Source organism: Onychostoma macrolepis, chromosome 15, assembly GCF_012432095.1.
Source record: "Onychostoma macrolepis isolate SWU-2019 chromosome 15, ASM1243209v1, whole genome shotgun sequence".
NCBI classification, from domain to species: domain Eukaryota; kingdom Metazoa; phylum Chordata; class Actinopteri; order Cypriniformes; family Cyprinidae; genus Onychostoma; species Onychostoma macrolepis.
In genome coordinates this window covers 24,965,928-25,110,106 of record NC_081169.1, presented here as the reverse complement: position 1 = coordinate 25,110,106, position 144,179 = coordinate 24,965,928, and the positions used below count along the sequence as shown (strand labels likewise).

The 144,179-nt window shown below is 36.8% G+C and overlaps 8 protein-coding genes across 27 annotated transcripts in view; 1 reads left to right on the top strand and 7 right to left on the bottom strand.

Annotated features, from left to right (window-relative positions):
- Positions 1–706: 706 nt before the first annotated feature.
- On the bottom strand, positions 707–9,167 carry LOC131554229 (uncharacterized). The gene is made up of 9 exons (XM_058799428.1): positions 9,127–9,167; positions 5,764–5,888; positions 5,398–5,685; positions 4,628–4,918; positions 4,249–4,539; positions 3,807–3,918; positions 2,335–2,397; positions 2,209–2,227; positions 707–2,085 (listed from the first exon to the last, which is right to left on the bottom strand). The coding sequence occupies exons 1-9, from the start codon at positions 9,165–9,167 to the stop codon at positions 2,017–2,019; spliced, it is 1,299 nt and encodes a 432-aa protein (XP_058655411.1). The 3' UTR covers positions 707–2,016.
- Positions 9,168–10,043: 876 nt separating this feature from the next.
- LOC131554228 (myelin-associated glycoprotein) lies at positions 10,044–12,651 on the bottom strand. Its single transcript, XM_058799427.1, is given in 4 exon segments — positions 10,044–10,101; positions 11,104–11,212; positions 11,361–11,683; positions 11,719–12,651. Coding segments are annotated over 4 exon segments (843 nt in total). The 5' UTR covers positions 12,072–12,651.
- Positions 12,652–14,879: 2,228 nt separating this feature from the next.
- LOC131554107 (sialoadhesin-like) lies at positions 14,880–18,388 on the bottom strand. 2 transcript variants are annotated; one of them, XM_058799204.1, is made up of 10 exons: positions 18,255–18,388; positions 17,511–17,891; positions 17,138–17,419; positions 16,908–17,025; positions 16,731–16,778; positions 16,599–16,625; positions 16,458–16,520; positions 15,524–15,589; positions 15,320–15,338; positions 14,880–15,200 (listed from the first exon to the last, which is right to left on the bottom strand). In XM_058799204.1, the coding sequence occupies exons 1-10, from the start codon at positions 18,304–18,306 to the stop codon at positions 15,138–15,140; spliced, it is 1,119 nt and encodes a 372-aa protein (XP_058655187.1). In that variant the 5' UTR covers positions 18,307–18,388; the 3' UTR covers positions 14,880–15,137. The 2 variants fall into 2 exon arrangements, with proteins under 2 accessions (XP_058655187.1, XP_058655188.1); XM_058799205.1 differs by having other exon boundaries at positions 17,306–17,419.
- Positions 18,389–41,967: 23,579 nt separating this feature from the next.
- Positions 41,968–65,951, bottom strand: LOC131554106 (Schwann cell myelin protein-like). Of its 14 annotated transcripts, none has more exons than XM_058799201.1 (24): positions 65,875–65,951; positions 65,736–65,783; positions 65,266–65,383; positions 64,369–65,138; positions 63,338–64,216; positions 53,499–53,565; positions 53,165–53,220; positions 50,516–50,641; positions 50,258–50,391; positions 49,346–49,633; positions 48,955–49,245; positions 48,271–48,309; positions 47,801–48,142; positions 47,379–47,675; positions 47,114–47,225; positions 44,193–44,237; positions 44,085–44,108; positions 43,931–43,993; positions 43,807–43,851; positions 43,670–43,696; positions 43,532–43,576; positions 43,114–43,182; positions 42,378–42,393; positions 41,968–42,248 (listed from the first exon to the last, which is right to left on the bottom strand). In XM_058799201.1, the coding sequence occupies exons 8-24, from the start codon at positions 50,614–50,616 to the stop codon at positions 42,186–42,188; spliced, it is 2,001 nt and encodes a 666-aa protein (XP_058655184.1). In that variant the 5' UTR covers positions 50,617–50,641; positions 53,165–53,220; positions 53,499–53,565; positions 63,338–64,216; positions 64,369–65,138; positions 65,266–65,383; positions 65,736–65,783; positions 65,875–65,951; the 3' UTR covers positions 41,968–42,185. The 14 variants fall into 14 exon arrangements, 10 of the variants coding, with proteins under 10 accessions (XP_058655184.1, XP_058655178.1, XP_058655176.1 ...); XM_058799195.1 differs by having other exon boundaries at positions 50,258–50,641; positions 64,369–64,444; positions 64,709–65,138; XM_058799193.1 differs by having other exon boundaries at positions 50,258–50,641.
- A 14,553-nt stretch (positions 65,952–80,504) lies between these two features.
- LOC131520840 (E3 SUMO-protein ligase ZBED1-like) lies at positions 80,505–82,336 on the bottom strand. Its single transcript, XM_058745349.1, has 2 exons — positions 81,627–82,336; positions 80,505–81,538 (listed from the first exon to the last, which is right to left on the bottom strand). Exons 1-2 carry the CDS (start codon positions 82,293–82,295, stop codon positions 81,149–81,151), a joined length of 1,059 nt encoding a protein of 352 aa, XP_058601332.1. The 5' UTR covers positions 82,296–82,336; the 3' UTR covers positions 80,505–81,148.
- Positions 82,337–83,994: 1,658 nt separating this feature from the next.
- On the bottom strand, positions 83,995–111,447 carry LOC131554080 (uncharacterized). Of its 6 annotated transcripts, none has more exons than XM_058799145.1 (26): positions 111,302–111,447; positions 111,034–111,085; positions 98,861–99,244; positions 97,981–98,268; positions 97,602–97,889; positions 93,041–93,421; positions 92,403–92,690; positions 91,138–91,425; positions 89,551–89,931; positions 88,910–89,197; positions 88,528–88,827; positions 88,159–88,194; positions 87,699–88,040; positions 87,311–87,568; positions 87,078–87,189; positions 86,659–86,706; positions 86,535–86,561; positions 86,394–86,456; positions 86,214–86,262; positions 86,000–86,022; positions 85,861–85,905; positions 85,740–85,766; positions 85,573–85,617; positions 85,254–85,322; positions 84,919–84,937; positions 83,995–84,791 (listed from the first exon to the last, which is right to left on the bottom strand). In XM_058799145.1, the coding sequence occupies exons 2-26, from the start codon at positions 111,068–111,070 to the stop codon at positions 84,750–84,752; spliced, it is 4,128 nt and encodes a 1,375-aa protein (XP_058655128.1). In that variant the 5' UTR covers positions 111,071–111,085; positions 111,302–111,447; the 3' UTR covers positions 83,995–84,749. The 6 variants fall into 6 exon arrangements, with proteins under 6 accessions (XP_058655128.1, XP_058655127.1, XP_058655126.1 ...); XM_058799144.1 differs by having other exon boundaries at positions 87,311–87,604; positions 87,699–88,019; positions 111,302–111,446; XM_058799143.1 differs by having other exon boundaries at positions 87,311–87,604; positions 111,302–111,445.
- Positions 111,448–117,949: 6,502 nt separating this feature from the next.
- On the top strand, positions 117,950–123,747 carry LOC131554227 (sialoadhesin-like). Its single transcript, XM_058799426.1, has 5 exons — positions 117,950–118,358; positions 118,892–119,179; positions 119,280–119,567; positions 122,716–123,096; positions 123,452–123,747. The coding sequence occupies exons 1-5, from the start codon at positions 117,950–117,952 to the stop codon at positions 123,745–123,747; spliced, it is 1,662 nt and encodes a 553-aa protein (XP_058655409.1).
- Positions 123,748–135,741: 11,994 nt separating this feature from the next.
- Positions 135,742–144,179, bottom strand: part of LOC131554082 (uncharacterized) — a 17,437-nt gene continuing 8,999 nt past the window's right edge. Inside the window, exons 3-18 of the mRNA XM_058799149.1 lie at positions 140,838–141,221; positions 139,905–140,192; positions 139,516–139,806; positions 139,129–139,164; positions 138,706–139,047; positions 138,310–138,606; positions 138,043–138,145; positions 137,628–137,675; positions 137,491–137,517; positions 137,338–137,400; positions 137,202–137,246; positions 137,060–137,086; positions 136,924–136,968; positions 136,690–136,758; positions 136,118–136,136; positions 135,742–136,002 (exon numbers count right to left, since the gene is read on the bottom strand). Coding sequence (XP_058655132.1) covers positions 135,955–136,002; positions 136,118–136,136; positions 136,690–136,758; positions 136,924–136,968; positions 137,060–137,086; positions 137,202–137,246; positions 137,338–137,400; positions 137,491–137,517; positions 137,628–137,675; positions 138,043–138,145; positions 138,310–138,606; positions 138,706–139,047; positions 139,129–139,164; positions 139,516–139,806; positions 139,905–140,192; positions 140,838–141,221 — 2,132 coding nt within the window. The 3' untranslated portion in view covers positions 135,742–135,954. The remainder of the gene's footprint in view (positions 136,003–136,117; positions 136,137–136,689; positions 136,759–136,923; positions 136,969–137,059; positions 137,087–137,201; positions 137,247–137,337; positions 137,401–137,490; positions 137,518–137,627; positions 137,676–138,042; positions 138,146–138,309; positions 138,607–138,705; positions 139,048–139,128; positions 139,165–139,515; positions 139,807–139,904; positions 140,193–140,837; positions 141,222–144,179) is intronic.

Below are 144,179 nucleotides of genomic sequence, written 5' to 3'. Positions count from 1 at the left end.
TATACAGACAATGAACTAAGAGAGATGGACCTTCTGCGTCAGAATACCGGCTCCGGTGTCAGCAGCATGCACCATACAAATGCGTTGTGGTACTCTTGTGAACACTGAAGAGAAGAAATTGTTGAATAAATTCATTATTTTTGTTTTCTTTGTGCACAAAAAGTATTCTTGTAGCCTCATAAAATTAAGGTTGAACCACTGATGTCACATGGACTATTTTAACAATGTCCTTATTACCTGGGTTGAGTTGCTGTCTATGCAGGGTCAGAAAGCTCTCGGATTTTTGGGTGAACTAACACTTTAAGGTAATTGGTTTGCATGCTTTTCTAAGTAAGGTTAACTATTTATATTTTACAGTGCACAAAATGTAAAAATCATTTATTCAAATGATAGGCCTATATGAAAAGAATGCTTTAAAATCATACTGTGAAGCCAGTAGAGATGAACTCCTGACCGAGCACCCATGCTGGACTGGACTCTAGAAACCGAAGAGGCAAAAACGCAAATTATCAAAAAAAAAAAAAAAAAATTAAGCTATTGATTTTTTTTTTTTTTTTTTTTTTTTTTTTACATATCTTTGTCTTGGTCAACACCTAGATGTGGAAAAACATTTTTAAAGGAGTAGTTTAACCACTTTTATGCCGTTCCAAGACTGCTTAGCCTGTACGTCCACATAAATCAGGTTACCAGCTGGAACTCACAGGAACGCACAAAACACACAAATATACTTGCAAAGCAAACATAGTAAGCAATGTAGAGTATTGGCGTAGCCTCTGTGTGCTTACATTGGCGTTGGACAAATAAAAAAAGGTTCCGACCGGTGCTGAAATAAAGGAATACAGCTGTGGATGTAAAACTTATTTTCCAGGAATTGGGTGTGGTTTATAATTATTAGGAAAATATGCTTTATGGGTCATTTCAAATATGTCCACACAGCTCCCTCTGTAGTTCAAACTCTGTCAGAAAATAAACGCATGGGTGAGCGGTGACAGCGGGATCTCGCGATACCTTCTCACTGCAGTCTCTATGGAAACAAGCCCACTTATTATTACCTTAAAATGCATACATGATTAAGTATATATTTTTTAAGAAAATGCTTGAAAAGAATATGGCTCATGTAACCCAATGCAATAGAGATGAATGATTTTGTTATGGTTATGCATATTTTATGTGTTTTACTAAGGTGAAACTTGTGTTTGCTTGTAAACGTCTGGTTGTAATACAGATGGTATTTATGTATTTCATGTTAAAGTGAATACAAACTACAGAGTCTGAAACAGACTTTGTATTTATTTATGTTTTAAAACTTAAACATCCAGAAGGAAAATATCATAACATTTTCCCCCGTATCCATTTCACACTGTTGTCATGTATGAAAGATTCTGCTTTATTAGACATTTTGTGTGTTTTTTTGTGTTTTTTTACATGAACTGAGTGAAACTGGATGAAATAATTGTATGCGCTATACATAGGCCTAGTCTGTTCAAATTCTATGCGTGTTCTCCCATATCATGACGTGTCTACAGTAAATAATAATGTAAAAGTGAGTCATTGGCCATGATGACATAAAAACAGAAAAAGCAATGGCAGATCCGATATTTAATTTACGTTGTATGTCCAATTTTTACAATTTCTTGACCAGTAGGTGGCGCTGTCCGCATACTGCTCAAATACTCTCAGGATGGTGACGACATGCACAACATTTTGTTTCAATATCTTAAAGCATTTCTAAGAAACAGCCTCACTTTCTGTTTGGCATGTCACTGTCTGAACGTAACAAGTCACTCAATCATGTTTAATAGTCAGGTACAAATGTAGTAGAAAAATCAGCTTACAAATATAATTCATAAACATAAATCAGCAGTTGTTTGCTTCACCAACCTGAATAGATCTGGAATTCTAAAAAGAGATGCAGATATGCATGACAAATTTTTTGTTATTATCAATAAAATCTAACATTGTTAATCTTTTTACAAACACTGTTTTGAGCCCATTTTGCTTTGATGTTGATGTTCATCAGATATTTCCATACAAGTTGAGTTCACCCACGTTGACGTATTCAGCTTCATAATCATAATCATAATCCTTAATAGAATATTCCAAGAGAGAACAGAGAGCCAGACATCAGTCAATAGCATATTTTAATATTCCTCATAGAAGTAGGCCTATGTTTTCTGCAGTGTAACATAATGTAAATAATATACTCACAGAGCTGGATTTTGGATCACTGAGATGCATGGGGCAAAAATAAAAATGTTGTGGTTATTCTATTTAAATACCAAAAATATATTATGTTGAATAAATTAGACTTATATGGGTTCAAATGTGCTGTACCTCTTTGGTGACGGCATTCGAGGTTTGGAGAAAGGCTTGTTTCCTGACGTTACATCTTTTGACCTGAGAACAGATGTCATGTGTAAGAAAAGAAGATGATGCTGTGAGTTTTACTAACTTTTCCACCTTTTGTTTGAATTCTAATTAGTTTATTTTAGATCCTGTTTGATTTGACCTCCAGATTAATGCTCTGCATGATTTCTGCATGTTGACTAAAAGTAATAAACATCACTGCAGTATATCAATGTGACTTCTCAGTTATCAAAACCCATGTTAAAATATAACTTTTAAAATAAGGTATAGAATATTAGACAATTAAATATGATCTTATCAAGCAGCAAAGGAGCAAGAGAAAGAATGCAAACAACATTAGATTATCTATCTAGATAAGCATTGCTTCTTGTATATCATCCAATGAACATCTACATATACAGTATGGTAAGTGATATGACAACTTGTTACACATCTGATTTGTTCTCAGAATATCTAATTAGCACTTCTCAAAAGCAAACAACACTTTTTGCTTAGACAAGAAGTGTGAAGTTTGTCATATTCACTGTGCACTGTATGTGTACTTCTTGGTCTTTAGTTGAGATATGATTCCCGGTTCACACAAACATAATAGTTGTGTACTGTTGTTTACAGTGTTTACTTCCTTTTACTTGGTGTTTTTAACGTCATATTTATTTGTGAAAAATACTGTAATAGTGCGGAATCAAGAGGTTCTTATCTAAGGTATAAATGTTTATTTTACAGATTTAATGGAGTTAACGCACACTGCCAAACTGCTTCAATTACAAATATAGTAAAATAATTATTTTAGTACAACAAATTTCATTACATAAATTGTTATGCATATGTTATTTATGTCATCATTAAATTAAATAGTGGGACATCATATAGGCCTACAGTATAGCAACCTTATATCGCCCACCCTATTCTCTTGGCAATCAAAAAATCCATTTTGATTGACCCCTGACTATTATTATTCCTATTATTATTTTCAATTTGATTGGGTTTCTGAATCCATTTTAAAGTCTAGCTGTACAAAGTCAATGCAAATATGTATTTATTTTTATTTATTTATTTATTTTTCAGTTTGGTGCCTGAAAGCTTTCAACAGCAGCACTATAAAACGTTTGCATATGAGATGAAATGTTATTGCAGAAAAGTGCAAAATAATTTTATTATATATATAATAGCAAAATAATGTTTGGCCAGGTCGTGCAGCCCTGTAGTCTATACAAATAATTTTAAAGTAAAAATAATCAAAATAGAACACCAATTGAAAAAAAAAGATCCAATACATTGGTTTACCTGCATGTCATGTGACCAATAACCACAATTAGAGAATCATGAACATGCGTGTTGTTAAATTATTGAAAGATCTCACAGGGAAAATATTTTACCTCTAGGGGTTCAGCTGACAAAAAACATTTAGAATGCCTAAAGAAACATACATAAAGAGTTACCTTTGTTGCTTCTTGTATATGACGACTCCAGCAAGTATACAAGCCAGAAGGAACACAAGTGAGGGCGTTACGATGAAAAGACCAATGGTCTTCAGTCCAATGAACACTGGGTCTGCATCATGATGGAAAGGGGATAAAATGAATAATCATTATTATTAGCACACAACTGATCTGACAGGTATAGCAATGACAAAAGTATGAGCTACAGGAAAAAACTAAAACAATACAATGCAATACAATACAATTTTTTATTTATATAGCACATTTGAAAACAACGGAAGTCGACCAAAGTACTGCACAGAGTATACAAAATAAAAGTGATAAATAAGATTACAAACAATAAAACGCACACTGGAAAATTGATGAGGTTCAACAAAACAGAAATCAATATAGAAAACAATGATGAGACATGGATGAGACAATATGCTAATAAATCACTCACATTGCACATTTACGACAACAGATGCCGTTATGTCTCTTCCAGAAGATTTTGCAGTACATATCAGTTTCTTCCCATGGTCTTCTTTTGCACCCAGAAAAGTTATGCTAGAATAGCTGATCTGATATAAACCAGAAAGTGTTTTGTTCCACTCTGTGACCTGCATGTTCTCATAGTTCCACGTGATGCTTGGCTCTTTCTGGCAGGAATGGTAGATGGTACAAGTGAAGTTCACTGCGTCACCTTCTGTGACATCTGCCAGTTCAGGCTCAATCGTTATGTTATGATGAACACCTGAAATTGAACTGAAACCTTGTAATAGGTCCAACTGTGACATTTAATCTGATACAATACAAATCATTACATATTTGTGTTTACTCACATTGTACACGTAAAACAACACCGGCTGTTATGTTTCCTCCAGAAAAATTAGAAGTGCAAATTAATTTCTTCCCATGGTCTTCTTTTGCACCCAGAAAGGTGATATCGGAGTAGGTGACCCGATTTAAATCTGAAAGTGTTTTGCTCCCCTTTGTGACCTGCATGTTCTCATAGTTCCATGTGATGGTTGGCTCTTTCTGGCAGGAATGGTAGACGCTACAAGTGAAGTTCTTTGCGATGCCCTCTGTGACATCTGCCAGTTCAGGCTCAATCGTTATTTTTTGATGAACACCTGAAATTGAACTGACATTTTGTAATAGGTCCAACTGTGACATTTAAACTGACACAATAAAAATCAGTTCATATTTGTGTTTACTCACATTGTACATGTAAAACAACAGTAGTTGTCATTTTTCTTCTAGAAAAATTTGCAGTGCAAATCAGTTTCTTCCCATGGTCATCTTTTGCACCCAGAAAGGTGATATCGGAGTAGGTGACCCGATTTAAATCTGAAAGTGTTTTGCTCCCCTTTGTGACCTGCATGTTCTCATAGTTCCACGTGATGGTTGGCTCTTTCTGGCAGGAATGGTAGACGCTACAAACAAAGTTCTTTGCGATGCCCTCTGTGACATCTGCCAGTTCAGGCTCAATCATTATTTTTTGATGAACACCTGAAATTGAACTGAAATCTTATAATAGGTCCAACTGTGACATTTAAAGTGGACTTACAGCTAATATCACACAAAGCAGTTCATATTTTTGTTTACTCACATTCTGCACTTTTTTCCTTCGTAGCTGTCACTGTTATGCCACCATAATATGTTACTGAACACTGAATAGTCGAGCGCTCTGTCTTTACGACACCTGTGCGTGTCAGAGTGGTTTTCCACAGGCCATCTTTAATGGACTCATCCTTGATTTCATCAGATCCTTCTATACCGTTCAGAGTGATGGTTGGTTTGCTGTATGGACACGTGTGGAAAGATGAACATACTACTGTGATGGCGTCACCTGTCCTTTCACCTCCATAAATACTGATGCTGGGCAGCTGTGGACTTGCTTCAAACAGTAGAAATGTCAATATTAGGCAACTAGATAGGAAGTCAAGCAAATTTTAAAAATAAGGTATTGACGTACCATCAACTTGAATTGTAGAGGTGACATCATAAAATTTGTAGGTGCCCTTTCCAACATTTTCAGGGTCGATCCATGTATATAATTTCTCTCCATGGTGGGACTGTTCCAGGTTTTTAATCAACAGACTTTAATCAACAGACATTCCAGACCTTTGAGGCCGTGAATGAGTTTCGGCATTCTCACTTCCCATCCAAAAGTATCATACAGCAGAACACCTGTGGGACAACAGTTGGAGTCATTAATGGCTGCTTGTTCATTTAAGCTGATATTTTTAGCATTTCATGCCTGTTTTCTGTGTAGGCCACCATAGCACACTAAACTTAGTAGTTTACATTGTGTGTCAGCAGAATTAGCTGTTTATGGCTGCTATAAACATGCAGTGTAAAGATGTATGGCTGTTATTATATGATAGTTAAATCTTGTCATTATTGATTTTGTCTTTGGATAAAAAAAGAGAAATAGTATGAAAAGCTTTTGAAGTGATTCATATGATATTAAGGAAGCAAGTAGAATCTGTTTACAGTTTTTAGATGGATACACACTATGAATTCAACTAAATGCATCATGCCAATGTACTACAGAAGACATAGGAAGCCAAGGAATTGGATTTTTTTCTGGTAATTACGTATTGTCCTTTGGTCTCAACATAATTGCAACCGATTTATGTCCATAGTCCTCATTTTTAGGTGACCTGGGTGTTGTAGTTTTTAGAAAGCTTCCATCTTTGAGTCGACAACACGCCCTTAAAAAGCCACACAGACATACTTTTACATTGCAGAGGCTTATGTTTCTGCACCTTGGCTTGTGAGTTTAACTTTTTCTTTCAAAATGTTGATTAAAATGAGGATATTAGTGTTTGTATTTTTGCTTCATATAGTGTGATGTAAGATTTTGGGAATGTGGTATTTGATTTAAGTAGCCCTGAAATAAAGCCTCAATTTGTTTACATTTATGTTATATTATATATTAATTGCATAAAAAAAACAAAAAACAAAAAAAACAAGAAAAAACATTTATTGTAACAGAACATGCCTAAAAGTGGAAAACAGACACTGTACCTTGAAAAAGTAAAAAAAGGGATGCTTTCATGTTCCTGGGTGAATAGATAAACAAAAAACAAAGTTAAAATTGAATATGGTTAACATTTACAGCATTCTGTTCAGCATAATTTATCGGTTTATAACTTAGGCTATCCACCTTTTTCCTGACGCTTTGTGCAAATTATGGGAGTGACTTCTGTTAACTTCTGTTATGCAGTCAGCAACTGACAAACTTGTTTAAAGTTTCGCTCAAAAAAATTCAGTAGCCTAATAATAATTTGCAAAAACAAAGTACAATAAGGTGACATATTCTCCTCACTGAACCATCAAACATCAAAAGCAAACTTAAAAGTGTAAATGTATTAAATCAGCAGACCATGAATAAAACCAAAAACTCAAACGAGTATTTCAGGCGCATTATGAGCCTACTGTACAGGAATATCTAATTTTATATTATGTAACATTGCTTTAATCAAAACGTTTCCATCATTAACTGGAACACTGATAGATATTTCAAAGTGCTTTCCCTCTTTTTGCAAGATAAATGTTGTATTTCCCAGCTTTAGACATATTACAGTATTAGAAATGAAAAGGGGGAGGCAGCTATATTTTTAAGTGTGAAAGCAGTGTAAAAAACCTTGCAGAGAAAACAAGAAAAGAGCAGACCACAGCAGTGTCTGTTGTCCTTTTCATCAGAACAGAACATTGCTAAAGATGTCATATTCATGTGATAACAAGGACACATTAAAATACAGTGTTGTATTATTTTCCTGGTGGATAAAAACAGGTGCACAGCTCATTCAGTCAAACTGACATAATTATTATTTGTTGCTCAGTTCATTATTTGAAATGATTTGTTATTTTGAATGAAACCTATAAACCAGAAGTGCCACCCATATTTAAAACACTGTAGACTCTTTCGGAAAAAAGGTGAATGCTACAGTTTTTCAGAGTAATTTCTTCACTCTCTCTCTCTCTCTCTCTCTCTTTAATAAAATAAACTTAACAAGTCAAAGTCTCCCACCCTTCGGTCTTCTTCTTAACATACTTCAATTTTTCATTCTTACCTTTTCAGTAGTCCTCTGTAGAGGATCGAGAAAATAACCTATTAGCAAGAATAGAAAAGTAAAAAAATAAGAGAAGTGAAAGAAAGGAAAAGGATGTCTTTTTTCCAATTTTTTCTTTCTTTTTTAATGCGGCTCAGCCCATTTACTTGTATGAGACCAACACCCAGTAACATAAAAAAAAAAAAACAATACTTGGTCTTATTAAGTGTCAGAGCTCATCACTCCAATGTCTAACTCCAAAGTCTAATATTTAGTATTTCCTGACAAATTTTTGCTCTTGGTTTTCCAAGTACAGTGTGTGGTGTTGTTTAATCACAATATGTTAAATCAGTAGCAAAATGTGTAAAAATTGTATAGATTGGTGCAAATTTGTTTCATAACAACACAATGCTGCGTTACTTAATATTTAACAAAATAATTATGCAGTATGCTGTATGATATTGATGATGAAAGTGAAAATGCAAATAAAGCAGTGCTAGAATTGATGCCACTTTTATATTTATTTATAGTTATGTTTTCACAAAAACATGCTGGAAAGTGTCAAAAAATGGCAGAATAGAGCAGAAACAACATTTATAAAATCAGTTAAGTCAATACAAGCTACAGACTCAAAAAGAGTGATTATATTTGAAAGTATACAAACTGATTTATATTACTTTGAGCATAAAAAACACTGTTGAACTTTGTGTTGTTCATTATCATCAGACATTTCCGTACACGTTGAGATCGTCTATGTTCGTGTAAACAGCCCCATAATCATAACCCTTATGTAATATTTAAAAAACAAAACAAAACAAAAAGGACACAGAGGTCAGTCAATAACATATTTCAGGGCAGCTTTTGAAATCATAGAAATAATTTCCAGTTTAATAATGGTAGAAATAAATAATATACTCACTGAGGATTTTGGCTCATTGAGGTGCATGGTGAAAAACAAAAACAAACAAACATAAATATCTGCATTTATCATGGCAACTGTTAAGTTCAAGGTATTAAGAAGTGGCACGGAAACTTTCATTACGACACTCCGCTCAGAAACTGAATAATTATTATTTTCCTCAGAAACTGAATAGGTATTATTTTGCTGTGTAACATGCTATGTAATGATTTTAGGCCTTAAATGGGACATGAATTGAGAAATCAATTCACATGAGTAGTCATTGTGCTATAAAACCATCCTGTAAGTTTCAGAACTCAAAAGTTCCTCATTGTGCAGAAACAGCTTTTATTGAATTCTGCAGAAAACCAATGCCTACTTCATCACTGCCTCTTTAGCCCTGCCCACCGCTTTGCACATGTCGTAGGAGGTGATAAATACAAGCGAGATGCAAATACAGGATTACTCAAGAAACGATACAGAAACTGTCTACAATAGATGCAACTTTATTTTTAATGGATTTCCAGATCACCTTAGTAATGTTTGTTTGTTTGACTGAAAATAAAAGATGCAGATAGAAGATAGCAGTGGAACTATCAAAACAGTTTCAAAGAGAGGTTCAAAACAGGACCAAAAATAGGCTATCACTTCTAAGTTATAATGTTTTTAATGTAAAAATCTTGCTAATATTGTAAGCAGCCCTCATAGAACATTATAAAATGTAGAAGAAAATAATGCAGTTCAATGCACTGACCTCTTTGGTGATGGCATATGAGGTTTGGAGAAAGGCTTGTTTCCTGACACCATACAAATGTTGTTTGTTCTGTGAAGAGAGTTTCATTAGTGAGCGGGGCATAGAAGCAAATATATGTGATGCTGTGAGGATTGTTTTAACATGATTTAACAACACTTTCTCTGTTCAATGTGCAAAGATAACCGTAAAATATTCGTCAAATGATTTCCTCTCAAAGTGTCAACATTTTAGTGCTATCAACATGATGGCCTGAGTGGCTGAAGAGTAATGTTGAAATTCAAATTATTTTCGTAGTTAATTAAATGTACCCCACAATCAATAGCTGAATCAATATTCACCTGTAAACATTATTAATGTTAATTATTGGTCATGTGTGTTGTAGAAGAATTGTTAAATTTAGTTTTAGGAACAAGTTTAGTTAAAAAAAAAAAGACCTTGAGAATCTGTTCCAAACTGATCTCCTACATCAGAGAACAGGGTTAAAATTGCTCCAAAGCTTTTAACATCAATTAATAAGTGAAGATTGATAAATTAACTATGTCTTATCGTGCATACTTCTCAGATTGTGATCGTGATCCCTGCATATCTGGATGAAGTTGTCTACAATCAATAATGAAAATATAAAAGTGAGATACAGCTCTTTAGTTTGGCGTCCTTGCTGTTATATTAGAATTGTTGAGAACGGTGAAAACGGCACTGTCTCAACAGTATTTGATCCAAATTTGGTGATGATCTGATGAAGTCTCTATAGGTAGAGTTCAAAAAAGTATGTCTTTGACAAAATTTAAGTTTCAAGCAGAAAACAGTGCAACTTCTCTTGGTGGCACTAGATGGTTTGACGTAAACAAATTCGGACAGAATAAGTTTTACAAGGGTAGATGGAGTAATTTTACCACAGGAGGTCTGTAATATTAATGGCCAATTCACACATAAGAAATCTCTTCCTACCAGAAATGGGCAGGGTAACTCAATTTACTAATCGCCATCACCTCCCTGTAATCATGTGTGTTCCACATTGCTTCCTGTGCGTACTACGTTGCTTATAATAATTTATTAATTTAATTAATTTAATTCAGATTTGATACTGTTGGTAATAGGCACTTACCGAAAGCTAAGTTTCGTTTTCGAAATGACGGAATATTTGAGCTGGTCCTCACTACAGAACACAAGATCCAGGGGGATCTAGATCCAACTCCTCCCACCTTACATATACCTAAACCTACCCATTTCCACCCCCTGATCCCTAAACCTACCCATGTACACCCCCTAGATGTGGATCCAACCCCGCCCCCTGGATCTTTGTTCTGCAGTGAGGGGCTACTGGAATATTTACATATTCACAGCTGGTGTATTTGCATGGGATTAGAGTTTCCTGAGGCAATTTTGCCGGACCATTTTACAGCAGGTAAAAGTTGCCTAAATCTTTACTGACATTGTCCGTAATGATTATGGCACATTCAGACACGACTAAAATCACTAAGAAGCTCTGGTAATAATTATTTTCCCCCAACTCTCCATGTAAAACTAATCCTGTCCAAATAGGGCTATAGAGACCTACAATTTAAATACAGACAGCATTAACAAAAAAAGAACAACAAATACCTCTGTCGTATTTTATATATGAAGACACCAGCAAGTACACAAATGAGGATGAACACAAGTGAGGGAGCAATGACAGTAGAGCCAAGAGTCTCCAATCTAAGCCACTGAACTCCTATAATAATAATATAATTGTTAAAAGGGTTAACAGTCACATTATTCACACATCATGAAATGCAGTTTCTATTTGAACAGTCATAATAAAAAATGGACCAAAGAGGCCGATCTCATTAACATCAGTCTGTACTTACTTCGAACACGCAGGAAGGCAGTATTTTCCTGTGTTTTACCGCCCCAAAAGTTGGCAGTGCAGACAATTTCATCTTTCTCTTCATATCCAGTTGGAATAAAGGTCACAGCGGACACTGTTTCCCAGACGCCTCCACCCATGTGATTGTGGCTGATAGTTTCTCGAGCTGTTGGGACGCTCCAGGTGATTTCAGGAGGGTGAGTGGAGCATGTGTGGTTGACTGAGCATTTGACAGCGACGCGTGTCCTGTGCTCGATGTCTTCAGGGACGGATGACATTACAGGTTTTGGAATGTTTTGAATTTTAATTAGTCAGTGGTTAAATTTCCTCACCCTGCATTATAATGAACACCCAGCTGTTGTTCACACAGCTCTCTTTCTGCTCGAAAACAGAACGGCCCATTGTCATGAGTTTGAACATTATCCATCTCCACAGTACAGTTCTGCTCATCCGGGTTTCCGAGGAGTCTTGTGTGGCCCTTGAAGTTGTATAAGATGTTGCTTGGGTTAGTGTGGAACATATAGCCACCCTTTTCGGTGACCCAAAGAACCTGAAGTCGAGTGAGATATTCCTCCTTCATCTTGAAACTGCACGGTATTACCACACATGAACCTCTTTGTGACCTGCATGTTCTCATAGTTCCATGTGATGGTTGGATTCTCTTTCTGGCAGGAATGGTGGACACTACAAACGAAGCTCTTTGCGACACCCTCTGTGACATCTGCCAGTTCAGGCTCAATCGTTATTTTATGATGAACACCTGAAATTGAACTGAAATCTTGTAATAGATTACAATGTAACATTTCAAATTAACTTACAGCTAATATCACACAAAGCAGTTCATATTTGTGTTTACTCACATTTTGCACTTTTGACCTCTGTAGCAGTTACTTTTATGCCACCATAATGTGTTACTGAACACTTAATACTCAAGCTTTCTGTCTTTACGACACCTGTGCGTGTCAGAGTGATTTTCCACAGGCCATCTTTAATAGACTCATCCTTGATTTTGTCAGATCCTTCTATATCATTCAGAATGATGTTTGGTTTTCTGTATGGACACGTGTGGAAAACTGAACATACTACTGTGATGGTGTCACCCGTCCTCTCACCTCCATAAATATTGATGCTGGGCAGCTGTGGACTTGCTATAATTTACAGAAACATTAGTACACTATATGATAAAAAAAAAGAAAGAAAAAAAGTGGCCTGCATTTCACTGCATTAGATACAAGACTGAGTGGCATCTGCGAAAAAAATAAAAAATAAATACAATCATGCTAGTGTAATAGAGCTTTTCTCAGAACTAACTTCCATTTTCTTAGACACTTTTTCACTTTTTTTTTTCCTTTCAATTTGTATTTTTTTTTTTTTAACCAACTAGTCTTGAAGTCATTTTTCAAGTCATTAGTTCCTCTCATACTGAACATATGAGCACATTTTACAAAGCTGTACAGCCAGAAAGTATCCGAGACTCTGTCTTCATTTTGAACAATATAGCCAATATATGTTTTGATTGAAAAAAAAACAGTGCTTGTCCTATGTTTCTTTAAAATAAAAGCCATATAATGCAATATAATGCAAAGGCATACATGCTCATGGTATGCTTTTTGGGGCAAATTGTCTTTTTTAAATCTATTTTTAAATGTTATTTAAACTAATAAACGGGTTAGGAAAAAAAATGTATACTTGGAAGAAGCATTCTGTTATGTCCATATGGATCATTAACTAAAGGATAACCTCTAGAGACGTACTGATACCACACAACTCTACGTGGGTTTTTGGGTGGGTATGATGTGTAGCTGAAAGAACATGGTATGACCAGACAGGAACCTTTGAGACCGTGAATTTCCTTTGGCATTCTCACTTCCCATCCCAAAGTATCATAGAGTAGAACACCTGTGGGACAAAAGTTGGAGGACATTAATGGCTGTGTCGTAGATTAATTAAACTTTTAAAAAAAGTTTATTGTTTTCAGTCATTTCATGATATATTTTCTACTTTCAATCGCAGAAGTAATTCATAGAAATGCATTATCAGCTATAAAGTGACTGGCAGATGATTTCTGTTTCCGTGCAGAACTACAGTACTTTAATCATGTTATAGACCTGATGCCAATTAACTTAATTAGTTGCTAGATGTTCTCCCAGCTGAATCTTTTAAAAATTTCTTGCTTTTTCAGCCCTTTGTTGCCCCCGTGCCAACTTTTGTGAGACCTGTAGCAGGCATCAAATTTGAAATAAACTCATTTAGTGGATAAAAGTGTAAAATTTCTCCATTTAAACATTTGTTATGTTCTCTGTGTTCTATTGAGAATAAAATATTGGCTCATGTGATTTGAAAGTCTTTTAGTTTTTATTTTATTCAAATGTAAAAAAAAAACAAAAAAACGTCCCAACATTTCTGGAATTCGGGTTGTAATACTGAGACTGCTCTCATTAGAGTTACAAATGACCTGCTCTTATCCTCTGTCAGCGGAGATCAGGACAACTAGATGAGCCCCAGAGACAGATCCCCAGTGAAGATCTTGTCTCCTAGACGGCCATCGGGACAAGACCTCAGGAACCAGATGAGCCCTCAGCACAAACTGCTGGTTCGTCTTGCCAGAGGAGAACTGACCCCCCGACTGAGTCTGGTTTCTCCCAAGGTTTTTTTCTCCATTCTGTCACGATGGAGTTTTGGTTCTTTGCCGCTGTCGCCTCTGGCTTGCTTAGTTGGGGACACTTAATTTCCAGCGATATTGTCGACTTGATTGCACAAATACTATTAGAACTGAACTGAGCTGAATGATGACGTCACTGAATTCAATGATGAACTGCCTTTAACTGAAAATTGAGTGTTTACTATTGTCATTTTGCATTACTGACACACTATTTTCTTATTTGATACTGTAAAGCTGCTTTGACACAATCTGTATTTTTCAAAGCGCTATACAAATAAAGGTGACTTGACTTGACTAATGTATACAGAAACACAGTTTACTGTTTGCAACATTACCACATTCTATATCTACAAACTTACAGTATAAATTAATTACTGTAACTGACCCTTGACCTCTGATGATACATTGAAAAACTGCAAATGCTCATAAACACTCTTGTATTATAGTCAATTAATAATAATAATAATAATATGAATTTTTGGGAAGAAAACTGTATTTTGATGATCTGTTCGGAAATGTGGTGAATAGAACTGATACATGTGGTATTTCTTTTCTTTATGACAAATTCATTCTCCTAAAGTCACACTTTTTGTGCATGCACGCAGTGTTGGTCAGTCTCTGACTGCAACGAAAAGTTAGCAACTATGAGAAGATACTTATTATTGACACCTACCACGCACTTTGATCTATTAATGCCTGCAACAAATGCAGATTAGTTAAGGATGATTTACAATAAGTATAACAATATAATATAGATGACTAATTCTGCACTACAGATTTTTTTTTTCTAATCAAATGCTGTAGTCTAGAATGAGAATGTCCCTCCCCTGATAATTTATGCAAATAAATCAACAAGGCACTAGAATGTATGGCACATTCTGATCTGTTTTAATGCTATGGTTATATTCTCACACAAATATGCTGCAAAACATTGATCAATAGCAGATTAGAGCAGAGACAACAACATCAATGTAAAATCAATGCAAGTCAACAACAAACTCAATACAAGCATCTTGACTGACTGAGAAAAACAGACTGGCCATTTCATAAAATATACAATCTGATGTATGTATTCATTTTGAGCATTTAAAAACACTGTGTTGAACTTTGTGTTGTTCATTATCATCAGATGTTTCCATACATGTTGAGTTCGTCCATGTTGGTGTATTCAGCATCAGAATCATGACCCTTAATATATTTTAGGAAAAAACAAGGACACAGAGGTCAGCCAATAACATATTTCAGGACAGCATTTGAAATCAGAGAATCAGAATATGTTTTTGACTGTTTAATAATGGTATACTCACTGAGTAGGACTTTGGCTCACTGCAGTGCATGGTGAAATATATTTATATATTAAAAAACAAAAAAACATAAATATCTGCATTCTTTATGGCATGTGTCATGTTAAATAATTTTTGAAGTGGCAAAGAAACTTATACACTGCTTAAAGACTGAATTTAATGATCTTATTTTATTGTGTAACAAATGTGGTTCAAATGCACTTGTACCTCTTTGGTGATGGCATACGAGGTTTGGAGAAAGGCTTGTTTTCTGTCACCGTACATGCATTGGTTCTGCAAAGAGAAAAGTTTTATTTAAGTAATACTACTAGGCCTAATTAAGACTCTGGCAAGCATTTGTGATGTCATAAACATAATGTGTGTCAGTGTGATTTGTGATGGTAAATATCCCATCTGAATGTGTACAGTCAACTATTTGTAAACCATTTGTTGGTTGATTTTCACTATTGTAGTGTTACTACTTTGGTGCCAACATTTAAACAAGCCAGTTACTTTGTCAGCCGTTGCACATAAAGTGGCACTCTTGAATAAATCATCATTTTTAACAAATCAGTTAAAGGATTGATTTTATGGCTCACTCATAAATATGGTCATTTTACTGTCTTGTTTCTAACTGATAAGTTGTTTTTGAATGAATCAACTGAATTAATGATTCAATGACTCACTTATAAAGACAATATGTTTTATTCCCCAATGGACAAATCTTTTAGCGAATTGTAGAGTGGCCTAGTAGTGCGCTACACAACAAAATCTCCACAACACAAGGCATAGGACTAATTTCATTGTGTTGTGTTAATTTCGCTGTGTTGTGTCTTGTTTCCATTGTGTTGTGCTAATTTTGTTGTGTTGTGGCTTGTTTCCATTGTGTTATGCTAATTTCATTGTGTTATGGTTTGTTTTCGTTGTGTTGTGCTAATTTCGTTATGTTGTGCACTAATTGCATTTGAATTCAGTTAATCACTCATAAAGACGTTCACTTGTCAACACCTACTGGTGAAATGATATCACCTACAGAAAGAGTCAGAGACGGAGGCCTGTATATTAACTAGATGCCACTTCTTAGAGCATTCCGGTTATTTGTACTAGTAGCAGAGTAAACTAGCATGCAGTAAATCCATCTTACAACCTTTGTTGTACTTGCCTGATTTCACTCCTGTTTTCCCTGTTACTCCAACCTGCTCTTCCCTCAGACCTACTGAATTGCCTGGTGGAGAAATTTAAAATTTAGTTTTGGGACCAAATACAAAGATATAAAGAATAGTTCAGTAAAGAAAATTCCAACCTTGAAAATCTATTCCAACGTGATCTCCTACATCAGAAAATAAAATTGTTTTAGAAAAGTAAACATTTTAATCTAAGTGAATCAGTGGGTTTTTAAGAGAATTAATTAATAAAAAGTGAATGTCATACGTACCTCTGTTCAAATGTTGTTAATGACCCTTGCATATTATTAAGAGGCTGTCTACAATCAATAACAAAAATGTGAGAGGCTAAAAATGCTTATTAAAGAGATGTACTTAAATACTTAAAAACTTTACATTTATAAAGAATTAAAGTTGGCCAAAAGTGACATATACACACAAATATTTACCGGTGTCGTTTCTTGTATATGATGAATGTAGCAATTATGCAAGTGAGGAGGAACACAAGTGATGGAGCTATTATGTAAAGCCCAACAGTCTTCACTCCAGTGTGCGTTGAGTCTGCGTCTTTATGGACACAAAATGATTAGGCAATATTATTAGCGCATAATTGAAATGATCATAATGATCCAATAGGCCCATGACTGCAAAAATCCACATATATGCATTAACCACTTACACCATGCATTTATGTCTTTTGTAGCTGCCACTGTTATGCCACCATGATATGTTACAGAACACTCAACGGTTGAGCTTTCTGTCTTTACGACACCTGTGCATGTTAGAGTGATTTTCCACAGGCCGTCTTTAAAATGCTCATTGTCTATTTGATCAGATCCTTCTATACCGTTCAGAGTGATGGTTGGTTTGATGTATGGACACGTGTGGAAAGCTGAACATACAACTGTGATGGTTTCACCTGTTCTTTCACCTCCATAAATGCTGGGGAACTGTGGATCTGCTACAGATGGCAGAAATGTCACAATTAGGCAACACACTCTGATAACTAGATAGGGAGTCAAGCAAATTTGAAGAACAAAGCATTCATGTACCATCAACTAGAATTGTAGAAGTGACATCGTAAAATGCGTAGGTGCTCTTTCCAATATTTTCAGGGTCAATCCATGTGTATATTTTCTCTCCATGGTGGGATGGTTTCAGGTTTTTAATCAACAGACTGCAATCCCAACTTGAGTTTCCATATAAATAAGTATTTCCTCTAAATTTCTCAATGACATCATTTGGATACCATGGATCATAAACTAAAGGATAACCTTTAGAGACCCACTGATACCACACAACTCTACGTGGATTTGTGGGTGGGTTTGATGTGTAGCTGAAAGAACATGGTATGACCAGACAGGAACCTTTGAGGCCATGAATTTCCTTTGGCATTCTCACTTCCCATCCCAAAGCGTCATACAGCAGAACAACTGTGGGGCAAATGTTGGAGAACATTAATATTCGTATTTAAGCTGTCTCTTTTTACATTCAGCTCAGTTTTAATAGCAAACTAAAAAATGTCAGTAGATTTGCTAACATTAGTATTTGTGACTGTTGCAAACACAATATTTCAAGGGTGTAATTATTACAATGAATTCTTAATTTTGGTCAACACTCATTTTAATAGTTTATATTGTTTTCTGAACTGTTATTGACTTTTTGGAAATATTGGAATTTTGCTGCATTTTTACACATGCAGCATTTATCATTCTTAAGTTAAAGATTTAATTTAATTGGATGAATAAATGTACATCAGCAGAAATGCAAATGTTAAAAGAAAACAGAGACTGTACCTTGAAAAATTAAACGAAGTAACAAATGTCCTGTCATATTCCAGATTGCCATTTTATAAGAAAGAGATGGAATGCTGATAGCAGGCAATATAGCGTTCTGTCAAGCACGTCTTAAGAATTGAAATGTCTGTTTAGGGAACTTCACTGGTATACCAATTAAATTGCAGGGTTTTTTTGTACTTTCTGCCTTTCTTTGGTTGTCGTCAGCTGTTCTCTATAACCAACAGAAACTACCATACAGAGAAGTGAAAGTGGCTTCAAAATAAATGAATTACTCATGTCTTTTGCTTAAATTTAACATATAATTTCCTTTTTTTTCTACCGTTCTTGGTCCCCTGCTCAAACAAATGGATTTTGTAAGAATCTAGTATCAAGAATGAATTTAAAATAAACATAAAAATTTATATATGATTCCTTAAGCATAAGATCATAACTTTTTTTCAGTATCCATTTCATATTGTTGTCATTTATAAACATATATAAAGAGAATTTTATTGTACACTCTGTTGATTTTGCTGTGTAACATGAATGAAAGTAATCATATTACTTTTCCCAAGTACCTAGTAAAGTAATGCATTACTTTTAAATTTTCAACAAAATATCTGAGTTACTTTTTTCATATAAGTAACGAAAGTTACTTTGTTTTCCTATTCACTGACACCTCTCCTGTCCCGTGTTCAGAGACATTGGGAGTGATGGGCAGAGGCAGAGCCTGAGGCTTATTAATGCACAGCACAAGGCTTATTAATTTTACTTTTGGTGTGAAAGGGCCCTTACAGTTGCACAAAAATTGAACTTTTGGGTTTTTTTGTTATTGAAAAACAAATACTCAAACCCAGGCCAGGTAACAAAAAGTAACTCAAACATAACAGAAAGTATTACTTTCCATAAAAAGTAATTAAGTACTGCAATTATTACTTTTTATGGATTAACGCAATATTGTAATGCATTACTTTTAAAAGTAACTTTTCCCAACACTGTTTATTATTATAATATTATAATATCAACCTGCCTTTTTTCAGCTTTTAGTGAACTTTCAGGAGCATTTCCAGTGTACCTGAAAATAGCTCTAGTTAGTGAACTAGACAGATTTCGACTAATAACAACCAAACTGTTTTTTTTTTGTTTTGTTTTGTTTTTTACCTCTCTGTGTTGTACTTGCCTGTTATCACTCCTGTTTCCTCTGTTGGTCCAAGCTGCTCTTCAATTATTAGTCAAGCTGCAGACTAGAAGAATGCAGAGTGAACTTGAAGAAAAACAGAAGGGTTTGGAAGAAAACAGCATTTTTATAATGAGAACTGATTACCAATAACTGATTAATATCAACATTTGAGAAATTAATTATCATTCACACACAGACCAAACACACATACTTCTTAATTGAACAGTTATGAATAATCTGTGATTAAAGCATAATAGTCAAACATGTGGGTTATAGACATGATGCAGAATTATTAAGGGAATGCTGTTTGGTTATAAGTCCTCTTAGCATTGTTTTGAAATGATCTGATGCGTTTTGATATATAAAGGCAGTCTTTGTGTCATTCAGAGAGTGGTGAGGATTTCAGTCCTTTGAAGAAGGAGAAGGTCAGGTTTTAGAAAAGTCTGTTTAAGTTCTCTGTGCTGGGTGGGGAATCACTCCACTTTGTCTTAACTCATGACCTCACTTGCGAGAGTTGGGATGTGCCTCAGTATTATAGTCATCAAAGTAAACAGGGATTTACTTGGTATGTCCGTGAATCCAAAGACATATTTTTGTCATTAAACAGACCAATTTTTCATTTATTTATTTATTTTTTACATTTTTTCTAAAAGTTAAAATTGGGGAACAACACAATCTTAAAGATTTCATGACCACTAGGTGACACTGTCCACATACTGATCAGGTATTTTTAGGATGGTGATAACACAAAATTTGGTTTCAATGCCTTAAAGCATTAAACACCTCACTTTCTGTTTGGCTTCCAGTTCAAATCCACCTCAAATGTAAATACAGAAATTCTGAAGGATGAGAATAAGCCATACAAACAGATGTGTTGTCTTTTGTATATGAAGAATCCAGCAAGCATGCAAATGAACACAAGTGAGAACAGAAGTGAGAGAGCCATGGCATAAAGGCTGGCAGTCTCCAATCTAATCCCTTGAAACCCTACGATAATATTTTTAAAAGGATTAATAGTCACATCTCTCACACATCATGAAGTAGGCTAGAGTCTTCCCATTGCCTGTTTTTCCACCCAGACAAATTATGTTAGAATAGTTGATCCAATTTAAACCAGAAAGTGTTTTGTTCCACTCTGTGACCTGCATGTTCACATAGTTTCATGTTGGATACTTTTTCTGGCAGGAATGGTAGACGCTACAAATGAAGTTCTTTGCAATGCCCTCTGTGACATCTGCCAGTTCAGGCTCAATTGTTATTTTTAAAATAACACATTTATTATAATAATAAATTGTTATATGGTCAGAGTTATGAATTATGAAACGCCAACACGGTACGCTCGGTACGCTTTGAACTCTTTTTTTTTTTTTTTGTCTTCGCAAGAGACTGTATGGCATTCACGTTACATGATTTGCCTGATTTTTACGGAGAAAGGGCGACAGCGCACCGCATTAAAATACATGAACTTTCATGTTTTCTTCAATGAATTTCTGGCCAAATTCAAAAACGAAACTAAAATTACATCATCTTTGAGAGCAAGAGGTCCCCCTGGTGTTTCGGGGGCCCTACGCAGCTTGGGTACTTTGCGTATAGGGAGGATCGGCTCTGTTAATTGACTCATCTTTTATTTGATCAGATCCTTCTGAACACGTGTGGAAAGTTGAACATTCTACTGTGATGTTCTCACCCGTCCTCTCACCTCCAGAAATACTGATGTTGGGCTTCTGTGGATTTTCTACAAGAAGAAATGTCACAATTAGGCAACACACACTTATAACTAGATAAGGAGTATTTTTTGAACAAAGTATTCAAGTACCATCAACTAGAATTGTTACAGGTGACTTCAAAAAATGTGTAGGTGCGCCATCCAACATTTTCAGGGTCGATCCATGTGTATATTTTCTCTTCATGGTGAGACTGTTCCAGGTTTTTGATCAGCAAACTACAGTCCCTACTTGATGGGTCACCATATCACTAGCGTAGCCAGGAATCACAATGTGGGTGGGCCCAAAGAAAATTGGGTGGGCCTAGCCTAAAATGTATCTATCAAAATAGGCCAACACAACTACACCTGCTTGAATACACACCACCGTTTAATCAGAGCATACGCCTGTATGTTATCATAAGCAGTGTTAAGAATAAGAACATAAGGATAAGAACAGCATTAGCACGGCGGCCACACACACGCGTGTGCATCTGACAGACGCACCGCAACACTAAATCAGCAGGACAGTAGTGGATAGTACAGTAGCGAACAGTATGTAAAAACAATGCTTGGTCATAGTCTGGCTCAGCGGCCACATAAACCACTTGAAATAAACAACAGTGACTAGCCAACTACATAGTAGGAAAATGTAGATTGACTTACTTTTGATTATTGTAACAGGAGACGACGGGGCTTAGAGTTGAACACTGCAATAATTTTGTTGTAGTCCAACAATTCAGTCAATTCTCTTTCAAAGGAGAGCAGAGACAAAGAGTTTAGTCTCTGTGTCAGCATTGTTGCTCTGATTCCTGTTATAATCCGATTTACAGTTGAAAACAATCTTTCGACAGTACAGCTTGTTATGGGTATTGTGATGAGGGCCCGTAGGAGACGATTCATTCTCGGAAAGATATCGTGTGGGCATGCATCTAGCACCTCCACAAGTGATGGAAATGCCTTGCCATTTGATACTTTTCTTTGTAGTTGCTGAACAAACACCTCATGTTCAGAATCCTCAACAGCGATGTTAAAGTGTGTACCGGCAGGCTGTAATAAAGTCTTTTCGCAGAAGGTGTTAGACTGAGGCAAGCAAGCAGAGGCAGCTCTCATTAACCCGTACGTGTCAGCCTTAAAGCGGGTGTTCAGTTCCATGATCTGCTTGTCTAGTATATCATTCCACAAATGTTTCAGGTCAGAGTTGTCCTTGACAGGTGACGCTTTGCCCACTGTAGATTCGATTAGCGTATCGTTCAACTTCGCTGACAACTTCCTCTTTCGGGTCCCAGTGATATCCCAATTCACAATGTCATACCTTTTCATCAAATCCTCTGTCAAAGCCATTACTTTATCAAGGTCATTTTCTTCATTCCTAAATGTAGTGTAGCTCTCCTTAAGTCCTTCGATTAGATCAATGCAATCTGTTACAGATATAGTGGCGGACTGCAAGCCCTTAGTGGCATAGTCACTCGTTTCAAACAACTTGTTGAATGTTACAAGTAGAAACAGACATTTTTTCGTTTGTAGTTGTTGCAGTAGTGAGTCGGCCTCAAGTTTTGTATGACCTGAGCTTTCAGAAAATTCAGCAAGAGTCCCCAATATAGGACCCAAAAGTGTCAGCACTTTACTCACTGCACTTGACCACGAGTTCCATCGGACATCACAGGACCTCTCTAGCTCCAAGACTGTTTTCCCTGGCCGCAGCTGTTGCTGGATTTGCATAAATCTAGCGTGTCTATGTGATCCCGTCATGAAACTATGCAAGTTGTTAATGACATCAAAAATGTTGATATGCAAGGGGACACCTTTGATGATGTGCACAGGATGAGGTTAAGGCGGTGGGAATTACAATGCACATATACTGCGTGAGGAAATGTTTTCTTTAAAATCACGTGCACCCCTCCTTTATTGCTGGACATAACCGACGCGCCATCAAACCCAAATCCAACGCACAAATTTGGATCCAGTTGCAACGGCACCAATACTTCCAGGATCTTGGCTGATATAGCACTTGCGCTCATGTCCCCTGTCTCTACAAACCCCACAGCTCTTTCCTTCAACTGGCCTTTATGTATGTATCGGATACATACTGCCACAAGCTCTTTTTCTGATAAGTCTTTACGTTCGTCTGCTAAAATTGCATAGTATGTGTCTGTCTCATCATGCAAATCCGCCTTTATTTTGCGGAGAAGTAATGATGCTGCAATTTCCAGTATTTCATTTTGGATAGTAGGGCTAGTGTTTTTTGCGTTTCTAGGCAGTTCGTCCAGTCGTATTTTTATTTCTGGATGATAGCTGGAGATCAGCTGAATTAATTCTAAGACGTTGCCTTTGTTCAGTGTCTCTTCGTTTTCACGATGCCCACGCAAGGGAATGTCTTGTTTTGCACAGAATAAAATGAGGTCTATTACAACTTTATTGTGTTCTCTATTCCTTTCCACAAACGAACTGTTGACAGCATCTTTGTGCAGCTGGCTAATTATATTTCCTCGTTCTGGTTTGTGGCTTGCTTTGTATCCTTCAGACCTACCCTAGTGCCCTGCTAGCCTCATGTTTTACACAACACTGGGAGAGATGCTTCCAATCTCTAAAGCCAGTTTTTATAAATCGGCTCTCAGTGGCTGCTTCAGGGAAATGGCGACATGGCTTACAAAACACGGCGTCTCTTGAAGTACTGTACTATAGCCATGGGAACTTTTCATACCACCGGGCATTAAAACTTCTTTCTTTGCCTGCTATAGTGGTGACTGGAAATGAACTGAGTTTGGGCTGGGTAGCAGGGTCATCAATAGTGGACAAGTCGGATGGGGCTGTTAGTGTTATGTCCTCAGTGCTGGCCCTAGGCTTGGCCGAGTCTGAAAACGCACATAACGTTGCTATAGTAAATTCTGATTCATTCATTTTTATTATTGCTGCGTTTGTATGTATTAATTAAAGACACTGTATGTACCTGTACACTGGCGTGTAGGGGAGGTAGATGCTGGAGAATGGAGCGCTGCGGTAATGGAGTAATAGGTGAATGAACATTAGCAGAGCTGTTCAGCTCATTACTACTCGAAAATGATGGCTCCTGAACTTCGGAATTATCTTCCTCCTGCGGCTGCACACAGCGTCTTTTTGAAACAAACTTTAGCAAGCTGCTCTGTTTCATTTTAGTTTAACGTACAACTAAACTTGACCCACTGTGAAATGTGCTCGGTGTGAAGGGGGAGGGGGAGGAGTGAGCGTATAACGTTTCATTCATACTCGAATCCGGAGGGCGCTCTCGCACAGAAAGTTCAAAAATGGACTCATAGAGGTAACGTATGACGTGCCAGGCAACACCTAATATGGACAAAGGCATCTGTCGATCGCTGAAGTTGCAATCTCTGCTGTAGCTAGCAATGACTGGGTGGGCCTGACTGACAGGTCAGCTACGCGACTGCACCATATGAATATGTTTTTCCTCTAAATTTCTCAATGACATAATTTGGATATCATGGAGGATAAAGGAACCTTTGGAGACCCACTGATACCACACAACTCTATTTGGGTCTTTGGGTGGGTTTGATGTGTAGCTGAAAGAACATGGTATGACCAAACAGGTACCTTTGAGGCCGTGAATGTGCCTCGGCATTCTCACTTCCCATCCCAAAGCATCATACAGCAGAACACCTGTGGGACAAAAGTTTGAGTAATTAATGGCTGTGTGTTCATTTAAGCTGGAAATTGTAACATTTCATTTCACTACACTGATTTCTGTTGATATAGAACATTACTACTGTTGATCATGTACACTACTCTTAGTAGTTTGCATAAATTTCAGTAGATTCAGCTCTTTATAACTGCTGCAAACATTTAGTGTAAAGATGGCTGTAATTGTATGACTGTTAAATCTTGTCGTTAATTTTGTTCTTTGGATAAAAAGAGAAAAATAGTTTTGTAGTTGTGGCGAGTGGGGCGGGGCCGAGAGCCGTGGGAATGGAGCGAGGCCGGTGGAGTTAATGATAATGAGCGACACCTGCACCACTCACAGGTCTCGAGTCCCACAGAGGAGCTCCGGAAGGATAAAAGGAGGAGTGACGACAGTGGAAGACGAGAGAGGACTGGGCCTGGACTCTTATTTGTGTTTTTGTGTGCGGCAGTCGTCCGTGAGGGGCTGTCGCTTTACTTTTATGTTTGTTTATTTTATCATTAAAGTGTTCGAATGTTCGCCGGTTCCCATCTCCTTCTTCCCGATCTACGAACTGTTACAGTAGTGATTCAATAAATTTGATATTGGGAGAGCAAAATGGAATCTATTTTTTAAATGGATGCATACAATGAATTAAACAGTAACACTTTACAATAAAGTCTCATTTTTAACATTAGCTATGCACAAAAATCAGTATCTCAAAACATTAGAATATTACTTAAGACCAATACAAAGAAAGGATTTTTAGAAATCTTGGCCAACTGAAAAGTATGAAAATGAAAAGTATGAGCATGTACAGCACTCAATACTTATTTGGGGCTCCTTTTGCCTGAATTACTGCAGCAATGCGGCGTGGCATGGAGTCGATCAGTCTGTGGCACTGCTCAGGTGTTATGAGAGCCCAGGTTGCTCTGATAGTGGCCTTCAGCTCATCTGCATTGTTGGGTCTGGTGTCTCTCATCTTCCTCTTGACAATACCCCACAGATTCTCTATGGGGTTCAGGTCAGGTGAGTTTGCTGGCCAATCAAGCACAGTAACACTATGGTCATTGAACCAGCTTTTGGTACCTTTGGCAGTGTGGGCAGGTGCCAAGTCCTGCTGGAAAATGAAATCAGCATCTCCATAAAGCTTGTCAACAGAAGGAAGCATGAAGTGCTCTAAAATTTCCTGGTAGATGGCTGCGTTGACTGTGGACTTCAGAAAACACAGTGGACCAACACCAGCAGATGACATGGCAGCCCAAATCATCACTGACTGTGGAAACTTCACACTGGACTTCAAGCAACATGGATTCTGTGCCTCTCCACTCTTCCTTCAGACTCTGGGACCTTGATTTTCAAATTAAATGTAAAATTAACTTTCATCTGAAAAGAGGACTTTGGACCACTGAGCAACAGTCCAGTTCTTTTTCTCCACAGCCCAGTTAAGATGCTTCTGACGTTGTCTCTGGTTCAGAAGTGGCTTGGTAGCCCTTTTCCTGAAGACGTCTGAGCGTGGTGACTCTTGATGCACTGACTCCAGCTTCAGTTCTCTCCTTGTGAAGCTCTCCCAAGTGTTTGAATCGGCTTTGCTTGACTGTATTCTCAAGCTTGCGGTCATCCCTGTTGCTTGTGCACCTTTTCCTACCCAAATTCTTCCTTCCAGTCAACTTTGTATTTAATATGCTTTGATACAGCACTCTGTAAACAGCCACACCTTTCAGTAATGACCTTCTGTGACTTACCCTCTTTGTGGAGGGTGTCAATGTTCGTCTTCTGGATCATTGCCAAGTCAGCAGTCTTTCCAATTATTGTGGTTTCAAAGAACAAGAGATACCCAGAATTTATACTGTATGGATGGTCATTTATTGAAACTCAAATGCAAATATTCTAATATTTTGAGATACTGATTTTTTACTTTCATGAGCTGTAAGCTCTAATCATCAAAATAAAAAAATAAAAACTTTTGAAATGTTTTACTGTACATGTAATGAATATGAAATATATGAAAGTTTCACTTTTTGAAATAAGATACAAGAAAAAATGAACTTTTTCACGACATTCTAATTTATTGAGATGCAACTGTTTTTTTAAATGTCCTACTGTAAATATATCAAAACTTAATTTTTTATATGTAATATGCATTGCTAAGAACTTCACTTTGACAACTTTAAAGGCAATTTTCTCAATATTTTGATTTTTGTTTTGCACCCTTAAATTCCAGATTTTCAAATAGTTGTATCTGTAATCAAATATTGTCAGATCCTAACAAACCATACATCAATGGAAAGCTTATTTCCGGATTCTGTTTGCTGTCGAATGACACACGCCCGTTTTTTGATAACTCTGTGCATTGCCTATTATATACCTGTCTGCCATTGTTCAACCCTGCCTGTTTGACCACGTCTCTGATTCAATAGAAGCTTGCATATGGATCCGCACGTCTCACGTCTCGTCAGCCCCGTAACAGATGTATCTTAAAGGGATAGTTCACCCAAATGTGAATATTATGTCATCATTTACTCTCCCTCATTTACTTGTTCCAAACCCATAAGACATTCATTCATCTCTGGAACACAAATTAAGATATTTTTAGAGATTTCTTGCCCTCCATTAAAAGCCTAATCCCAAAACTAACACTTTTAAATGTTCTTAAAAAAGATCATACAAAAAAATCCATTTGAATTGAGCTGTTTAATCTAAGTCTTCTGAAGAGACAGTCACTTTAAATGAACAGATATAATTTATGATTTTGTGCATAAACACTGATCAGCGGACAATGACATTTTAATAAACGGAAAGTCAAGCCTGCTTGCTTGAAGCGTGAGAACCAGTGAAGTTTGTTCTCATGCAAGTACCGTTGAACTTCTTTATATATTCACTGATAAATGTTTATATGTAAATAAAAGCTGAATATAAATCTGTTTATCATGTAATGTGATCATGTCTCTTCAGAAGACTTGTATTAAAGGGGTGGTTTACTGCAATTTCATTTTTTCATTTTAAATAGTGTGTAATGTTGCTGTTGGTGCATGAACAGTATCTGCAAAGTTGCTGCGCTGAAAGTTCAAGGTAAGCGGAGATATCGTCTTTTAAAAATCAGGAAGTTTAATGCCTACAAAAACGACTCATACGGGACTACAACGAGATACTTCCCGGGTTGCATACGTAATAAACCCATCAACCCCTCCCTCCGGAACATGCAAAAAAGGGGGCAAGGCCATGTTCTGCGGCTTTGTCGAAGAGGAAGAGTTGTAGTGGAGAGTTGTAGTCATGCCGTTGAAACGGTGTTATTTTCACCCAGCTGTCAGGTCTTCTGTGTTCGGGCTTCCTACGGATGCTGTAGTTCATCAACAATGGTTAAAATGTATGTTTGATTATGTTCCTGACAATTACAATCCTAATTTAGCTCTCTGTGCTGCGCATTTTACGGAAGACAGCTTCCAGAATCTACACGAGTTCAGCACCGGATTCACACAGAAACTATTACTAAAACATGGAGCAGTTCCAACTTTAAAACCACAGGCAACAGTTGTTGGGCCACAACCTGTAAGTAAGATTTCATAATTTTAAATGTATTTGCATGTATAATTTCAGACGTAATGTTTTAGTTTTATCAAGGACGTAAACAAATTCCAACGCTGGCTTTAGTAGCCAGTTAGTTAAATGCTATTTCGTGTGTCTATGACAAACGCGTACAAACATTTTGGACCCGAATTTGTAATTATGTACTAATTTTGTAAATGTATTTTTCATGTATATTTTATGACGTAATTTTTCGATTTGATCAAGAACGTAAACACAAGCCAACACTGTTTGGTTATAGTGGCCAGTTAGTTCGATGCTATTTTGTGTGTATAAGACAAACGTGTACAAACTTCAAAAAATTATATGTAATCACAACAGCAAACTTCCATTCAGAAACGTTTTGTAAGAGCCGTGCTTGCGGAAGTTCTGCTTGACTCTCTTCATTACCGCTTTCTGGGTCTGATTCTGACTCAAACTGATATGGCAATATTGACACCATTATTTACATTTGACCGAAATACATGCAGCTGTCGCCGTGAAGGTGATGGGCGTGAAGTTTCCGGACTATGTGCAGTACGCAGTTTAGCCAATCACAACACACCGGCCCAACTAACCAATCTAAGCCCATTGCCTGTTTCTGAGGGAGTGGCTTCATAGAATCAGGAAGTCAACCGGTCGTTCAAATGACAGAGGAGAAAGCGGCTTACAATAAAGGTGAAATATTTGAAAAATAAGGCGTTTTTTAACAAACGAAACATGAAGACATGTTATATTGCACCCCATAAGCACAATCAAGCAAAGAAAAAAAGCAGTAAACCACCCCTTTAAACCCCTCGATTCACATGGATTTATTTTACAATCTCTTTATGAATGTTTTGAAGCATTAGAGTTTTGAGGAAGTAAACTTTCAATGGAGCAACAGAAATCGCTCAGATAAAAAAAACAAAGATCTTCATTTGTGTTCTGAAAATTAATTAATTTGTGTTTGGAGTGACATGATGAAAGAATTTTCATTTTTTGGGTGAATTAAGCTTTTAACTGTTAACTGTCAATTTTTATGTCATGTAAGATTAGTTACATAAGACAAGTTGTTGAGATGGTATGACCCTGTTGGTTTATCAAAATGTTAATGCTGATGTTCAACATTTTACAAAAACCTGAAAAGTATAAAAAAAAAGTGTCAGAAAATGATAAAGTATTATATTGAACCTGTACAACATTTTAATGTATGATTTTTCAAATTGCACACTTTCATGTTTTGCGAGTTTGTAGATAAATAATCAGTGGAATGTTCATGCAGAAAACTGACATTTACCTAACTGAAATACTGATGTTGCTTTTATCAATATAGTAAATAATTATTTATAAGTATACTGTCCGTGTGAGATGCCTCAAAAAAACCTAATCAAAACACTCATATACACTATGTGGGGCCAGTCCAGTACCCATACCGGGCCCTAGTATATCCCACACGTGCTTCATAAGTGGGACCAATATGGGTCTTGTATGTGTTGCCCATTTGGGCCCCACATTAGCCCCAGTCAGGCCCCATATGAGATTCAGATGGGGCCCACATGGAACCCATGGACAAACCCATGTAGGGCCCATATTTACAGCCCGTATGGGGCCCACATGGACCTCAGTCAGGCCCCATATGAGATTCATATGGGCTAATTCAGATGGGGCCCACATGGAACCCATGGACAAACCCATGTAGGGCCCATATTTACAGCCCGTATGGGGCCCACACAGGCCCCATGATAGAATGTTGGCTGGGTTGTGTCAAAAATGCTCTTCAGAAACCTACGAGTGACATCACGGACACTACGTCCATTTTTTTTTTTTTTACAGTCTATGGTTTGAACCCGGAAACATTGATGCATGACGTCAGACTCAACAAGCGGGAATCTGAACTGCATTTTCCCAGAATCAGCAAGGTGATGTCGGAGGAAAAAGAGGTACAACATCTACATTTGCAGTGACAAAGAGTAAATCGTGCATAGCAACAGTGGCACATATAATCCATGGAGTTTAAAATTGCTATGAAAAATATAGCCTCCACCCCCTCCCCTCAGTTCTAGCAAGTGCCGCAGGGAGAACTGTCGGCCATTAACATTACTTTTCCCTTTTAGTTAAATGCAAGTGGTCAGTGTAGTTGATCATGTTGTATTCCTTTTACTTTTTAAGCAGTGCAAAATGATCAGCTCATGTATACCTAAAATATCTAATAATGTTCTGTGGGCTGTTGTGATAGGGAGAGCTGCAGGATGCTGCACGGCGGGTGGTGTCCCTTCTGCAGAATGCCCTGTCCAAGCCAGCACCTAGAGACAGTAGGTGCGTTTACATGTACACTTTTTTGTCATTCCGATTAAAATCATTCCGATTGAAAGATTCGATGAACTGTTTACATGAGACGTTATCTAATCCGATATGGTGTTTACATGTGCCTGTGCTTTCGATTTTAGGATATGCTAATAGCCTACAGTGACAACAAAAACAAGTCACCAGAGGAAAAAACGCCCATATTTACGTTAATATATTTAATATCTGTTTGCACTTGCTTAGAATAAACGGTTAATATTTGAATCCTTGCGTTCATTCGAGCGCTCAGTCATACGGCCAGAACGCGATCATAGAAATCATATGCCCCTCTGTAATGCAGCTCTGAGATTAATTGTACTCTGATACTACAAAGTTGTACTGTACTTAAATGGAACAAATACACGATTTCTTACCAAGAGTTGCTGAACAATGAATCAAAGGAGCATTGCTTTATCACAATCGTGTTTCGTACAACATTCATGGCGTGAGCACGTAAATTCAAGCAGATCGGAAATTATGAATCTGTCATCTATACAAATACAAATGACAAAGGCAACTTTTGGTCAAGTTGTTTATTTTCATTGAGCTACTTTCACTATCATCACTGTCTTGTTTCTAAGCTGAAAAGCAGAAAATTGCGCTTCATTTCAGATCTGTTTTCACTCCGGACATGAGAGCAGATAGTCCGTCACACAGCAAGCGTTCTCCTTTCTAATGTGTTTTAACTGTATAATGGAAATTTTAACTTTATACCTCCACTATTACCCAGTCTCTACTGTTGTGTCGGTGTCCCCAAATCACAGAATGTACCGTTGCCGACATCATCACGTTCACGTTCTGACGACCCGACCTCTGGACGTGATGATGTAGACGCAAAGTAATCGGTTTAAAGTGTTTACATGGCAGGATTTTAATTTTGTTCGGTTTATAGAAAGGTTTATCCCACCTCTCTCAAACCGATTACAATTTCATTCGGTTTGGGCATTTTTATTCCGATTGAGGTGTTTATATGGAGCATTTTCATTCGGATTGGACTTTTAAACCGATTACAATGCTCCATGTAAACGCACCTACTGAGGAGGATTGATTTTAGTGTCGTCACTTAATATTATCTAATCAGATCTATAAAAATAAATAGTATTAAATGCTGATGATGATAAAAGTTGCATGATGGCACAATATTTTGGGTACGTCTACACTACAGCAATTTACTCAAAAATGGAAAGGTTTGCCGCGAAAACGGCGATTAATATTGTTTATTTTATTTGATTTTTTTATTGATTAAAGTACATTAACTTACATTACAATACAAAGGGACAACATCAAAAGAGAGAAAGGGAAAAAAAAAAAAGAAAAGATGCCAGTCAACAACCATAAAATTGGGTTTCTTAAGTTTGTCCTGGAGGTCCGCCTGCCCAGCACATTTTGTATGTCGCCCTTATCTAACACACCTGTATGGCGTTACACCTGATTCCACTCATCAGCTCGTTAACAGAGTCCGCAAGAATTAAATTGGGTGTGTCTGATCACCTGCTTTCCGATGGAGCGGCAGTTAATACACAGAGCCGTAGTTCACTGACAAGCTACGCTAAACCGCGTTCATAACCGAAAGAGATTCGTCTTCGATTGAACGCGATATTGCCTAGCTTGTCAGCTTGTATTAACTGCCATTACAAAATTACTTACATTAATTAATACATTACAAAACGCATAAAAATAAATAAATAAAATCAATTCTGTTTTTGAAGGCAGTGTCATGTAGACTTACCCTAAATGTACCTGATTATTCAAATAGTACTCCTAATAATTAATAATTTCTGGTTTTGCTGTGTTTGCAAATTATAAGGAGTTCTGCAAACCAGCCACAGCAGAATTATGCCACAGTGGAGCAGAACATGGCAAGGTTTGTCATATTCAGTGTAATAGACTTTGACTGCATTTTTGTTTATTTTTCATCATCGTTTGAAAATTAAAATTCTGTATGTATGACTTAACATTGTTTGACTTTTAGTGCATTTCTCTTACCCTGTCTCTTGTAGGTCCTTCCCAGGACTATTTGGGAAAAATTTTTGGGGAAAACACTTGCCAGTGAAAAAGGGATCGCACCTTGACTAAAAAAGAAGGCTATGTACTGTGAAGTGTTTGCCGATACAATTTTACCTTGTAAATAAATATATGGAGAAGACACCCAAAACCTCGGAAGAGTTAACCCTCTTGCAGGCAGGAATGGGTCGCAGAACCATCAGCATCACAGAAGATGCTGACCATTCATGGGCGAGTTGAGCTGATGTAGGAAGAAGTAGGTATATATCACTCTTGACTGAAAAATTGCTTAAAAAAATATTAGGAATATACATGCACTGTCTTTTCTTTTAAAAATATTAATGATGCATAGTTGTCCAAGAAACTTGAGGAGGCGTATTCCAAATTAGCTGAGCTGAAAGGAGCATGGATGTTGTACAAGACTGTTGGTAAGACTGAAGCTTACTACCTTTATCTACTGCCTTATATTTGTTGTGTAATGGTAAATATGACTGACTTTCAGATTGTACAGATATTAAATATTTTTCCTTGTATTTGTGCATTGTGCCCCCTAGCTGAGTGAGAAGGGTACACAGGTGCTTACCTCAACTCGATTGCACGTGTAAAGTCAACCTTGTACATTGTACTAGTGCAAGGAACACTCGATACTTCCCCTCTTCCCTACTCATCCAAGGAGTTTGCCAAAATGCCAAAAGCCACATGTCAGACATGTGGAGAAAACATGCCAGTACAGTTATTGGCAGCACATGTGGCATCTTGTGAAACCATGACACTGTCAACTGACTCAGATGAACAGGCAAGGAAAAATTTACTTTAGAGTCTACATGAATACATTATAATGTTTGTTTGTTTGTTTGTTTTCTTGCAGTCTGAAGATTTTCAAAGGTCTCCAGATAATGTGGACCCATCAACCAGCACTTCCATGGATGTTACAAACTCTGCAGATCTATTTAGAAGATACCTGTAGTAGTAAGTCTATTTAGAATTCCAGACTTCCAAGTCAGACTTAAGTTCCAGTTTAAATCCTATTTACTATTATTCATACTTTATACCTTTTATACATATACTTCAATATTATTTATCTTGCATTTAAAGGACTCAGATTTAGATCTTCCTTCTATAAACGTTCCTGATGTCAAAGTAAGAGCTAAACAGTCCACATCTCTTTGAATGAGCCTTATTGATTTTGGTGACCTTGTGAACTTTACTTTAGCACCAACCTCAGGCAAAGGTTTAGTTTTACATAATATTAAATACAGTTTTAATGTATTTATTAATACTGGGTTACATTCTAGACAGCCTGTCCCATCTGGGAGCAGTGTTACCCTAGTGACTTTGTGGAGATCCATGCAAGCTTTTGTGGTGAAAGTTATTTCTTAGTTTTCCAATTTTAAGTTTCAGAAGCAAACTTTTGTATTATACAGTTGTTTTATGTTATGCTGTTGAAGGTGAAACATGCTTTAGTCATACTGAAAGATGAGATGCTTTTAGTATGACTGATGATTCCCACAGAGCCAATGATATAACCGAAACCAATTTACTGACTGATATTGAAGAAACTGATGGAACAGACACATGTCCAAAATTATTTAAAGCACATCAAGAGATTAAAAGGTACTGTAACACAAAGCTTCCTTCAGAAAGTTAGATTTATTTTACATCAATAATATAAAATGTTCTAAACTATGTGTTTCTTTTTTTTTATTTTCCCAATGTTATAAAGCATTGCTGATGTCATCGAAAGCCTTTCTGAAAGGATGGATGAAACCAGCATCTTCAGTATTTGCATTACCAGAGACCAGATGCTTGAGAGAGGCCTAAAACAATGGCAGCGACAGAAAAAATCTTCCCCCAAAAATCCTCTCAGAGTTTCTTTTATTGGAGAGGCTGGCATTGACAATGGCGCTTTGAGGAAGGAATTTTTAACTGGTATTTTTTTTTTTGTTTGTTTGTTTTTTATATGTGGTAACTCATCAGTCTTACAAATGTAGGTTGTATAGAACATGTCTTTTCATGGTTGATACGATGCATTTTATGCTTGATGGATCTGTTTCCATATTCTGAAAAGAAATGATGAGGGGAATAGAGAAGCGGTTCTTTGAGGGAGGAGAAAATGGCAAAACCCCCAAATATTCAATGACGGACATGGACAAACACAACTTCAAGTAGGTTTTATTATGGTGTAACGTTTTTCTGTGTACCAAAATTAATGTAAGCCACGCAAACATGCACACAGAACATCACATTTCATGAACTGTTTTTTTTTTTTTTCGTTTTTCTTCAAAAAGATAAATAGTAGTTGAGCTATGTAATGAGTTTTAAACATCACATCTTTCAGATTATTATGATTTTTTTTTTTTCTGCAAAAATAAAATGGAATCACTAAAAGGTTTGAGGCTTACTTGCTCCGACATGATGGTACGGACCCGTATTTTAAAGGGGTGGTTTACTGTTTTTTTTCTAGGCTTGATTGTGTTTATGGGGTGCAGTCTAACATGTGTTCATGCTTCGTTTTTTCAAAAACGCATTATTTTTCATATAATTTACCTTTATTCCACACCGCACTGTCCCTCTCTGACAAACGCCTCGATTACTTCTGGTTTTTATGAAGCCCCTCCCTCAGAAATACATGATGGGCTCTGATTGGTTAGCTGGCTCAGTGTGTTGTGATTCACTAAACCGCCGAGCGTGCGTCTAAATGTCCCGCCCCTCAGCTCAGCTGCATGTGTTCCAGTTGTATTGTAAACAATGATTTATAACAATATGGAAACGTCTATATTGCTTATCAATTTGAGCCCGATTGAGACGCAGAGGATATTACTGAAGAGGATCGCGCAGAACCTGTGCAAGCACGGCTCTTAATGGTATGTTTGTTTGTTGTCTCATACTTTTAGATACGCTGTTATTATGCTACTGCTTATGTTAGCTTTTAATATACGGTTTTATTCTGATTAAAGCTTTAATACAGTACGGCAACCGCACACGCGTCCATGTATAACGCTTCTCATAACAGTTTGTTGGAGCTGATCTGACGATCTGAATGAGAGAGAGAGAGAGATGCAGAGCAGGGTGACGCGATGGAGGAACAGTATTAAGAACGGCTGTTTTAGAACATTGATTTTGAAACTTGTGAATCCATTAGAATCGTTAGAAGACGGAATTGCGATTCATATATGAATAGATTTTTACGTGCACCCCTAGTTTTCCGCGTTTATTATTCTGGCTTCATCCTCTTGCCGGTACAAAATATACATCATCAATAAGGTGTACACTGAATCTCACCTTTTAATATCTGCATTTTACTACATTATTACTTGATGCAAACTGCGTAAAAACAGCTGGCGGTCAGGAGCTTCGCTTTGCCCGCCAGGTGGGCGTTCCTATAAGGGTGTGAGGTCACGTGAAAACTATCAATAACGTCAGCGGCTGCCGGTAAGTGGAGTTCTCAGCGGAGTGGTGTGCTTGTAAACTTATATTATTGAATTATTATAATTTTACGAGAAAGGCGTGACGAGATCATTCACAGCTGTTGTTTATATTGCTGTGTGTAACCTGTGGAAGCAAGGTTAGCTGCAGCAAGGGCTACAATATTTTTGTTCAGTGTTTTCCTAATGACAATTTTATGATTGGTTTATAAAGGCTACTAAGAACACCCTTTTCACATTTTTATCACAGAATAATGGCCATGTGAGTTTGTCCATATTAGGGATTTCCTGAACGTCAGAAGTTTCTGCGTGAGGGCGCCCTCTGGCTTCGAGTATGAATGAAACATGCACTGCACGAGAGTGTTCAGCTCTCCTGATATTCATATCTCCTCATTTTGGATAAGAATAAAACGTCAGGACATGTCTCTTTTAATTTAAATCTAGATTTATCTAGAAACCTCTATGTGAAAACACCTGCTGGAGCTCGAATAAAGTGCGGGGGTTCTACACACAGCAATAAAAACAAAGGTGCTTGTTCTCTTTCGTTCTTGCTGTTTAATTGGGAAAAGTTTAAAGCGCGTCGAGGTGTCTTGTCTTTTTTATGTTATCTGACTAAAAACTATTCATACTTTGAACTATTATTATTTATTTAAAAAAAAAAACGTAGAGTGCCTTAAAAATAATTATCACAACACTGGTAAAACAGGCTTATACTGATTTTCTCGTCCTCCGAATTATACTTATCAATCCTTTTTTATAATCATTATCATTTAAAAATTAATAAATTCAGAACAGGATTAGCATAGACTTCTATTTTAAATAAGACAGGAATATTTTTTTCTATAACAACAACAGTAGTGTTTACAACAGCAAAACCACCATACCCTGTAAGATCAACTACCCTGTAAACTGTTGTTTTTTTGTTTTTTTTTCAAACCTGTGAGAGCCTCCATATTTGAGTCGACAATGTCTTTGACAACATGCCCTCAAAATGCCACACAGACATACATATCCATTGCTGAGGCTTATGTTTCTGCACCTTGGTTTGTGAGTTTAACTTTTTCTTTCAAAATTTTGATTAAAATGAGGATATTTGTCACGAATCCGGTCTATGAACTTCTGTTCACTCATAATCAGAGGTCACCCGCTCACCACATGGACTCTTGCACTACATTACTGTTGCACCTCACCTGGACTACAGTTCCCATCATCCATTGACACACAGACAGCTGATTGCACTGCAGACGGATCCGCACGTTTCATGTTCTGATCATTTCCTAACAATATTAGTGTTTGTATTATTGTTTCATATAGTTTTATGTAAGATTTTTGGATTGTGGTATTTGATTTAAGTAGCCCTGGAAGAAAGCCTCAATTTGTGTACATTTATGTATATTATATTAATTGCATAAAACATTTATTGTAACAGAACATGCCTAAAAGAGAAAAAACAAAAAAAAAACATGCCTGAGAGTGGAAAACAGACACTGTGCCTTGAAAAAGTAAGAAAAGTGATGCTTTCGTGTTCCTGGGTGAATACGTAAACAAAAACCAAAGTTAAAATTTAATATGGTTAAAATTTACAGCATTCTGTTTAGCATAACTTATCAGTTTAGAACTTAGGCTATCCACCTTTTTCCTGATGCCTAGTGTAAATTATGGGAGTAACTTTTGTTAAGCAGTCAGCAACTGACAAACTTGTTTAAAGTTAATGCAGTAGTTAAATGCAGTAGCCTAATAATAATTTGCAAAAACAAAGTACAATAAGGTGACATATTCTCCTCACTGAACCATCAAACATCAAAAGCAAACTTAAAAGTGTAAATGTATTAAATCAGCAGGCCATGAATAAAACCAAAAACTCAAACGAGTATTTCAGCAGCATTATGAGCCTACTGTACAGGAATATCTAATTTTATATTATGTAACATTGCTTTAATCAAAACGTTTCCATCATTAACTGGAACACTGATAGATATTTCAAAGTGCTTTCCCTCTTTTTGCAAGATAAATGTTGTATTTCCCAGCTTTAGAAACATTACAGTATTAGAAATGAAAAGGGGGAGGCAGCTATATTTTTAAGCGTGAAAGCAGTGTAAAAAACCTTGCAGAGAAAACAAGAAAAGAGCAGACCACAGCAGTGTCTGTTGTCCTTTTCATCAGAACAGAACATTGCTAAAGATGTCATATTCCAACCCATTCTCACTCCCAAGGCGTCAAAAACTGAAGCATGGTCAAACGCCTTTTGCGTCACTACCAAAAGTGCCCCTAGGCGTCAGTATATGACAAAATAGGAACTCCATTGTTTTCAATTGCTTGCTTTATGCGTCAGGTCAAGACGCTTATGGAAAATAACAACATGTTCTCCTCCGTTGTTTTCAGTTGTTTGTCTTAGTTTAATGGTTTGCATGCATTTGTAAAAAATATAAATTTATACTTTTATTGGAGCACTTAACCCCACCCCTACCCTAAACCTACCCACCTCTGAACAATATAAAACACCTAACAGGAAAATATAAGTGCAGTCACAGGTATTTATTGCAAAAACTGACCATAAACAAGCAGTATTAAAAGCATTACAAACAAGTCGTGTTGCATTCCAAGTCTTCTGAAGCCATACAAAGTCTTTATGAGAAGAAGAGAGCAAAACATGAGGTTTTAATCGCTGAAAATGATCCCGCTCTGTTAAAGTGAAAACATCTCATTCAAAAGCATACTCCCATCCCGCTGCATGACGCAATCGGTCACGAGACACACAAGAGCCAATAGAATTTCACAACCAAGGCTGACGTAAGGCTTCTTCTGGCTGCATTTTTTGAATTCGCGCACAGACTGCAGCAGCACACAGGATGAGCTTAAAGGAACACTCCACTTTTTTTGGAAATAGGCTCGTTCTCCAACTCCCCCAGAGTTAATAAGTTGAGTTTTACCGTTTTGGAATCCATTCAGCTGATCTCTGGATCTGGGGATAGCACTTTTAGCATAGCTTAGCATAGATCATTGAATCCGATTAGACCAGTAGCATCGCGTTCAAAAATGACCAAAGAGTTTTGATATTTGTCCTATTTAAAACTTGACTCTTTTGTAGTTCTATCGTGTATTAAGACCGGTAGAAAATGAAAAGTTGCGATTTTCTAGGCCGATTTGGCTAGGAACTATACTCTCATTCCGGCGTAATAATCAAGGAACTTTGCTGCCGTACCATGGCGCAGTGATATTACGTAGTGCCTGAAAGTAGTCCCCAGCTATATTATAACTGGGTACCTGGCTGGGGACTACTTTCAGGCGCCGCGCATCACTGCGCCTGCTGCGCCATGGTACGGCAGCAAAGTTCCTTGATTATTACGCCGGAATGAGAGTATAGTTCTTAATCATATCAGCCTAGAAAATCGCAACTTTTCATTTTCCGCCGGTCTTAATACACGATATAACGACAGAAGAGTCAATTTTTAAATAGGACAAATATCGAAACTCTTTGGTCATTTTTGAACGCGATGCTACTGGTCTAATCGATTCAATGATCTATGCTGTTATGCTAAAGTGCTATCGCCAGATCCAGAGATCAGCTGAATGGATTCAAAAACGGTAAAACTCAACTTATTAACTCTGGGGGAGTTGGAGAATGAGCCTATTTCCAAAAAAAGTGGAGTGTTCCTTTAACGGCGGACGGAGACAGCGATTGCGTCTATTCCTCTCACAAATCAAATGTTTTGCCTTGGAAGACTTGGAATATTAATTTTTTTTTTGAATAAATTATGACTGTAGTTGTATCTGCCTGTTATATCTTGTGTTTTATTGACACATTGTAGGTTTAGGGGCAGGGTTTGGGTTATGTGCTCATGAATGTGTAAATAATGTCATATAAATAAAACTGTTTTGGCTGTTTACATTGAAAAATCACACCCCAACATACAGTGGTGTGAAAAAGTGTTGGCCCCCTTCCTGATTTTTAATTTTTTTGCATGTTTGTCACACTTTAAAGATTCAGATGATCAAACAAATTTTAATATGCAAGTGAATATAAATCAGGCCTGGGTTTGGCTAGTGAAATTTAACTTGGCTTTCTAAAATAATGTGGTTAATCATAGTCCTTTCATGATTTAATAGGAGGGGGCAATTAATTTTTCACGTAGGGCCAGGTAGGTTTGGACAGTTTTTTTCCCTTAATAAATAAAATCATCATTTCAAAACTGCATTTTGTATTTACTTGCATTATCTTTGTGTAATATTAAAATTTGTTTGATGATCTGAATCTTTTAAGTGTGACAAATATGCAAAAAAAATTAAAATCAGGAAGGGGCCAACACTTTTTCACACCACTGTATATGCAATAATGGCAATGTTATTACCCAATATATAATTTAATTATGATGATAAAATACCCAGTATGGCGTCGGCATATTGACGCTAAGGGTTTCCTATTTAAAGCAACGGAGGACCCTGCAAGTCGAAAAATTACGCTAAGGGGTACCTTGAGCGTCAAAAAGCGACACCAAGTGGTCCTGACCAAGCTTCAGTATGTGACGAGTTGGGTGTGAGAATGGGTTGCAACCATATTCATGTGATAACAAGGTCACATAAAAATACCAAGTGTTGTACTCTTTTCCCGGTGGATAAAAACAGGTGCACAGCTCATTCAGTCAAACTGACAGATAATTATTATTTGTTGCTCAGTTCATTATTTGAAATTATTTCAGTCATTTTGAATGGAAGCTGTAAACCAGAAATGCCACCCATAATTTAAAACACTGTGTAGACTCTCTCTCTCTGTCTCTCTCTCTCTCTCTCTCTCTCTAATAAAATAAACTTAACAAGTCAAAGTCTCCCACTCTTCAGTCTTCTTCTTAACATACTTCAAGTTTTCATTCTTACCTTTTCATTAGTCTTCTGTAGAGGACTGAGAAAATAACCCATTACCAAGAATAGAAAAGTAAAAAATAAGAGAAAGGAAAAGGTGTTTTTTTTGTTTTTGTTTTGTTTGTTTTTTTAAATGAAGCTCAGCCAGTTTACTGACCAACGCCCAGAAACATGAAAAATATCTCCTTGGTCTTATTAAGTGTCAGAGCTCATCACTCCAATGTCTAACTCTAAAGTCTAATATTTAGCATTTCCTGACAAGAACGGCATCATTTATAACTCTGACATGAGGGTAAATTTAAAAACAAAAACAAATACAAAACTCCAAAGTGAACTTATGTGTAACTGTCACGATCAGTTTTGGTTTATAGTATTCATGGACTTTTGGTTTGTATCCCCTTGCTTTCCCATGTTTCGTTTTCTTTGTTCCCATTATTCATTTGCTGTCATAATTACTGATTATGTTGCACACCTGTTTTCATGCCCGTCTACTTTTTGCTTCTGGTTTTCCAAGTACATTGTATGGTGTTGTTTAATCACAATATGTTAAAGGGATAGTTCACCCAAAAATGAAAATTCTGTCATCATTTACTCACCCTCAAGTAGCTCCAAACCTGTATGAGTTTATTTGTTCTGCCGAATACAAAGGAAGATATTTTGAAGAAAGTTTGTAACCAGGCTGTTTTGGGGCACCATTGACTTCCATAGTAGAAAAGCAAATACTATGGAAGTCAATGGTGCCCCAGAACTGCTCTGTTTCGCACATTCTTCAGAATATCTTCCTTTGTGTTCGGTAGAACAAAGACATTCATACAGGTTTGGAACTAGGGTGAGTAAATGATGACAGAATTTTCATTTTTGGGTGAACTATCCCTTTAAATCAGTAGCAAAATGTGTAAAAATGTTATAGATTGGTGCAAATTTGTTTCATAACAACACAATGCTGCGTTAATTAATATTTTACAGTATGCTGTAAGAATATTGATGATGAAAGTGAAAATGCAAATAAAGCAGTGCTAGAATTGATGCCACTTTTATTTATTTATAGTTACGTTTTCACAAAAGTATGCTGGAAAGTGTTGATAAATGGCAGAATAGAGCAGAAACAACATTTATATAATCAGTTAAGTCAATACAAGCTACAGACTCAAAAAGAGTGATTATATTTGAAAGTATACAAACTGATTTATATTACTTTGAGCATAAAAAACACTGTTGAACTTTGTGTTGTTCATTATCATCAGACATTTCCGTACACGTTGAGATCGTCCATGTTCGTGTAAACAGCCTCATAATCATAACCCTTATGTAATATTTAAAAAACAAAACAAAAAGGACACAGAGGTCAGTCAATAACATATTTCATTGTAGCTTTTGAAATCATAGAAATCTTTTCCAGTTTAATAATGGTTGAAATAAATAATATACTCACTGAGGATTTTGGCTCACTGAGGTGCATGGTGAAAAAAAGAAAGAAAAAAACCCCATAAAATATCTGCATTTATCATGGCAACTGTTAAGTTCAAGGTATTAAGAAGTGGCACGGAAACTTTCATTACGACACTCCGCTCAGAAACTGAATAATTATTATTTTCCTCAGAAACTCAATAGGTATTATTTTGCTGTGTAACATGCTATGTAATGATTTTAGGCCTTAAATGGGACATGAATTGAGAAATCAATTCACATGAGTAGTCATTGTGCTATAAAACCATCCTGTAAGTTTCAGAACTCAAAAGTTCCTCATTGTGCAGAAACAGCTTTTATTGAATTCTGCAGAAAACCAATGCCTACTTCATCACTGCCTCTTTAGCCCTGCCCACCGCTTTGCACATGTCGTAGGAGGTGATAAATACAAGCGAGATGCAAATACAGGATTACTCAAGAAACGATACAGAAACTGTCTACAATAGATGCAACTTTATTTTTAATGGATTTCCAGATCACCTTAGTAATGTTTGTTTGTTTGACTCAAAATAAAAGATGCAGATAGAAGATAGCAGTGGAACTATCAAAACAGTTGCAAAGAGAGGTTCAAATCAGGACCAAATCAGGCTATCACTTCTAAGTTATAATGTTTTTAATGTAAAAATCTTGCTAACATTGTAAGCAGCCCTCATAGAACATTATAAAATGTAGAAGAAAATAATGCAGTTCAATGCACTGACCTCTTTGGTGATGGCATATGAGGTTTGGAGAAAGGCTTGTTTCCTGACACCATACAAATGTTGTTTGTTCTGTGAAGAGAGTTTCATTAGTGAGCGGGGCATAGAAGCAAATATATGTGATGCTGTGAGGATTGTTTTAACATGTTTACATACTTTCTCTGTTCAATGTGCAAAGATAACCATAAAACATTCGTCAAATGATTTCCTCTTAAAGTGTCAACATTGTGGTGCTATCAACATGATGGCCTGAGTGGCTGAAGAGCAATGTTGAAAGGCAATTGGAGAAATTATGTTCGTAGTTAATTAAATGTAACCCACAATTAATAACTGAATCAATATTCAACTGTAAACATGGTTAATGTTAATTATTGGTCATATATGTTTATAGAAAAATGTATAGAAACCTAAAATTCCTGACCTGTTTTCTGCTTTCAGATTTGCATTGGTTCTGGGTGATTGGTGTCTACAAAAAAATAAAAATAAAATAAAATAAAATAAAGGAAGGTTTTAATAATGAAATACATGAAATGAATACAAAAAGATGAACATTCATTACCTAGAAAATCGGCTCCACGTGCTCCATCTGTTGAGAGATGTGACATTTAAATAGTTAAATAGTACAAACATAATACAAATTATAATTATAATTTTGCTTATTATAATTATATAGGTATAATTATACTATCAAACTGCCTTTGTTCATGCCTCATTGGTCTTTGAGTAACATCTCCAGTGGTCCTGTAGATGGCACTAGTTAGTTAATTAGAAATAAATACCAGCACTTACACATTTTTATACCTTTCCATGTTGTACTTGCCTGATATCACTCCTGTTTCCTCTATTAGTCCAAGCTGCTCTTCTGTCAGACATACTTAAACGACTTGGTGAGAATTGTTAAATTTAGTTTTAGGAACAAATAAAAAGATAAGTTTAGTTTGAAAAAACAAAAAAAACAAAAAAAAAACTCCAACCTTGAGAATCTGTTCCAAACTGATCTACATCAGAGAATAAGGTTAAAATTGCTCCAAGGGTTTTAATCAGTGAAAATTGATAAATTAACTATGTCTTATCATGCATACCTCTCAGATTGTGATCGTGATCCCTGCATATCTGGATGAAGTTGTCTACAATCAATAATGAAAATATAAAAGTGAGATACAGCTCTTTAGTTTGGCGTCCTTGCTGTTATATTAGAATTGTTGAGAACGGTGAAAACGGCACTGTCTCAACAGTATTTGATCCAAATTTGGGGATGATCTGATGAAGTCTCTATAGGATGAGTTCAAAAAAGTATGTCTTTGACAAAATTTAAGTTTCAACTTCTCTTGGTGGCACTAGACGGTTTGAAATAAACAAATTTGGACAGGATTAGTTTTACAAGGGTAGATGGAGTAGTTTTACCACAGGAGGGCTGTAATATTAATGGCCAATTCACACATAAGAAATATCTTCCTACCAGAAATGGGCAGGGTAACTCGATTTACTCCTCGCCATCACCTCCCTGTAATCATGTGTGTTCAACATTGCTTCCTGTGCGTATTACGTTGTTTATTAAATTTATTAATTTAATTCAGATTTGATACTGTTGTTAATAGGCACTTACTGAAAGCAAAGTTTCGTTTTCGAAATGACGGAATATTTGAGCTGGTCCTCACTACAGAACACAAGATCCAGGGGGCGAGGTTGGATCTAGATCCAACTCCTCCCACCTTACATATACCTAAACCTACCCGTCTCCACCCCCTGATCCCTAAACCCCATCATCCCCACCCCTAAACCTACCCGTCTCCACCCCCTGATCCCTAAACCCCATCATCCCCACCCCTAAACCTACCCGTCTCCACCCCCTGATCCCTAAACCCCATCATCCCCACCCCTAAACCTACCCATTTCCACCCCCTGATCCGTAAACCTACCCATCTACACCCCCTAGATGTGGATCCAACCCCGCCCCCTGGATCTTTGTTCTGCAGTGAGGGGCTACTGGAATATTTACATATTCACAGCTGGTGTATTTGCATGGGATTAACGTTTCCTGAGGCAATTTTGCCGGACCATTTTACAGCAGGTAAAAGTCGCCTAAATCTTTAATGACATTGTCCGTAATGATTATGGCACGTTCAGACCAACCTGATCTCACAGAATTCCGTGTAATGACCACGGACCCTTAACTCCGAATCTGTGGTGGCATCACGGAATCGCCGAAAATTCCGTGATAGGCTCACAGAAGTGATACCGATGTAAGTCAGTGACAGGCATCAGCCGTGCTCCACGCACGGATCCATTACACGGAATTCTGTGAGACCAGGTTGCAAATTATATATTGGGTAATAACATTGCCATTATTGCATATATGTTGGGGTGTGATTTTTCAATGATAAACAGTCAAAACAGTTTTATTTATATTACATTATTTATACATTTATGAGCACGTAACCCAACCCCTGCCCCTAAACCTACCATTTGTAAAGATATAACAGACAGACACAACTACCGTCATAATTTATTCAAAAAGTATTAATATTCCAAGTCTTCTGAGGCAAAACGATTGATTTGTGAGAGGAATAGACGCGATCGCCGTCTCCGTCCGCTATGTGCTGCAGTCTCTGTGCGTAAATTCAAAAAATAGGCTTGTTTGAGATGAGCAAAATCTGCTCAGAACCGATCACCGGTGATCGCCGCGAGATGCATGCCGGTTAGAAAAGTGTCCGAATTACGTCCGCCTTGCTCTGATGTCATGCTGACGTGTGCCAAAAAGCTCTCGCGACGGCGAAGCGGCTGTGTCCGATTGAGCAGTCGCGCGCAGTTGCTCTCCACCGACTGGGCTGATCAAAAGCATGATGGGAAACGACTGACTGACGACACAGCTTGATGCTCATTGGTTCAGACAACTGTGATGCTGCGTTCTCTTCTAAAATGTTTTATTTTTTTAATCTGATTTCATGCTATTATGTATTCAAATTGTGTATGAATATTCCCAAACACTATGACAATGCGATCTCTGAGTGAGATATGTGATTGTTGTCATATTTTCTATAAAAATCTAAAATACATGTTTGAATTAAAATAAATGTATGATAAATACGACTTTCGTATGGAATTAAATAGCAAGCACTTTGAGTGTCTTGTTCATATTCATATAAAAGCAACAGAACTGAAATGATATCATGTTTATCAGCAGCACAGCATATGAGTGAGAATAACGCAATATCTGCCTTTGATCTCGTAGGTATCTGTTCCACTTCGAGAGGTCAGAACTGTCCGCCTTGACTGCGCTTATTTCACTCCTCCCCTCATTGCAGCCGCCTACTCTCGCCTACATTTCAGGCGAGGCGAGGCGCATCTCAAACAAGCCTTATCTTTTTGAATGAGATGTGAGCGGGTTAACAGAGCGGGATCATTTTCAGCGATTAAAACCTTGTGTTTTACTCTCTTCTTCACATAAAGACTTTGTATGGCTTTAGAAGACTTGGAACGCAACACGACTTGTTTGTAATGCTTTTATACTGCTTGTTTATGGACAGTTTTTGCAATAAATACCCGTGACTGCACTTATATTTGCCTGTGTGTGTTTTATATTGTTCAGAGGGTAGGGGTGGGTTAGGTGCTCCAGTGAAAGTATAAATTTATATACAAATATAACTGCATCGGAGTCACTCTTTTTATGTGGTTCAGTGCAGCGCTGTTGTAACCAGTGAATCCGTGCGTGGACCACGGCTGATGCCTGTCACTGACTTACATTGGTATCACTTCTGTGAGCCCATCACGGAATTTTCGGCAATTCTGTGATGTCACCACAGATTCGGGGGTTAAGAGTCTGTGGTCATTACACGGAATTCTGTGAGATCAGGTTGTTTAGACACGACTAAAATCACTAAGAAGCTCTGGTAATAATTATTTTACCCCAACTCTCCATGTAAAACTAATCCCGTCCAAATAGGGCTATAGAGACCTCAAATTTAAATACAGACAGCATTAACAAAAAAAGAACAACAAATACCTCTGTCGTATTTTATATATGAAGACTCCAGCAAGTACACAAATGAGGATGAACACAAGTGAGGGAGCAATGACAGTAGAGCCAAGAGTCTCCAATCTAAGCCACTGAACTCCTATAATAATAATAATATTATTGTTAAAAGGGTTAACAGTCACATTATTCACACATCATGAAATGCAGTTTCTATTTGACCAGTCATAATAAAAAATGGACCAAAGAGGCTAACATGCACAAGCCCATCTCATTAACATCAGTCTGTACTTACTTCGAACACGCAGGAAGGCAGTATTTTCCTGTGTTTTACCGCCCCAAAAGTTGGCAGTGCAGACAATTTCATCTTTCTCTTCATATCCAGTTGGAATAAAGGTCACAGCGGACACAGTTTCCCAGACGCCTCCACCCATGTGATTGTGGCTGATAGTTTCTCGAGCTGTTGGGACGCTCCAGGTGATTTCAGGAGGGTGAGTGGAGCATGTGTGGTTGACTGAGCATTTGACAGCGACGTCTGTCCCAGGCTCGATGTCTTCAGGGAGGGATGACATTACAGGTTTGTTGGGAGACGCTTTTTGATAAAAACACAAATACTTTATTTTAGTTTTGGAATGTGTTGCATGAAATAGACTTGTTGTAAATGCGATCATTTTTTCAAAAGTATGCAAACCCAAGTCAGTGGTTAAATTTCCTCACCCCGCATTATAATGAACACACAGCTGTTGTTGAAGCTGTATCTCTCATTTTCTCTTTCTGCTCGAAAACAGAACGGCCCATTGTCATGAGTTTGAACATTATCCATCTCCACAGTACAGTTCTGCTCATCCGGGTTTCCGAGGAGTCTTGTGTGGCCCTTGAAGTTGTATAAGATGTTGCTTGGGTTAGTGTGGAACATATAGCCACCCTTTTCGGTGACCCAAAGAACCTGAAGTCGAGTGAGATATTCCTCCTTCATCTTGAAACTGCATGGTATTACCACACATGAACGAGGCAACGCAGTGATGTTGGGTATCACATCTGCCTCATATTGGAAATAAGCTAAAATATAATATCATATAATGGATTAATTAATATTATTACAGAACTGAGTGTATTATTTCTTATTATCAAAAGGCCTATGAGTGCAGGACAATAATATAAATATGGTGTCAAGAGGAAAAACCCACATATACTTTCATTAAGGATCTTGACTGGTTTCTGGTACTCTGTAAGAAAATCAGCAGAAAACAATAAGTAACAATAAGCTTTTTTAGGCTATTGTATTTATGGTTGGTTTTGGCGCAAATGAAATGTCACATCTGAGCCTTAGGAAACATACTTTACACAAGTATGTGAACACAGTAACAAGCGTCAGTACTCATGGGGGTGAAAGAGTTCCCTTCAAATGTCTGTCATTAAACTAGATGTGTTATTGTTCAGGTAAGCTGCTACAAACATATTGACTTAAAGACCCTTTAGTTCACACAGCGGCCATATTTGCAACGCCTCCAGGCAGCTTTTCTCGGCAAGCAGGACCAACTCCTATTTATCTGAATAGGAAAATACTGAAATCTCAAAAAGCATATTTCACTTCAGTCCAGCAAATGGATTACAATATCGATTTTGCATAGCTTGTTGCATTCACGCCTAATTTTCTGGAACAATTCAACTCACAATTCAGAATACAAATAAACACAAGAAAGAAGATCAAGCAGAATTTAGTACGCAGACATTAACTGAATGGTTTGAACACAAGACAATGACAGATCACATCTCTTTAGTTCTTAATATAAAAATGAAAATAGATACCAAATAATAAGAAAACACAGAGAGATCACACACATCATAAGTGATGCTCACAAATTACTTACGTTGCACACGTAAAACAACAGAAGCTGAAACATCTCCTCCAGAAAATTTTGCAGCGCAAATCAGTTTCTTCCCATGGTCTTCTTTTGCACCCAGAAAGGCTATGTCTGAGTAGGTGACCCGATTAAAACCTGAAAGTGTTTTGCTCCTCTTTGTGACCTGCATGTTCTCATAGTTCCATGTGATGGTTGGCTCTTTCTGGCAGGAATGGTAGACGCTACAAGTGAAGCTCTTTGCGACACCCTCTGTGACATCTGCCAGTTCAGGCTCGATCGTTATTTTATGATGAACACCTGAAATTGAACTGAAATCTTGTAATAGATTACAATGTAACATTTCAAATTAACTTACAGCTAATATCACACAAAGCAGTTCATATTTGTGTTTACTCACATTTTGCACTTTTGACCTCTGTAGCAGTTACTTTTATGCCACCATAATGTGTTACTGAACACTTAATACTCAAGCTTTCTGTCTTTACGACACCTGTGCGTGTCAGAGTGATTTTCCACAGGCCATCTTTAATAGACTCATCCTTGATTTTGTCAGATCCTTCTATATCATTCAGAATGATGGTTGGTTTGCTGTATGGACACGTGTGGAAAACTGAACATACTACTGTGATTGTGTCACCCGTCCTCTCACCTCCATAAATATTGATGCTGGGCAGCTGTGGACTTGCTATAATTTACAGAAACATTAGTACACTATATGATTAAAAAAAAGAAAGAAAAAAAGTGGCCTGCATTTCACTGCATTAGATACAAGACTGAGTGGCATCTGCCCAAAAAATAAAAAATAAATACAGTCATACAAGTGTTAACAGAGCTTTTCTCAGAACTAACTTCCATTTTCTTAGACACTTATTGTGTCTTAGACACATGATGTATGAAATTAGTTCCTCTCATACTGAACATATGAGCACATTTTACAAAGCTGTATAGCCAGAAAATATCCAAGACTCTGTCTTCATTTTGAACAATATAGCCTATTATTTGAAAATTTTGCTTAATTTCAGAAAATGTTTTGATTGAAAAAAAAAAAGTGCTTGTCCTATGTTTCTTTAAAATAAATTCCATAGAATGCAATATAATGCAAAGGCATAAATTCTCAGCCTTATGGTATGTTTTTTGGGACAAATTGTCTTGCCTTTATTTTTAAATGTTATTTAAACTAATAAACGGGTTAGAAAAAAAAAAAGTAAACTTGGAAGAAGCATTCTGTTATGTCCATTGTTACTGACCACACGATATTTCATCACAGATATTATGGTGGAAGAGTATTATTCCAATAATATTTACATACCATCAACTAGAATTGTAGCGGTGACATCATAAAATGCATAGGTGCGATACCCCACATTTTCAGGGTCAATCCATGTGTATAATTTCTCTCCATGGTGGGATGGTTCCAGTCCTATAATCAGCAGACTGCAATCCCTACTTGAAGGATCGCCATATAAACTAGTTTTCCTTCTGAACTTCTCAATGACATCATCTGGATACGATGGATCATTAACTAAAGGATAACCTCTAGAGACGTACTGATACCACACAACTCTACCTGGGTTTTTGGGTGGGTATGATGTGTAGCTGAAAGAACATGGTATGACCAGACAGGAACCTTTGAGACCGTGAATTTCCTTTGGCATTCGCACTTCCCATCCCAAAGTATCATACAGCAGAACACCTGTGGGACAACAGTTGGAGGACATTAATGGCTGTGTCGTGGATTAATTAAACTTAAATAAAAAAAAATAATTAATAAATTCAGTTTTCAGTCATTTCATCATATATTTTCTGCTTTCAGTCACAGAAGTAATTCATAGAAATGCTTTATCAGCTTTAAAGTGACTGGCAGATGATTTCTGTTTCCGTGCAAAACTACTTTAAATTACGTGATGTTTTTGTGTGCGTTTTGCTTGGTTGTTGGAGATGGACTTCTTGTATCGTATCTCTTCTTACATACAGAGGCTGGGGCCCACTTTAAACACTTTTTACAATGGCATAAACACACCTTGTCTTTATATGTAATTAAGTACAGGTTATGAATGAATGGATGAGAAATATTAGGCCTATATTCCCTTTTGCTCAAATGAACAAGTCTGACAATAATGGTTGAATTTGTATTAATTAGTATTATAGGGTTATTATTTTAAATCTAATTTGTGTTGGCTATAAGAATTCATTGGCTGATCTCATGTAAATACGGAATATTTTTATCAACCAACTGCAGCTAAACTCTACAAATGCATGACCTAAAAGTTTAGTTGTGCAACACAGTACCAATTACCAAGAAGCAGCACTAGAAAAGACAACAGATATCTTCAGAAATAAAGATGCTGAAAAACCTGACCTCTGAGGCAATGTTCCCTCTAATGATTTTTCTTGCTGAGCAAAACTTTTCTTTATTGGGAGGACATTTCGGCCACCTGAGCAAAAACATTCTTTATACCCGACCTGTACAGCGCACACACAAAAAAGTGTGTAACTTTTAACTTTAATGTGCTATTTATATTTGATTTGACCCTTGATGTCACTAAATGATGTACATTTTAGGTTATCTGAGAAAACATTTTTACAGTACAATACACTGCCGTTCAAAAGTTTGGGATCAGTCAATTTTTTTAAAGAAGTTTCTTAGGCTCATGAAGGGTGTATCTATTTGATTTAAAAAATACTGAATATTATTTCACAAATGATATTGTGAAATATTATTGCAATTTAAAATAAAAGTTTTCTATTTGAATATAGGCCTACTTTAAAATATAATTTATTCTTCTGAAGCAAAGCTGAATTTTCAGTGTCACATGATCGTTCAGAAATCATTCTAATATGCTAATTTATAATCAATGTTGGAAAAAGTTGTGCTGCTTAATATTTTTTGGGACCTGTGATATTTTTCAGGATTCTTTGAGAAATAAAAAGTTAAAAAGAACAGTGTTTATTCAAAATATAAATTGTGTGTTACAATATACACTACTATTCAAAAAATTTTTAATTCATACTTTTATTCAGCAAGGATGTGTTCAATGGATAAAAAGTGATAGTAAAGACTTACATTGTTAGAAAATATTTATATTTTTAATTAATGCTGTTCTTTTTAACTTTTTATTAGCCTAATCAAAGAATCAAAGAAAAAGATTCCAAAGAAATATTAAGCAGCACAACAGTTTCAACACTGATAATAAATCAGCATATTAGAATGATTTCTGAAGGATCATGTGACACTGAGTAATGATGCTGGAAATTCAGCTTTACTTTACAGGAATACACTATATTTTAAAATATATTAAAATAGAAAACCAATATTAGAAATTGCAATAGCCTAAGAGTTCACAATATTACTGTTTTTTTTATTTTTTTTGTTTGTTTTGTTTTTTTCTGTATTTTGATCAAATGAATACAGCCTTGATGAGCATAAGTGACTCCATTAAAAAACAAGGCCAATTATTTATTGGGTTTATAATATAGGCCTAACACATAATATAATATAATATCAAAACAACTGAAGCATTTAAACTGATAGAAGAGAATAGAAAACAAACAAACTGAGATCTGTAAGTTATTTATAATTTTTTTTTAAAACGTGAACGTGAATTCTTATATACCTATCTAAACATGCCTATGAAGTACATCTTGCACAATACACCTGTGTGTGACTGTAAATGTCTCAGAGTTTTGTTAACGTTACCATTCTGTACCCATCATCCGCTATTTCCAGCACTTAATCAAGCCACTCTTCTTTAATACATGAGGACGTGTTATTTCACATGTCATTGCGTTGGCTCTCGATTTGAGTTATTTCGTCCGCAACCATTGAAATATTCAGTTTCTACAGCGACTCATTTGGCGCACATCGTTCTCTTTCTATGAAACCTGTACACCGCATTCACCGGTTCTAACTCTATAGCAGCAGCAGCTCTATAGCGGTTTACCCGAGCATTGCAATTCTTTAGTTTTTACTAGAATACAATCAAATGGCTTTCCCAACTCATTTTTGCGTGTGCGCGGCACATTATTTCTCTGCGCTGCCGCGGTGGAAGAAGTGCGCGGCCGCGCGCGCGCGCAGCTTAGAGGGAACATTGCTCTGAGGTCAGAAAATGTTTAAACATATTTGAAAAATAACTACAGTGACATTTTTTTTTCGTCATATTGTATACCCGTATCAGCTGCATCTACTATATGAAGAAGTGAGGAAAACATTCAATACCTTGTAAAAGTAGATAAACTAGCAGAGATCCCATCGTGTTCCCAGCTAGGTTTGCCCTTAGGTGTAATAAAAAACAACTGTTGTTGTACAAAAATAACATTTCAAAATAAAGTAAAGACTGTTTTCAACAACAGAAATGTCACCAAAGAGACATTTTTTTGTTTGTTTGTTTGTTTATTTTTAAATGCTATAAATGGAGTTTTTGACCACCAAATCATGAAAACAGGATGCTAAAATTTATGGAAATTTAAATCTTAAGTCTTTCTTTTTTCTCCTAAAATCATTTTAAAATGTCACATCAAATGTAATATATCCTTATATAATATATTCTTACCTTCTTAATGCAGTCTCACTTACAAATAAGTCGACTGGATGAAAAATCTACTGCAAAGTGTGATAAACTGTGAGCAAAAAAAAAAAAAGTGAGAAAAGATCTTTAGAAGTGTGAACCGAGATCAAGTGTAAACTGAGTAACAGAGAATAGAGAAGTTATTTTCTTCCATCTGATGCTGAGATGTTAGAATTGCTAAAAGGCTATATGCTACATATTACAAGGAAGTCCTTTGGTGATGGCATATAAGAAAAAAAAAAAAAAAAGCCTTGTTTCCTGACAATGCACTACATCATTTCAACTGTGAATATACATTTCATTAGAATAACGAATACAGCAAAAAAAGGAAAGAGATGTTGTTGCATGTTGTATGCTGTTATATGGCCCAACCAGCCTAATGAAGGTATCCAATGGTGGCTAAAGGTTTCCTGTGGGTTCGGTCTAATCTGGGCTGGGTGGTGATAAATTCTATATCAAAACTGCGATAAAATTCATGTTGATAATGATGATAAGTCTGTGCTATTTCTCTCCAAAAGGTGTCCCGGGTGCAATCAAAGCCTCGACAAATGAACCACTTTTCAACACATTAGGCTGGAAAGCTTCAAAGCTTCATCTTGCCACCACTAAACATCCTCTGGCTCAGCCTGCATCAGTAGCCATGCCATAAACTCAAATAATTAGGTTTACAGGCAGGTAGGACATGCATCCCATCATTGCATTCGGGCCAAATGCATTGATTGAATGAACATTTTATGGTCCTGTGCCTTCCACATTTATATTTTTTATATTTAGACCACTTTAATTAGCCTATTGGTTGCAATTAGGAAGTGAAGAGACATTCAACCAGTATAACAAATATGTTTTTGGAAAAAAATAGGCTGCCTACACCACCTTTAATCCGCGTTCATTTTGACCACAAACAATATGTACCACAAACACAGTATGTGTGTATGTGCTTCTGCACACTGGCTTATAGGTTTAACTTTTTCTTCCAAACTTTTGATTAAACTGAACATATTAGTGTCTGTTTTATAGCTTTATATTATTTTACTTCAGAATAAAACATATGAACGACTCTGTTAGTGTGAATTAGGGGTGTGCCCGAAGCCGAATACCTTATTAATCAAATCAAATAATTTTTTCCCTCACTGTAAGGACCTTTGAAATAACTGAAATCATTTGGCGAAGTGATATGGACATGTAAATGCAGTCAAGACTTTCCTGGAACTTTGTTCGCCTGAAAATAATTGCACACCTTAGAATCCAATCAGATTCAAGCATTCAGTGGGCGTAGTATGTTGGTTAATGCATTAGTTAACATGAACTAACTGAACTATGCCTGAAAATAGCTTTATTTAATGTTTTGTAATGCTAATTTATACTCACCATTTGGGCATTGATTTGGGCTACTGCAAACTAAATTCTAAAGTGGAAACCATCTGAACATCAACTGATATGTTTTTAGACTGTTTATTAACATGACTTATCACTAAACAAATTATGTTAACTAATTAAGCTGTTAATGTGAAGAGATGCATTAGTCTACAGTATGTGTAAATTAACATGAAAAAAAGTAATCCTGAACAGTGTCATTGTTCATTGTTAGTTCATGATAACTAATTAATTAACTAATGCATTAGTATATTCATAAGTTAATATTAACAAAGATTAAGTAATGCTGAATAGATGTGTTGTTCATTGTTAGTTCATGTTAACTAATACAGTACATTAACTAATGTTAACTAATACAGCCTTATTGTAAAGTGTTACCTAAATGGGTATAAACATTTATTGTGACAGAACATGCCCAAAAACATGCCTAAACAAGGAAAACAGACACTGGACCTTGGAGAAGTAAATGAAACAGAAGCAATGATTTCATGTTCCTGCATCAATGCATAAACAGAAACCAAAGTTAAATGTTAATAATGAATGAATTTCCAGAATTGCTTAAGTTTATCAACTAAATTGTAGTTTTTTCTTTCCTTGTCTTTTTCTAAAGCACAGTACCCTGTGACACACAATTTTTCATTATACCTTCACATACGTCTTCTGTAAAGGAATGGAAAAATAACCTTTTACCAAGAACAGAAAAGTAAAAAATAAAAGAAGTGAGAGACAGATGCGTATTCACAACTTTGTGTTCCACCCCCACCAGGATGAAAAATCTACTGCAAAGTGTGATAAACTGTGAGCAAAAAAAAAAAAAGTGAGAAAAGATCTTTAGAAGTGTGAACCGAGATCAAGTGTAAACTGAGTAACAGAGAATAGAGAAGTTATTTTCTTCCATCTGATGCTGAGATGTTAGAATTGCTAAAAGGCTATATGCTACATATTACAAGGAAGTCCTTTGGTGATGGCATATAAGAAAAAAAAAAAAAAAAGCCTTGTTTCCTGACAATGCACTACATCATTTCAACTGTGAATATACATTTCATTAGAATAACGAATACAGCAAAAAAAGGAAAGAGATGTTGTTGCATGTTGTATGCTGTTATATGGCCCAACCAGCCTAATGAAGGTATCCAATGGTGGCTAAAGGTTTCCTGTGGGTTCGGTCTAATCTGGGCTGGGTGGTGATAAATTCTATATCAAAACTGCGATAAAATTCATGTTGATAATGATGATAAGTCTGTGCTATTTCTCTCCAAAAGGTGTCCCGGGTGCAATCAAAGCCTCGACAAATGAACCACTTTTCAACACATTAGGCTGGAAAGCTTCAAAGCTTCATCTTGCCACCACTAAACATCCTCTGGCTCAGCCTGCATCAGTAGCCATGCCATAAACTCAAATAATTAGGTTTACAGGCAGGTAGGACATGCATCCCATCATTGCATTCGGGCCAAATGCATTGATTGAATGAACATTTTATGGTCCTGTGCCTTCCACATTTATATTTTTATATTTAGACCACTTTAATTAGCCTATTGGTTGCAATTAGGAAGTGAAGAGACATTCAACCAGTATAACAAATATGTTTTGGAAAAAATAGGCTGCCTACACCACCTTTAATCCGTTCATTTTGACCACAAACAATATGTACCACAAACACAGTATGTGTGTATGTGCTTCTGCACACTGGCTTATAGGTTTAACTTTTCTTCCAAACTTTTGATTAAACTGAACATATTAGTGTCTGTTTTATAGCTTTATATTATTTTACTTCAGAATAAAACATATGAACGACTCTGTTAGTGTGAATTAGGGGTGTGCCCGAAGCCGAATACCTTATTAATCAAATCAAATAATGTTTTCCCTCACTGTAAGGACCTTTGAAATAACTGAAATCATTTGGCGAAGTGATATGGACATGTAAATGCAGTCAAGACTTTCCTGGAACTTTGTTCGCCTGAAAATAATTGCACACCTTAGAATCCAATCAGATTCAAGCATTCAGTGGGCGTAGTATGTTGGTTAATGCATTAGTTAACATGAACTAACTGAACTATGCCTGAAAATAGCTTTATTTAATGTTTTGTAATGCTAATTTATACTCACCATTTGGGCATTGATTTGGGCTACTGCAAACTAAATTCTAAAGTGGAAACCATCTGAACATCAACTGATATGTTTTTAGACTGTTTATTAACATGACTTATCACTAAACAAATTATGTTAACTAATTAAGCTGTTAATGTGAAGAGATGCATTAGTCTACAGTATGTGTAAATTAACATGAAAAAAAGTAATCCTGAACAGTGTCATTGTTCATTGTTAGTTCATGATAACTAATTAATTAACTAATGCATTAGTATATTCATAAGTTAATATTAACAAAGATTAAGTAATGCTGAATAGATGTGTTGTTCATTGTTAGTTCATGTTAACTAATACAGTACATTAACTAATGTTAACTAATACAGCCTTATTGTAAAGTGTTACCTAAATGGGTATAAACATTTATTGTGACAGAACATGCCCAAAAACATGCCTAAACAAGGAAAACAGACACTGGACCTTGGAGAAGTAAATGAAACAGAAGCAATGATTTCATGTTCCTGCATCAATGCATAAACAGAAACCAAAGTTAAATGTTAATAATGAATGAATTTCCAGAATTGCTTAAGTTTATCAACTAAATTGTAGTTTTTTCTTTCCTTGTCTTTTTCTAAAGCACAGTACCCTGTGACACACAATTTTTCATTATACCTTCACATACGTCTTCTGTAAAGGAATGGAAAAATAACCTTTTACCAAGAACAGAAAAGTAAAAAATAAAAGAAGTGAGAGACAGATGCGTATTCACAACTTTGTGTTCCACCCCCACCAGGATGAAAAATATTTTATTGGTCTTATTATGTGTCCAAAATCATCACACCAATGCGCTTGTTTTGTGACACCTCAGTCAAATATAGTATTTCCTGACAAGAACGCCAAGATCATGAATCTGTCAAGAGAGTATGTTTTAAGATCTTTATAATATACAAGTGGTACTTAATTTAAAAACAAAGTACAAAACCGATTAGGATTATTCATGTTTCCTTTCACAATCATTGTTACAAAGATGATTGTTTCTGAGAACATTTGGTTTCATCACAATCACAAATTTAATTCAGTAGCAATACTGTCAATGATTCTGTAAGAATTGTGAAACAAATTTGCATTAATGTTTGAGTTAGACTTAACTTAGACTAAACTTTGGACTAAAATTTGACTAACTGGGGCTCAGGTCAGGAAGCAGACAGACTGGCTAAACCGACCGTCTGCTAGCCGCTTCACATCACAGAAGTCAGTTAATTCTCAGCACATAGAGACCCTTTCACCTAGATATCACACTATAGAGACTGTCGCTGTTTTCTGAACTAGAAAATACAAAAACGTCCAAACCAATTTAAGAGTAGCAATTTAATAAATAAATAAAATATAATAAAATAAAAAAATGTATATAATACAGAGAAACAAAAGATAAAGCTTGGCTTGTTGAATATCAGATCTCTTTCTACTCTGATCATAACCTAGATGTGCTCTGTTTGACAGAAACCTGGCTAAAACCAGATGATTAAATTATTTTAAACGAGTCCCCCATAGAGAAACATTGGAAGATCCAAAGCTCAGATCGGCTTTATGGGGTTCATGCTTCAAAAATGGAAAAATGATGGTGTACTTGTGACACTGATTCCAGGTATCCTGAGAGGATGGGCAATATATTCAACCCCAATACAAATGAAGACAAAAACTATGAAGGTAAATTATGGAGCGAATTTTGTGCCAATAATCATCAAACAAATCCAGTGTTTTGCAAATAAACACAATCTGCTTTGCAAAGAAAAACTCGACTTTCAAACAAACGCAAACTGATTTGCAAATACAAAACTATCTGAGAGAAAATGCAGATGTATGGACAAATATGTATTGTGTGTTACAACTGTGAGACTCATTTGCCTTTTTATGACGAAATGTGACTTGATTTTCTCACAAATGCGGCGGATGCAGGTGGATTTTCTCACATGTGTGCAGACTGATTTTCTCACATGTGTGCAGACTGATTTTCTCACATGTGTGCAGACTGATTTTCTCACAAATGCAATCCAAAAACAGCAGATGGCGCTGTTGGTCAATTTATGCTAGTCTCTTGAGACCCGAAACACCCGTTGACCTTTTCAGGGAATACAGCAGACCAACATGAGTGGGGAACAGGTGAGTTTCTGTCTTACTATATCTATAATTAACCATTTAGCCTAGGTGTTTTCACAAAGAGTCCCCACTACAATGTTAGTGAGTGAAATTCACAATAAGTGCTGTAAAGTTGTTAACATGATTGATTAGTTCAAAAATCAGGAGTGACATGGCTAAACATTTAACTAGGCAGTCTTTCTCTATAAAAATGATCTGATCTATTCTCTGTACCTCTTATCCTCTGTTGGATCGCAGGATATAGAATATATAGGCTACATATGTTGATACAATTGTTCAACATTCAAAAAAACGCATGGGGTATAACAATAAATTGTCACAATATATTGTAATACTAAAATGCAGATGTATTTTGGATAGCGACAACTGTGTACCATAATTCTATTTTCGAATACTATTTAGGACGGATAGTATGCGAATTGGGACGCAGCATTGGACTCTTCTACTGCGAAGCCATGCTGTTGTAATAGCTGCAGTATGTGGTTTTGCGAGCCCGGTCTCATGAAAATGCGTATAAATAGTACGCCAAATAAAAATGAAAACACGTGGTATTGATACTCAAAAATGGATTTGGTTTGGCGTGAATAAAATATGCAGTTTTCACGTGCATATGATACGAAATTTGTTGGCGTGCATATAATATGCAGTTTTTGCGTACATATGATACGCATCTACCCCACAACCCTAATCCTACCCATCGCATAGCATATACACGCGTATCAATACCATGATTTTTTGCGTTTTTATTTGGCGTACTATTTATACGCACTTTCATGAGATCAGGTTGGGTTTTGCATTGTCCTGCTGAAATACACAAGGCCTTCCCTGAAATAGACGTCATCTGGAGGGGAGCATATGTTGCTCTAAAACATTTATATACTGTACCTTTCAGCATTCATAGTGCCTTCCAAAACATGCAAGCTGCATATACAATATGCACTTAAGTCAAGTCAAGTCAAGTCACCTTTATTTATATAGCGCTTTTAACAATACAGATTGTGTCAAAGCCCTTAACAGTATCAAATTGGAGGATAGAGTGACAGTAATGTATAATGATAAGATTAAACACTCAATTTTCAGTTAAAGGCATTTCATTATTGAATTCAGAGATGTCATTGAGCTCAGAGCTCAGTTTAGTTTAAATAGTATCTGTGCAATCAAATCGGCGATAATCGCTAGAAATTAAGTGTCCCCAACTGAGCAAGCCAGAGGCGACAGCGGCAAGGAACCAAAACTCCCTCTGTGACAGAATGGAGAAAAAAACCTTGGGAGAAACCAGGCTCAGTCGAAGCCTCAAGGCTCAGTACTAGGGCCGTTACATTTCACGATTTACATGTTACCCTTGGGTAACATGTAAATGTTACCCAAGGGTAACATTTACAGTGATCACGGTGTTAGCTTTCACTGTTGATGATACTCAGCTCTATATTTCTTCGCGGCCCGACAAAACTAACAGAATGCATAGTCGATATAAAAAAACTGGATGACGAGTAATTTCTTACTGCTAAATTCTGAAAAAAAAAACAGAGGTGTTAATTTTCGGACCTAAAACCTCCACATGTAATGTAGCATAGGCCAGCGGGTAAGTGCTGTGCAGGTAAAACCTCACTCTAGCAACTAATCATAGAGGCCGTGGCCTTTAGCCTCCTTGTTAGAGCGCCCGCCTGCCATGCCGGAGACTGCGGTTTGAATCCCGCTCGAAGCGGGGTGAGTAGGACCGCAACAATAACCTAGCGCACTGTCTAAAATTTGATGGCTGCTCTGTCAATTCTTCATCATCAGTTAGGAAACTAGGTGTGCTATTTGATAGCAATCTCTCCTTCGAAAGCCACGTTTACTATTGTCATTTTGCATTACCGACACACTATTTTCTTATTTGATACTGTAAAGCTGCTTTGACACAATCTGTATTTTTCAAAGCGCTATACAAATAAAGGTGACTTGACTTGACTAATGTATACAGAATAGTGTTGTCAAAAGACCCGGTACTTCGGTACCAGGTCGGTACTAAAGAAATGAAAACGTCACGGTACCAGGTTTTTTGAAGTACCGGTGGTACCGAGTACCCGTTCGACCTGGTTCTTGGCGTATGATTTCCGCGATGCAGAAAACGCGGACGGAATCTCGGAATCCAGTTATAAAATCGGAATTTACAGTTTAACGCGGAATGTCACGGAATTTGTCAAAGTAGGTCATTACACTTAGATCAAATCGTGATATGGACCAGTATCTGCAAATATTAAGCCGCAAAAGTCGATTCAAATGTGAATCCTGTATGTTCTGCGAGTCTCTGTGTGAATGAATGAACGGCAGAGACCCGCGGTTTTGTTTACTATACACTGAAGCGCCAGTGACACTCGCAGTGATTTCAGCATCTGCAGTCTCAGTGAGGAAATAAATACATAAACAACATCTCCAGAACTGCTCTGAGAGTCACCTCACGAGCATTTTACCGTTTCATTGAGTAAAACCAGCGTCAATTTAAATGTATTCACGGCAACCCGTCAAAATAAAAGTCCGGTTTAACTAAAGACTTTGTACCATTAGGCTACTATTATTTAGTAGAATGTATGTGATAGGCTACTGGTACTACCGTTGAAAAATTAATAAAACTTTATTTTTAAGAAATAATCACTCAATATTTCTTCCATGTTTTAGTTTTAATTTTAATAGTAGCCTAAATCCCCTTTATTTACCAAAAAAAAAAGTTTAAATTTCATTAATTAAAAGACAAATTAAATTTGGGTGAAATTTGTTTACTGTTTTTCATACTTTTATTACTTGCGGAAAAACTTGAAACACAATTTTAAATAAGTATAAAGAATGGCATTGATTTTTATACATTTTATTTTTGTTTGACTTTATTAATTTAAAAAAAATGTGTTTTTTAATTAGCATGTTTTTGTGTTTTGCTTTGGTACCGAAATTGGTACCGAGAACCGTGGATTTTCACTGGTATCGGTACCGAATACAAAAATTTTGGTACCGTGACATCCCTAATACAGAAACACAATTTACTGTTTGCAACATTACCACATTCTATATCTACAAACTTACAGTATAAATTAATTACTGTAACTGACCTTTGACCTCTGATGATACACTGACAAACTGTAAATGCTCTTGTATTATAGTCAATTAATAATAATAATAATAATATGAATTTTTGGGAAGAAAACTGTATTGTGATGATCTGATGAACTGATACATGTGGTATTTCTTTTCTTTATGACAAATTCATTCTCCTAAAGTCACAATTTTTGTGCATGCATGCAGTGTTGGTCAGTCTCTGACTGCAAAGGAAATTTAGCAACTATGAGAAGATACTGACATTATTGACACCTACCACACACTTTGATCTATTAATGCCTGAAACAAATGCAGATTAGTTAAGGATGATTTACAGCAAGTATAACAATATAATATAGATGACTAATTCTGCACCACAGATTTTTTTTTTTTTTTCTAATCAAATGCTGTAGTCTAGAATGAGAATGTCCCTCCCCTGATAATTTATGCAAATAAATCAACAAGGCGCTAGAATGTATGGCACATTCTGATCTGTTTTAATGCTATATTTATGGTTATATTCTCACACAAATATGCTGCAAAACATTGATCAATAGCAGTATAGTGCAGAGACAACAACATCAATGTAAAATCAATGCAAGTCAACAACAAACTCAATACAAGCATCTTGACTGACTGAGAAAAACAGACTGGCCATTTCATAAAGTATACAATCTGATGTATGTATTTATTTTGAGCATTTAAAAAACACTGTGTTGAACTTTGTGTTGTTCATTATCATCAGATGTTTCCATACATGTGGAGTTCGTCCATGTTGGTGTATTGAGCATCAAAATCATGACCCTTAATATATTTTAGGAAAAAACAAGGACACAGAGGTCAGCCAATAACATATTTCAGGACAGCATTTGAAATCATAGAATCAGAATATGTTTTTGACTGTTTAATAATGGTATACTCACTGAGTAGGACTTTGGCTCACTGCAGTGCATGGTGAAATATATATATATATATATATATATATATAAAAAATAATCACATAAATATCTGCATTCTTTATGGCATGTGTCATGTTAAAGAATTTTTGAAGTGGCAAAGAAACTTAGACACTGCTTAAAGACTGAATTTAATGATCTTATTTTATTGTGTAACATGCACTTGTTCAAATGCACTTGTACCTCTTTGGTGATGGCATACGAGGTTTGGAGAAAGGCTTGTTTTCTGTCACCGTACATGCATTGGTTCTGCAAAGAGAAAAGTTTTATTTAAGTAATACTACTAGGCCTAATTAAGTCTCCGGCAAGCATTTGTGATGTCATAAACATAATGTGTGTCAGTGTGATTTGTGATGGTAAATATCCCATCTGAATGTGTACAGTCAACTATTAGCAAACCATTTGTTGGTTGATTTTCATGATTGTAGTGTTACTACTTTGGTTCCAACATTGAAACAAGCCAGTTACTTTGTCAGCCGTTGCACATAAAGTGGCACTCTTGAATAAATCATCATTTTTAACAAATCAGTTAAAGGACTGATTTTATGGCTCACTCATAAATATGGTCATTTTACTGTCTTGTTTCTAACTGATAAGTTGTTTTTGAACGAATCAACTGAATGAATGATTTAATGACTCACTTATGAAGACAATATGTTTTATTCCCCAATGGACAAATCTTTTACCGAATTGTAGAGTGGCCTAGTAGTGCGCTACACAACAAAATCTCCACAACACAAGGCATAGTACTAATTTCATTGTGTTGTGTTAATTTCGCTGTGTTGTGTCTTGTTTCCATTGTGTTGTGCTAATTTCATTGTGTGGCAGCTTGTTTCCATTGTTGTGCTAATTTTGTTGTGTTGTGGCTTGTTTCCGTTGTGTTGTGGCTTGTTTCCGTTTTGTTGTGGCTTGTTTCCGTTGTGTTGCGGCTTGTTTCCGTTGTGTTGTGGCTTGTTTCCGTTGTGTTGCGGCTTGTTTCCGTTGTGTTGTGGCTTGTTTCCGTTGTGTTGTGCTAATTTCATTGTTATGGTTTGTTTTCGTTGTGTTCGTCTGACGCGCTGTCTGAAATAAAAAAAAAATTATAATAATAAAGCGGCATTCTCTGCGCGTGCATGACATGTGTTCACAGACAGCGTGCCAGTAACGTTACCGAATTAACTGCTCGTGTGTGTGCGTGTGTCTAACATAAACAAGACAATAAAAAGTCTAATTACCTAGTTTAGCAGAAAAGGCGTGTTATCCTTGAAGAATTCTGCGATGTCAGATCTTCACCTAGTCTTATCTTAATCTCTTTAAAAATAAAAATTACAAAAAATAAAAAAGTCGTAAACGTCCTCTTTTCTTGACAATTCCTCTGCCAGCTCCTGTTGAAGGCATAAAGCGCTCTAAACACAGTTGTAGGCCTACCTCAGATTTAACGTTCTTACAGCTGCTTAACATCACCTCAGTAACGTTAATATGCTGATGCTTTACGACACGCTCAGTAACAAATACACCGCAACAACAATTAAAAAGTTAATTAACTTTTAATTATAAAACTAAAAGTGAGAACACCTCCACGTCGTCGAGTAAGATGTGACGGTGTGCTGAAAATGTTGAATATGACGGCTCCGACATTCATTTGCCAAACAAGCTAGACAGCAACTAAGTTAAAGTTACAGTTTATGTAACATTTAACAAAAACTAATTAACCACGGAAGTGTAAGAACAGTTCCCCAAACCCGCAATCCGACTTTAAAATGAAATTTTGACCGATACTATCTCCGTGAATAATGGCGCCTGCTCTAGCACCGTTTTCGCGCCGATTATCGACTGAGCTTCTTGTTCCCACAATGCAAAGCGTAATTAAAAACAATACAGAAAAACACCTGTAAAATACCAAATATGGAAAATTCCTTCAAATTATTACGGTATATTGTACTGTATTTTTACGGACTTTTTTTACAGTGTTGTTAATGACCCTTGCATATTATTAAGAGGCTGTCTACAATCAATAACAAAAATGTGAGAGGCTAAAAATGCTTATTAAAGAGATGTACTTAAATACTTAAAAACTTTGCATTTATAAAGAATTAAAGTTGGCCAAAAGTGACATACACACAAACATTTACCGGTGTCGTTTCTTGTATATGATGAATGTAGCAATTATGCAAGTGAGGAGGAACACAAGTGATGGCGCTATTATGTAAAGCCCAACAGTCTTCACTCCAGTGTGCGTTGAGTCTGCGTCTTTATGGACACAAAATGATTAGGCAATATTATTAGCGCATAATTGAAATGATCATAATGATCCAATAGGCCCATGACTGCAAAAATCCACATATATGCATTAACCACTTTCACCATGCATTTATGTCTTTTGTAGCTGCCACTGTTATGCCACCATGATATGTTACAGAACACTCAACGGTTGAGCTTTCTGTCTTTACGACACCTGTGCATGTTAGAGTGATTTTCCACAGGCCGTCTTTAAAATGCTCATTGTCTATTTGATCAGATCCTTCTATACCGTTCAGAGTGATGGTTGGTTTGATGTATGGACACGTGTGGAAAGCTGAACATACAACTGTGATGGTTTCACCTGTTCTTTCACCTCCATAAATATTGATGCTGGGGAACTGTGGATCTGCTACAGATGGCAGAAATGTCACAATTAGGCAACACACTCTGATAACTAGATAGGGAGTCAAGCAAATTTGAAGAACAAAGCATTCATGTACCATCAACTAGAATTGTAGAAGTGACATCGTAAAATGCGTAGGTGCTCTTTCCAATATTTTCAGGGTCAATCCATGTGTATATTTTCTCTCCATGGTGGGATGGTTTCAGGTTTTTAATCAACAGACTGCAATCCCAACTTGAGTTTCCATATAAATAAGTATTTCCTCTAAATTTCTCAATGACATCATTTGGATACCATGGATCATAAACTAAAGGATAACCTTTAGAGACCCACTGATACCACACAACTCTACGTGGATTTGTGGGTGGGTTTGATGTGTAGCTGAAAGAACATGGTATGACCAGACAGGAACCTTTGAGGCCATGAATTTCCTTTGGCATTCTCACTTCCCATCCAAAAGCGTCATACAGCAGAACAACTGTGGGGCAAATGTTGGAGAACATTAATATTCGTATTTAAGCTGTCTCTTTTTATATTTAGCTTTATAGTTTTAATAGCAAACTAAAAAATGTCAGTAGATTTGCTAACATTAGTATTTGTGACTGTTGCAAACACAATATTTCAAGGGTGTAATTATTACAATGAATTCTTAATTTTGGTCAACAGTCATTTGAATAGTTTATATTGTTTTCTGAACTCTTATTGACTTGCTTTTTGGAAATATTGGAATTTTGCTCCACTTTTACACATGCAGCATTTATCATTCTTAAGTTAAAGATTTAATTTAATTGGATGAATAAATGTACATCAGCAGAAATGCAAATGTTAAAAGAAAACAGAGACTGTACCTTGAAAAATTAAACGAAGTAACAAATGTCCTGTCATATTCCAGATTGCCATTTTATAAGAAAGAGATGGAATGCTGATAGCAGGCAATATAGCGTTCTGTCAAGCACGTCTTAAGAATTGAAATGTCCTTTTATACCAATTAAATTGCAGGGTTTTTTTGTACTTTCTGCCTTTCTTTGGTTGTCGTCAGCTGTTCTCTATAACCAACAGAAACTACCATACAGAGAAGTGAAAGTGGCTTCAAAATAAATGAATTACTCATGTCTTTTGCTTAAATTTAACATATAATTTCCTTTTTTTCCCTACCGTTCTTGGTCCCCTGCTCAAACAAATGGATTTTGTAAGAATCTAGTATCAAGAATGAATTTAAATACATTTACATTTACATTTAGTCATTTTGCAGACGCTTTTATCCAAAGCGACTTACAATTGGGGAATACATAAAGCGATTCATCTTGAAGAGGCAATCAGACAGACGAAGTGCTTGCAACACCAAGTCTCAGGCATTGTTCAAATAAATACAAACTACCAAAGGAAGGAATAAGTAAAGATAATTTTTTTTTTTTTTTTTTAAGTTTAGGATGAAGTCAAGTGCCGTCGAAAGAGATGAGTTTTCAGTTGTTGCTTGAAGATTGACAGGGATCCAGCATTCCGGATAGGGGTGGGAAGATCATTCCACCAGCCAGGAATGATGAACGAGAATGTTCTGGAGAGTGATTTTGAGCCTCTCTGTGATGGTACCACGAGGCGTCGCTCACTAGCAGATCTCAGACTTCTGGAGGAGATGTAGTTTGTTAACAGAGAGTGCAAGTAAACGGGTGCTGAGCCAGTGGTTGTTCTATATGCAAGCATCAGTGTCTTGAACTTGATGCGGGCTGCGACTGGTAGCCAGTGCAAGGAGATAAAGAGAGGTGTAACATGGGCTCTTTTGGGCTCGTTGAAGACCAGTCGTGCCGCTGCATTCTGAATCATTTGTAGAGGTTTGACTGTGTTTGACGGAAGTCCAGCCAGAAGAGAATTGCAATAGTCCAGCCTAGAAATGACAAGGGCCTGGACAAGAAGTTGTGCAGCATGCTCTGTCAGAAAGGGCCTGATCTTTCTGATGTTGTATAGTGCGAACCTGCAAGATCGAGCAGTCTTTGCAATGTGGTCTTTGAAGGTCAGCTGATCATCAAAGATTACACCAAGATTTCTGACCGAAGTTGATGGGGTTATTGTTGATGAACCTAACTGGATCGTGAAGTCATGCTGTAGAGTCGGAGTGGCAGGGAGGACAAGAAGCTCAGTCTTTGCCAGGTTGAGCTGCAGGTGATGTTCTTTCATCCATGCCGAGATGTCTGCCAGGCAGCCTGAGATCCGCACAGCTACCGTTGGATCATCTGGTTGAAAAGAGAGATAGAGCTGTGTGTCATCAGCGTAGCAATGGTATGAGAATCCATGTGCCTGGATGATGGGACCCAGTGATGTAGTGATGTAGATGTAGTGAAAGGGAGCGCAGGTTTCGTCTAAAAGTAACTGGTAGGGGGGTTGGTGGCACAGGAGAAGCAAAGTGTAATGTAAATGTAATGAAGAAATGGTCCGAAGTATGTAGCGGTTGTACCAGAATGTTATCTGCAGTACAATTGCGTGTGTAAATTAAGTCAAGTTGGTTGCCTGATTTGTGCGTGCTGGTAATGGTAAGGCATTTGAGATCAAATGAAGCTAGGAGTGAATGGAAGTCTGTAGCATAAGGCTTGTCTAGGTGAATGTTGAAATCACCAAAGACTAAGAGCGGAGTACCATCCTCCACGAAAGAGGACAGCAGCCCGTCCAGCTCCTCTAGGAAGGTGGCTAGAATTTGGCTAGGGGGACGGTAAATGACCACAATCTGGAGTTTTATGGGAGCTGATACAGTAATGACATGAGATTCAAATGAGTTGTAGATGCATAGGGGATAGCGGTTTGAGTATTTCCAATTGTTAGAAATGAGCAGACCAGTGCCTCCACCCCGGCCAACTTGGCGCGGGGTATGAGAGAAAGAGAGATTAGTAGAGAGTCTTCTGGACGAATCCAGGTCTCAGTCAAGCCCAAGATGCTGAGCGTGGATTTTAAGGAAAAAGCAGAAATGAAGTCAGCTTTGTTGACAGCTGACTGACAATTCCAGAGACCCACAGAAAAGGAAAGAGGTGTAGTGGAGGAGGTAGAGATAAGGCGCAGGTTAGCAGGGTTACGTTGCCGTCTGCGTGTGACGTTAGAGCGTGGTTGAGAGAGAACCGGAATGGTTTGGAAACACATGATAGAGGTGGCAGGAAAGAGGATAGAAACGGAGAGTGTGTAAGGGAAGGGGGAAAAAAGAAAAGATACTTAAGTGTAAATAAACATAAAAATCTTTTTTCCCTCAGAATTCTGAGTTTATGTATGATTCCTTAAGCATAAGATCATAACTTTTTTCAGTATCCATTTCATATTGTTGTCATTTATAAACCTATGTTGAATAGAGAACTTTATTGTACGCTCTGTTGATTTTGCTGTGTAACATGAATGAAATGAATTGAAAGGAACTTAAATGTGGTTTAAATGCACGTAGCGTGCTCTTTGGTGACAGCATAATATAAGAATGCCATTTTATTATAAGAATGCAAGGAAACATTTTTCTTACTGAACTTTAAAAAAAAAAAATACTGACTTGTATTCTGCTCTCAGATTTGCACTGGCCCTGGGTGATGTCTTCAACAAAAAGAGAATAAAGTTATCAAATCTAAAGATTTAATCATTTAATAATGAAACGTACGTATGACACTTAATGAACAGAGAAGGAGAATATTACATTATTACACTGATTATTCTGTTGTGAGATGTGATGATTAAATGGTGTTGATGTTTAAATGGTATGATTACAAACATAATTTGTGCGTAGTTTATTATTTTATTATCAGTTTCCGGGGTAACGCATTTCATGTAACAGTAGTTAAGTAATCAGATTACTTTTCCCAAGTACCTAGTAAAGTAACGCATTACTTTTAAATTTTCAACAAAATATCTGAGTTACTTTTTTCATATAAGCAGAGGTGGACAGTAACGAAGTAAATTTACTTGAGTATTGTACTTAAGTACACTTTTTGAGTATCTGTACTTTACTTGAGTATTATTTTTTCTGGAAACTTGCGACTTTAACTTCATTATATTTGAAAGACAAATATCGTACTTTTTACTCAACTACATTTATATCAAGGTCCCCAAGTAGAAAGTCGTTATAGCAGTTTTTACAGTGTGCGCATTTTCAGATTCACTGAACCCTTTTTCTGCGAAAATCCGGCCTACGATCTGCCAGGACCTTCCTGTGTTGCCAAGTGTTACAGTATTTCTAAGCCTGCAGTTTTCTGCCTAGCTTTGAATGGACATTTGGCTGATTTTTTTACGCAACTCGGGATCTTCCCAACTAAACTATTGTAAACGTCCACGCTACTGCACAGCTAAAAGCGCTCTAAAAAGGCATGTGTTAACTCATTAAAGCCCTTTGGAAAATTAACCATGTTTTTACTATAGTAACCATAACTGTGGTATTTGCAGTAAAATCACAGTATCCACAAATTTACCATTATCTCACTAGAGTAACCATAATTAGTCTATTTGTAGTAAAACTTCAGTAACCACAAATTTACCATAGTTTCATTGTAACTATAGTAAAATTTTTGTTTAATTTATATACTTCCCTGACCAGTTTTTAGCAACAGTTTACCAATAGGCCTAAGTTTATATATATATAAATCTGAACATTATTTTATTGTCAAAACACTGCACATAAATACATATATTTTTTGCAAACAAATGATCAAAAAGTAGGCTAAATTAAAACTTTAGAATCTAAACTGGGAATCAATAAGAATTGAAATCAATAAGCAGAATCAGAATCTGAATCTGGATAAAATTCAAACAATACCCAACCCTAGCCACATGTTGTGAAGTTCACTGATTTCTGAGCATTTTATGAACACTGATCAGTTGATGGCAAAATTCAAAAAGACGGTTCTTTGGCGCAACCTGCAAACCCATGGCCATACTGAGAGAGTATGATACAGTTTTCTGAGGAGATTAAAGGTTTGTTTTATTTTCAGTGTTTGCTTTGCTTGCCTAAAATGAACCATATCATAGACTTCAATATCTCTTTGAAAACGAACTTTGTAACTTTTAAACAAGTATTAAAATGAGTTCAATGTAGTTGTAGGAGTCTTAAATAAAAAAAATAAAGATGATTATCTTCATTCAGTTGTTTCATTTCAATAGGTTTTTTAAGATAATACAATCTAATCAGTGTATTCAGTAGGTTGCATTAGTGGCATATGGTATTGTAAGTATACAACAATGCGACAATAAAACAATGCATTTACTTTTTACTTTTGATACTTAAGTATTTTTAAAAACATGTACTTCCGTACTTTCACTTAAGTAAAAATCTGTCTTTACAACTTTCACTTGTAGTGGAGTAGTATTTGACCAGTAGTATCTGTACATTCACTCAAGTAAGGAAGTTGTGTACTTTGTCCGCCTCTGCATATAAGTAACGAAACTTTTGGGTTTTTTTGTTATTGAAAAACAAATACTCAAACCCAGGCCAGGTAACAAAAAGTAACTCAAACATAACAGAAAGTATTACTTTCCATAAAAAGTAATTAAGTACTGCAATTAGTTACTTTATATGGATTAATGCAATATTGTAATGCATTACTTTTAAAAGTAACTTTTCCCAACACTGTTTATTATTATAATATTATAATATCAACCTGCCTTTTTTCAGCTTTTAGTGAACTTTCAGGAGCATTTCCAGTGTACCTGAAAATAGCTCTAGTTAGTGAACTAGACAGATTTCGACTAATAACAACCAAACTGTTTTTTTTTGTTTTGTTTTGTTTTGTTTTTTACCTCTCTGTGTTGTACTTGCCTGTTATCACTCCTGTTTCCTCTGTTGGTCCAAGCTGCTCTTCAATTATTAGTCAAGCTGCAGACTAGAAGAATGCAGAGTGAACTTGAAGAAAAACAGAAGGGTTTGGAAGAAAACAGCATTTTTATAATGAGAACTAATTACCAATAACTGATTAATATCAACATTTGAGAAATTAATTATCATTCACACACAGACCAAACACACATACTTCTTAATTGAACAGTTATTAATAATCTGTGATTAAAGCATAATAGTCAAACATGTGGGTTATAGACACGATGCAGAATTATTAAGGGAATGCTGTTTGGTTATAAGTCCTCTTAGCATTGTTTTGAAATGATCTGATGCGTTATGATATATAAAGGCAGTCTTTGTGCCATTCAGAGAGTGGTGAGGATTTCAGTCCTTTGAAGAAGGAGAAGGTCAGGTTTTAGAAAAGTCTGTTTAAGTTCTCTGTGCTGGGTGGGGAATCACTCCACTTTGTCTTAACTCATGACCTCACTTGCGAGAGTGTGTGCTGACACACACTTATAACTAGATAAGGAGTATTTTTTTGAACAAAGTATTCAAGTAGTACCATGTGTAGGTGCGCCATCCAACATTTTCAGGGTCGATCCATGTGTATATTTTCTCTTCATGGTGAGACTGTTCCAGGTTTTTGATCAGCAAACTACAGTCCCTACTTGATGGGTCACCATATGAATATGTTTTTCCTCTAAATTTCTCAATGACATAATTTGGATATCATGGAGGATAAAGGAACCTTTGGAGACCCACTGATACCACACAACTCTATTTGGGTCTTTGGGTGGGTTTGATGTGTAGCTGAAAGAACATGGTATGACCAAACAGGAACCTTTGAGGCCGTGAATGTGCCTCGGCATTCTCACTTCCCATCCCAAAGCATCATACAGCAGAACACCTGTGGGACAAAAGTTTGAGTAATTAATGGCTGTGTGTTCATTTAAGCTGGAAATTGTAACATTTCATTTCACTACACTGATTTCTGTTGATATAGAACATTACTACTGTTGATCATGTACACTAATCTTAGTAGTTTGCATAAATTTCAGTAGATTCAGCTCTTTATAACTGCTGCAAACATTTAGTGTAAAGATGGCTGTAATTGTATGACTGTTAAATCTTGTCATTGTTGATTTTGTTCTTTGGATAAAAAGAGAAAAATAGTTTTGTAGTGATTCAATAAATTTGATATTGGGAGAGGAAAATAGAATCTATTTTTTAAATGGATGCATAGTGTGACGAGCGTCCCGGTCTCTCATCAGCGTTGCCCTGGAGACAAACACAAAACACCTGCACCTGCTCATCACGGCTGGGTCGGTCACACCTGCACCATATCACAACACGGCCATATAAGCCAGACGTGGCAGGATGAGGGTGAGAAACGAACTTCCTCCACATCAAGGCTAATGTGTGATCTCTTCTCCAATTCCAGAAGCGAGCGACTGACCGACCCAGCTTGGACGGATCTCCCACCTCACTCACGGAATCACTCACGGAGAACACCGCACGACTGCCACCAGCACCCTGCACTCATCGCACACCTCTCTTTATAAATAAATCCACCCTCCGGGGTATTTATTTGAGCTCTCCTTGTCGCGTGATTCTTCCACCCCGTCACAATACAATGAATTAAACAGTAACACTTTACAATAAAGTCTCATTTTTAACATTAGCTATGCACTAGCTGAGTAAAATATTTTGAGAGCATTCATTAGCTAATTTTTAATAATGTTAGTTATGGTTTCTCTCGATTGCTTAAACACATTTCTTGAAATCATGCCTCTTTTTTGCGAAACTCACAACAATTTCCCAAACTTGCTATATTCAGGTCAAAATGAAGCTCTCCTCTCAAAACAACTCACTCTTGCTGAAAAACCAAACTTTGCTCTCAGACATGACACACAAACCCTCAAACACACACACACTACAACACAGTCTTACACACTGATGAGATAAATTCAAAACAATGCTACAAAAACCGGTAATACGTTATGTTGCTAGTGTTCCCCGGTGGATTACCCCTCGTTGGCTGATGGCAGTGCACATACCCATACAGCAAAAAAAAAAAAAATATATATATATATATATATATATATATATATATATATATGTATTTTTTCAAATATATTTTTAAATATATTTCAAAATATACAAAAATATATTTGCTAAAATATATTTATGTAAATATATTTTATATCAATATATTTTTCCCATATATACATAAAAGCATTTAAAATATATATTTTGACCTCTGTAAGAAAATGCATTTTCTTGCCACAGAAATACATTTGGAAATACATTTTGGTATATGATGGTTGAAACTAAATATATTTACTATTTCAAAAATATATTTCATTGAGCTTCACTGTATGCAATACATATTTAGCATATTTTTCAAATATATTTTTTGGCATATGGGCTTCTTCCTCTTTCTCCTCTTCCTCTCCGTACTCCTCCTCACTGAGAAATGTAGGGATTTGTGTGTAGAGTTTTGCAGTAACAGTTCATAAAATCTGACTCATGTGTCAAAGCAGGGGAATAGTGTTTATAGTTTAGTCATATTTTTTTTGTCGTTATTGTTTTGAAATTTTAGTTCAAAAACCTGGTTATAGTGTTTTAGCAATCCAGAAAAACTGTAATACAAACAATTGCTTATGTTAGTTCCCAGTGCACTAATTAATGTTAACAGATAAAACTGTTGATTTAAAAAATGCATTAGTAAATGTTGAAATTACCATTAAATCTTAATAATTACATACAATCCATTACCAAGTAGTATAATTAGTGTTACAAAATAAAATGTGCTATTAATTAAACAAAATGTAAAGATCTCGAGATAATAACACAGTGTGATTTCAGTCTTAACAATTATACAGTATTTGTTGTATTGGTAGGTGACCTGGGTGTTGTAGTTTTTATGAAGCCTACATCTTGGATTGTAGCTATTTTTACAACTGCTACCTTGAGAGGCTTCGAAATGTCACAAAGACACACAATTTACATTTTATAGGCTAATGCTTCTGCACATTGGCTTGTGGGTTTTAATTTTTCTTTCAAAATATTGATTAAAATGAGAATACTGTCTGTTTTATATTATTATATAGCTTCATATTATTTTATTTCTGAATACAACATGAATGACTCTGTGAATCAGACTATATGGCTTTGACGGCTACAGTTTCCCTTATGTTAAGATTAGGGAAACTGAAACACGGCCGGTCACATTAAGTTAACAATACACGGCATGCTCTGCTGGATCACGGGAGACAACTGCATGTTACTTTAAATAAAAAATGTATTGCCTCATAACCAGTGTTGGGCAGTAATTAGTTACTGTAACTTAGTTACTGTAATAATATTACTTTTTGCAGTAACTAGTAGTGTATTACTAATAAGATTTCAGTAATAATATTACAGTTACCATCCATAAAACAGCTTAGTTACTTAGTTACTTTTGATGCTTCAACCCCGCTGATTTAAAATCCAACAATCAAATAATTCCTGGATTTATTTTCATAATTTTCACGACTCGCACATGCATGTGATGTCCCCAGTGCAGCAGGCAAGCTTGGAATATGGAAAAGCTTACATTCAGCAGATAGAAATATTGCATTATATTGATTTTGTCAGGAAAAAAGATGATCTGAGTTGTGGCTTTACTTTACTCTGGCATTACATCCCACCCACATTCCTCTGATCAGCATGTGGTACATTATATTACTATAATTTAAAATATTTTTGGAAAATTAAAGTTTCTTACAAACTTATGTGATTTCATAAAATACATAATGAAATATAATCGTATATGGGTAACGGAGAAATTACAATTAGCTTCAAGCTACACGTGACAATTAATGAGATTAATACAACACTTCTACTTGAATGCCACTATCAATCACTATTGAGTGTTTGCAATAACTTCTGACTGCGATCCAATGTGGATTTTGATCCAATGTGAACATTCTAAAAGAATTGTATGTGAAAGATACACAGTTAAAACTTCTGTGGGGCGTGAAGAAAAAGTAATGTAACTAGTAGTGTAACTAATTACTGTTGCCAGAAAGTAATAAGTAAAGTAACAATATTACTTTTGAAAGGAGTAACTAGTAATGAGTAATATATTACATTCTTTGAGTAACTAGCCCAACACTGCTCATAACGTGACAAACGCCCCGAACGCCAGTTGCCACAGACTCTGCAATCATATGCCTCGTAAAAACACACATACGCTGCCAAACACACTACAATTGACTGTAAACACTCACCAGAACGAGCAACCAGCCAACCCCGACTTAACCAGTCTTATCAGCTTGAATTTTTAGCACGCTACCTCCTGATCTGTACTAACATAAACCAGATAACAATTATAACTTCCACAACAAAAGAAAACAAACAAATACTTCTTACACATACCTCTTCCTGCAACTGTCGAGTCCATTCACACAAACTGAGAGGGGTGGGTATTACAACCACTCGTGTCCCACACATACGAATCCTTTACATACCCTCTTCCGCTTCCTTATAGGTTGGCCTAACACTCATAACCAATGGGTGACCACTATGCCATACCTCACGCTACATTAGCAAGAATACTGCACTGTGAATTTGAGAATGGGGAGCATTTGAGAGAACTGAATCTCCATGAGAACACCTACAAGGTTGCACAAAACCATAAGGGGTTAACATTTCTTTGATCTGTTGGCATACAGTAAGAGATCACTGTACTATAAAAACATCCTGTAAGTTTCAGAACTCAAAACTTTATTGTTAGTCTAGAAACAGCTTATATTGAAGTCAGTTTGCCAAAACGACAGCTTTTAGAATGCTCTACTCTATGATGTAATAGTGTGGATAAGCACCGCCTCCACAGAAGAAGATCAATGCCTGCATCAACATCGATGCCTGTTTAGCCCCGCCCACTGATTTGTGCATATTGTTTACCACAGTGCCAAACGTGTAGGTCTATGCAGAAACCAATCGATAAAGATGGTTCTGAAGACAACAAGATGCTGTGCAGTGCCAAGTTGTGGAAAAACAGTGCTTGGGTTTCCTTCCTTCTAATCCCAATGTTCATTTTTAATGAAGTACCAGACAGCATCAGTAAGAACTTGGTCATTTCATTTTACCGCGGATTCGTTTACAAACAAATCGTAATTCCAGTCAGGATTTTTAGAAAGAGTGAAACTGAAAGACTATGCTGTACCAAGTCTGCCGACCATAGACATCATAAACAGACACCTCATAATAAATTGTCAACGCATCCACCATGTTGGTCCGGGCAAGACTGCCTTAAATGGAGGTAAATGGAGGAGCTGCGTTTTTTTTCTGGATAAAAACATGATAACGTTTACATTTATCAGCCGATTTCAGTGGTTTGTAATCTATTGTGGAATTAAATAAAACTCTGTCTCAAGTTATTTAGTTAGGCTTGGAAAAGTATTAATTTTCGTAAGAAATTGTGAAAGCTCACACACAGCTCACATTTTTTTCTGGGCAACAATTAATGTTGTTTAACTGTGATATGTAATATAATTTAATGTACATGAACTGATATTGTTTTTTGTTTTTTTTCTTTGTGGAAATTGCTTTCTCTGTCTTCAACCCCAACATTTTAGCTTTTCTTGTAGGCCTACTTCAGGTCAGAACACAGCTCATTCCCTTTTGAAATACTGGAAACAAATCAAAATATTTAAGTAGGGAATAATTGACAACAGGCTGTTGAATTATGTAAGGAATAATTGAAGACGGGCCGTTGAAATATTAGAAAAATAATGCACTCCCAAGGTGGTGATCGTGGCCGTTAGGCTACACCTCGGGTGTGCATTATTTTTCTAATAATTCAACAGCCCGGAGTTAATTATTCCGCTTATACTATGGTTGCCACACCTCAAGACATCGATCAGATGACATATTTCAAGGTATTTGTCTTGTTTTTGAACTTAAAACGCTATTGTGAGTAGGATTAACTTCTTCCGCATCTCATCCATCGCCTCCATTGCTAACTCCAAAACATAATTATAGACCTAGTAACGAGGCTTAAACCGTTGATAGCAGATTAATGCAGTTAATAACTTAGTTATTAGAGAGAGAGAGAGAGAAAGAGAGAGAGAGAGAGCGAGAGCATGTGAATGTGCTAATGTCTCTAACATTAGTGAAACTTTAAGTTCATTTTCTTCACGAACAGCAACATTGTTACCTCGCTTGTGAGAAGTCATATTTTGTAAGTTGTTAAACTTACTATTACTGAAAAAAAATCATCAGAGTAGCGCTTACAACATTAGCTCGAATGTTAAAGTGTGTGCAAACTGTATGTGCGTGTGTAAAGGAGAGAGAGCGGGAGCGATAGAGTAGCCTACAGTATGTGCTTTCCATACATAATAAAACGTAATTTTGTGGCACAAACATGGAAATGATCTGTTGATTTTATCACTGGCCCACTTTATCTAACACATTCAGCCAGTAATATTTATATGGAATGCCAATCCTGCCATAATTAGAAATAAATAAATATATAAATACATATACAAAAAAATAATAAATAAATAAATACATATTTATAATTGCATTTCCTTATGCTTTTTTTTCAGTTTTTCCCACATTTATTTATTTATTTATACATTTATTTATTTCCACTTTTATTTATTTTCACATTTATGTATTTATTTACGTATTTATTTCCACATTTATTTATTTATACATTTATTTATTTTCACATTTATTTATTTCTACATTTCTTTGTCCATAGGGTAATGAGGAGGGCGTGTTTTACGTCAGGAAAAGCAATCGAGCCAGATTAGTGGAGGAGTAAGCACAGTGACACCTTGTGGTGCCCAAACGAAGTACAAGAAGTGTAACCTACATGATGCGCCTGTTGATAGTGTGAGATGAATGACTAGATGGGCGATATGGTTAAAATCTTATATCACGGTTATTATTTCAGTTTCACGTGGGGGGTTGTTTGGGCTGGGAAGCATGCAATCTGTGATTGCGTGTATTTGCTGAAGCTCGCGAAAGCGTGCAATCGCTCTCTTATGCGCGCTGTTTTTTTAGGTTTCACTTTCAACGCATACAACGCATGTTTCCAATATTCGGAATAGAAGAAGTCACTGTAGAAGATTTGTCGCCTCCCACCACTTCCGGTGTGGACAGTCACCGCATCAACTGATTATAATGGGTTCTCTTGGCGTAGACATGGCTTTAGATACAGATTAATCACATGTTTTAGGATGGAAATATCCAGAATTAGGTCAAACAAAAGGTGTCCATGGGAACGGAGCTAGTGAAACACATGCATTGAACATACAAGCATCATTCTCATCCAAACAGCTCCTGCCGTGTGCCCTCAGCTTTTTGAGCTAACTGCATTTTTTTTAATGTAACCAAAAACAACATTGACAGCATCAGAAACAAACCCGTAAACTGATGTCCAGGGGCATTTAAAAAAAAAAAAAAAGAAAAGAAAAAACACTGTATTAACCTTTTCAGTGGTGAGTTTAAAATATTCCAGCGGTCCCCCCAGAGTGAGTTTTTTTTAGGCGACCGTTATTTTAGAACGTTTCCCCTTAATGTTTCCATGGCGACGTCATGATTGTCACGTGACAGACCGGCCACAATAACACTGTATGACAGATGGATTGCTTTTATTTCGTTTTTCCTTTTTTATTCAAAATATTCATAAACTTGCTTACCATATTCAACTATCTGATATTCCGATTCACAAATATGTGCAAATGAGTGTGTTTTATCGTATAAAAACAGTTCTAAATGATCTTGATGTGATCTGTAATGTGAGATGGGCGCCGCCATGTTTGTTCGCGCTGCAGTTCAGAGTCCTGTCAGTCGGATTTACATCACGTAAATTCATCAATTTCTCGCGAAATACATGCAAGTAAGTGGTGGGTGAGATGGGAGAAGAATAGAGTGAACTTTATAGTTACTTACACTATGTATTTGATATTAATAAAACACGTCTGAAAATTATATTTGAATGGATTGTTATTGCTGCTTCCATAAACATCTGAGTGAATTTTACGAACTCTAAATGTATTGTTTTACTAGTACTTATGTGTATTTAAATGTCTAAAGCATAAAATAAACATTATGTGGTTAAAAACACTACATAGATACGATTATATGACAAGTGCAGCGGCATCTCAGCTTCAGTCAACGCGCGAAAACACAGTTTGAATTTGGCAGTTATGCGACGTCACCGAACGTTCTAAATCCCATATGTGGGACCGTACTCCCAGCGGCACGGAAATGAAAATCCCATATGTGGGACCGTACCGCTCAAAAGGTTAATGTATGCATCATTAATATGGAATACTACGTTCTTAATTCCAATTGATACATTCAGTTAAAATAATAAAGGGCTGTTACTAGTAAAAATCCAATCAGTGTCAACAAAAGCCATCAGAGACATCATTACTGAATGCATTTACACTGCAGTTAGCCTACAAATGCATAACATGCTATGAAATTAATGTTTTAAAATTTGAAGGCAGAAATATGTCAATATGTCATTCAATTAATTGATACGTTTAATATGAAACTAAATCAGAGTGGCGCCAAGTCACTGTTTTAAGGAGTGAGTTCAATCCTGATTCCTTCAAATAGGTTACTGCTGATTACGAAAACACAACTTGTTGCCGCGGTTCAGCTGTGGATTTGTTTCTGTGACATTATGTAGGCCTATGTGTTACTTTAAAAAATAAAAAATATTTTCATGAAAAAATGATCAAAAAGATGGCAGCTAGGGGACATGATCGGGGGAGCACGACTTCTTATGTTGAGAGAAAGACATTTATATTTATCGTGGCCATGCGTTTAATGCACGAAGCGTGACCATAGCAACCTTGGGTATTCAGAAACTGATATTACAAATGCATTTAAAAAAATGTTTTGAATTTAATAAAGCGCAAAATTAAGAAAATAGTATATTAACTAGGGCTGCACGATATTGGGAAAATATGCGATATGCGATATTGTTGTTGAATATTGCGATAACGATATTTCTTGCGATATAACATTTCCCTAGAGAATTTATTTATTTATTTTATATATTTTTTTAATTTATGTAATGATCATGCTAAAATAAACAGGTAATAGATATTCTTCTGATCTAATTAAATCTAATTCAGGCTAAAAAAAAAAAAAACTGTCAAGGAAGGAGCAAACATTTAGACTTTAAAACACTATGAATGACTGAAAACCTCCGCAGATTCTGATTTCTGGTTTGCGGTTACCATAGACCTGCAAACACAAAATGCATTACTCTCAAACATTGCTTTTTATTCACATGTAACCATACAATCATCAAGAGCATCTTAAAACAAGATAATCTTTTAAACAAAATATTTCCTTGCCTGTTTTTTTTTTTTAAATAAAAATAAATATTATAAAACAAAAATTAAATAAAAAAATCCTATTAAACAAAATGTACAGGCCTTAAATAAATTGGTATGTAGTGGAAATACTAACATCTTGTCAAAATCCACATAAATAAAATAAGTAATAACATGTAAACCTATGTTTTAGCACAATGCAGTGCCAAATGTGCTTAACTGTGAAAGCCATTTTATTCCAGGTTTTTTGCCAGGAAAACTAGCATATTGACTTTGGTAGGTTTTAAACATGTGCGTTGGCACGTCACAACATTTCCTGATGTACTAAAAAGTCTCTCTGAAGGTGAACTACTTGCTGGTATACAGAGATACTTCCTGGCTAGTTTACTCAGGTGTGGCAAGTCGACCTGATGGACTTGCCACCAAGTGAGAGGGTCCATCTCACTGTCTATGGTGGGAGACATCATGTAGTTGTTCAATTCAACTTCCACAGTGTGCGATGGTTCCATAGATGACGGAGCTGGGGATGTCTTGAAGAAACTGCCCAGGGATTTTTTGGCCTTCTTTAGGGTGACATCTGATGGACCCATGCCCTGGTGATCTTGATTACTTAGGCTTTGCTCCTAAAATATAGAAATAAAGTAAATATTGTAAACAAATCTAGTTATAGTGCATTATTTTGTCACTTACTATTGTCATATTAACATTTACCTGTGGCACAGTTGCTTCAATTTCAGACATCACCCTGGCTCTGATGTCTGACACCTTGTCAGAGCTGATGTAGTCGGCTTTGAATCTGGGGTCCACAAAGCAGGTCATGTCCAGAAGTTCTTGAGTTGCAGGGTTGTCATACTTGGTGTTCATGTACTCTAGAATCTTCATCTTTATGGACTTTGTTAAATCACTGTCTTCTTCTTTTGCAGCAAGAATTGAGGTGTTCATCAAGTGAAGTACAGGTTTCACATATGAAACACTTACGTAACTTTCACCTGATAGAGCATCTGTAAATTCTTGCAGAGGCTGCATTGCTTGGTTTATGGACTCAAGTACATCTAGGTCCTGCCAAGAAGGAACTAAATGTCTTGACTTTCTGTCTGCAGACAGGACGTCGCTTATGGCCCGCTGCTGCTCTAGAACTCTCTGAATCATTCTCTGCCTCGAACCCCACCTTGTAGGGCATTCTGTGATGAGGGAGTGCTCCGGGAGGTTGTGCTCTTTTTGTGCTTTTTTCAGTGCCATCTTCCCCTTCCAGGTGTGGGAGAAATGTCCCACTAACTTTTTGCAGAGACCAACAGCTCGAGTAATGCGCTCATCACCTTTAACAGAATTTTCTGAAGATTTAAGAAAAAAACAACAAGGACATACATGGTGAAATAACATTGCAATATTATAATTACAATTTTATATAACAGCATTTGAGATAGAAAACTGTCAGATACAATTTACTAGCCTCTGTAAATATATATTTCCTAAATAAACTATCTTAAATATTACAATATCCCAAATCATATCTAGTCTACCTGCAACTATACAAACAACTGTACCTTTTTTCAGTTTTAATTTTATTATTGCAAATATAAACATTCAATACTCACCGATGGCCAGATGCAAGCGGTGTCCAAAGCATTGTAGCCTGACCCAATTATTAAGTTCAGTAGCCTTCACCACATTGGCGCCGTTATCCGTTGTAATGGACACTTGATTTTCCTCTTTTAAGTTCCAGCTGGCTAAAACATCCCGCAGCCCATGAGCTATGTTTTCACTGGTGTGGGATTCGGGGAAATACACAACACCCAGACATCGTGTTTTTAATTCAAAGTCTTGAGTAACAAAGTGAACGGTATAGCTCATATAGGGCTCAGTCGTGCGACTCGACCACAGGTCAGTGGTGCTAGCGTAGAAGTCCACTTGGCGCAGCTCAGAGCTCACCGTCTTCACACAAGTGTCGTACATCTGTGGAATTGCGACATGAGAAAAATAATTTCTCAATGGCAGCTGATATCTTCGGTCCAATTTGTTAATTAGACCCACAAAGCCTTCTTTGCTCACGGTGTTAACAGGCATCATGTCTTTAGCTAAAAAGCGTGTGACAGCATCTGTTAATTCCTTGTGGCGTTTCGACATTTTTCCGTAAGGCGTTGCATTTGTAAAACTTTGATCGATTGTTGTCTGTAAGACTCCCTTATTGTTACTTGGCTTTTCATTAGCAGTTTTGGTGGATTTGGCCTTACATTTTCGGAAGTCTTCATATAGCTCCCTGTGGTTGTGTTCCAGATGACTGTGGAGATTAGTTGTATTTCCTCTCGACGTGACCACAGTTTTCCGGCACGACTTACACAGTACCTGCATTTGTGACACGTCTTCTCTCTTGAAGCCAAAATACTGCCATATTTCAGACGTGCAGTTCTTTTTAGGCACAAGTTCTTCGCTGCTGTCAAAAAATTAATTTAATTTGAATTAATTTTCCTCGCTTGTCTCAACTCCCGCCATATTTATTTTCCACTCTCTGCTCGAGCCACTAGATTCACCTTTGGGCCCGGTCTAGCCAATAGCATATAGCACCTACTTGGGAGGCGGCTATAAAGATAGCAAGGCACCATCTGATTGGTCAAATTTGGACAACCTATGCATGCAACAAATGCTTGGCACATAAAATAAATGTAATTTATCGCAACTCTCTGCGATACGGATATCGCATATACTATTATCGCAATAACGATAATTTTGCGATATATCGTGCAGCCCTAATATTAACCTACCTGTAGTCTACATTGTGCGCGTGATATGTTGCAGATATATGCAGTCCACTGTAGCAGATCAGCTCAAAAGGGAAATGTATATAAATAATTACAATTAATTATGATTAATTACAATTATTTATATCGGCTCACAGTAATAACTGTAGCAGAATTAAATTGCCATCAACTGATCTGTTCGTCCAGCGAACATTCAGTGTAAGTTCATATCAACTCTAAGAAAGGATATTTCCGTGGCCACAGAAAATACTTTCCCATTAATGCATTAGAGCATGTAGCCAGGGTCAAAATCTTAAAGAGACACTAATTTGCAAGGCAGAACCAGAAACTCATGTAATTTGTGCACACAACTTTTATTAACTAAACGCTAACACACATAACTAATCTAAACAAACAAACAAACATACATATGCACTCACATATGGAGACATATGACATATGGAAAAGTGTAATTCAGTAGGCTATAATAAACTTTAGTTTATATTTCATACTTTTTCAGCATCGTCCACTGTATGGGAATGCTGGTTCTTTTATTTTTTATTTTATTTTTTTTGTCTTATCGGGTATGCTATATTATTCTTATTATATACTACAATATAAGAGAAATAGAAAAAGAAATTCGCCAACAATGGTATTTGTGTAGATATCCGTGTTCTAGATATCCATGCAATCATCTTTGAGACACAAAAAATACTGTGATTATGTAAATACCTAAGCCACAAACCACATGTATGTTTAAATGATGGACACAAGCATAGTTTAAGCAATGCATTTCACAAAAAGTGATTTTACAGAATAATGTGTGAAGCATATAAGCATATTATAGTCAATACAAACTACAGAGTCAAAGAAAAATAAAAAAATAAAAACACTATTTATGCATTTATAATTCTAAAATGAAACATTTCCTAAAAAGCATAATATGAGAAAATCTTTGTTTTCATTATCTTTTTGTTATCTTTCTATTATAAAACAATGTTGAACAGGTGGACAGGACGGAGAAATGATGTGATCTGGACCCAAACCACATTATCCATCTGTCAGAGCATTTGCACGTCCCGATGATGTAATATTTTCATCAGGCATTTCCATATATAAAATCAGCACCAGAATCATAACCCTTAAAGGAAAATTTAAAGAGATGCGTGTCAGTCATATTTTAGCTTTTTTTTTTTAAGATATTTGAAGCATATTTATGCAAGTTTTCCATACTGTAAGAAAGCAAATGTAGTGATGAATGTACTCACACGGTAGGATTTTGGCTCACTGAGGTGCATGAGGAAAAACAAGAATGTATACATCTCATAAATATTTGCATTTGCATAGACCTCTGTATGGTTTTATTTAAAATATATGCCAAGTAGCAAAATAAAAGAACAAATACAGTGCTTCTGAATTACAAAAATTCTACAATTTGTTTTTCCATTGCAACAAACAATATTAAAGAACCAAGGTTAGGAATCTTGAAGTGGCAAGGGGACTTTTACACACTGCAGTCAATACTATTATTTTGCTGTGTAACATGAGTACAATGAATTTAGACTTTGAGGGACTCATGTGCCATTCAAATGCATTACTGTACCTCTTTGGTGACGGCATATGAGGTTTCGAGAAAGGCTTGCTTTCTGACACCACACATGTGTTGTTTGCCCTGTGAAGAGAGAGAAGGTTCATCATTGATGCGACTTTAGGAAATGCAGCCTATATTTATTTAAAATTTCTGAAATGCTAAAATATGAAATTAGATTTTCATATCTGTTTAATATGCAAAGACAAGTAAGCCATTTGTTGAAAGAGTATTATTATAATCTTTTTATTATATAAATGTAAGGAAACATTTATCTTGCAGAAATATTAGTAGTAGTAGTAGTAGTAGTCGTATTAAAGAATAAAGTACTGACTTGTATTCTGCTCTCAGATTTGCATTGGTTCTGGGTGACTGGTGTCTACAACAAAAAACAGAAGAAAAAAATAAAAATCAGAGGATTTTTTATTCTATTTATTTATTTTTTATTTAATAATGAAACACATAACACAAAATGAACACAAAAATTTGAATACTGCTTACCTAGAAAATCGGCTCCAGATGCTCCGTCTGTTAACAGAGTTAACATTTAAGTAATGCAATGTTTAAAAAGTAAGAATAATTTTTTAACATTTATAATTTTATAATTATACTTTCAACCTGCCTTTGTTCAGGCTTTGGTGGTCTTTCAGGAGTATTTCCAGCATACCTGTAGTTAACACTAGTTAGTGGATTGGAAACAAGGACCAACTAATATGCAAAGACAATTATAAGTAAGCAATACTGATCAGAATACTAATTACCTTGAAAATCGTCTCCAGATGCTCTGTCTGTTAAAAGATATGAAGTTTAAATATTCATGTAATTTTTCTGTAACGTTTGTGTAGTAAACCAAATAAAGTGCAGAAAGAAGAAGGTTCACAATGAGTTTTAATAAACACAGAACTATACAGAACATGAGACAGTTTAAAAACTATGATTAATTTTTTGAACAATTTTTGTAATCATATTTTCAACCTGCCTTTGTCCAGCCTTTGGTGGTCTTTTAGGAGCATTTCCAGTGTACCTGTAGATAACAGTATTAGTGGATTGGAAACAAAGACCAACACTTCATTTGGTTGGACCAAAACAACAACAACAATTAAAAAGTAATTTTACTTCTTTTTATTGATTTATTTATTTATGTATTTTACTTGCCCGATATCACTTCTGTTTCCTCTGTTAGTCCAAGCTGCTCTTCCTTCAGGTATACTATAACGACTGGTGGAGAAATTTTAAATTTAGTCTCAAGACCAAACACACAGATACAAAGATAAGTTTAGTAAAGAAAACTACAACCTTGAAAATCTGTTCCAAAATGATCTCCTACATCAGAGAATAGGGTTAAAATTGCTATTAGATAATGAAAGTTTTTAACATGAATTAATGAGTGAAAACTGATGAAATAATGTGTCATACATACCTCTGTTCAGATTGTGTATGTATCCCTTGCATATCATGACGAGGCTGTCTACAATCAATAATAAGAATGTAAACTGGGACATTGTCAATGTGAGTGACAAAAGCAGATAAACATTAACAAAACCATTGCAAGTGAATTTAACTGAACATTGTTTCATCAAAGTTTCATGATTTTAGGCTAAACCTTTTTGAAACTTTTAAGTTAAAAAGCAATTTTTTAAGATTTTTTGACCAGTTGGTGGCACTGTGTCCATACTGCTCCAGTACTCACAGGATAAAAACAATATTCAGAAAATTTAGATTCAATACCTTAAAGCATTTCTAAGATACAATCTCACTTTCTGTTTGGCATACGGTTTGCGATACAGACCTCAAAAGTTAATACAAAAATTCTGAAGGATGAGAATAAGCCAAAGTTACCTGTGCCGTCTCTTGCATATTAAGACTCCAGTAAGCACGCAAATGAGGATGAACACAAGTGAGGGAACAATGGCATACAGCCCGACAGTCTCCAATTTAAGCCTTTGCACTCCTATTATAATATTATTTTAACAGGATTAATAGTCATATTTTATATGGTTTCTATTTGAGCAGTCATATTAAAACACAGACCAATGCACAAGTCCATCTCATTAACATCAGTCTATACTTACTTCTAATACTGAGGAAGGCAGTATTTTCCTGTGTTTTACCGCCCCAAAAGTTGGCAGTGCAGACAATATCATCTTTCTCTTCATATCCAGTAGGAATAAAGGTCACAGCAGACACTGTTTCCCAGACGCCTCCACCCATGTGATTGTGGCTGATAGTTTCTCGGGCTGTTGGGACGCTCCAGGTGATTTCAGGAGGGTGAGTGGAGCATGTGTGGTTGACTGAGCATTTGACAGCGACGCGTGTCCCGGGCTCGATGTCTTCAGGGAGGGATGACATCACAGGTTTGCCGGGTGCTTTTTAACACCAAGACATTAAATTCGTTTTGGGATGAAGTACATATTCAAAGGTATGTGAACCCAAGTGGTATATGTGGTTATATTTCCTCACCCCGCATTATAATGAACACACAGCTGTTGTTGAAGCTGTATTTTTCATTTTCTCTTTCTGCTTGAAAACAGAACGGCCCATTATCATGAGTTTGAACATTATCCATCTCCACAGTACAGTTCTGCTCATCTGGGTTTCCGAGGAGCCTTGTGCGGCCTTTGAAGTTGTCCAAGACATCGACTGGGTCGGTGTGGAACATGTAGCCACCTCTTTTGGTGACCCAAAGAACCCGAAATCGAGTGAGATATTCCTCTTCCGCCTTGAAACTGCATGGTATTACCACACATGAACGAGGCAACGCAGTGATCTTGGGTATCACATCTGCCACATATTGGAAATAGGCTAAATTGATATAAAATGAATCATTATTATTACAGAACTTAACATTTCATTGCCAAAAAGCCTATGAGTGCAGTGCAATAAAGCACATATGAGAGCGGCTACAGAAGGGAAAACATACTTTCATTCAGGATTTGATCCGCTGGTTTTTGATATTCTGTAAGAGAATTGGTATAATAATTATGGTTGGTTTTGGCTTCAGTGAAGTGTGCATTTAAGCCTTAGGCTAGAAACATACTTGAAACTATATGAATGCAACAATACACAAATTCTCTTTTGCATAACTTCTCAATTCAGTAAACAAATGCATTCATGAAACATCAACCACAATTTAGTATGAAGACATTTCAACAAGGCATAATTTGAATGGTGAATATTCACCAAAGAGAGATTTTCAAATTAGTTATAAGGTTTACAAAAAACAAGAACAGATAAACTACAGCTGTAATAAGTAGATATACATTACACACGATGCTAACAAGTTACTCACCTTGTACACGCAAAACAACATAAGTTTCAATGATTCCTCCGGAAAATTTAGCAGTGCATATCAGTCTCTTCCCATGGTCTTCTTTTGCACCCAGAAAGGTTATGTTGGAAAATGCAATCTGAAACTGATCTAAATCTGAATGCTTTTTGTTCCATGCTGAGACCTGCATGTTCTCATAGTTCCATGTGATGACTGGATTCTCTTTCTGGCAGGAATGGTAGATGGTACAAGTGAAGTTCTGTGCGACACCCTCTGTGACATCTGCCAGTTCAGGCTCAATCAATATGTTATAATGAACACCTGAAATTGAAATGAAATATTGTAATAAGTTCTGCTGTGATATTTAAAGTGAACGTACTGCATAACATATTTGTTTACTCACATTTTGCACTTTTGACCTCTGTAGCTGTCACTGCTATGCCACCATGATGTGTTACTAAACACTGAATAGTCAAGCTTTCTGTCTTTACGACACCTGTGCGTGTCAGAGTGGTTTTCCACAGGCCATCTTTAACAGACTCATCCTTTATTTCGTCAGATCCTTCTATACCGTTCAGAGTGATGGTTGGTTTGCTGTATGGACACGTGTGGAAAGCTGAACATACTACAGTGATGGTGTCACCTGTTCTTTCACCTCCATAAACACTGATGCTGGGCAGCTGTGGAGTCGCTTAAATTGACAGAGACATTAGAATTAGTACATTATATAATGTTTTAAAAATTTACACTGGCCCTAAAATGATTCGAACAAAGCTTATCTGAGCCATTTTTTTATTATTTTTAACCATACCACTCGTTTTAATATTTTGATACACAATGCTAGATATGGATAACAAATATTTGGGCAAATGGCCTTGCCTTTATTTTTAGATGTTATTTAAACAAATAAATTGGTTAGAAAGAAGTCAGTTTGGGAGATTTTATTTGGGAGTATTTATTGCACTGGCTACACAATAATCTACTAGAGCTGGACAATTATAGATGTTACAGATGAACAATATTATTCCAAAAACATTTACATACCATCAACAAGAACTGTAGATGTAGCATCATCAAATTCGTAGTTTTGCCACGCAATATTTTCAGGGTCAATCCTTGTGTACAATTTCTCTCCATTGTGGGACGGTTCCAGGGTTGTGATCAGCAGACTGCAATCCCAATCTGATTCTCCATATAAATCAGTTTTTCCTCTGAACTTCTCATTGACGTTGTTTGGATGCAAAGGATCATAAACTAAAGGTAAACCTTTAGAATCCTGCTGATACCACACAATCCTACGTGGGTTTTTGGGTGGGTTTGATTTATAGCTGAAAGAACATGGTATGACCAGACAGGAACCTTTGAGGCCGTGAATGTCTTTCGGCATACTCACTTCCCATCCCAAAGCATCATACAGCAGAACACCTGTGGAACAAAAGTTGGAGAACATTTAATGGCTGAGTGGTAGATTAAACAAACAAACAAAAAAAACAAAAACAAAAAAATATATATATATATATATATTGTGACGGATCAGTGGCCCTCCCCTCATTATCATCACCACCCGTCCCTTATTCGCCGCCCTTCACCAGGCTCCCGACTGGAGTGGGTGGATGAGAGGAGGCGTGGGATCAACGCGGGCTGGCGGCGTGTGATGAGGCACAGCTGGACTGAATGAAGCCTCATCACCGCCGCTGTTAAATGCCCAGCGCGCCTCTCCTCGAGACCGGTCTCTTCCCCGTGCATGCACGCTGGTGTCCTCGTGGGTCCAGGAAGGGAGCGTGAGGACTTCCGCGCCACCGAAGACGTGAGCTGCCGAACCCGCGGTCCGGACGAAAGCCGCACCCGTATTACGGCCGTCGGACCAGGATGTCGGGCCGTACAAGTCCTACCAAAGGCCGTGGACGACGTGTAAGAGCCGCCGCTATGATGAAGCCGCCGCCCTCGCGCCCCGGACCCGAGTGGGAGCGCGTGCGGCCGCCGGACTCCGCCCCTTCCCTGGACCCTTCCCCTCCTGGAACACTGCCCTCCTGCACAAGCCCCGCAGCACGACGAGGACACCAGACCCCCTGTTTATTTTGGACACTTCTTTCCCTGGACACGTTATTTTGTTAATAAAAGCCTCTCTGAGGCCTGACGCCACACCCACTGTGTCTGTCGTTGGCTCCTCCCGTCACTATATATATATATATATACAGTATATATACATTTTTTTTTTTTTTAAATCATCTTTACATTTTCCATATTTTCTGCTTTCAGTCACAGAAATAATTAAAAATCTCTATTAAACATCAGTTTTTAGCTTGTATAAACATACTGTTATGCAAAATCATTGCTGTTTTGAAAATAGAAAATGTGTTTTGTTAACCACAGCATTACCAACATTACAAGGCACATTTTGAATGGTATAGGATCAGAACGAATCAGACAAATTTAAGATTCGATCAGAATCTTTTTTTTTTTATCATCTTTACATTTTCCATATTTAAGTAGAAAGTAAATCAATAGGAGTTCTTCAAATTTCGTATGAAGGTTATACAAAAAACAAAACAAAACAAATACCTAGACAGGATATCTAATGAGACAAAGAGAGATCATACGCATCAAGCATGACGCTATCAAATAACTCACGTTGTACATGTAAAATAACAGAAGTTGTAATGTCTCCTCCAGAAAAATGTGCAGTGCATATCAACTTCTTCCCATGATCTTCTTTTGTAGCCAGAAAGGCAATGCTGGAATAACTGATCCAATTTAAACCCAAAGGTTTTTTTTCCTTTGTTGTGACCTGCATGTTATAGTTCCATGTGATGGTTGGCTCTTTCTGGCAGGAATGGTGGACGCTACAAACGAAGTTCTTTGAGATGCTCACTGTGACATCTGCCAGTTCAGGCTCAATCGTTAAGTTATAATGAACACCTGAAATTGAAATGAAATATTGTAATAAGTTCTACTGTGATATTTAAAGTGAACGTACTGCATAACATAAGGGCTTTTCACACTGCGCTTAACCCCGGGTTATCATCATTCTAAACACCGCTTTTAACCCCGGGTAAAGACACGTTTCACACCTGTAATTTGAAAGCGGTGTTAGCACCGCATTTTACCCGGGTTTATGAAACCCTGCTCCGGAGCAGGGTTAGCACCGCATTTGTGGTGTTAACCCCGCATTGTGGTGATAAATTTGTTCAGTGTGAAACGGAGCGGTATTTGCTTGTTGCTGCTGGACGCTCGGCAACAGACAGCCAATCAGAACATGCCACGTCAGTAACAGGAAACACGCGTCATGTAAACTGCAGCCAGTGAGAAGAAATATCAAAAGATGGAAAGAACTGAATAGGAGACTGTATTATTCTTACGGTACTGTACAAGTAAACAATAACGCATCTCCACACTTAAAATAAATTCAAAGAAATATTCACATACTTTGCTCCTTGTTTTCTTTCTTTTGTACTTTTGTCTTTGTTTTCTTGCCTTTGTGCGTCATGAGCCCGTTCACACGTCGCGCCTAAAAACGCGTTTAAACGCTAAGCGCGCCACTTTCTCCTTCTTTCCAAAGCGCTGTAGCTTGCGCTCCAGTGGCGTCTGCCGTTGCTAAGCAACCATGACCTGCGCTCTTCATGAAGACTCAGAAGTTTCAGCAAAGAATAAATGCTGTTCGTCCAATCAGAGACAGTGACACCGCAAATATGCAAATAAGAACGTTAACCGGGGTTTAGGAATGTACCGTGTGAAACGTCTGTTAATGAATACCCAGTGTTAACAGTTAACCCCAGGCATAGTATGAGCAGTGTGAAACCTGATTACAGATAATCCGGGATTCCGCTTATCCGGGGTTTAGGATGACCCAGGGTTAACAATTTCAAGTGTGAAAAGCCCTATATTTGTTTACTCACATTTTGAACTTTTGACCTCTGTAGCTGTCACTGTTATGTCACCATAATGTGTTACTGAACACTGAATAGTCGAGCTTTCTGTCTTTACGACACCTGTGCGTGTCAGAGTGGTTTTCCACAGGCCATCTTTAACAGACTCATCCTTTATTTCGTCAGATCCTTCTATACCGTTCAGAGTGATGGTTGGTTTGCTGTATGGACACGTGTGGAAAGCTGAACATACTACAATGATGATGTCACCTGTTCTTTCACCTCCAGAAATACTGATGCTGGGCAGCTGTGGAGTCGCTTAAATTGACAGAGACATTAGAATTAGTACATTATATAATGTTTTAAAAATGTACACTGGCCCTAAAATGATTCAGACAAAGCTTATCTGAGCCATTTTTTAATTATTTTTAACCATACCACTCGTTTTAATATTTTAATATACAATGCTAGATATGGATAAAAATATTTGGGCAAATGGCCTTGCCTTTATTTTTAGATGTTATTTAAACAAATAAATTGGTTAGAAAGAAGATTTTATTTGGGAGTATTTATTGCATCTATTGTTACTGGCTACACAATAATCTACTACAGCTGGACAATTATAGACGTTACAGATGAACAATATTATTCCAAGAACATTTACATACCATCAACAAGAACTGTGGATGTAGCATCATCAAATTCATAGTTTTGCCAGGCAATATTTTCAGGGTCAATCCTTGTGTACAATTTCTCTCCTTTGTGGGACGGTTCCAGGGTTTTGATCAGCAGACTGCAATCCCAATCTGATTCTCCATATAAATCAGTTTTTCCTCTGAACTTCTCATTGACATTGTTTGGATGCAAAGGATCATAAACTAAAGGTAAACCTTTAGAATCCTGCTGATACCACACAATCCTACGTGGGTTTTTGGGTGGGTTTGATTTATAACTGAAAGAACATGGTATGACCAGACAGGAACCTTTGAGGCCGTGAATGTCTTTCGGCATACTCATTTCCCATCCCAAAGCATCATACAGCAGAACACCTGTGGAACAAAAGTTGGAGAACATTTAATGGCTGAGTGGTAGATTAAAAAAAAAAAAAAAAATATATATATATATATATATATACAGTATATATACATTTTTTTCATTTTTTTTTAATCATCTTTACATTTTCCATATTTTCTGCTTTCAGTCACAGAAATAATTAAAAATCTCTATTAAACATCAGTTTTTAGCTCTATAAACATACTGTTATGCAAAATAATTGCTGTTTTGAAAATAGAAAATGTGTTTTGTTAACCACAGCATTACCAACATTACAACAAGGCACATTTTGAATGGTATGTAGGATCAGAACGAATCAGACAAATTTAAGATTCGATCAAAACATCGTAACATGAGGAGCCGAAATTCCAGAGAGGCCCCAAGAAAACAGAACAATGTCATAAATAAGATCCTGACGCCATGAGTCTGGAGCAAGCCTAACCAACAAGCCTCTTCCAGAACAGCTTGCAACATTAAGACAAAATAATACTTATTGATAAGTCCAATGCAGGAAGGAGATCGTCAAATTTGGGGAAGTAATCAAGACTGATGGTCAAAGAGATGGCCATCACATGTGTTCCAAGATAGAAATCACGAGCTTCCTTAGATTGACTTTCCCCCTCATAGAAGACACAGACCAGACTGAAAGTCCTTATGTTCTACACAGACATGGTCTTTTCCATAGGCACCTAAAAATCATCTTAAAAGGACTTATGAGCAACTAATGATTTCTATGCATAACTCCATATTATGTATGTAACCCACACATTAGACGATCATGTTTTAATCACATATTATGTATGTCTTTTTAATAACTATTGAACAACTTTAAGGATTTATATTCGTTTTTGGTATGAATGAGTTTGAAAAATCATGCTTTAAACATTTCTTCCAATCAATTCTTTGTCAAATGTATCATAGTCTTGTTATAGAAATCATGTCCAAATTATATTCTGCAAGAGCGTGTAAAATTCAGACCATGTGACTGATACATGATTTATGGATTGAGAGGAGGAATGAGCTAAGGTCATATCCAATTGGTCAAGACACCCATTGGGACAAGTACTCCAGAGTGCAATCTGGACGATGGGGCAGGGCGACACATTGGGGCGCCGACCCCCAATTCCATTGGTTTATAACACGGCAAATCTTATTGGTGTAGACCCGAGCATGCGCATTCCTTTGTGTACGATTTTGTAATTGATTTGGCCATATTACAGAAATAGTATGTGCTAACTATAGAATCATAGGCCTATCTTAATTATTATCTGTTTAGTAACCATGGTAATTTTAGTCAGATGAAGTCGTTTACAAATAAACTCTTGACGGCACCTCCGGGTTCTCCCGGCTGCAGCGCTTCATTCATATTTCCTTGAGGATCGGCAGGCCGCGGATCAGCACTAAGTTGGGATTTTATACGCAAATGATGATAATTTACTGTATTTTAGAGATGGACAAACACAAACATAAGCGGCTGATTTTACGTTTTAAAGCACAACCGTTTTTTGTTGTTTAAAGAGATGAGTTATAGCCTACGTTGCTCAATGCGTCACAAACTTGTAGGTTAAAAGTGCTAATAAAATGTTTTCATGGCAAGCTCAATGTTTCCTTGTTTATATGTTAATAAAATATTTGAGCCTATATTGATTCTCTTACAGTTTTTAAAGGTACTATCTTATAGTAAATAAGTGTCCGTGACATCAGCTATTAAAAATCCAATTATTTATGTATCCACACCCTCATTGTGTATGTGCTCTAATCTGTGTACGGGATGAATTTATATTCAGTTATTAACACTCAATCGTTGTTGCCATATAGATCTGCATCACTATCGAATATTAAATTACTCAGAGCTGTAAATCTGTGCAATACGTGAGCACTTTTAATGAGTAAAAGAGACCTTCTCTGTGATTATAATTTTTTTATTTATTAATGACTATAATAACTATCTAAAATCAGTATGCCTAATGTACAGTGATTCCTGGTTCTTTTTAAATGATTGAGCAACAAAACCAGTCATTTAATTTGTGCACATAGCCTATATAAAAGTATAAATAAAAATGTTGCAGAGAAAATGAACATTTATTGCTTAAATACGCACTAAAGCACATTAATAATAATATTTGCTGTAGGTCAGATTTAATAACAGCTGTTTTAGTAAATAAAAACATTTAAAATAGGCCTACATGCAGAAAAAAAAGAAACGGTTTCTTTCAGGAAGGTTTTTATTCCCATTATCCACACATAAAAGCCCAGTTCACGCTGATGAACTATTTTGTATTATTGCCTTAGTTGTCACCGCAGTTGTTCTTTAAAATAAAACCATTTGCGGGTTTGTCCTATGTCTTACTGAACTACAGTGAATTATCATCATATCCTAAGTTATTGCTTATCCACCGATCCTAGAATAAATATATACATATAAATATAGCCTACATTATACAAAACAACTAAATCTCAAACAGTGGATCATTTTTATCAACATCGCCCAGCTAAAACTGCTCAATGTTTAAGTATGTTTAAGTATGTCTGCTTCGTGTACAGTGAAAAGTGCAATAATATGACTTCATTTAAAGTGCAACCCACCTGTTGAGACTGAAGACCACTATTTACGTTCATCACACAGAAACATAATTAATATTTCTCATAGGTGAGGCTATTTGTGGCATAGGACTATATCATGGCCACGAATCAAGAATTTGTTCCCCAGACTGAATTCGTGAGCCGCACATATTACACAGCTCTGTTCTGCCCGAAGTACTCAGAGATGCCACCACCAAGCGTTTGATAGGAACTTAATCTAACTAATTCGTCATAAAAGAATAAAAATAAAAACACATTTGCTAATTGATTCCAACTAAAATCGCTGTTGTTAGCACTTAATATTTCTGTAGTACAGCCAAACAGCATAGATCATTCATAAAAACGTATATAAAAGAATGCTCATGCGCAAATGTCTATACACCAATAAGCTCTGCTGTATTATAAATCAATGAAATTGAAGGTGGGCGGAGCGACACATATCGCCCCACCTTAATGTGTCGCCCCGCCCCATCATCCAGGCTGCACTCTGGAGCTACTCCTGTCCAAAAGCCTAGTTTAAAAACTCAGGACACCATCAAATCCCTCTCTCTTCTCTTCTAACTTTTAGCCATCACTTTTCTGTGTTCTTTGAGCGCCGTCCCAGCATGCTCTGGCCTACATGTCAGTTGCTACTTAACACCATGATGAGAAGAAAAACCACTTAGTCTCGTTACATCCTTTCTTTCTTATATTTTAGTTTCTTTTCCATTGCGAGTTTCGTGTTCTCAGTTTAAATTTTGCCGCCACGCCTTGTCTCCGAGATCAGCTGGAGCCTGTGACCACCTCAAAACTTCAACCAGACCAACTTCGCATCTTTAGCAACGACTACTGAACTTCCAGCCGATCAGGAACTTGGGAAACCCTCTTTTCTGCAAAGACAATGACAGAAGGGAATCCTAACACAAAGGCAACGCAAGTACAAACTTCCAGGCTGAATTGGTGTATTTAATATAAATTTTAGCCTCGTTGAGAAACTCAATGTGAGGGTTAATTAAGTGACTGATGGCTGTTCAGGTCTATGCAATTGCACACATTGCTGTAAACTTGGGATTTCACATTTTCATTCTCTAAACTCATCCTTTCCTCATTTTTTATCTTTCTGCAACGTGTGAATGCGTGTGTGTCCATGTGTTCGATTAGTTTATGTCTTAGGTTTATATAAATAAAGTCTTACTTATATTGAAAAGAGAAGTATCTTGTGTTTTGTGCTTACAAGTTAATGTCTTAAACTGCTGATCTTGTTACTGTGCTATTTAATAGTGTTTTCACTATATTGTGTATTTTAATATCCGGTGCAGAGTTGATGTTATACGGCTCGTTCAGTGAATCGCTGCCGACTCAGTGATCAGCCGTGAAACAGTGATTCTGTTCAAATTCCCTGTAAAATCATAAATGATTCCCTTTGAGCTAAATTGACCTTATTTACGTTATTACCTTACAGGTAAATATTGTTAGAAAGTAAATCAATAGGAGTTCTTCAAATTTCTTTAAGTATGAAGTTTACACAAAAAACAAAACAAACACCTAGACAGGACATCTAATGAGACAAAGAGAGATCATACGCATCAAGCATGACGCTATCAAATAACTCACGTTGTACATGTAAAATAGCAGAAGTTGTAATGCTTCCTCCAGAAAATCGTGCAGTGCATATCAACTTCTTCCCATGATCTTCTTTTGTAGCCAGAAAGGCAATGTTGGAATAGCTGATCCAATTTAAACCCGAACGTGTTTTTTCCTTTGTTGTGACCTGCATGTTATAGTTCCATGTGATGGTTGGCTCTTTCTGGCAGGAATGGTGGACACTACAAATGAAGTTCTTTGCGATGCTCACTGTGACATCTGCCACTTCAGGCTCAATCGTTATTTTATGATGAACACCTGAAATTGAATGTAATAGGTTTCACTGTGACATTTAATGTGAACTTACAGTTAATAGCATACAAAGCTGTTCATATTTGTGTTTACTCACATTTTGCAATTTTGATCTCTGTAGCTGTCACTGTTATGTCACCATGATGTCTTACTGAACACCGAATAGTCGAGCGCTCTGCCTTTACAAAACCTTTGCGTGTCAGAGTGATTTTCCACAGGCCGTCTTTAAAAGACTCATCGTTGATTTGATCATATCCGTCTATACCGTTCAGAGTGATGGATGGTTTGCTGTATGGACACGTGTGGGAAGTTGAACATACTACTGTGATGGCATCACCTGTCTTCTCACCTCCATAAATACTGATGCTGGGCAGCTGTGGTCTATCTATAATGGACAGAAACATTGGAATTTGTACATAATGCTTTTTAAAAAATATTTAAGTATTTTGACACTAATAAATATTTGAATTCCATTGCATTAGATACAAAACCAACAGGCATCTGCAAACAAATTATTTCAGAACTAACTTCACTTTTCTTATTATTGTTATTATTATTTGTAATCATTGGTCTCAAGCCCAGTTTTCATAGATATATGAAGTCAGTTCCTCTCATATTGTGTCACAGTAGAATAACCACCGGTGTACTTCATTTTAACATAAAACATGTCTCACAAAGTTTGACAGCCAGAAAGTGTCCAAGACATTTTGTCTTCATTTTGAAAAATATCTATAGCTTTATAACTTAAACTTCTCATTTCATTAAATGTTTTAAATTGTCGAGCATACACATAATTTGTGGGGAAAACTGCCTTGCCTTTATTTTAAAATGTTTAAATAAACTGTTAGAAGAAAGTCTATTTGGAAGAAGCATTTTATTGTGTCTATCGTTACTGACCACACAAAATTTCACTAGGGTTGGACAATCACAGATATTACAGTGGTATACAGAATATTAATCCAGAAATACTTACATACCATCGACAATAATCGTTGAGGTGACATCATAAAATTTGTATGTGCGCCATCCAACATTTTCAGGGTCAATCCATGTGTATAATTTCTCTCCATGATGAGACTGATCCAGTCCTACAATCAACAGACTGCAATCCCTACTTGAAGGATCACCGTATAAATATGTTTGCCATCTGAACTTCCAAATTACATCATCTGAATACCATGGATCATAAACTAAAGGATAACCATTAGAGACGTGCTGATACCACACAACTCTATATGGATTTGCAGGTGGGTATGAGGTGTAGTAGAAAGAACATGGTATGACCAAACAGGAACCTTTGAGACCGTGAATTTTCTTTGGCATACTCACATACCACGCCAAAGCGTCATACAGCAGAACAACTGCGGGGCAAAAGTTGGAGAACATTAAAGTAAAAAAAAAAAAGTCTAATTTTGTTTTCAATTAACATTTTTTATTCAATCAAAGTAATTGAAAATCTATAATAAACAATAAACATGAAACAAGTCATCATAGTTTAAAGAAATATAAATATCTCATCAACACATTGATCCAAAAATGAAAAACTATAGGTAATGTACTGTATATGTTTTTGCTTTGCCTTTCACCCTGCAGCTCCTCAAGAATGCTTGTATTTCAGTATCATCATACAAAGATAGTAAATTATGTGATGTTTTTGCAAGCATTTTTGCTCGGATGGAGGCGAATTTGTTAGTCATATCATATCGTATCGCTTCATACTGTACATTCAGAAGGTGTGGCCCCCTTGAAATCAGTGATATTGATTGGCTTTACTACTACAGGTGAGTGAGGCAAATATGATTCCATCATCCACCCCTGCAGTTAGTTATCTTATAAAAAAACATTTTGAAAAACATGATGAAAATTAATGAATTGGAGAGATCAATTGACATATTAACAAATTAACTCTCCCTGTTGCTTAAATGGGTGAGTCTGACGATATTGGTTGAATTTGCACTAATCATTTTAAATTGAAATTAATTTTTGGTTAAGAATTCCTTGTCCAAAAGCTCTACAAATACATGACCTGACATTTAGCCACAGACCTTAGGGTGTGTAACCATTAGATCCACACTGTAAAAATTCAAACTTAGTATAATTACAAACAATATCTGTAAATTAACAACTTGACTGTTATTTTAGGTACTATATCATTAAAGACAACTTACAGTATTTAACATTTTTTATACAGGAAAATTACTGTATTATTTTTACGGTATTTTTTGTGTTATTTTAAATTATGTTCAAAACTCTGTAAAATTACAAACAATATCTGTAAATTAACAACTTGACTGCTATTTTAAGTATCATTCCAATAATGACAATTTACAGTAATTCTCATTTTTATACAAAAACATTATTGGTTTATTTATACAGTATTTTTTCAGTTTTCTTAAATTATGTACAAATTTACGTAAAATTACAAAAATAATCTGCAATTCAAAAATGTACGTAGCTCATTATATTAAAGTTTTATGTCCATTATTTCAATTTAATGTTCTTTTTTTGTAATTTTAAAGTAAATCTTATTGGTTTTATATTTAGATGTATTTTAAATTAAAACTCTGTCATTTTATATAGAATATAAAACCAGCCTTAAAATCCACAAATCATGTAACCGTGCAATAAAAAATGTACTGCATTAAAAATGTTTTATTTTTATAAAGAAAAAAAATCCGTAAGTGTATAAAGTAGTCTAACGTTATAAGAGAAATGTAACAGACAGACGTATAATCACAAGAATTTATTGCAGAAATGTCAAAAAGCAGTACCACAGTACAGTAGTCCAAATGACGATGCGTTGCAGTTGCGGTCCTCTTTGACGGAATATAATAGTTTAGTGCGAGGAGCAGGGCATAATTTAAGTTGTTAAACGCTGAAAATACTCTCCCCATCAACTCCGTGACTGTGCGCGTTTCTCACGCATCACCGGAAACACGGCATGTCGCAGTCTGTGACGAAACCGGCGAGAGCCAATGAGCATTTGATATCGCTGCAGTGAAACTTCTTATAAAACTTCATAACGGAAAATTTTGAATCTGTTACTATAGCTACAGAGGAAGGAGATACATATCATTTATGAGTGGTTTGAATTTGTATCTGTTCCTCACACAAAGCATCACATGGATACCGAAGATTTGAATAAAAATAAAATACTTTTATGATCATTTTATTTAATGCTAGTGAATGACAGCATATTAATAAATGCATGTGCCCCATGTTAAAACCAAATTAATATTGCATCTCTCTCTCTCTCTCTCTCTCTATATGTGTGTGTGTGTGTGTGTGTGTGTGTGTGTGTGTAAAGATTCTAAAATTAGATATTTGTATTGAGAATAATATATAACATAAAATATAATTTAATTTAATGCAGTTGACTGATTTATTTATTTGCTTAATTTTGAAATTATATGTTTCATTCTGTTTTGACTTGCCATTTCAAAGATTAAATTTAAATAATACTACACTTCATTAAAATATCTGTAATATGTTTATTGCAATATTATTCCATCACTGCCACACATGGCCCAGCTCTGCTAAAAGGGTACATTGCCAACAGGAGGCCAGCTTGAGGCCACATTTGGGCCAAGATCGCTTGCTATGTGGGAAGGACCACACTGTTCATAATGGAACATCACTCTTAGGGCAACCTATACATTATCTTTACTTTTGAATAACTAAAATACAGATTGTCACTTTCTATGGTGAGAAGTTCGACATTTTCAGTTTACTTGTCTCATATCACAAATGCTATAAAGTCCTACTGCGGTCAGTATATATGCTATTAAATAAAAGTATGTAGACAAATTTTGTAACTTGCATGCAATTATGGCAGTATTTTTAAATAAGTGTTATGGTGGACAGAGGATTAACAGGCTGTGTAACACTGAAGGGCCAAATACAGAAAATATTCTGATCGCTAACAAGAACGTAGTCTTGAGGGTAAGATGACGATCTGAAATTTCCTCAATGGGCTCGAAAGGTGGTCTACACAGAGCCTCTAGCACCACCGGCAGGTCCCACGTGGGGACACGAGAACGCACTGGCGGCCTCATCCTCAGTGCACCGCGGAGGAAGCGTGTCACCAGGGGGTGTTTGCCCACTGTGTTTCCATCGAACGGTGAGTGGTAAGCCGATAATGCCGCCACATGCACCTTCAATGTGGAGTGGGATACCCCTGCAGAGAGTCTAGCCTGCAGATACTCGAGAACTGTACCAACTGGGCAGTTAACAGGGTCTTGCTGGCGAACTCTGCACCATGAAGTGAAGAATTTCCACTTCAGGGCATACACTTTCCTCGTAGAGGGAGCTCTGGATTGGAGAATGGTCTCTACTACCTCAGCTGGGAGACCAGAAGCTATGAGCTGTGCCCCCTCAGGGGCCACACCCACAGTTTCCACAATTCCGGGCGGGGTGCAGAATGGCGCCCCTGCTTGTGAGGAGATCCTCCTGATGGGAATCTCCCATGGAGAGCCGTCTGGGAGGAAATCAGGTCCGAGAACCATACTCGGCCCGGCCAGAACGGGGCTACTAACAGCAGGCGAACACCATCTCGGCGCACTCTCGTCAGAACTCCCGGGAGCAGAGCGATCGGGGGAAAGGCGTACAGACGAAGCCTCAGCCATGCCTGTACCATAGCATCCAGTCCCAGGGGAGCTGGAGGAGCTAGAGAGAACCAGAGGGACATTGCGCATTCACTCGAGTCGCGAAGAGGTCCACTTCTGCCTGATAAAACATTCTCCATATCTGCTTCACTACCTCGGGTGAAGCATCCATTCAGACCTCGGCCCTGTCTCGACAATCGTCTGCTCCCACATTCAGATACCCAGGAATATACAGTGCTCTCAGTGAGAGGAACTTGTCCTGGGACCACAAGAGGATCTGGTGTGCCAGTTTGTACAAGGCGCGAACGCAGACCCCCCTGGTGGTTGATGTAAGAGACCAACACATGGTGACCTCTCAGGTCTGAGAGGAAATATTTCAGTGCTCGATAGACTGCCAGCATCTCCAGACAATTGATGTGCCATAGAAGATGGCGGCCACTCCACAGACCACGGGCTGAGCGGCCACTCATGACTGCTCCCCAAAAGGGTGAGAGACGCATCCGTCGCTAACGGCAACTGGCGACACGGAGCTCCCAGCACCGGGCCCTGATTTAAGAACCAAGGTTCTAGGGCTCGCACACATCGTCGAGACACCCTGATCGTGCGAAGTGGGTTTCCCCTCGGGGAAAATCCCTTGGTTTTGAGCCACCACTTTAGGGGTCTCATGTATAGCAGGCCAAATGGTAACACATTGGACGCAGCTGCCATCAGACCCAGCAATCTCTGAAACTGCTTGACAGTGAGTGACTGGCCTTCTCTCGTTCTCTTGACTGACGCGAGGATCGACTCGATCCGAGCAGGAGACATTTGTGCCTGCATCGTGGTCGAATCCCACACCGCGCCTAAATAAGTGGTCCTCTGTACCGAAGAAAGCACACTTTTCTTGGCGTTTAGTCTCAACCCTAACTGTTTCATGTGAGCGAGGACGACATCTCGATGTCTCGCCGCTTCCGTCTCCGACTGAGCTAGAATCAGCCAGTCGTCGATATAATTTACTATGCGGATGCCCTGAAGCCGCAATGGAGCTAGTGCTGCATCCACTACCTTTGTAAACGTGCGGGGTGAGAGTGCTAGACCGAAGGGAAGAACCCGATATTGGTATGCTTTGCCCCCAAAAGCAAACCTTAGGAACTTCCTGTGACATGGAAGGATGGATACGTGGAAGTATGCGTCTTTTAGATCTATTGTGACAAACCAGTCCTCGGACCTGATTTGTGACACGACATGCCTCAGCGTGAGCATCTTGAACTTCAGCTGACTGGCTGAGCGGTTCAGTTGATGCAGATCTATTATCGGACGCAACCCTCCATCCTTCTTGGGAACTATGAAATACCGGCTGTAAAACCCGGATTCCCTCTCGTGAGGAGGAACCACCTCGATGGCCTCCTTCTTTAATAGGGTTTTCACTTCTTGTTCCATAACCAGAGCCTGCTCGGGGCCCACCAGCGTGGGAGTCACGCCGCTGAAGCGCGGCGGTGAAAAAGCAAACTGAATTCGATACCCCTTTTCTATAGTCTGCAGGACCCATTGAGATACATTTGGCAGTCGTTTCCATGCTGCTAAATAATCTACTAAGGGAGGCTGGCCTCTGGTGTTAGAGGCGGCAGCTCGGACTCCTGTGACGGCGCACCGCCAAGCGGGGCCCGAACTATCCGTTTTATAGACCCCCTCAGGGGTGACGCGCGTCTCAGTCCCCTTGTGTTGGACTGAGCGCAGCGTCGAGGGCACTGGGGAGAGATGGGCACCATGTAATATCTCTCTTCCCCAGAGGGGTCTGCCCTCCGAAGTCCTGCACCCCCATGTGTCAGGACTTTTTCTTCTGGGACCTCCTGGCCGTAAGTACGGACCTCAGATCCGGCTTCGACTTCGAGGCCCCAGATGAGTAGCACAGTTTCTAGCCCTGCCGCGGGGGGGCACGAGAGGCAACGCTCTCTTTTTGAGCCTCTCTGTATGAGGAGCCGGTACTCGTTGAGGGCTGCTCCCGCCCAGCAGTCCCCTGAACCCAAGAGCGACGAGGGAGGAACCGCTGGAACGCCGCCGCTTGCTTCCTTGCCTCCTGAAACCTGTCGACGACCGAGTTGACAGCGTCGCCGAACAGGCCAGAAGGCGAGAGCGGGGCGTCCAGTAGGCAGACCCTGTCCTTGTCCTTCATATCTGACAGGGTCAGCCACAGATGTCTCTCCGCTGCCACCATCGCAGCCATTGAGCGCCCAATGGCACGGGCGGTCTCCTTAGTGGCGCGGAGAGACAAATCAGCGGTCCTCCTGAGCTCCGCGATATCATCGGAGCTCACCTGCTCGCGCTCATCGAGCTCTTTCAGCAGATCAGCTTGGTACGCCTGTAACACAGACATTGTGTGCAGACACGCACCAGCTTGACCCGCTGCCGAGCACCCCCTTTGTGGGCAGGGCCGGAGCCTTCAAGGACGATGCCACATCTGGAGACAGATAGCTCGCGAGCGTCTGTTCTACCTTTGGCATCGCCCTATAGCCGCGCTCATTCAAACCCGCGACATTCCCATAATAGTCAGACGCGGGAATGAAGAGGCGGGCCGAGTACGGTCTTCCCCACGAGCTACACACCTCAGTATGCAGATCGGGAAAAAAAGGCAGGCTCCGATGCGGAGGTGGCGGCCGAGCGCGCAAGAAACGTTCATCAAGTCTGCTCTTGCGCGGCTCGGTCTGCTGCTTGGCTGGCCAATCGATCTTAAGCTTATCAACAGCGCGAGTCAACACCTCCAGCAGCTCCTCATACTGTAGGGATTGGGGCGGCTCATCGACGCTCTCCATCTCTCCCTCCTCGGAGGAAGACCGGTCGAGCGTCGAGCCCGCTCCGCGGGAGGAAGCCGCCTTCTTTTCTCTGCGACCTCTCCCGGAGCGGGCGCTCGATCTGGAGGCAGTGGACGGAGATAGGGACTCGCCCGTCTCCATTTCCACGTCCAGATCGAGCTGTGAGCCCCACGAGTGCAGACGCCGCACTGCCTCGGCAGCAGCGGGACCCGAACCGCGGGGCTCAATCGTGAAAATCCCGTCCACAAACAAGGATTTCCGGGAGCGGAGTGTACGCAGCGGCAAGCACTCACAGTGAGGGCAATCAGCCCCCCCACTTAGCGCAGCCGCTGCATGCTCCGCTCCCAGGCAAGCCACGCAAAGCTCGTGCGTGTCTCCCGCCGTGATGAAGCGATTGCAGGGAGACACACACGGCTTGAACAAGCGTGACTTGCCCTCGCCCTTAATGCCACTCATAGACATTATGTGTGTGCAGATCAGTGTAGTGTCTTATCCAACCTGATCTCACAGAATTCCGTGTAATGTTCACAAACTTAATTAACCTCCGAATCTGTGGTGGCATCACGGAATCGCCGAAAATTCCATGATGGGCTCACAGAAGGCATCAGCCGTGGTCCATGCACGGATTCACTGGTTCAACGTAAAAAGAGTGACTCCGATGCAGTTATACTTTCACTGGAGTACCTGACCCCACCCCTACCCTAAACCTACCCAGTTCTGAACAATAATGACGATAAATGTCCCAGTATCGCGTCGGCATATTGATGCTAAGGGTTTCCGTGCGTGGAGCACGGCTGATGCCTGTCACTGACTTACATTGGTATCACTTCTGTGAGCCCATCACGGAATTTTTTCTGTGAGCCCATCACGGAATTTTCGGCGATTCCGTGATGCCACCACAGATTCGGAGGTTAATTAAATCCGTGAACATTACATGGAATTCTGTGAGATCACGTTGGTCTTATCGAGTGCAGTTTTGTGTATTTCTGTGAAAGTGCTTGTTTTTGCATACAACAGAGAAACAGACACACAGAGAGCGCGGTTCTGAATGACAGAAGGCTGACGCCGGCTTTGCCGCACGTGCTTTTATGCTTCCTGGTCTCTGACGTCACCCGCCTATGACGTCGCGCCCTTCCATTGGACAGATTACACAGCAGATTCAGAGCCGGTCACGCAGGGGCGTTCCCAAAGCGTTGTGACGCAGCTCGAGTTCCTGAGGAGGAACTCAGAGCTAGACCAGAGGAGCGTTTGAGATTAAAAAGCATATTGTAACTTAATTACCGATCGTTTCGCTAGATAAGACATTTCTTCCTCGGCTGGGATCGTGTAGAGCCCTTTGATGCTTCATTGAAACTGCGTTTTTAATATTCAATCCAGCTGGCCACCATAAAAGTTCACTGTATGAAGAAAAATCCTGGAATGTTTTCCTCAAAAAAACTTTGCGACTGAAGAAAGAAAAACATGAACATCTTGGATAACATACGGGTGAGTAACTTTTTTCATTTGTGTTTGTCATAAAATTATGAACAAATACGTTAAAACAACACCATGGTTTAAAATGTAGAGGGTTTCAGTCCCTCTTTATATTGAGTGGCCTTAACATTTAAATTAATAATTTGGTACTATGCACACATTGTGTACATAATTATTTTACATTGTACTTATATTTTAAAAATACCTGCATATAATTACATCTGTAATTCATTTCTGTAATTACATGTATAATTGCACTGTTGAACCATCCCTTACTCCTTAACCCAACCTTAATAAACCTACCCACACCACCAAAACTTGTCCCTAACCTCACCCATATCCCACCTCAATACCAGAAAGAGTGATTTGCAATACAATATAAACGCAATAAGTACATTGTACTTATTTTTTGATGCAAGTACATAGTAGTTAAGGCCAGTTAATATAAAATGGGACCGGGTTTTCTGTACATAGAGACTATTTTTTATAAATGTTCTCAAATGTTTGTGGATAGGGCTCTTTTTTTTAAATTCAGGGATGCCTAATTCTGTAAAAATGCTAAATATGCAACAGGGCTGAAGAGGTTTTAACCACAGGTTTTGTAGCACAATCATGGCTATTTTGTGGTACCCATGGTTTAACTATAGTAACAATGTTTCTTTTTTTAACTATGGTATAAACATAATTTTAAAAAAAAATTGTAAGGTACAGGGTATACCCAGGGGTTAAGGTGAATTGGAGCCCATCAGAGTGGACTGTCACCTACTGACTGTCGCATATTCTCTATTTTGTTATACTATTAAGTTCTTGTTTTTATTTTCCAGTTACCTGTGTACTTTTGTAGTCCTTTGTTATTTTATTATTTATTGCTTTACCGTATCACAGTGTTGGCAACTCTTACAGATTTTCCTTGAAACATTGCTGTGACACAGAGTCCTCACAGAAGTCCTTATTTTATATATTTGGTTAAATATGAGCTTTGTGCAGCACTTCTTTACATTATGCAAACTTGACATGTATTAATTATTATTATTATTTTTTTTTGCAATGTATTTTTCTCTAATTGTGATCACAGGTGAAAACTGCATCAGAGGTGGAGGACTTTTCTGCTCCCTCATATACTGCAGGGACAACTTTGCAAGCATATGCAAAAGATCTCCAGAAATTTGTCGACTCCTGCCCTCAGCTGAAAGGAAAAATGTATAATATGCCTATTAAAAATAAATGTATGATTGTGTGTGTGTGTGTGTTTACTGTTCTTTTGTATTTTGTATAAGTGGTTGAAAGTTTGTTTTTTCTGCATTCTGTTCTTGGAAAAGATCTGTTAAAATTGTTAAATAATAAAAATATTTATTTAGCTTAAGGTCTTTGGACCTTGCATTTAACTATGTAATACAGTTCATTGTTAATAACTTTGAAACACATCTATTGTAGCATAACTAAAATTTTTTAATTTAACACTTACACAGTAACTACACGTAACAAGAGGGTAACAAGGCATCACTTTAGATTACAGCCCGCGGATGTTACACTTACACAGTAACTACACGTAACAAGAGGGTAACAAGGCATCACTTTAGATTACAGCCCGCAGATGTTACATTTACACAGTAACTACATGTAACAAGAGGGTAACAAGGCTTCACTTTAGATTACAGCACGTAACAAGAGGGTAACAAGGGATCACTTTAGATTACAGTCCGCGGATTTTACACTTACACAGTAACTACACGTAACAAGAGGGTAACAAGGATGTTACACTTACACAGTAACTACACGTAACAAGAGGGTAACAAGGAATCACTTTAGATTACAGCCCGCAGATGTTACATTTACACAGTAACTACATGTAACAAGAGGGTAACAAGGCTTCACTTTAGATTACAGCACGTAACAAGAGGGTAACAAGGCATCACTTTAGATTACAGCCCGCGGATGTTACACTTACACAGTAACTACACGTAACAAGGCATCACTTTAGATTACAGCCCGTGGATGGTACACTTACACAGTAACTACACGCAACAAGGGTGTATGTTTGCATAGTAGTTAAGAAAAATGTTGTAGTACATTTTATTCTACTTGCCTCAAACCACATACGGAAGCTCAAGTGCACCAACAGCACTACAGCTATCAAAAAAACATAAATTCGGTAAATGTACATGTGTATTATGATGGTATATTTATATGTTATATCCTGGGAGCAGCTGGAAACAGGTAATCTAGTTTCCCACTACTGCACCTCAACGGACATGATTCGCTCCTGAGATGACCATATGCAATGCTCTTTTATCAGGTAAATTTTCATATCAGTTTTTAAACCAAATCATAGCAAAAACTCATTACAAAATTTCCCCATAATTGAGTAATCTCTACTATGGTGGTTTTTAAATTTGCTATAATTACTAAATTATACTATAGTATAGACCTACTATTTGTATCAATGTCATGTAATATATATGTTGTAATAATACAATAAGTACCCAGTATGTAGTGTAAAATATACGGCATCATATATTTTGCTATTACAATAAGGCAACTTGTTCTAAATCATAATATTGTTGCCAAACACAGTATGTCATGCATATCACATAATCTTAGAATAGTTATGCATTACCTATGAAATACTAACAGTATAAATACTTTTAATTTTCCAAGTCATTACCCCCTTATCCCCCAAACTTTGCAGTGCACAATGTTTCCATTTACCTACACGTACTACAGCTGTAAATTATGCTGACGCGGAAAATTGCGCTTTGTGTGTCATACCACGTAATTTCAGAATAGGTGCCCTTTAGTTATAAAATACTTAACGTATAAATGCTTTATAATTCCGCAGGTTATTAGCCCCTTATTCCCCAAACGTTGCATATTGTTCCCTTATACCTACGAGTAGGTACTGTGTAGGTACTCTATAGTTACAATTTACAAATAGGTACACTGTAAATTCTGTTTAATTACGCGGTACATTGCGGGCTGTAATCTAAAGCGTTACCGAATATTGTGGATTAATATAAGACTTATGTTATGTACTCATGACCTCATCATGAGAGTAACCCTAACTGATAGAAATGCAATTTTTAGCTATTCAATTCCTCCTGGGGGCTCTGAAGAAATGTTTATGAAGAATTCATTGATAATGTTATTTTACATCTGAATAATAAAATTGCTTGACAATCTTGTACATATATTTTAGTTTTTTTTTTTTTTTTTCAGTTTAAAAGGACTAGTTCAATTCCAGAATGAAGATTTGCTGATAATTTATTCACCCCCATGTCATCCAAGATGTTCATGTCTGTCTTTTTTCTGTCAAAAAGAAATTAAGGTTTTTGAGGAAAACATTCCAGTTGACTCCCACTGAAGTCCACTATATGGAGAAAAATTCTTTAATTTCTCAAAAACTTTAATTTCTTTCTGACTGAGTAAAGAAAGACATGAACATCTTGGATTACATGGGGGTGAGTAAATTATCAGGAAATATTTATTCCGGAAGTGAACTTGTTCTTTAAGTTGAATATATTTAATTCAACATTTTTATGAAAGTGTTCTGTTCTTCACCAGTACAGTATTTTAATTTTAATTGTAATTGTGCTGTATTTCTTTTAAATTTTAATTTCTTACGGCATCTGTACAGACTTTGTATTCTGTCTTCTAAATAAAACTGAATTTTCCATCTTGAGCATGCTTTGATACTTTATTGAAGGCTTTTGATTGTAATAATTGGTAAAATAACAGTGTTTCTCTGTAGAACATTTAGTGCTTTCATTGTAATAATCCAGGAAAAATCTGTAAAATAAGGGTTTTACACTGTAAAAAAACGTCCTGTAAAAAAAATTGGTCAAATGATTGGCAGCTACGGCTGCCAAGCAAAAACCGTAAAATTAAAAGTAAAATATCGTAATTGAAACAAGAAAAATCTCTAAAATAACAGTTTTTGTTTTCTGTAAAATCTTCAATGAAAATTTCTGTAAAATTATTGTTTTTGCACTTTATTTCAATTAAGGTATTTTATTGTAATTTTAGGGTTTTTGTTTGGCAGCCGTAGCTGCTAGTCATTTGACCGTTTTTTTTTTTTTTTGATTTTTTGATTTTTTTTTTTTACAGTGCAGTAAAATAAGCAGCAAAAGATCCATAAAGACACTAAATAACCTGACCTAAAAAAAAAACCCTGCAGAGGTCAGATAATTAAAAGAAAAGAAAAGAGAGTGATAGATTTTAATGCTGTGCACCCTTATCATACACACCTAATGTATGAAGAAGAGAATCAGAAAACATATTCAATACCTTGTAAGAGCAAATGAACTAGCAGAGGTCCCACCATGTTCCCAGGTTTGCCCTTAAGTGAAATAAAAAATAACTATTGTTTTATATGTACGAAAATATTTCAAAATAAAGCATTTTTTTTTTCAACAACGGAAATGTCACCCAAGGGACATTTAGGGTGCACAGTTATGACTTGAAACTTTAAGTTGTCAGTTAAAGTAAATCCTAAATTATCAAATCTTGCTCATGTTAAATCAGATATACATTGACCTTTTTTTTTCATTCTTACCTTTTTAATCCAGTTTCAAGTCGGTTGGATGAAAAAGGCCTACACCATGTACTTTAAAATGCAAGAACCTGAGAGCAAAAGACAAAAATGCTGTTTGGTTTTGCAAGAGATTCTTTAAGAGGTACACCCACACTCTTAATAAAACAGAGGCGTAAAAGAGGAGGAAGGATGTATACATTTCTTCCAAATAAGTATGTTTTGCTTTTTCAGTCTCTAGCCAGTGCTCAATAAAGCATGATGAGCCCTATGCAAATTTAAAAAGAAAACATCAGCTACTATCAGCTGTTTAAGTAAAGTTAGGGAAATTTAAGTAGGCTACATTTGTACAAAACGGATTTATTTTTATTTTTTACTAGTTGTTTAACTGATTTGCTGAAACATCCTATCGAACCTCTAAAATACATTCTAATACCTTTTAGCATTTAGAAAGTTTTGACACCTGTTACTGACACTGATTTGTTTCAGGGGTATCAGATAAAAATGAACTGGTCCACATTTACCAAAAGCATTGAAGGCCGAAGCTGATCATAGAAACAATCGCACAAATTATCTTAGAATTGCAGGCTGTTTCCCAAAAGCATCATCTACAAGTGCTGTGCAGTAACTGTACTAAAGTTTACTAAAGAGTAAAGTAGTACATACTAAGGAGACATGTGCAGCCACTTGCAAGACAAATGCAAAATTACACTAATATTCTATCTACATTTATTTAAACCAATAATTATAATGAATGGAAAAATTTAATTAATGCTTTAAAATAAAACAAAGTAATTAAGTGCACTTATAAAAAAAAGTACACCAATTTGTGCTAAGATTCAGGTTGCTTTTGTAAAAAAAAAATCATTGTGATTTTTAAAAAGCAGAAAAAAGTCAGCAAATCCTTTGATCCAGAAATGTCCAGTATTTAAGATGATATATGCCATTGTGGACCTCTTGACAGTGACAATTAATGCACTATGCAGAATTTTCCCAAAAAATAAAATATAGACTCGTACAAAGTAACCCCTCTCAATCTTTACTTGTGATTCACTAGAAGTGCGTGGTGTTACTTGTGTCTGCAGCGTTCTGCCCTCTGCCTGTACTGTTCTTATTTGCTTCTTGATTTGCTCTGTTTGGGACGTTTATGGGCTGCAACTTTTGGCACGAGCTAATAACTGCGTGGAAAGATGGGACTTCATCAGGAAGTTATCGTTTATTTTAGTTCAAGAAGCTCCAAGTTATCCTGTCTCGACACAAAAACAGATCAGTATGTGCAAAATACCGCGGTGAGTATTTTGCAAATGTTTTCTTTTTTCTTTTTTCAAATAGTGTGTTGTTTAGTTTTAGTCATTTTAATATAATGGCAATGTATAGGTCCTTCTCTATGCAATTAAAGTGAAATAACTAAACATAAATATAGGAGCCTGATAAAAATGCTCATTTTAGAAGAAAATTTCAGCAAATCAGTTAAACAACTAGTAAAAAATAAAAAAATCTGTTTTGTAAAAATGTAGCCTACTTAAATTTCCCTAACCTTACTTAAACAGCTGATCGTAGCTGATGTTTTCTTCTTCTTTTTTAAAAATTTGCATAGGGTTTGTCATGCTTTATCGAGCACATCATTTTCAAGTTATTTCAAAACTAAATAATTAAACATTATTTAAAGTAGCAGTGGGACTGGCTAAAGTCTGAAAAAGTGAAACATACTTATTTGGAAGAAATTTATACATCCTCCCTCCTTGGGGATTCTCACCCAAGATGGCGGCGCGAGTACATCGCGAGGCTCTGGGTCTCTCCAGATTTTGCAATTTTGCGGTATTTTTCTTACTCATCTCGGGCCTGTTCGTGCAGAACAGTTGTGCCTTTACATCGTACACCCGTTGTGAGCTTTTGGATATCGGTTTGCGAATTTCCGACACTTTTATGGACAATCTTCGACTCCTTCCTGAGATCGCTAGGACACCCGAGGCTATGCACCCTACCCGGCCGGGCGGAAGTGCTCGCAGGCGGCGTCGAGATCGTAAACAAAGGCGGGGGAAGCGCGGAGGACTAAGAGCTAAGCTAAGGCTAACACCACACCGGCTCTCTTTACCCAGCATTTTCCTTGCCAATGTACGGTCGCTAGTGAACAAAATGGAGGAGATTCGACTCAGCATCACACACAGCAAGAAACTTTTGAACTGTAACGTCCTAATCTTCACGGAAACCTGGTTAAACAGCGGAATACCGGACACCGCTATTGAGCTAGCGGACGCCACACACTCGGGCGGATAGAACATTAGATGGCTCCGGTAAGACCAGAGGTGGTGGATTGTGCATTTACATTAACAAAGCTTGGTGCACAAACTCTGCTATTGTTGGGAGTCATTGTTCAGCTAACCTTGAGTTTCTCATGGTTAAATGTAGACCGTTTATCTACCGCGGAGTTCACTTCCACCATTATAACTGCAGCCTATATTCCCCGGATGCTGATGCCAAGCTTGCTATGAAAGAACTTCACGCAGCCATCAGTAAACAACAGACTGATCACCCGGGCGGCTTTTATTGTTGCAGGTGACTTTAATCACTCAAACTTAAAGTCAGTGCTACCCAAGTTTCACCAGCATGTTTCCTGTCACACCAGAGGAAACAAAACCTTAGACCATGTTTACACAAACATGGCTGGAGCTTACGTTGCGACACCCCTCCCCACCTGGGACAGTCAGATCACCTTTCTTTGTTCCTCACCCCAAATATGCACCCCTCATCAACCGTGTGAAGCCATCAGTGAAGACCATCAAGGTGTGGCCTGCGGGGCAGATTCCACACTCCAGGAAAGGTTTCTACACACAGACTGGAGTATGTTTGCTTCTCAAGCCACCAGTGGCGCTCACACAGACATTGACTCTTACACCTCCTCTGTATTGGATCATATCAATATCACCATTGACAGTGTTACAACCCAGAAACAGATCACCAGATATCCAAATCAGAAGCCTTGGATGAACAAGGAAGTGCGACTCCTGTTGAAGTCACGCAACACTGCCTTCAGATCAGGAGATGCACAAGCCTACAGCACATCCAGAGCAAACCTGAAGAGGGGCATCAAAAAGGCCAAGCACTGCTACAAGCTAAAGATAGAGGGACACTTTTCCAACTCTGACCCTCGACACATGTGGCAGGGCATTCAGGCCATCAGTGACTACAAACCCACCCACTCCACCCCCGCAGCCACTGATGTCAACTTCCTGAACGAGCTAAATTACTTTTATGCTCGCTTTGAAAGAGACAACAGAGAAACTGCCACCAAGCTCAATCCCTCAGATGACCACCCACCAATCATACTCTCCTCCACAGATGTCTGCAAGGAACTGAGCCGGATCAGCGCGCACAAGGCTGCTGGACCAGACAACATCCCTGGTCGTGTTCTCAGGGCATGTGCGGAGCAGCTCGCTGGGGTTTTACAGACATTTTCAACCTGTCTCTTGCCCAAGCAGCCGTACCAACATGCTTTAAATGCACTTCCATTGTGCCAGTGCCAAAACACTCTAGTCCGAGGTGCCCTAATGACTACCGCCCTGTAGCACTCACACCCATCGTCATGAAGTGCTTTGAGCGGCTGGTCCTGGAACACCTAAAAGACTCTCTACCATCCACATGGGACTCACACCAGTTTGCCTACCGTAGCAATAGGAGCACAGAGGACGCAGTTTCCATGGCACTGCACTCTGTGCTCACTCACCTGGACAATAAGAACACTTATGCACGTATGCTGTTTGTTGACTTCAGCTCAGCATTCAACACTGTCATCCCAACCAAGTTAATAGCCAAACTTGGAGACCTGGGCATCAATACCTCAATGTGTAACTGGATTTTGGACTTCCTGACCAACAGACCCCAGAATGTTCGATCAGGATTCACCTGCTCCACATCCATCACACTTAACACTGGTGTACCACAGGGCTGTGTGCTAAGCCCGTTTCTCTACTCCTCTTCACCTCCGACTGCAAGCCTGTGTATGGATCTAATTCCATCGTCAAGTTTGCAGACGACACCACAGTGATTGGCCTCATCAGTAACAACGATGAGACTGCCTATAGGGAGGAGATCCAGCACCTGGCCACATGGTGCACTGAAAATAACCTGCTCCTCAACACCACCAAAATGAAGGAGCTCATCGTGGACTTCAGGAAGGAGTCAAGAGGCACACACGACACCATCCACATCAATGGAATGGCTGTTGAGCGTGTCTCCAGTTTCAAGTTCCTGGGGATCCACATCTCGGCGGACATGTTGTGGAAAACCAACACCTCCAGCCTGGTCAAGAAGGCTCACCAGCGCCTCTTCTTTCTGAGGACACTGAGGAAGAATCAGCTCTCCTCAGCTATCCTGGTGAACTTCTATCGCTGCGCAATAGAAAGCATCCTGACCAACTGTGTCACAGTATGGTATGGGAGCTGCTCTGTTGCGGAGCGCAAGGCACTGCAGCGGGTGGTGAAAACTGCCCAGCGCATCACAGGGACTCCACTACCTGCCATCGAACACATCCAGAGGAAACGCTGTCTGCATCGAGCTCGCAGCATCCTTAAGGACTCCTCTCACCCAGCCCACAGACTGTTTTCTCTCCTGCCCTCCGGCAGGCGTTTCAGGTGCCTCCGGACCAGGACCAGCAGACTAAAGAACAGTTTCTTCCCCAGAGCTGTCTCTTTACTGAACTCTAACCCCGTTGATCCACTCCTCATATATTATTAACTCTTCTCTCCTACCTCACATCTGCCTTATTTGCACTACTGAATGTAAATTTTTATTACAGTAACAACTGTTTACTTTTGTATCTTGCACTACCATACCTAAATTGGATTATGCTCATTTGCACTGCCGACTGTTGTTACATTATCAATGCTTACATTAACATTTTGCACCGTATGTCTAATTGTAATACGCAATCACTTCCACTGCACTTTTACACCTTGTTTATAGTAATAGTCATCTGTATATATATTATATTGATAGTACATATCACCTGTAAATTCTGCTTATAGTAATAGCCATCTGTATATTTATTCACTATACATATTCACCTGTAAATTCTGTATATTTATTCGCTATACATATTCACCTGTAAATTCTGTATATTTATTCACTATACATATTCACCTGTAATTTCTGTATATTTATTCACTACACATATTCACCTGTAAATTCTGTTTATATTAATAACCATCTTTCTATATATATTTATACATATACTCAGTACATATCCTTGTCCTGCACTTATTCAACCATTGTATATACTGCACTTGCTACTATTGCACTTCTGGTTAGACCTAAACTGCATTTCGTTGCCCTGTACCTGTACTTGTGTAATGACAATAAAGTTGAATCTAATCTAATCTAATCCTCTTTTAATCCTCTGTTTTATTAAGAGTGTGGGTATAGCTCTCACTTCCTCTTATAAAATCCCTTGCATAACCAAACAGCATGGTACATGGTGTAGGCCTTTTTCATCCAACCGACTTGAAACTGGATTAAAAAGGTAAGAATGAAAATAGATAATTGTATATCTGATTTAACATGAGCAAGATTTGATAATATAGGATTTAATTTAACTGACAACTTAAAGTTTCAACTTATAAGTTGTAGCCCCTTGTTTTACTGATTTGATGGTCAAAACTTGATAAAAAATAACTGAAAATAGACATTTATGTTGTGCACTGTGCACACTAAATGTCCCTTGGGTAACATTTCCATTGTTGAAAAAAAAAATATTTACTTCATTTTGAAATTTAATTTTTTGTACACACAAAACAACAGTTATTTTTTATTTCACTTAAGGGCAAACCTGGGAACAGGGTGGGACCTCTGCTAGTTCGTTTGCTCTTACAAGGTATTGGATCTGTTTTCTGTTTCTCTTCTTCATACATCAGGTGTGTCTGATAAGGGTGCACAGCATTAAAATCTATCACTTTTTAGTTTTTTTTAGGTCAGGTTATTTAGTGTCTTTATGAATTCTATTGTCCTTTCTTGTGCTGCTTATTTTACTGGATCTAATGGTTACACACCATACAGTCTGTGGCTAAATGTCAGGTCATGTATTTGTAGAGCTTTTGCACAAGGAATTCTGAACCAAAAATTAATTTCAATTTAAAATGATTAGTGCAAATTCAACCAATATCATCAGACTCACCCATTTGAGCAACAGGGAGGCTAAGTTAATGTGTCAATTGATTTCTCCAATTCATTAATTTTCAACATGTTTTTTTATAAGATAACTAAATGCAGGGATGGATGATGGAATCATATTTGCATCACTCACCTGTAGTAGTAAAGCCAATCAATATCACTGATTTCAAGGGGGACAGACCCTCTGAATGTACAGTATGAAGCGATACGATATATGACTAACAAGCAAAAATGCTTGCAAAAACATCACATAATTTACTATCTTTGTATGATGATACTGAAATACAAGCATTCTTGAGGAGCTGCAGGGTGAAAGGCAAAGCAAAAGCATATACAGTACATTACCTAGATATAGTCTTTCATTTTTGGATCAATGTGTTGATGAGATATTTATATTTCTTCAAACTATGATGACTTGTTTCATATTTATTATAGATTTTCAATTACTTTGATTGAATAAAAAATATGTTAATTTAAAACAAAAATAAACTTTTTTTTTAAACTTTAATGTTCTCCAACTTTTGCCCCACAGTTGTTCTGCTGTATGATGCTTTGGCGTGGTATGTGAATATGCCAAAGGAAATTCACGGTCTCAGAGGTTCCTGTCTGGTCATACCATGTTCTTTCAGCTACACATCAAACCCACCCACAAACCCACATAGAATTGTGTGGTATCAGTACGTCTCTAAAGGTTATCCTTTAGTTTACGATCCATGGTATCCAAATGATGTCATTGAGAAGTTCAGATGGAAAACTAGTTTATATATTGATACTTCAAGAAGGGATTGCAGTCTGTTGATTGTAGGACTGGATCTGTCTCATCATGGAGAGACATTATTCACATGGATTGACCCTGAAAATGTGGGGTATCGCACCTATGCATTTTATGATGTCACCTCAAAAATTATTGTCGATGGTATGTCAATATTTCTGGATTAGTATTCTGTATACCACTGTAATATCTGTGATTGTCCAACCGTAGTGAAATTGTGTGTGGTCAGTAACGATAGACACAATGAAATGCTTCTTCCAAATAGACTTTCTTCTAACAGTTTATTTAAACATTTTAAAATAAAGGCAAGGCAATTTCCCCATATTACCCACATTTAATGAAATGAGAAGGACACTTTCTGGCTGTCAAACTTTGTGAGACATGTTTTATGTTAAAATGAAGTACACCGGTGGTAATTCTACTGTGACACAATATGAGAGGAACTGACTTCATACATCTATGAAAACTGGGCTTTAGACCAAATGATTACAAATAATAATAATAACAATAATAATAAGAAAATAGAAAAGTGAAGTTAGTTCTGAAATAATTTGTTTGCAGATGCCTGTTGGTTTTGTATCTAATGCAATGGAATTCAAATATTTATTAGTGTCAAAATACTTAAATATTTTTTAAAAAGCATTATGTACAAAATCCAATGTTTCTGTCCATTATAGATAGACCACAGCTGCCCAGCATCAGTATTTATGGAGGTGAGAAGACAGGTGATGCCATCACAGTAGTATGTTCAACTTCCCACACGTGTCCATACAGCAAACCATCCATCACTCTGAACGGTATAGACGGATATGATCAAATCAACGATGAGTCTTTTAAAGACGGCCTGTGGAAAATCACTCTGACACGCAAAGGTTTTGTAAAGGCAGAGCGCTCGACCATTCGGTGTTCAGTAACACATCATGGTGACATAACAGTGACAGCTACAGAGATCAAAAGTGCAAAATGTGAGTAAACACAAATATGAACAGCTTTGTGTGCTATTAACTGTAAGTTCACATTAAATGTCACAGTGAAACCTATTACAAGATTCCAATTCAATTTCAGGTGTTCATCATAAAATAACAATTGAGCCTGAAGTGGCAGATGTCACAGAAGGTGTCACAAAGAACTTTGTTTGTAGTGTCCACCATTCCTGCCAGAAAGAGCCAACCATCACATGGAACTATAACATGCAGGTCACAACAAAGGAAAAAACACGTTCGGGTTTAAATTGGATCAGCTATTCCAACATTGCCTTTCTGGCTACAAAAGAAGACCGTGGGAAGAAGTTGATATGCACTGCACAATTTTCTGGAGGAAGCATTACAACTTCTGCTATTTTACATGTAAAACGTGAGTTATTTGATAGCGTCATGCTTGATGCGTATGATCTCTCTTTGTCTCATTAGATGTCCTGTCTAGGTGTTTGTTTTGTTTTGTTTTTTGTATAACCTTCATACTTAAAGGAATTTGAAGAACTCCTATTGATTTACTTTCTAACAATATTTACCTGTAAGCAGTGGTGTAGTGGTGCCTGGAAAAGTGGGTATACTCTTAATATATGCCCCCAATTTTTTTTTTTTTTTCAAATGACCCGGCAAAGGATGAACCGACCTGTGTCATAAACAGTGACATGTAAAACTAGTTTTGCATATTTAGTTCACTATTGTAATATTTGCACACTGTCACTTAACTTCTGCTGCTTGAGTAAGGATCATATGAAAATAATATTATCCACAGAAGAGGTGCAGATTTAGCAATAAATAATTAAAATAAATAAACAAATATAAATAGACTGCAGCAACTGACATTTTGTCAGAACCTCTAGTAAATTGCATGCTATTTTGTTTAGTTGTCTGTTCAGAATTGTGGGAGAATTATGATCTCCATTTGAAACAAACAAAACAATCGTGATTCTCAATCATTTCAGAAGTGAGGGGGACAGAAATGTCAAATATGATAACTTTTTTGTCTAATTGACAGGTTTTATTACAATTATTATTATTATTATTCCTCTTGCTTTTAATTGGCTGAGAAATCAAATACACTGCTTGACTATTATATAGTTATATAATATTATATAATTTATAATATTTTTCCTGTATTTTCCTAATGACAATTTTATGATTTGTTTAGCCTATATACTACATTTTTTCCCCATGTTTATCACAGAATAAGGCAGAATATATATTTTGTAGCCTAGTAGCCTATCTATTGCCAAGTGTAATAAATGCTATCAATTAGCACTGCATTATTCAGAATCAGATGCTTTTTTATTACCTGGAGATGACTTGAAAAACACACATAAACCATATAGTTGCAATCATGTGTTTACATTCTTAACGTTTCTTTTTATTCAGCTTTGCAACAGTAGAGATATCTTTGGCTACAGCGATAGCTGGATTCTTGCACGTCGTGACTCGTAAGTTAGTAGCTACTTCTACGAGGCCGATTTGGACTTTCTGCGCGAGAGTGCCATCCGGCTTCGAGTAGCCTATAAATGAAACATACACTGCATGAGAGTGTTTACGTCTCGTTCCTGACCGCATCACTGTCTTTACTGGATGTTTTTAGAGAATATTTGCATTTATTCACATACGATTGTATTAGTTACTCATATGCTGGACTGTCATGATTTGGCTAGTGCAGGACGCGCACCAGGATTTAGAAGTGGGTATACAGAATCTCGACTGATAAAGAAGTGGGTATACGCCGTATACCTGCGTATACCCTCCACTACACCACTGCCTGTAAGGTAATAATGTAAATAAGGTCAATTTAGCTCAAAGGGAATCATTTATGATTTTATAGGGAATTTGAACAGAATCACTGTTTCACGGCTGATCACTGAGTCGGCAGCGATTCACTGAACGAGCCGTATAACATCAACTCTGCACTGGATATTAAAATACACAATATAGTGAAAACACTATTAAATAGCACAGTAACAAGATCGGCAGTTTAAGACATTAACTTGTAAGCACAAAACACAAGACACTTCTCTTTTCAATATAAAAAAGCCTTTCTTTATATAAACCTAAGACATAAACTAATCGAACACATGGACACACACGCATTCACACATTCACACGTTGCAGAAAGAGAGAAAGTGAGGACAGGACGAGTTTAAGAGAATGAAAATGTGAAATCCGAAGTTTACAGCAATATGTGCCGGTCACAGGCTCGAGATGAACTCGGAGACCAGGCGTGGCGGCAAAACTTAAACTGAGAACACGAAACACGCAACGGAAAATACACTAAAATAAAAGAAAGAAAGGATGTAACGAGACTAGGTGGTTTTTCTTCTCATCGTGGTGTTAAGTAGCAACTGCCATGTAGGCCAGAGCACGCTGGGACGGCGCTCAAAGAACACAGAAAGTGATGACAAAAAGCATGGCTAAAAGTTAGAAGAGAAGAGAGAGGGATTTGATGGTGTCCTGACTTTTTAAACTGGGCTTTTGGACACGTCCCAATGGGTGTCTTGACCAATTAGATATGACCTTAGCTCATACCTCCTCCCAATCCGTAAATCATGTATCAGTCACATGGTCCGAATTTTACACGCTCTTGTAGAATATAATTTTGGACATGACTTTTATAACAAGACTATGATACATTTGACAAAGAATTGATTGGAAGAAACGTTTAAAGCATGATTTTTCAAACTCATACATACCAAACACGAATATAAATCCTTAAAGTCATTCAATAGTTATTAAAAAGACATACATAATATGTGATTAAAACATGATCGTCTAATGTGTGGGTTACATACATAATATGGAGTTATGCATAGAAATCATTAGTTGCTCATAAGTCCTTTTAAGATGATTTTTAGGTGCCTATGGAAAAGACCATGTCTGTGTAGAACATAAGGACATGTTCTGTGGACAAAGGAATTTCAGTCTGGTCTGTGTCTGTGGGGGAAAGTCAATCTAAGGAAGCTCGTGATTTCTATCTTGGAACACATGTGATGGTCATCTCTTTGACCATCAGTCTTGATTACTTCCCCAAATTTGACGATCTCCTTCCTGCATTGGATTTATCAATAAGTATTATTTTGTCTTAATGTTGCAAGCTGTTCTGGAAGAGGCTTGTTGGTTAGGCTTGCTCCAGACTCATGGCGTCAGGATCTTATTTATGACATTGTTCTGTTTTCTTGGGGCCTCTCTGGAATTTAGGCTCCTCATGTTACGATGTTTTGATTGAATCTTAAATTTGTCTGATTCGTTCTGATCCTACATACCATTCAAAATGTGCCTTGTTGTAATGTCGGGAATGCTGTGGTTAAAAAAAACACATTTTCTATTTTCAAAACAGCAATTATTTTGCATAACAGTATGTTTATACAAGCTAAAAACCTGATGTTTAATAGAGATTTTTAATGATTTCTGTAACTGAAAGCAGAAAATAGGGAAAATGTAAAGATGATTTAAAAAAAAAACTTTTTTGTTTAATCTACCACTCAGCCATTAAATGTTCTCCAACTTTTGTTCCACAGGTGTTCTGCTGTATGATGCTTTGGGATGGGAAGTGAGTATGCCGAAAGACATTCACGGCCTCAAAGGTTCCTGTCTGGTCATACCATGTTCTTTCAGATATAAATCAAACCCACCCAAAAACCCACGTAGGGTTGTGTGGTATCAGCGGGATTCTAAAGGTTTACCTTTAGTTTATGATCCTTTGCATCCAAACAATGTCAGTGAGAAGTTCAGAGGAAAAACTGATTTATATGGAGAATCAGATTGGGATTGCAGTCTGCTGATCAAAACCCTGGAACCGTCCCACAATGGAGAGAAATTGTACACAAGGATTGACCCTGAAAATATTGCTTGGCAAAACTATGAAACTGATGATGCTACATCTACAGTTCTTGTTGATGGTATGTAAATGTTCTTGGAATAATATTGTTCATCTGTAACGTCTATAATTGTCCAGCTGTAGTAGATTATTGTGTAGCCAGTAACAATAGATGCAATAAATACTTTCAAAAAAAATCTCCCAAACTGACTTCTTTCTAACCAATTTATTTGTTTAAATAACATCTAAAAATAAAGGCAAGGCCATTTGCCCAAATATTTTTTATCCATATCTAGCATTGTGTATCAAAATATTAAAACAAGTAGTATGGTTAAAAATAATTTAAAAAATGGCTCAGATAAGCTTTGTCTGAATCATTTTAGGGCCAGTGTAAACATTATATAATGTACTAATTCTAATGTCTCTGTCAATTTAAGCGACTCCACAGCTGCCCAGCATCAGTATTTCTGGAGGTGAAAGAACAGGTGACACCATCATTGTAGTATGTTCAGCTTTCCACACGTGTCCATACAGCAAACCAACCATCACTCTGAACGGTATAGAAGGATCTGACGAAATAAAGGATGAGTCTGTTAAAGATGGCCTGTGGAAAACCACTCTGACACGCACAGGTGTCGTAAAGACAGAAAGCTTGACTATTCAGTGTTCAGTAACACATTATGGTGACATAACAGTAACAGCTACAGAGGTCAAAAGTTCAAAATGTGAGTAAACAAATATGTTATGCAGTACGTTCACTTTAATGCTGTACACCCTTATCAAACGCATCTAATGTATGATGAGAACCAAAAAAACAGATTCAATACCTTGTAAGAGCAAATGAACTAGCAGGACTCCCACCATGTTCTCAGGTTTGCCCTTAAGCAAAGTCAAAAATAACTGTTGTTTTATGTATACAATAATAATAATAATAAAATTGACATTTCAAAATGAAGTAAAGAAAATGCACAACCTATATGTCTATTTTCAGTTATTTTTTAAGTGAAGTTGACCATCAAATCAGTAAAACAGGGGGCTAAAACTTATGACTTGAAACTTTAAGTTGTCCGTTAAATGAAATTCTAAATTATCAAATCTTTGTCATGTTAAATTAGATACAATATACCATCATCTTTTTTCATTCTTAACTTCTTAATCCAATTTAAGGTCGGTTGGATGAAAAAGGCCTACAGCATGTACTTTAATTAAAATGTGAGCTACACCCACACTCTTAATAAAACATAGAGGAGTAAAAGAGACGGAAGGATGTATAATTTTCTTCCAAATAAGTCTGTTTTTCAGTCTCTAGCCCATCCCACTTCCATTTTAACTAATCTTTAATAATTTTGTTTTTAAATAACTTGAAAACTATGTACTCAATAAAGCATGACAAACCCTATGCAAATTTTAAAAAGAAGAATAAGAAGAACTGACTTGTTTAACTGGTTTGCTGAAGTATCCTAAAATCAAGCCTCTAAAACACATTCTGATACCTGTTAGTGTTTAGAAAGTTTTGACACCTGTCAGTGACACTGATTTATGTTTCAGGGGTATCAGATAAATTGAACTGCATTCTGTTTCCCAAAAGCATCATCTACAAGTGCTCTGTAGTAATTGTATTAAAGTTTACTAAAGAGTAAAAAAGTGCATAATAAGGAAACAGACATGTGCAGCCACCTGCAAGACAAATGCAAATTACACTAATATTCTATTTACATTTATTTAAATCAATAATTATAATAAATGAAAAAATGTAATTAATGCTTTAAAATAAAATAGTAATTAAGTTTACTTATTAATAACAAAGTACACCAATAATTTGTGCTAAGATTCATCGTTGTCGGAAAATTGGTTGTTTATCTGAGAGTTGCTTTTGTAAATCAATTTCATTGTGATTTTAAAAAGCAGTAAAAAGCCAGCAAATTCTTTGACCCACAAATGTCCATCATTTTAGAAGATATATGCCACTGTGGATCGCTTGACAGTGAAAATTAATGCACTATGCAGAATTCCCCAAAAAAGAAATACAGACTCTCTCTCTCTCTCTCTCTCTCTCTCTCTCTCTCTCTCTATGTATATATATATATATACTGTATATAGCCTATAACTAGTGTATAATTACTATATACTATTTGTGTATGATAAACACTATTTGGATTTTTTTTTTTTTTTTGCAAAATACATATCATTACTCTTCCAGCGTGTAGTCTTCTTGGGTCGGTTGTTCTGACCAAGTTGGGGACAGCAAGGGGGCTTATAGCGGTGTTCCGCCCTCAAGGAGGAGCGAAGTTTGAATGTTGTGTACAAAGAGTACCTGAAAATATGTGCATAGTGCATCTTTAATAAGCCACCTGCACAAATACTAAATAGAAATACAGATGCAAAAGAGCAACAGTGAAGATGCTGCACTGCACTTCATTAAACCCTTTAGTACAAATTAAACATCAAGATGCTGTTCCAGATTTTATGTTTGGGTATTTTTGGTCATGTTCTCTGGAAACTGGTCTTCAGTATGTTACTCCATAAGGTCCACACAATTATTTATCCAAAAAAAAAAAACTTTCAGCTAATAGTTTCATTGTCTCTCACACATTAAAAGTATACTGTATATGACTGTTTTTGGTACGGTTTGGCCTCAATGAGATGGATGAGAAGGAAAAAAAATGAATAATAAATCACAGCAGTTATAGTTACTGTATGTAGATGCCATTTGGGTGGACTTATTGATGGGATTCACCCAAGTATGAAACTGTCATCATTTATTCACCTTCTTGTTGTTCCATTGCTGTACAAATTACTTTGGAATGTTGGTAATCAAACAGTTGCTGGTAACCGTTGACTTCCACAGTAATCAGAATTGGTCATTAACGGTACTAGATGTTCTTTTCCAGAAACTGCTTTTTGTTATAAGATATGATATTTCATATGACATAATGGATAATCTATTTGACCTTTTCTTATTAGACATAAACACCAGTTTGGGAGGATGTAAATTTCCTGTGTATATTCTTACTTCTTCTTTACTCTGACTCTTCACTCTTTCTTCTCCTTCTTTCTTCTGTTTCTTTTGCTTTTCCCTTCTCTTTGCATTCCACTTATATCTGTTGTTTTTTTCTTCTGATATTCACTACTTCATCCCTTAGATATAATATTTTGGAAAAGCCTCTAAATGCCATCTGAAATGTTCTTATAAAATGAGCATTTTTTTATCAGGCTCCTATTTATGTTAAGGTATTTCACTTTAATTGCATAGAAAAGGACCTATACATTGTACATACAATGTATTTTACTATACAGAGTAAAATTACTGAACCTAAACATAGGAGCCTGATAAAAATGCTCATTTTAGATGAAAATGTCAGACGGCACTTAGAGGCTTTTGCATTTGAACTCTTCATTTATTTCCTGTTACAACATTCGTATTTGCTTTATTATTTTATTGTATTAATACTTTTTATTTAATACATTTGTTATTCCTTTTTGTAAAATTGATCTCTGACAATCATTACTAGATCTCACTGCATCAGTCCATGTTTTAGATCCATGGTTGCATAATTAATTTGATTCCTAAACACACACATATATATATATATATATATATATATATATATATATTTTTTTTTTTTTTTTTTTGTGGTACAATAGTGACCTAGTTTTTAATATGTTCTATTAGTGTTTCAGAGTAGAAGCACAAAGCAGGCTCAAAAAGAAAGCCTAGTCTTGCCAATGACAAAAGCATGACGATGCTCTTAACAGGCTGGTAAGACAGTGTGTAGGTGAAAATCTACTCCAAATAGACCCCCTAATCAAAAAGAGGAACAGAGACATGTAAATAATGTAGTTTGGCATTTCATCTTTCTTTCTACAGAGGAAAGTTTAACAAACACCACCTACAACTGCACTAATGCGCATTCATTTATACAACCGCAAGCTGGTGAAATGTTGTGGAAATGAAACGTTTAAAAATGAACAATGTGTTAGTAGCTTATGAACAAACTGAACATTCTTCCCCAACAACAGTGCTAAATATAGTCGCCTTTAAAAAGCAACACCTTTCTGACTGTTTAAATTTGATTTTAATGATAAAACAATATTTGCTGCCTTATAAGCTGCCTTGTTTCCAAATGAGACAAAACATAATACTATGTTCATAATATAGTAAAACACATTATAACTAGTCCACTGATTCTTCAGATGAGTTTTGAAAGTCAAATGTGAAATAAATACAATATTTTATCAAAAAAGATATTATCACTAACTCATATAGTCAAGCACCCATACAAATATAAAAACAAAAAAAAGTAAAAATTACAAAAAAAAAACAAAAAACACGGGAATCTTTATAGAAAATTTAACAAAAACACACAACCATTTGTATTTACATCTTGTGTAATGACAAATTATATTCACAAAGTGCCCTGTGTGTTTAAGTGATTGTGCCACTGCATTTAGTCACTATTTGACACGTTTTCCGTACAATACAATACTTACATATACATTTATAAATGTATAAAACAGACTGAAAACAATAAATCAAAACATAATTTCAGTGTAAGCCATGAATGACAGTCATTATTGTCACAAAAACTGTGGATATGGTCGGAAAGGGACATAGCTCAGAGCACTTTTACATGATAGGTGGTTGTGAAATATATATATATATATATATATATATATATATATATATATATATTTATAAATGTACAATACAATATATATATATATTTAGTTTCCTCCTCTCTCTCATGAAATGGGTAAACTCTGGTCCACACTCCAATACAGTAGGTGGCGATATTGCACTTTAACGTTGGCGCTACCCACCAGAAAACAGAAGAAGAAGAAGAGAATTTGAGGAGCACGCAGCAACATCGAAGGCACAAATCTTGGCCGTTTCTCAAACGGAAGACTGCATTGCAGTGGGATAATGAAATTAAAGGGAGACATCTGTACATGATACAAAATATGATAGGTATGGAAAGTAAAAAGGGAAATAAAAGGAAGGAACAAGTTATAATAAATAGACTGAGGATTGGTCATTGCAAGTTAAACAAAACTCTTCATGTTATGGGAAAACATCCTACAGGACTATGTGATGAATGTCAGGAGGAGGAAACAATTAAGCATATCTTTATATCATGTAAGAAATATATACAAGAAAGGCAAGAGTTCAAGAGTCAGCTACGGGAAATAGGTATAGTAGAGTATAATGTTAAAAATATAGTAACGTGTGGAAATAATGACCATGGACGGAGATGTTTGTTTAGATTTTTGAGGAGGACTAGACTGGAAGGACGAATTTAATCAATTTAATTAAGATATAGTAAGTCAAAAGGGAGACAGTAGATGGCAGTAATGCAACACTAAGGATGCCAACTGCCGTAAAACCCCAACGAAGAAGAAGAACGGAAGGCTGCATCCTCCGGAGGTCGCATTTGTAGGCTGCATACGTCATAAAGAAGATCTTATCTTAGAATATTAACAGTTCTAAATTTGACCATTATTCTTAGTTAAGTGTAAATTGTTGTAATATGCTTTTGACTCACAAATATAATGCTCAGTTAACTGAAATAAACCAGGCTTGATGGCGTATGCAGCCTACAAATGCAACCTCCGGAGGATGCAGCCTTCCGTTTGAGAAACGGCCATTGATTGACCTGGAGATCTGAATCTCTGGTCCAATTTCCACAGTAGATGGCGGTAATGCTCTATTAAGATAGCGACCCGCCAATAAGCTCAAAGAAGAAGAAGAAGAACTTGAGGAGAGTGCTTTGTTGTGTTGCGAAAGTTGACGAATTATTAAAAATGTACTGTTGGGTAAGTACATTTTGCATTAATGTCGTTGAGTTTTACTTGTTTGACACGAGGGAACCGAAAGAAATGATGCACACATTGTCAGCTGAAATGTATTTTGAGTTTGGCTAAAATTAGCTAGTAGGCTAAAAGTTAGTTGGGTTAAGGTTAGGCTTTACCCTGAAAAGAAACTCTACTGGCATGAATTCGCCAGTATAAACCATCATGGGCTCTCTACACTTGAGTCGTATTGTTTTATGAAGTTAAGCATACTTCTTGTGAGAAATTTATAGAAAAATCACCAATCCTCAATCTGTTAATGTTGGCTAAATGTCGTGCTACTGCAAGAACATGGTCTTCAAGGATACCTGGCTTAATTATTTTCTAACTATCTGTGCCCTACCCCGTGCTGGTTACCTGGATCAGGTGTGTTCAATTAATAAGAAGCTGGAAGATACCATTTCAGATGAGGTTGGAGTGGGGGAGGGCAAAATTAATTATTATCTTCTAGCTTATAATTCATTTTCTAGGTGCTATTGTAACTGCTACAGGGTTCCCACGGGTCCTTGAAATCCTTGAAAGTTTGTGAATCTGATTAAAAAATTTCAAGGCCCTGGAAAGTTTTTGAAAATAAACAAACAGATACAGGTCCTTGAAAATTCCATATTATTCCCTCCGGTCCGCTAATGTGTTATTTCGCCAACACTTTGTGCATACTAGCTTGCTTGATTTACGTTGCACATTTATGCGTTATGTTAAGTGTTTCCCACGTGAGGTACTTTGTGTTGTTCGTTGCCATGACGTTCACACGCACCCAAAACTACTAAGATGGTTCCACAACGTTTCACAGACACACCGTGAAACATTGCAAAAATAGGCTGAAACCGCTGAAACGTGATGCCTGGAAAATGCAAATTTAGATATTTGGCTCACCAAAGAAGATTACAAAGAATGGCTTGCCAGAGATCCAAAGGATGTAATGTTGAATTGCTTTGCTTGTTAAGATAATGTAAAGCCATGAGGCAAGAAAAACTTAAACGCATATTCATATATCTTAAAACTTCTGGTTACATGAGCCTAAGCTCTTTTCAATAACATCCATGCAAAAGTTAATATCTGATCATTTTAGAATACAGTATAGTATGTACCAAATATTATTCAATTTTATGCAAAACAGAAATACAACAAATATCAGATTTCTGTCATATGGCCAAAAATAAATGCAAAAAAAATAATTGCTTTGTTTTGCATAGTTGTGTTTTACACATGAAAACTGTAACAATGTATCTTACAAGGTGACACAATGTAACCTTTGCTCTCACTTGAAATGTGTCCCCACATTAAGTCCTTGAATTTGAGGGTATTGGACCTGGAAAGTCCTTGAAAGGTCCTTGAATTTGAAGTTAACCAAGGTGTGGGAACCCTGCTGCTATTGGAATTTAAAATGAGAATTACGTTTAGTGAATTATTATTATTATTATTATTTATATATATATATTTTTTAAATAAAACATGAATTCGTTAAAACCCCAAACAAATGGATATGTAATTATTGTAGTAGCTATGACAGGCAGCAGATAATATCACTCCAGTATGTTTAATGATTCAGTAAAATTTATTACTGTCAGATGTAGCCTTTTCAGAGTTTCTTTCAGAAAGTAAATTACCTGAAAGAGACTGAAATGTTAAGTAAATGTAGGAAGAGCTCAATGATAACATGTGCTGAAGTCTGTAAATGAATTTGAACATGGATGTTTTCAGTAACTGCTTTAAAAATATTTTGTAATTTTAGATTTGCTAAATATGTCCTGAGTACCAACGGAAGTGGAGATGACGATGGGCAAGGGTTGTTGCCAAAGTGGAATGTGATAGCAGCTCTGAATCCGAGGGGTCAGTGGAGCCAGCCTTGGCGGGTGAGGGCAGTCCCCTCACGGAGAGATCAACACAAGACGAATTACATCCCATACAACAACAGCTTTTTAATGATTATAGAGAGTTTGCAAATATGAAATTGAATTTATACAACAGTTTATACATTTTTGATTTTATACAGAAGTTAATATTACGTGACTTGCATTTTAGGAACACTGTTGTCTATTTTGACCTCAATGAGATGGATGAGAGGGGAAAAAAAATGAATAATAAATCACAGCAGTTATAGTTACTGTATGCAGATGCCATTTGGGTGGACTTATTGATGGGATTAACCCAAATATGAAACTGTCATCATTTATTCACCTTCTTGTTGTTCCATTGCTGTACAAATTACTTTGGAATGTTGGTAATCAAACAGTTGCTGGTAACCGTTGACTTCCACAGTAATCAGAATTGGTCATTAACGGTACTAGATGTTCTTTTCCAGAAACTGCTTTTTGTTATAAGATATGATATTTCATATGACGTAATGGATAATCTATTTGACCTTTTCTTATTAGACATAAACACCAGTTTGGGAGGATGTAAATTTCCTGTGTATATTCTTACTTCTTCTTTCTTCTTTCTTCTGTTTCTTTTGCTTTTCCCTTCTCTTTGCATTCCACTTATATCTGTTGTTTTTTTCTTCTGATATTCACTACTTCATCCCTTAGATATAATATTTTGGAAAAGCCTCTAAATGCCATCTGAAATGTTCTTATAAAATGAGCATTTTTTATCAGGCTCCTATTTATGTTAAGGTATTTCACTTTAATTGCATAGAAAAGGACCTATACATTGTACATACAATGTATTTTACTATACAGAGTAAAATTACTGAACCTAAACATAGGAGCCTGATAAAAATGCTCATTTTAGATGAAAATTTCAGACGGCACTTAGAGGCTTTTGCATTTGAACTCTTCATTTAATTCCTGTTACAACATTCGTATTTGCTTTATTATTTTATTGTATTAATACTTTTTATTTAATACATTTGTTATTCCTTCTTGTACAATTGATCTCTGACAATCATTACTAGATCTCACTGCATCAGTCCATGTTTTAGATCCATGGTTGCATAATTAATTTGATTCCTAAACATATATATATATATATATTTTTTTTTTGTGGTACAATAGTGACCTAGTTTTTAATATGTTCTATTAGTGTTTTAGAGTAGAAGCACAAAGCAGGCTCAAAAAGAAAGCCTAGTCTTGCCAATGACGCAATGAGCATGACGATGCTCTTAACAGGCTGGTAAGACAGTGTGTAGGTGAAAATCTACTCCAAATAGACCCCCTAATCAAAAAGAGGAACAGAGACATGTAAATAATGTAGTTTGGCATTTCATCTTTCTTTCTACAGATGAAAGTTTAACAAACACCACCTACAACTGCTCTAATGCACATTCATTTATACAACCGCAAGCTGGTGAAATGTTGTGGAAATGAAACGTTTAAAAATGAACAAACTGAACATTCTTCCCCAACAACAGTGCTAAATATAGTCGCCTTTAAAAAGCAACACCTTTCTGACTGTTTAAATTTGATTTTAATGATAAAACAATATTTGCTGCCTTATAAGCTGCCTTGTTTCCAAATGAGACAAAACATAATACTATGTTCATAATATAGTAAAACACATTATAACTAGTCCACTGATTTTTCAGATGGGTTTTGAAAGTCAAATGTGAAATAAATACAATATTTTATCAAAAAAGATATACATTATCACTAACTCCCCTAAAATTACATAGCTATCATCAGACAGCACTAAGAAAATGCAAATACTGGATTGGGACTCCGTATTGGCAGATATTAAATGACTCTGATCAGATCTGGGCCAAAAAAATAATAATTGGTACATCCCTAGTTTTTAGGCAACTTTGGAACTTTATTGCAGAACTTAAGCATTTTTCATCCTTAAGTACTTAATGAAACTTAATTTATCCAAAATTTAAAAAGATTGTTCTTTGGAAAAGTAAAAATGGTCACACCTAATTCACTTGTATGTTTCTTCATTCACATGCATAATTCAAGCAATACATATATATGGCTCACCCATTGGGCAGCCAGAATGCAGTGGGGGAAAAAGTCCAGGGAGTGAATTTCGAGGGGGAACGGCGTTTCATTTCCAACTGGTTAGGTTTATTTGGAAATTTAAAGTGACCTCAATATTTTATCCATTCAAAAGACTACGAAAGCGATCGCAGTTCTGCATATAAACGTAGTGCTGTGTTTATGGTTCGCTGCGCAATGCGTCTTTTGCCATTTAATACCTGCAGACTGCAGCCAATAGAAATGCTCCTCTATTGCTGCGCGTCCTGCTCCTCACAGCACAGACAGTGAAGGCAGACTGCAGTTGTCATTCATTGTAACAAAGTGTAGAGACGATGTAAATAATATATTCAGTGTGCAGTGTAGAGAGCTTCATTCATTCAAATGGAATTTATACAACAGTTTATACATTTTGGATTTTACACAAAAGTTAATATTAAGTGACTTTTGGGAACACTGTTGTCTATTTTTCTCTATTTCGTCAACAAAAATACAGTTAAAAAAAAAAACTAAGTCACAGCTGAGCCTCTGCGCAAGTCTTTGACACAGAGCTGTTTCTTTTATGAATGAATCTTTGCTTTTGAACAAATCTAGTGAGTCAATGATTCAATGACCCATTCATAAAGAGAGTCACTTGCTTCGTTCCTAAATGAATGTTTCTGTTTCATTTTTAAAGTATGAAATTTCTATATTTAAAACATTAATCTCATAACATTGTTATTATGAGATGCATTAATGCCACCTCTCAGTCTTGTCAAAAATGTCTTAAATTCTGTAAATATTCCATAATGCCACATTTGTGCTCTTCTGTGCCATGCAAATATGAATCATTGATGCTGATTTCATTTTACTGGAAACTTATTCTTCCTTGTTATGGTTATATCTTATTATTTTAATAGATTTTATTGTTTAGTTAAATTTTTGATAAAAGTTTATGAATCAATTTTTTTTTTTTTTTGGGCACAAAAGATGACATACATTTAATAAAGTTAGAAAAATGGCATTACAAAGGTAAAAATAAATAAATAAATAAATAAATAAAAAAACTTTAAGGAGTCAAATATCAATAGGAAGGTTAATTTCTGGGTCATTCCTGGGATTCGGTAATATTTCAGTCCCCCAGAGTTTTTAAAGTGGTGGTTCACTAAAATGAATTGTTAGAAGCTTTTCTCAAAACTTTGGGATGCCCATTATAATTAATACAAATAATTATTGCATTTTTATATTTTTAGCATAAAATAATGTCTTATTTCTACAAAAAATGCAAAATATTTGATAAAAAAAACAGACTTTAAAGTTATGTCTCTCAGTCTGAACTCAACCCTGTCACACTAACCATTCTACGCCCATAATTTAGTCTCCACTCATATGTGACTTAATTCAGGTCTCTTTAACAGTGGTGCAGAAAATGGTTAGTAGTATCTTACTTTTTATTCATATTTTTGAGGCATGTTATAGTCAGGGAGGGTACTGTCAAGTTTAAAAACTCAACCCCATCATATAAAATGAATATGGAAAATTATTACTTTTTCAACATTTTATTTTAATTCATAAGTATACAGTGTGTTTATTTTATTGCTGCCATATAGGGTCTACTCTCCTACACTACATGATGAGCAGTGGCCATTTTGTGTGAAAAACCACAACCCCGTCACACTCAACCCCAACACAAATATATGTAGGTTGAGTGATTTGCTTCATTTATTAATCATTTTAATGAAAAAATATAAAATAGTCATGGTTTCAGTAAATATATATATACTCCAAAATCATGACAACTCATATTTTTGTTTTAAATAGAATTGTTGACGTAATATGTCCACTTAAACGTTCATAAGCATCATACATCAGAAATTGCGCCCACATTTGCAGCAGAAAGACAATGTTGGCCATGCAGACATGTTGACCCAGAAACAAGGGGACAACATGAGAGAGAAAGAAAATCAAAAATGTTAATTTATGGCAATGTATCCCTTCAAATGTGTTACAGTCTTCAACCCCATCACACCTTGTCACATTAATATTTTTAGAAAAATATAGGGAAGACAATTAAGAACAAACGTATTTCTTGCTGATTACCATCTGACGTGTTAAGGGCTAAAACAATAAAAATGTGGTTTTAGTTTTTTGTGGTTTTTTACAAAAATAAAGAGACTGTATACACACAATGTGTGTATTTTTTAGCTTAAGTCCTATAAAAATGTGAAAATGATGATAAATGTTACATTTGTTATAATTAAATTGTTATCAGGGACACAAGAGCAGTAGGTAGATGTTTGTTTTATAACGATTGCTGTGTAAAATCCTTTTTAAACCAATCCCGTTACGGGGTTGAGAGAAAAAGAAAGCTGAAAAAAAAAAAAAAAAAGGCTTTAATGCCCGAGGTGGGAAAATATTATATTTTGAATATGATATATTAAAATATGATGAATATTTTTTGGAGGTTTGATATGTGCCTAATGATGTGGGGTATTTAGTTGATTCACATGTAGTTGAAAAACATGTATATTCCAAGTTGAAATGTTACCAAATCCCAGGAATGACCCTCCTGTCATTGATCAGAAGGTCTGTTCCTATTTTTTATTTATTTTTATTTTTATGTAGGAGCACTAGTGCTCCTGAAAAGAAATGCAAGCATAGAGTCCTCAAGAATGTAATATTAAAAACTAACTGCAAACGTTTTTACAAAGTAATGTGTGCAAATTCACACATAACGTATCTTTAATTTGGCCAGAATTACAGGTGCTTGTCTAAATATACAAGAAGGTTTAGAGAAGATATTAAATAAGTTGTTAATAAATGTTATTATAGAATATAAAGTGCTTTATAATTAAATACATCCGAAAGGTCATCTAAAATTACCATTATTAAGCCCCCCCAAATATATATACTGTATATATATATATATTTTTTTTTTTTTTTTTTTTTCCTGCAATCAAGCTGCCCAATGGGTGAGCCATAAAGGCAGGTTAAAGTCAATATAAAAAATAAATTTTTGCTTGTTGAATTCAGAATTTTTTTTGGCTTAGTTTTTATTTTTCTGTGCTTTAATTGTCATCGTTTATAATAAAAAAATAAAATAAAATAAAATCTTGAACAGAGGAACAGGATGGGGAAATGATGTGATCTGGACTCAAACCACCTGTCAGAGCACATGCACAGCCCTGATGTTTTCTTCAGACATTTCCATATAGGTTGGTGAAATCAGCATCATAATCATAACCCTTAAAGGAAAAGATAAGATATGATATGCAAAAATACGCAGAAGTCAGTGAATAGCATATTAATCACAGAAGCCCAAAGTCAATACATCTAAATTTGATTTAAATAAATACTCACACGGTAGGATTTTGGCTCACTGAGGTGCATGGGGAAAATAAGAATTAAAAAATCACATGTTTGCATTTATGATAACTGTTAAGCTAAATATATTTAATAGACTATTCATAGACCTGTGTCTGCCAACAAATACAGTGCTTATGAATTTTAACGCATGAAGGAATTGATATTACAAGAAACTGTTTATTTTATAATGACAAAATTGCAACTTAAATAACATCTTTTGTTTATTCTGTTATAAAAACCAATGTTAAAGAGGAAGGAAAATTGAAGCGACATGGAGACTTTAATTATGACATTCTCACACTAAAAAATGCTGGGTCAGACACAACCCAGTGCTGGGTAAAATATGGACAAACCCAGCAATTGGATTGATTTGACCCAACCTTCTAGGTAGTAACCCAACCGCTGGTTCAAAACAACCCAATTGCTGGGTTTGTCCATATTTTACCCAACACTGGGTTGTATTTAACCCAGCATTTTTTAGAGTGTGTTCATATAGACTTAATATTGTTTTGCTGTGTAAATTTAGGTACTGACAGATTCATAATGCGTGGATGAAATGCACTGACCTCTTTGGTGATGGCATATGAGGTTTGGAGAAAGGCTTGTTTTCTGACACCGTACAAATGTTGTTTTCCCTGTGAAGAGAGAAGGTTCATCAGTGATGCCAGTTTGGGAGAATACTTTCTCATATCTCTGTTTAATATACAATGGCAACCATTAATTTTAAAAATATATAGTGTAAAATACAGCACGTATGAACATACTTTTACTGTTTTGTTTTTTAAGAATAAAATACTGACTTGTATTCTGCTCTCAGATTTGCATTGATTCTGGGTGATTGGTGTCTACAACAAAAAGAGAATAAAATCAACAGATTGGAGGATTTTATTATTTAATATTGAAACACAAAATAAACACAAAGAGGTGAATACTGACCTAGACAATCGGCTCCAGATGCTCCGTCTGTTGAGATGTGTATATGTCATGTAATGTTTAATATTATGTAATGTATAATATGATTAATTGTTAACATTATTTATGGTTAATTTTAGTAATGTTAAATATATTTTCAACCTGCCTTTGTTCAGGCTTGTGTGGTCTTTCGGGAGCATCTCCAGTGTACCTGTAAATAACACTAGTTAATGCACTGGAGAGATTTTGACAATCAACACTAACCAAAATTTCTTTATGTCTACTTTTTATGTTGTACTTGCCTGGTATCACTCCTGTTTCCCCTGTTATTCCAAGCTGCTCTTCCTTCAGGCATACTAAATCGACTGGGGGGAAATTTAAAATAGTCTCAGGATAAGAAAAAAAGATATATACATATACAAAGATGCAAAGATGAGACAAAAGTCAAGACCAACCTTGAGAATCTGTTCCAAACGGATCTCCTACATCAGACAATAGGGTTAAAATTGCAAGTGTATTATAAATCAGAAGATCTGTGCTCTTAAAGTGAATTAATGAGTGAACATTGATGAAATGAGTATGCCATACATACCTTGGCTCAGATTGTGTTAGGGAACCTTGCATATCCTGATTTGGCCATCTACAATCAATTATGACAATGTGAAGACAATGACAAGTTGTCAATGCTGATAAAAACAGAAACTAAGCAGAGCAGCAGCAGATGCGTTTTGTAAATTTAATAGTACCATCCAAATCATTATGTCTGGATAAAATTGGTCACCATGTACTTTTCACCAGCACTGCCTGAGGATTATCTAACCCAAAATTGGGGGTGATCTGATAAACACTGTAGGACACAGTACAAAAAAGTATGTTTCCAACAAGATTTAAGTTATCAACAGAAACCAGTGCAATTCTGACTTATTCTGAGGTGCTAGATGGTTTAAGATCGAGAACCAATTTCAACAGACATTTTGAAGAATGAGTATCAGCCAAAAAACACTTACTTGTGTCGCCTCTTGTAAATGAAGACTCCAGCAAGTATGCAAATGAGGATGAACACAAATGAAGATGCAATGACATAAGGCCCAAATCCAACCCCTTGAACTCCTATGATAGTTATACACATCTCTTACAAATCATGAAGTACAGTTCCTATTTGACCAGTCACTAAAACATAAACTAATGCCATTAACCAATCAAACTCATTAACATATAAACATGAAACGATCCTCCAAAACTTATTGGATGTAACTGTATCAGCCTGTACTTACTTCTAATACTGAGGAAGGCAGTATTTTCCTGTGTTTTACCGCCCCAAAAGTTGGCAGTGCAGAGAATTTCATCTTTCTCTTCATATCCAGTTGGAATAAAGGTCACAGCGGACACTGTTTCCCAGATGCCTCCACCCATGTGATTGTGGCTGATAGTTTCTCGGGCTGTTGGGACGCTCCAGGTGATTTCAGGAGGATGAGAGGAGCATGTGTGTTTGACTGAGCATTTGACAACGACGCGGGTCCCGGGCTCGATGTCTTCAGGGAGGGATGACATCACAGGTTTGTCGGGAGATGCTTTTTAATAAAAACACAAAAATGCTATATTAGTTGTGGGATGTGATGCATTAAGTACATTTTCAAAAGTATGTGAAGTAATTGGTTATATTTTCTCACCCCGCATTATAATGAACACACAGCTGTTGTTGAAGCTGTATTTCTCATTTTCTCTTTCTGCTCGGAAGCAAAAAGGCCCATTGTCATGAGTTTGAACATTATCCATCTCCACAGTGCAGTTCTGCTCATCTGGGTTTCCGAGGAGCCTTGTGCGGCCTTTGAAGTTGTCCAAGACATCGACTGGGTCGGTGTGGAACATGTAGCCACCTCTTTTGGTGACCCAAAGAACCCGAAGTCGAGTGAGATATTCCTCTTCTGCCTTGAAACTGCATGGTATTACCACACATGAACGAGGCAACGCAGTGATCTTGTGTATCACGTCTGCCACGTATCGGAAATGGGCTAAAAACACCATATAGTGAATGAATCATTTCTAATCATATACTGTAAATATGAGAATAGATATAGGGGATAAAAACATACTTTCATTCTGCACTGGATTTGCTGGTTTTTGATACTCTGTAAGACAATTAGAAGGAAACAATAAGCTTAAGTTTTTTTTAAGTTTGACTTATGGTTGGGCTCTGCTTAAACTCTTGTATTTGTGCATTAGGTTAGAAACATACAGTACTTCATGCGTATGTAGTACATGAACATTTGGTTGCAAAAACACTTTCATAGCTTGAAGCCTCCGCGCTCATATATTTGCAAATGTGTTTAGGGCCTTAATCTTCGCCATTTTCATACTGTAGCAGCCAGAACACAATTTAGTTGCTTGCTTTTGCAGATTCAAATTGAATCAAATATTTTAAAAAAAATATTTAAAAAAACTGAACAAGGCCACAACACACACAATGTAAGATTACTCACGTTGTACACGTAAAATGACAGAAGCTTTAAAGTCTGCTCCAGAAAATTTTGCGGTGCAAATCAGTTTCTTTTCATTGTCCTCTTTTGCACCCAGAAAGGTGATGTTGGAAAAGGTGATCTGATCTAAACCAAAGAGTTTTTTGTTCCCTTTTGTGACCTGCATGTTCTCATAGTTCCATGTGATGGTTGGCTCTTTCTGGCAGGAATGGTAGACACTACAAACGAAGTTCTTTGTGACACCTTCTGTGACATCTGCCAGTTCAGGCACAATCGTTATTTTATGATGAGCACCTGAAATTGAATTGAAATCTTGTAATAGGTCCAACTGTGGCATTTGCAGTAAAGTGAACTAATAGCACACAAAGCAGTTCATATTTGTTTACACTCACATTCTGCACTTTTGTCCTTTGTAGCTGTCACTGTTATGTCACCATAATGTGTTACTGAACACTCAATCGTCGAGCGCTCTGCCTTAATGGCACCTGTGCGTGTCAGAGTGATTTTCCACAGGCCGCCTTTGACAGACTCATCCTTGATTTCATCAGATCCTTCTATACCTTTCAGAGTAATGCTTGGTTTTCTGTATGGACACGTGTGGAAAGTTGAACATGTTACTGTGACTGTGTCACCCGTCCTTTCACCTCCATAAATATAAATGCTGGGCAGCTGTGGCTGTGCTACAATTGACAGAAATATTGCAATTAATACATCATATCATTTTAAACACAAAAACTGGTTAGAAGTCAATGTGTCTACTGTTATTGGTTATTTTTGATCACCACTTCCAGCTACAGAGGGGAAAAATCACAGATATTATATACCAAAAACATTTACATACTGTCGACAACAATTGTAGTAACAATTGACGTCATAAAATTTGTAGGTACCCCGTCCGACATTTTCAGGGTCAATCCATGTATATAATTTCTCTCCATGATGGGACAGTTCCAGGTTTGTGATCAACAGTACTTCATTTTAACATAAAACATGTCTCACAAAGTTTGATGGCCAGAAAGTGTCCAAGACATTTTGTCTTCATTTTGAAAAATATCTATAGCTTTATAACTTAAACTTCTCATTTCATTAAATGTTTTAACTGAAAAATGCTTTTTTTTTTTTAAATTGTCAAGCATACACATTATTTGTGGGGAAAACTGCCTTGCCTTTATTTTAAAATGTTTAAATAAACTATAAATAAAGTCTATTTGGAAGAAGCATTTCATTTTGTCTATCGTTACTGACCACACAAAATTTCACTACAGTTGGACAATCACAGATATTACAGCGGTATACAGAATACTAATCCAGAAATATTTACATACCATCGACGATAATTGTTGAGGTGACATCATAAAATTTGTAGGTGCGCCATCCAACATTTTCAGGGTCAATCCATGTGTATAATGTCTCTCCATGATGAGACAGATCCAGTCCTTTAATCAACAGACTGCAATCCCTACTTGAAGGATCACCGTATAAACTAGTTTTACTTCTGAACTTCCCAATAACATTATTTGGATACCATGGATCGTAAACTGAAGGATAACCCATAGAGACGTACTGATACCACACAACTCTACGTGGGTCTTTGGGTGGGTATGATGTGTATCTGAAAGAACATGGTATGACCAGACAGGAACCTTTGAGACCATGAATTTCCTTTGGCATATTCACATACCACGCCAAAGTATCAAACAGCAGAACAACTGTGGAACAAAAGTTGGAGAACATTAAAACACAAACAGAACAGAAACATGCATCAAGTAGGAAGCTTTGCAAATGATGTGGAAAAAAGATCATTAACATTAATTTATTTCCGTGCTTTGATTTGCCCTGCACACTTAATACACTGGTCCAAAATACAGCAGCTAGAGTTCTCATTAGAACCAGAAATGATGACCATATTAGCCCAGTTCTGTCAAGACTGCATTGTCTCCCTATTGAACATTGCATACATTTTAAAATCTTGCCGATTAATTATAAAGCCCTGAATGGTTTAGCTCTATCAGCGAGCTCTTCTCGCATTATAGATCTTATGTGTCAGAGAAAAAAGTGTGCAGCCATCTTTAGAATTTTGTCTTTGAACTTCTGCTTTTTGTTTAGCTCTGTAGCATCGCTGTTGAGGAGTATTAGTTGGTGACGTGGATTTACTTGCTGTAAAGTTAACGAAAGTTATCAAGAGCCTTGTAATGGTTGAAGTGGATGTCATAAATGTCAGTAGAATGTCAGTTGACTGGGATGATTATAAAATTTGAGGTTCACTCATGAATTTGTATGGCCTCACCTTCACACTTGACAAACAAGAAGACAGAAGACAATGAGCACAGTCCTTCATGTATATTGCGGTCTCGAAATTCTGGTCAGTTGATACCTAGAATATCAAAATCGACTGCAGGCGGTAGATCCTTTTCTTATTTAGTGTCCAAACTCTGGACACTAAAAGGCATTGTTTAGAAGGCAGACACACTCTGTCAGTTTAAATCTAGATTAAATCTACAACAGACCAAAATCTGTGTGTCTGTGTCCAAGTAATCTGCATCTCAGATGTGACACGTTTGAAGGACTACAAAGAGCAGCTTCAGATTCGCAAAATGCGCTGTCAAATGCAGAGATAATGTGCAGTTTTAGCTTTGGTGTCAACTTAGTGCTTATATTTAAAATTCATGCGTTTCTATAAACTACAGAATATGTGGAAGCCTAAATTGATGCAGGAATTATTAGTTTATAGCAACAGTAAATGTGTTAAAAATGTATGTTTCCGATTTGAATCTGAATTCAAAAGTATATAATTGAATCTGAAGACCTTACCAACTATTACTACACAGTAAAATCAGCAGTGTAATATTTGCAGTGTTAAAAGTTATTAATTCCCAGATAGTTGAATTAACAATCTACAGTGTTAAACAGTACTGGTGTTCAGTGTTGTCACACGGTGTAATATTTATGTACTTTCACTTTTACACTGAAAGTGTAAAAAAAAAAACCCGCCAAATTTATCTGACTCCGTCCTTCAAGGACAGCTGCCTCAAAGCAACGACGCCATTTTATCTTCAGGCGACCAAGACGGTAAGTTGGATTGCTTTTCTCTTTATAAATTTACACGGGAGAAATACTTTTTGTTGATAATGTTACTCAAAATTTGATCGGTGGTGAACACATTTAGAAATCACTAACTGCAAGTGTTTTTGTCAGGTTTACAGTGTTAAGTTCGTGAGGTGTAGAGATGCAACGTTACCCTGCGTGAAAGTTTCTAATGCGGGTTCGATTTCCTGAAATAAGGTGATTTTACTTGTAAAATTATTTTTGGAATGTGTTTACAATTTATGTTATATATATACTTTTAGCTTTCATTTTGGCTCGTTGACAGATCCTCTCGCCTTCATTCCCGCCAAGGCCTGGTTTTACTACGAGTCTGAAGCAGCCACATTTGGGCGGTTTTCTACTCAGAGGAGAGAATTCATCAAATGGTAAATTTATTTGTTTTTGAAAGCATTGAGTGCTTTGAAACGGTAATAATGGGACTGTTAAACATTTACGCACTAACAATTTCGTTTTTGTGACGCATAACTGAAGTGTCGCGTCAAGTGTTTCTGCAGACGCAGAACATGTACCAATCATTTAATTGGCGTTATCTAATGCAAAACTGTGAAATTAGAGCGCGTTTGAAAACTTAAATCCGTCAGTCTTTCAATTTCCTTCAGTGCCCATGGGCAGAGCATGCTTGAAACCAGTCTTTATCAATTCATATGGCATGTTATTTTGGTTAAATAATGTCCTAAATATTTCCAGATGTACAAAGTTAAGTTTTAATTTAGAAAGATATGTCTGAATCTATCTGTATTTTCTTTTCACATTATAAATAATAAATTAATAGTAAGATAAATTCTAAACGTGTTCATTTATTCTAATGTAGTACACTATGTTCATTTTAAGATGCCTTATTACTCATGTTACTCATTAAAATTATATAAATGTTTAATAATCAGATTAAATAAATACTTAAATTGTTTCAGGAATGCCTCCATGTGAATATTGCACAAGGTTTTATGTCTATTAACTATAACAGTAGTTTAATTGACCCTAGAATTAAGGATGTAAATAAAAATAAGTTTATGATTTGACACCCGTATTATAGACAGCTCTCAGCATACTCAAAATTAGGGGTAATCATAATTATTTTACCATATTTACAGTCCTAATGTAAATTAAATTACTGAAATGAGTGTTTTTTTATTTTTATTATTCTTTTTCAATAGAATTGGCCCAGACTTCTGCAGTGTCAAGTGAAGGAAGTTCCTCTCATAAGATTGCTGACCTGGAGTCTAATGACACCGAGCGAGAGTGATGGAGTGAGCAGAATGATGAAGATGAAGCCAGAATTGTGAGTCTGTGTCATTTATATGTTATTCTGTGTACAGTATAAATTTTAAACACACAAACGAATATGAAAAATTACAATTTAACTGGGCAGCCACACAATATATGCTTATACTCACACCTGGAATTTACTAATTATTAATTTAAGATATCAAAACACAAAGCCCAAAAATGAAAACTTGTCGTCATTTCTCACTCTCTGTCATTCCAAACCTGCAAGACTTTCATTCATTTTCAAAACACAAATGAAGATATTTTAAATGAAACCTGAGAGATTTCTGTCCTTC

Coding starts and splice junctions, on each gene's coding strand:
- LOC131554107 (XM_058799204.1), bottom strand. CDS start 18,306: ATGGCAATCTGGAATATGACAGGACATTTGTTACTTCGTTTAATTTTT. Junction 17,420..17,510: donor TTCTACAATTCTAGTTGATG/GTACATGAATGC, acceptor TGCCATCTGTAG/CAGATCCACAGTTCCCCAGC. Junction 16,521..16,598: donor CGTTGGAATAGATTTTCAAG/GTTGGAATTTTC, acceptor TTTCTCCACCAG/GCAATTCAGTAGGTCTGAGG.
- LOC131520840 (XM_058745349.1), bottom strand. CDS start 82,295: ATGTTATTTCACCATGTATGTCCTTGTTGTTTTTTTCTTAAATCTTCA. Junction 81,539..81,626: donor TTGAAGCAACTGTGCCACAG/GTAAATGTTAAT, acceptor TCTATATTTTAG/GAGCAAAGCCTAAGTAATCA.
- LOC131554080 (XM_058799143.1), bottom strand. CDS start 111,070: ATGGTGGGACCTCTGCTAGTTCATTTGCTCTTACAAG. Junction 98,269..98,860: donor CTCAACGATTATTGTCGATG/GTATGTAAGTAT, acceptor TGTCCATTATAG/ATAGACCACAGCTGCCCAGC. Junction 86,562..86,658: donor CATACACAATCTGAACAGAG/GTATGTATGACA, acceptor TCTCTGATGTAG/GAGATCATTTTGGAACAGAT.
- LOC131554106 (XM_058799193.1), bottom strand. CDS start 53,198: ATGGGATCTCTGCTAGTTTATCTACTTTTACAAG. Junction 47,676..47,800: donor TGTGTTCATTATAATGCGGG/GTGAGGAAATTT, acceptor TTTATCAAAAAG/CGTCTCCCAACAAACCTGTA. Junction 43,852..43,930: donor GGAAACAGGAGTGATATCAG/GCAAGTACAACA, acceptor TGCCATCTACAG/GACCACTGGAGATGTTACTC.
- LOC131554229 (XM_058799428.1), bottom strand. CDS start 9,167: ATGTGCAAAGCGGTGGGCAGGGCTAAAGAGGCAGTGATGAA. Junction 5,686..5,763: donor CTCTACAATTCAAGTTGATG/GTACGTCAATAC, acceptor TACTGTTTGAAG/CAAGTCCACAGCTGCCCAGC. Junction 4,919..5,397: donor GAAGGAAAAAAGTGCAGAAT/GTGAGTAAACAA, acceptor GTTCAATTTCAG/GTGTTCATCAAAAAATAACG.
- LOC131554227 (XM_058799426.1), top strand. CDS start 117,950: ATGTTCTCCAACTTTTGCCCCACAGTTGTTCTGCTGTATGATGCTTTG. Junction 119,180..119,279: donor AGAGATCAAAAGTGCAAAAT/GTGAGTAAACAC, acceptor ATTCAATTTCAG/GTGTTCATCATAAAATAACA. Junction 119,568..122,715: donor TGCTATTTTACATGTAAAAC/GTGAGTTATTTG, acceptor TTTGTTCCACAG/GTGTTCTGCTGTATGATGCT.